Here is a 107,975-nt window from a genome sequence, read left to right on the forward strand (position 1 = left end):
GTTCGATAAATTAATCCACCAATGGAGGCAAACTTGTTTTAAAATATGGGGCTGCTGCAAGGTTTCATTGGTGATCAGTTGGTGGTGGCGGTGAATTAAGGGGGCAACCTAAGCCCTTCTTTGTAGCCCCTGTAATCTGTTTATTTTATTACCTCAGGCCCATAGGCGCCGACTCCATGGGGCTTGAGGGGGCCCGAGCCCCCTCAAAAATTCGTTTGGGGGGCTCCGCCCCCCCAATAATCTCCGGCGCCCCTCCAGCAGAGCGCCATCGCCGCCCCTCCCCCAGCCCAAAATGCACAGGGAGGGGCAGGCTGCATGCCTCCTGCCCTCCCTCCCGAGCAAAAGCTCCACCCAATTTCCTTTGGAGCTGATTAATAGGCGCAGCACGCTCTCCCCTATTCGCTCACGAGGAGGCGGCGCCACTTTATTTGCATATTCATGAGCTTATTTATTATTCATGAGCTTTCCCGGGGCCCCCCAATATTTTTTATAAGTCCGCGTCCCTGCTCAGGCCTTGCCATTAAGCAGCTGCCTCCGGGTTGGCCTAATGTACTTTGCTGCCAGAGGCAAAAGTCAAGATGGCAGCTGGCTCTCCATTGCGTGCCCAAAATTCAACTGGACTGCCAGCTGAATCTTAAGAGGGAAGGATAGTGGCTTCAAGCACTAGACCAACTCTTACGTTATGAAGATGTCTGCAAACGTGACATGAAGGCTGGCAACATTAGCTCTGCCAGATGAAAACCCTTTGCAGTCGGTTGCAGGGCCTGGAGACAGACGGACAGTCGGGTTGTGCTTCCATAACAGTGACCAGAGGAGGAATGCCTTCTGGGAGAGAGCCCAAAGAGTAGGAACGGCAAGGTGCATCTGCAGCAGCACAACCGGATTCCTTCCTCTTCCCTGGCTGCAATGAAACATGTCTCTCCCGCATCGGTCTCCACAGCCACAGCAGGCGCTGTGATTCTCCAATGGCTTCACTTCATCCCCGAAGAGGCACTCCTCCAATGTCTCCCGAAACAGACGGATGCCAGCAGCAGCAACAGCACATGAGAACATGTGCCACTACACCTGAGGCTGCAGACCAGATTGAGGGCCCAGGAGAGACCACACAGCAATGGAAGGGAATACAGTGGTACCTCGGGTTAAGTACTTAATTCGTTCCAGAGGTCTGTTCTTAACCTGAAATTGTTCTTAACCTGAAGCACCACTTTAGCTAATGGGGCCTCCTGCTGCCGCCGCGCCACCAGAGAACAATTTCTGTTCTCATTCTGAAGCAAAGTTCTTAACCTGAAGCACTATTCCTGGATTAGCGGAGTCTGTAACCTGAAGCATCTGTAACCTGAGGTACCACTGTAGTTGAGGGCTGAGGATGAACAGGGAGAGGTGCGTGCTGCTGCTGACGCCTGTCACCCGAGGCAGTCATTTCACTTTGCCTAATGTCAGGAGCATGTCAGGACGAGATGGTGGGACAGTGTTCTCGAAGCTACCAGCATGAGTTTGACCAAACTGCGGGAGGCAGTGGAAGATAGAAGTGCCTGGCGTGCTCTGGTCCAGGGAGTCACAAAGAGTCGGACATGACTAAACTGAGGAGATTTCACCCCTCCCATACCCAAGAATCTCCTGATGATCTCCTGATGGTCTCTGCTGACTCTCCAGAGAGGAGGAGGCGTGTTCTGCTGTCTACTTATTCTGCCTCAGCACCACATCAATGTGTGTGAGAGTCAGAGAGTCAGTCAGTCAGTGTATCGGTGAGAGAGAGAGAGTGTTAGAGATCGTGTCTAGAGATAAGGTTGCTGCTAAGAGCAGCTGCAGACTCTCAGCGTAGCATTGATTTATGCTTAGAATATTCAGCTCTGTATATAGTTTTGTATCATAGTTACAGAATAAAAGGAAGATATTCTACAGAGCTGCTCTCCGAGTGGTTTATACTCTGCAAGACTCTGCAAAACTCTGCTGCGCAACGACTGTATTATTGAGACAGTGAATCCGGTGCTCTCAGCTCTAAGCTGTGAGTCCACAGCACTGTGACCTGTTCCTGAGCGAAAGGTGGTCTCTGGCAGTGCTACCCAGTGCTACCCAGCTCGCCTAGCCCAGTTGAGGTGCATGAGTCCAGTTGGTGCACTGGCTCGTGGGCGATGCTGACATAAACAACAATGTCAGGAGCAGCTCTGTGGATGCATGGGCTTAGCTGGGGAAAGGGGGAGTAGTCCCTCCCCCCGAAGATCCACGAATATGGAAAAGCATTGAAAGCACAGTGGACGCTCAGGTTGTGATTCGCACGCACGGGTTGCAATTCGGAGCTTCTGCGCATGTGTGACCGCCAAAATCCGGAAGTAACCCCTTGTGGTACTTCCAGGTTTCGGCGGTCTGTAACCCAAAAAAACACAACCTGAAGAATCTGTAACAGGAGGTATGACTGTACACAATTATCTGCCCGCCCCCCCAGCAGAAACCTGCCCCCTGCAATGTCCTATTCACAAGGTATTTTTACCTGTGATTTCCCAAGAAATCAACAACTTTGGCTGCCTCCCCAAACAAAAATCTTGGCTATGCCCATGCTCCAGTGGCTGATTTTCAGATGACATGGCCAACTCTGCCAAGAGAGCTCAGACCGTGTGCACAAAGATTGCCCAGCCCTCCTTCCCAGAAATTGATCTCCTTGGCGGAGGAGGAAATGAGAAAGGGCAGACAGATGGCAAAATGAAAATGATCAAGACAGGTGAGGAGAATGTGGGGATTGTCTGCCACCTGCCGGACTCTAAAACATCTGCAGCCAAGTGTTTATACACAGCAGGCGTGTCCAACAGGTCAAGTCTCCCCTAAAAGAAGCTCAGCAACTCCTGGCAATGACAATGGGTAGATCACAGCCGGTCTTTCCATACTGTGAGTAGATTGCTGTCCCTTGGGAGTTGGATGTGCCTGATAAAGGGCAAACTTTGGGAAACTGGGAGGGTTTAGTCCTGCAATTCTTCCAGAGAATTGTCCAGAGGAGGGCAACCAAAATGGTCAAAGGCCTGGAAACGATGCCTATGAGGAACGGCTAAGGGAGCTGGGCATGTTTAGCCTGGAGAAGAAGAGGTTAAGGGGTGATATGATAGCCATGTTCAAATATATAAAAGGATGTCACATAGAGGAGGGAGAAAGGTTGTTTTCTGCTGCTCCAGAGAAGCGGACACGGAGCAATGGATCCAAACTACAAGAAAGAAGATTCCACCTAAACATTAGGAAGAACATCCTGACAGTAAGAGCTGTTCGACAGTGGAATTTGCTGCCAAGGAGTGTGGTGGAGTCTCCTTCTTTGGAGGTCTTTAAGCAGAGGCTTGACAACCATATGTCAGGAGTGCTCTGATGGTGTTTCCTGCTTGGCAGGGGGTTGGACTCGATGGCCCTTGTGGTCTCTTCCAACTCTATGATTCTATGATTCTATTCTATGATTCCCTGAGGATCTGAGAAGGTAAAAAGCAGGCACAGGTTGCCAGGTGCCCAGGAGGTTGTGGAAGAGCCAAAAGCCCTAAAAGGAAGAGAAGGAGAATAGGTGCAGGGTGTCAAGACCTGCCATTGATGCCCCAAAGACCAACGTGCCTTCACATCTCTCTTCTCTGCCTTCCTGTCACCATCAAACTTTTGATTAGCCTTCCCCAACTTGGTGCCTGCCAGATGTTCTGACAATTCCCACCAGCAATGCCATATGTGAACTGTAGTCCACCTCTGGCGGGGGCAAGCTTAGGGAAGGGTATTTTCGTTTGTAAGCTCCCAGGGGCAATGAATATTGCTTTCATTTTTATTTTTTAGCTTATGCTCTAAAAAGCATAATGTGAATTGGTGGTGCTGCAGAAGCAAGATCTACACAATTTAGCCAGTTGCCAAAAAAAATAAACCCCTGATCATCTCTTTCCACCCCCTCTCTTTTTCTGGTCTTCACAGCATCTTAGTCCCTTCTTCCAGGCAGTGTGGTTCAGGGCACAGAATGCTTGGTTATGCTAGGAAGACCAATGTTGAAGATGATGATGATGATAATAATAAAATAATTTTATTTATATCCCCCCCCTCCCCAGCCAAAGCCGGGCTCAGAGCGGCTAACAAAAATAAAAGTAACACAGCATTCTAAAATCAATTCAAAATCAAATTAATGGGAACGATTGGGCTAAAGTTCTGTGAGGATTAGCAAAGGAGGGGGTCAGGCTGTGCCTTGGCCAAAGGCCTGGTGGAACAGCTCCGTCTTGCAGGCCCTGCGGAAAGATGTCAAGTCCCGCAGGGCCCTAGTCTCTTGTGACGGCGCGTTTCACCAGATCGGGGCCACAGCCGAAAAAGCCCTGGCTCTGGTTGAGGCCAGCCTAACCTCCCTGTGGCCTGGGATCTCCAAGATGTTTTTGTTTGAAGACCGTAAGGTACTCTGTGGGACATGCCAGGAGAGGCGGTCCCGTAGGTACGAGGGTCCTAGGCCGTATAGGTCTTTAAAGGTTAAAACCAGCACCTTAAACCTGATCCTGTATTCCACCAGGAGCCAGTGCAGCTGGTATAGCACAGGGTGAATGTGATCCTGCGGCAAGGACCCTGTAAGGAGTCTCACTGCGGCTTTCTGCACCCACTGGGGTTTCTTGGTCAGTCTCAAGGGCAGCCTCACATAGAGTGAGTTCACCCTCCATCCGCAATCATTTAGCCTTAATGTACCTCACTGGGCTTACATCAGCCTCTAGCTCTTTGGAATTAGGGATAGTTTCTTGCTTTTGTAGAATTGTAGAGTTAGAAGGGGTCGCAAGTGTTATCTTGTCCAACCTCCTGCAACGATGGAAGCTTTTACCCAACGTGAGACTCGAATCCATGACTCCGAGATTAAGGGTCTCATACAGATGCAATAGGGGAGTTTTGGTTTATCAAATGGATAATTTTTATCGTGCTGTTTTAGTATCTTTTTTTAAAGCGCACCTTCATGGGCTGCTTGCTAAATGTGCAATCAATTAAGTGATTAGTCACCTGTCCTTAAACAAACCGATCAGCGAAAAAATATTTAATCAGCGATGAAGAACCATAATAACAGGCTTCAGCCCCTAAATGCAAGTTTTCTTGACAGATTGAATTGCCTGACATTTTCCTGTGACCGTCATTTGCTTTAACCATTTTTAACGCAGACTCTTTTAAGTTGTTGCAACCAGCCCTGGGACGACATAAACAACTTAAATCACGATAAATACATAGAGTACAGTTGGGAAGCTGAGATATCGAAGAGGCAACTGGCCCAAGACAGGGGAATTACTAGTTGCACTACCCTAGTCCATCCTGGATAGCTCAGTTGGTTAAAGGGTGGTGTGAATGATGCCAAGGTTGCAGGTTCGATTCCTGTATGCGACAGATGCTGTATGTTGAACACTAGGGGGCAGCACTTGCGTTACAGAACACTCACCAGGCAAGGAGTGAAGAAGCCATCAGAAGAACGTGTTCAGTGTTCACAGTAAGAGCTCAACCTCCTAAGAGACATCTTCTTGCTAAGCAGAAATTGCTGCACACACAGAACGCTGCGTAGGAAACTTAAAATAGAACACCTGCAATTCAAGGGAAGCAGGCCACACCCTCAGATGATTGGCTCCTCTTCTCCTTGAACCCGTTTCCATCCCAGCGTAAGAGCTCTGTCACTTTAAGAACTGGTGGCTGAGTTTGCTTCTTTTCCTCCTCCCTCCCCATCCCTTTTTCCTTTCGTGTTGTGCCTTTTAGATTGAAGACAGGGTCCGCCTTTGTTTTTGTATAAATCTGTACGAATCTCTTTGGCTTTAGAGGGAAGTAAAAAATGCTTCGAATAAGTAACTTTTAAATTCTTTTTAAAAGGGAGCCAGCCCCAACTTAGCCTTGTAGGAACAATCTACAGCAAACCCCCAGGACCCCAAAACAGCTTTCCCAGTTATGGTTGTCAAAACACAGGTCCTTTTCAAAAGAACCATACACTTCAGGATATTCTATGTACATTTAAAAAATAAGCACTTCAGGGCTAGTAGCAGCAGAATCAGAGCTTTGGGAACAGGTTATTCAGCTAGGTTTTACTCAAGCAGACCTACTGGAATTAATGGGTCTTAGTCGTGCTCATTAATGTCTCTGGGCCTACTCTTGAGTAAAGCTTAGTTGTGTGTTGGGAGAAACAGCTGAGCCTCACAGCAACATGCCTGGGATGCTATCTGCCTTCCTAGTGGAGATAAGCTTAGTGCAAGAGGTGCTCTGTATGCGAAATATCCCTTCCTGGGCAAGATCTTGCCCTGAATGTTTAAGGCTAGAGGGCATCGCTTAAATCACTCCTCTTTGACAGTGAAAACTGTTGCATATCCAGCCTCCGCTCCTGAAACAGTTCTCTGCTAGGGCATCACAGGCTGGTTTAGCCCTCAAATGTAGGATTCGAACCCACACCTGCTACCTTTTGGGTAGAAGAAAACAAACAGGCTTTGGTTCAGGCACATTTCAGTCCTTACACATCTGGGATCATCAAACAGGCTGCAAATTATCTGTCACTTGTTCAACAGACTTTGTATAGCACTAAATTGTAAGTAAGGGACGCGGGTGGCGCTGTGGGTTAAACCACAGAGCCTAGGGCTTGCCGATCAGAAGGTCAGCAGTTTGAATCCCTGTGGTGGGCCGAGCTCCCGTTGCTCAGTCCCTGCTCCTGCCAACCTAGCAGTTCAAAAGCACGTCAAGTGCAAGTAGATAAATAGGTACCACTCCAGCAGGAAGGTAAACGGTGTTTCCGTGCACTGCTCTAGTTTGCCAGACGCGGCTTGTTCATGCTGGCCACATGACCCGGAAGCTGTATGCCGGTTCCCTCGGCCAATAAAGCGAGATGAGTGCTGCAACCCCAGAGTCATACGCGACTAGATCTAATGGTCAGGGGTCCCTTTACCTTTTAAATTTTAAGTAAAACCTCGAAGCAGTTTAACAAAGGCGCTTGGTCTGTAGCATTTACTCTTAGGTCTGACATTTGCTCTTAAAACCCAAAGTTGAGACTCTAGACCAGACTTTCTCAACCTTGAGTCCCCAGGTGTTGCTGGACTACAACTCCCATCACCCCTGCTAGCTAGGGATGATGGGAGTTGTAGTCCAACAACACTTGGGGGCCCAAGATTGAGAAAGGCTGGTCTAGACAGCGAGCACCATCTTCTTTCCAGCTCAGCAGACAGCAGCCTCAAACAATCAGAAACTGTGTTTGGAACCTACAGCTTGACTCAGTAATTTTCTGTGTGGGTATTTGGTGCTAACTTGTCAATCCTGGTTGACTTCCCACAACATACAGGAACTTGTTAATAGACGGTGCTTATATTAGCCAAGAAAAGGGATGCGGGTGGCGCTGTGGGTTAAACCACAGAGCCTAGGACTTGCCAATCAGGAGGTCGGCGGTTTGAATCCCCGCGACGGGGTGAGCTCCCGTTGCTCGGTCCCAGCTCCTGCCAACCTAGCAGTTCGAAAGCACGTCAAAGTGCAAGTAGATAAATAGGTACCACTCCAGCGGGAAGGTAAACAGTGTTTCCGTGCGCTGCTCTGGTTCGCCAGAAGCGGCTTAGTCATGCTGGCCACATGACCCAGAAGCTGTACGCCGGCTCCCTCAGCCAATAAAGCGAGATGAGCGCCCCAACCCCAGAGTCGGCCATGACTGGACCTAACGTTCAGGGGTCCCTTTACCTTTATATTAGCCAAGAGATCAGAGTGGGTGGGAGTTCAATTCCTTCCCCCATCTCCACAGTTCCAGAAAAGTAATCGTAGCTAAGCAATTTAAGCTCTGCATGAATCTCCTTTGGGGCAGAATTCCAAACAGCACCTTTCTTTAGTATACAACCATGAGGGCTAGAGACCCACGTCTTAATAGTTTGACGAACGGAAGCTGCCGTCCTCTGCAGGATGAATCAGAGTGCAAATTTCAGCACTCTTCTGGGAAAGATACGAGAGCAGAGGCTTACTTCTGGCCCTCAAAACAACACACTGCCACATGTCAGACATGCACCTAGCAGACCCACGTTTAAACCAGGACCACCCAGTTCAGCAGAAGGGGTTGGTGGGACCAAACAAAGGAAGGTGGCTGAAACCTGTTCCTTCGCCAGGAGTTGCTATTTCCTCCTTTGGACGCCTTAAACCATTTGCGGTATTCAATGCTGTCAGCCCCTCTCTGCAAACGCGGAGGTTCCCCTACTGTGCCGAAAAGACAGCTTGCAGCTAGCAAGATTTTCTCCGCAAGAGACAAAGAGGCAGGAGCAAAACAAAGGACGCGTGCGTGTGATGTTGTGTGCCTGCATGTGTATATGGGTGCCTGCCGAGAGACAGGGAGGGAGTATTTTCCTTTTTTTTTTTTACAAGATTGGTTTATTAACTATGATACATATCACATAAGGCCTTTAAGTTTTTACACCATTCCCATTGAGACACATACAATACTCTGTAGCAAATACATGATTTTTTTTTCTTTAAACTCAGCAGAAAAAGGGCCTTCTTTTTTTTACTTTTTCTTTTTTTGCCCAGAGCTTTCAACATTATCATGCACTAATTGGATTGGCCTGGGGAAAAAGAACCACAAATTGTTAAGAATGTCTTTTAAAAGAAGCATAAAAAGGAAATATTCTATCACCAATAACTAAAGGATGTTGTTAGGCTCCTAAAAATACAGAGAAATAAGCATTAGACTTGTCTTTACATACAGATCTTTCAATATTTCTTGTTTGTTTCTGTGAAGAGTGTCTTGGGCACATACTTAGCTGGAACTACTACACATTTTATTACCATTAATATTTTTTTTTTCCTTCCTCTTCCGATTCCAAAAAATTGTTAATTCAACATATATAGAGGTAATTTTACATGTGAAAATACAAGTACCGGGAGGGGAAATTATATAAGCTGAGTGCAGAAACTAAACTCAACTTTTCAGGACAAGTTTAATTCCCATACAATTTGAGAAACAGATCGGGCTTTTTTTTTTTAAATGTACACAGGGAGAAAAAAAGTTTTTTATTTATTTAAACAATAACTTATGCCCTGCCTTAAACTACATTTAAAAATACAATATTTCTATCGTATTTTGATTTTACAGAACAAGGGGTGGGGAGAGTTAAACCTAACAGTTAAACTAGGACCTATGATAGAGGCAGTGAAGGGGGAGGCAGTGCTCCTCTCCTCCCCTGGACCTCCACAAAAGACTATTCAGAGTTTTAGACAGAGACAGATGTTGTGGGTTGCTGGGGGTCACTGTTTTGTCTGCAGACCAAAGCATATCCCACCGGCCAGGCATCAGAAACCGAGGAGCAGAAACCAAGACCAGGTGTACAAAAACGCAAAGTCAGGCTTAGAACGTTGGCTGCCGAGTCACAAAAGTCAAGGAGGAAAGATCCGGACAAGCGATTAAGAACAAAAAAGAATTCCCCGGTGGGGTTCCTTTAGCGAATGTAAAAATTAAAAATGCACACGTTAAGTTAGCCGATAGCAGAGCCTTGAAATGTTTGTCATTTCAACCACAGCAGCAGCTGGATTTAGTGTTTGTGTGCGTTTTGAAATGAAGGGCGGGTGGTGCAAAATTTTTGCCGCTTGTCTCCCGCTTAAATAATCACAGAACAGCAAAGCCCAGCAATCCTTTCCAAGGGGGAGGGAGGGGTACAGCGGGGTAACCTTTGGCACCAAAAGTGTGGCCTTCCAAAGCAGATCCTGGCGAGTTTCCACAAAAACCCTCCCATTAGGGCAGGTGAACATTTCACAACAACCTTCCCTGGCCCAGCACCCTCTAGGGGTTTTGAGCAGCAGCTCCCATCAGCCCCCCTGCCAGCCTAGCCAATTGGTACAGAGGTTGCAATCCAGAGAGCGACAGGCTTGGGAAGAAGGAAGAGGGCTTCAGGAGGCATGGGACCATATTTTGGAGCCTTGGGCAGAATGCTGTCACGAGAAAGCTGGATCTACCAAGACTGTGACTGAAAACGCCCCTACGGACTCCTAATCCTTTCGCGACTGCTCCTCTCTGCCTGTATGACAGCCCAAGCACGCACGTAGTCTCAACTGCAGAAAAAGCTGGGAATATTTGCGTACCCGTGGCATGATGCTGGACACCAAAGTGGGGCACGAGTGCGTGCAAAGGAATGGCACAGCTTAGGCAAATTAGGGGTGTCGGGGGTAGGATCTCAAGTCTTTTAGCAAGTTACCAGTCAAAAAAACAAACCCCAAACCCGTCACTTGTAACCAAAGAGACTTACACAGGTAGTTTGAGTAGGAACTAGATAGCACTTATCTCAAAAGGAGGAATGGCAACAGGTGAAGCACTTTGCTGGGTAGATCTGCAGGGGCCGCCTGGTCTGACGATTTAAAAAATGGCCCCTTGGTTCTGCAGTCTACATGCCTTCCAGTGGGCTGCAGCACCAACTTCGCTTCTCCAGCAGACTTTTCAGATGACCTCGTGGATTGTGGAATGGTAAATCCTATGGAAGCCACCACCGCCCGAAAAGAACGACGGGCATTTTCTCCCTTCTACACGACGCATTCTGAGGAAGGGGCAGGATCGGGGAAAAGCGCAACTCCTCTTCCTGTCCACCTTTCCCCTTTTGAGAGCAGCAACTGAGGGTGGAATCACGAGGCCAGATCAACAACGGTAGAGCGCCAACCAGCACACTGAAACCCATTGTGCCAGCCCCGTCCACTTCAATTCTGTGTGTGCTGCAAGCGATAATGAGGCTGTATCGGAAGTTTCAAGGTGCAGCAAACTGATGGGGTTTGAGGTGGGTTAAGCCACCCTTCATTGATCGAGATAGCAAGGAAGAGCACCCTGAATCTAAACAGCTGTTCATTAGAGGTCCTTCAGACAGAGGCGTTTGGCATTAGACCCTAAGAGAAGGCACAGGAAAACAGGCTGCATACGCAGCAGGAATCACCCACCTGTCCCAGGTAGAAAGCCTACATTATTGGTTGCTCGCCCAGCCCGAGACCACAGCAAAACACGGCGGAAGCAAGGTGAAAGGTTGGAGGGGATCTTCCCCAGCCCTTTAGGGTTATGCATGCATAAAGGATGGCAAAACAGTCTGCTTTCCTTTTAACAGTCTAAACAAACCAAAAAGAGTTTGTTATTTACACAAAAGCTTCATTAACGCATGAGAATATTTTTTTTTTAAAAAAACTTGTAAGGAATGCTCGCAAGGGATGCTTTCAAGCACACAATCCTGACATAGATACAAATTTTAAATGTGGTTCTAAAATAAGGAGTACATAATTCAGCTTATTTATAGGGGGGAGAGAGTTTGCTGAAGATTGGGCTCTGGATGCCGGAAAGAGGGGGGGGGGGATAAAGGTGGAGGGGTTGTGGTTTTTAAAAAAATTTTTGGGGGAGAACTGGGGTTTCTCTCCCCATCCTACTGAAATTAACACAAACATCATTGAAATGCTAAAACTAGCAATAAACCACAGGTTCTGCTTTAAAGTGCGAAGAGACAGAAAGGGTGGCATAGGGGATTGCTCCCTTGTGACCTCCCAGGGGTACCGTGGAAACTCCAGTTAAAACTGCCCTGTTACTAAGTAGATTCCTCCATCTCCCCCACCCCACAAATGCACACACGCACACACACACACAAACACACTCACTCTACAGGACAGTTTACCAGGCACTGCTGAAGTACAGCCACCATTCTTCTCAATGGTGCCTGCACAGGAAATATTGATTGGTTATCCCTAGTGGTTTCAATTCTTGCCTCTTCCCTGCACAACGCGCTCCCCCCCCCCCCAGCAACGATGCAAGGAAAGAAGCCGAGGTCACACAGTAGCAAAGCCGGGGGGCACTGCATGCCCAACATGCACCCCGGCTAGGAAAAGACCACAGGTTTGATGGCTGATATGAGCATACCGTGGCTCCAGGTGTGGGGAAAGGACAAGGGGCCGTGCATGGAGACAGGATGCACCAAACAGCAGAGCCAGGGCAGAGACACACACACACACACCGCATGGAGAGAGGCAGGGAGGGGAAGGGGCAGAAGCAGCTCAGTGACAGGTCTACAACCAAGGTCCAGGCTCCAGGCATGGCGATAGGGACTCGTGGCCATTTTCAGGGATGCTGGAAAGGCAGTTAATTCTAGTGGTTTAAGGTTGCGCCTGAAGGTCTCAAGAACCTGCCGTCAGATTTATCCTACCATCCCATGGCATGGCCACTCCTCAAGCCACCTTTATAATGGCAGCAAACCGCAGAAATTAGTGAACCGAATCTGGACCAGCCACTCCAGGAGACCGCAGTGTGGGGCTTTCTTCTGTTAGCCTGCCTCCTCTGACTCTGGGTTTGGAGGGGGGGGGGGTGAAATTCACTTTCATTTCCTTCCACTTCATTCCTGCACCAGCTTTTATCCTTTAAAATGTTTCCACCAGCAACCTTTGTTTTTTTTAAAAAGCCATTGTTCTATAGCCGCACCACTTGCTCCCAACCCCATACGGCCCACATACACTCGCGCACGAAGATTAACAACAGTGTTTCTGTCAACATAGTGTTCTAGAGGAATTAAATCCCAAGTCAGACAGCAAATCATCGTTTGTGTTTGCAAAAGACACACACACACATGCCCCTGCCTCACACTCTCCCTTCAATTAAGTGCAAACACCAATATTTTGCGTGAGGCGGAAAGTGTGGGTGTGTTTGTAGTGTGAGAGATATGTTAATGATTTGTCAAATAAAGATAGCAGAACCAGCCAGACCAAACCTGGACTGCCCTCACCCCACCCTGCCAGGGAGCCTCTGCCACACACAAATTCTCTGCTCAAGTAAAAAGGAGCCATTGTCCCAAACTACTACTTTGCCAGATTAAAAACAACCCAACCAGCGGATGGTGGTGGTGTTTTCTTCTAATGTTCCTCGCCATTTGTTTGTTTTCAAGGTTAGTTCCTTCCCCCTTTGCGATTGGCCGACACTTAAAAGTCAGGAGAAATTTACATTCCACCTTTGCCAAAACATAAAAAGCCTCTCTTTGCAGATGCGTTGGTCCAGACCTTCTGAGCAGCTATGCTGGGACGGTGAGAGTTGGTCTAAGGTGAAACGGTGGTCTCCCCAAAATAGATGAGGAGGTGCCCAGCGGTGCAGAACAGGCCCTTGGTTGCAGATCGTGGAATGTGTTTGGGGGGTAGGGGCTCCACATCTTGCCAGGCTGTAGCAGGTCTTCGCTGTCTGTGTACGGGAGAAATCCCCAAACACTCGTCCAAAGCCACCCACCCCCCAGCTGATCGCAGCAGTGTTCGCGTGAGTTCTACAGGTTTGCTCCGGTCGGAACTGATCAGATCCAGCATTCAGAGAGAGGTCCAGACCCCTCCTGCTCAAAGGAATGTCCGACGTCATGCTTGACGCAGCAGACCCTTCCGTGCCAGGCACTGAGGCAGAACCAAGGCGTCACATGTGTCCAATACTCCAGCTCGCCCCTGAAGTTTGCCCAGCTGAAGTTTGCAACCAAGTGGCAGGGGAGGGGGACGGGGGGGAGGGCGACAGATGACGGGGTTGAGTTTCCAGTCTCTGTTCCGCGTGGAAGAACAGGAGGAGACCTCGATGTCCTCTTGTGCCCAGGGTTCACAGTGTGTGCTGCTCAGCCTGAAGCTGTGGGGCGAGAAGGGGCTGGAGGGGAGACTGCGGCGAGGGGGGAGGAGGAGTCTGTGGAGGGGACGGCTGGGCCATCACAGGTGTGGAGGACAGGAAAGGCGTGCTGGCAGGAATGGCGGAGGGAGAGCTGGGCATGGCCCCGGGAGGCTCAATGATGGGCCGATTGTAGAAAAAGAAAGGGCATTGATGGATGAAGAGTTCTATGATTGTCTGATAAATACGAGTAGCAGTGAGAGCATCCATGGTGCTGAAGTCGGGCCTCATCAAGGTGGGCCAGAAGCAGATGGAGAGGTTTTCGCTCGTCATCAGGTTGGTTTTGTTGTTGTGGCTTACTCTGCAAAGACACGGGAGACACCAACGCACAAGGTTAGCAAGGCCTGCTCAAAACCACAGGGGAGCTGTGGGCTACTGGGCAAAGCGGAAGGTACACTCTACGCTTCCTGAAGCAGGGACAGAAGGGTCTAGGCGGCAGCTGCACACATCAGGGACTAAGTTGTGGGGCAGGCTAACTCTCAACCCAGCCTGCTGCAACAGGACAACTGCCTGCCCGGCTGCATGTGTGTCTCCTGGTATCTCAGTTATGCTCTTATATTACCACACATGGGTAGGAAGGTAAGGAAACATAGCAGCAAGGAGTGTGGTGCTGGTAGTGACCAGAAACAGGAGGGAGAGTTATTGGAGCAATGCAGGGGGAAAGATGAGATAGCGTTGGTTGAAGGTGACAGTTAGATTTGCTGCAGCTGGCAAACTAAGAGGGTCCTAAACATTAAATCGCTTTTTACTCATGCCAGTCAGAACAGTTTAAAAAAATGGCAACGAGATTATTTTGCCTCCTTTCTTTTAAGAGTAGAACAGGGCTGGCTACAAAATCACTCCAGAACTGAAACACACTCAGATTAAAACAGGACTCCAAAGATACACTCAAAGCTATACAAGAAGAGCGGGAAACCTCAAAATCCTTTAGTCATCTTGTTTCCCCCCGAACTAGCGAGCTGTCAAGAGCGCTGCCAAGAACGCACCTTCAAGTGTTATAGGGCCTCGACGATCTGTATCAGTGGCTGTGAGAACCGAACCAAAGGGCTGGTGGTGATTTGGGCTCATTAACTGGGACTCTTAAGAGCACAGCCTTGTGAATATGACCTCTGAAAAGCAGCAAATGCCCCCTGGCCATGGCTAATGAAACTGGGGAGACAGCAGGCCTAATACAAGCTCTGCCAGAGCACGGCTGCCAATTTCTGGAGGAGCAGGATTTACCAAACTTAATGAGACCCCTGATAAATGGAGGCTTGCTTAATTGGGAGAAACGTCAGGGAACAGATTCACTTCAGGCAAGCTCCACTGCCCCATTGTGGCTGTGAAATGACCCAACGTTAGCTTTACACAGCTCCAGTGCTTGTTAAGAAACCAACAGCTAAAACTAAGGTGAGATCCGTACCCCCCTTCCCCTTGCATCTCAGAGGAACAGAAAAAACATGCGTTGAACATACTTGCTCAAGTGAGAGATAACGTATTTGAAGACCTCATAGTTCTCCTTGGGAAATTTCTTCAGCACCTCTTTAAGTGCATGCAACTTCTGCTCTCTGTCATTGATCTCTGTTTAAAGGGGAAACAGACCGGAATTCACCATTTTACAAGGTGCAAACAGGCATTCATGATCTCCAACTACCCAAGTGCAAACTCAAAGAGCCTGCAAGTGATGTTTAAGGAGTAAATGGAGGAACACAAATCCCACAAGCCCAACCACCACCACCGCCACCAACGGCACTCAACAGTCCTCTGTATCCATCAAACCCAAAGAGCACAGAGGGTTTCATGGTAATAATAATAATAATAATAATTTTTTTTTTTATTTATACCCCGCCCTCCCCAGCCAAGGCCAGGCTCAGAGCGGCTTACAAGCAATAATAAAAACAAGATGAATGATTACAACTTAAAAACAAAAATAAAATACAACATTAAAATAATGGAACATTAAAATATTAAAATGTAGCCTCATCGCAGGAGAAGGAAAAGAAAGGGGGGGGGGGAGAGAGGGGGGGGAGGGAATCAAATTGGCTCCAAGCCAAAGGCCAGGCGGAACAACTCTGTCTTACAGGCCCTGCGGAAAGAAATCAGATCCTGCAGGGCCCTGGTCTCATGAGACAGAGCGTTCCACCAGGCCGGAGCCAGAGTTGAAAAGGCCCTGGCTCTGGTTGAAGCTAATCTAACTTCTTTAGGGCCTGGGACCACTAGGGTGTTGTTATTTATGGACCTCGAGGCTCTCCGTGGGGCATACCAGGTAGAGGATCACAGCTGATTTGCAGGTCATTAAAATAATTTCTTTTTATTTTACCGTGACAGGTACCAGACCAGACCACATTCAGTTATGCCAAGTTGCATTTCTTCTGCAACAGTCTCCATTTGCAATTGTTATCTTCATATTAAGTTTGAACCAAGTTACTCATATTTGGGGCTTATAACTGCTGGGGAGTTAAAATACAATGAAGCTGAGGTTACTTACATTTTTAAAGAAAGAAATGAAAGATGAGATAATCAGGGTATTAACCAAGGCCCACAGGGCTATTACTCATTCCTTATTCTAAAGAGAGACTCTTTTTAACATTAAACAGTTTGACAGGTCAATCTTTTTTGATGTGTTTTCCTTCAAAATCCAAATACTGGTAAGAAAATCTCTGCTTCCTGTTTGGTTTCCAGGTTTCCAATGTGGAATCATAACTATGTCAATTTCCTACACAGGTAGCAAACTTTCCTACAAAGGCCTCGGTTTTTCTTATGGTATGCAAGCATCACAGGGGTAAATCTAACAGCTGGGCAATTTGCTTGAAAAGAGAAGATTATTACTTTTATACATGTCACAATGCCACAATAAGAAAGGGGCAAACACCATCTCTCAGAAATCCTCTGGAAATTACTTCTACAGCAAAGGGCCCCAAACCTCGTACGACTTCGACAGACTAAAACAAGCTCAGTACAAAGTCTTTCCCAAACTCTGAACGCATCTGAAATGGACAGAAGAAACATTTCAGACCCAAGGCAGTGTCTTAGATTTGCACCAAACTGAGTCCTGCAGAAACACAAAGTTGCTTTTCAAAGTATTTCTGGGACTGAACTGTGACTCTTTGGTCTTGTGGGGTTTTTCTGCCCCATCTTTAAAAAAAAAAAAAAATCAGAAGAGCAGCTCTATGTAAAACCTGATTTCACAAGAGAAATCTCTGGAGTGGGAAGCCATGAGGAATTGCCCAGCCTTTGCTTGTGTTAAATTCAAATGAGGGAAACATCTCTAGAATGCACATACGTATTATTGGTTTATTAATCTGGTGCTTTGATCAATTGCTGAATTTTGCACACTTTTTGCTCATTTTGTATCATGTGGGTTTTAACTGTATTTGTTAAACTGCTTGTTTATTCCTGCGTTTTTTAATTACTGTATTTGATGGTTCTACTGTGAAAACCACTCTGGGTTGGACACTTAATAGCTGAGCCAATTTGCTTCAAAGTGTGTTGTTAATTAACCGAGCGTGTTCTGAAACAGAACCAAATAGGGTAGAAATATCTGTTTTTGTCACGTACAATCATCCAGTCAGAAGGCATCCATGTCATGGAAACCTATTCATATTTTTATAGCAAAATACAGCCATAGGCCACTATTTATACCAATGAACATATCCAGTAGAGACTTGTGAGACACCTCCAAGCTCAATCCATACAATGGCTCTGGTCAGACCTCACCTGGAGTACTGTGTCCAGTTCTGGGCACTACAGTTCAAGAAGGACACTGTCAAACTGGAACGTGTCCAGAGGAGGGCAACCAAAATGGTCAAAGGCCTGGAAACGATGCCTTATGAGGAACGGCTAAGGGAGCTGGGCATGTTTAGCCTGGAGAAGAGGAGGTTAAGGGGTGATATGATAGCCATGTTCAAATATATAAAAGGATGAGGGAGAAAGGTTGTTTTCTGCTGCTCCAGAGAAGCGGACACGGAGCAATGGATCCAAACTACAAGAAAGAAGATTCCACCTAAACATTAGGAAGAACTTCCTGACAGTAAGAGCTGTTCGACACTGGAATTTGCTGCCAAGGAGTGTGGTGGAGTCTCCTTCTCTGGAGGTCTTTAAGCAGAGGCTTGACAACCATATGTCAGGAGTGCTCTGATGGTGTTTCCTGCTTGGCAGGGGGTTAGACTCGAAGGCCCTTGTGGTCTCTTCCAATTCTATGATTCTATGAATGGTGTTATTGGGGAGATGTTTCGCATTTTTAACTAGGTGTAAAAGGCTCTGTTTTAAGTGAACAAGTATCTCAATTTCTCCTCCACAAGTGCTACCACATGGGACTCTGTGCAACCAATTAATAGTTAAAAGTAAAGGGACCCCTGACCATTAGGTCCAGTTGTGACCGACTCTGGGGTTGCGGCGCTCATCTCGCTTTATTGGCCGAGGGAGCCAGCGTACAGCTTCCGGGTCATGTGGCCAGCATGACTAAGCCGCTTCTGGCGAACCAGAGCAGTGCACGGAAACGCCATTTACCTTCCCTCCGGAGCGGTACCCATTTATCTACTTGTACTTCGTGCTTTCAAACTGCTAGGTTGTCAGGAGCAGGGACCGAGCAACGGGCGCTCACCCCGTCGAGGGGATTCGAACCACCGACCTTCTGTTCGGCAAGTCCTAGGCTCTGTGGTTTAACCCACAGCACCACTCGCGTCCCTAATTAATAGTTACTGCCCTCTAAATTAATTGCATCCAAAGGCCTGAAGTAAAATGTCACCCAGCAGGCATTCAGACCCACTCCTCTTTTTTTACAGCTGCACTCTCTCCTTTGGGGCAGCCCCATGCAGTATCAGAAGCCATCTTGCTTTAACCTTCCCCCCAACCCAACTCACTTTCCAAAAATATTCTGACCATGGCATCTCCTCTGCTGTAGACTGTGTTAACAGGACTGTGCCAGGGCAGTTCAGAATTGCTGACCTTAACAATATTAGCAAAGGCTTATATATGTGCTAAAAGGTTTAAATAATGTACATCCTGCTATTCTCAAGCATGTTCAAAGCAGGCTACCAAATGCCCCAGCAAGCTCATTTTACCATGTTATCAAAATCTGTCAAATGGTCTTGCAAAGGCATTTGTCAGGCAGGCTATTTTTGGGGTGGGGTCAATTTTTGAAATATCCCATTCATCTCAAAGGAGAATTTATTAAGTGGATTAGCTCCTCATTTCAGAGTTGTTGCCTTTATGCTCTGAAGCCCTTCATGCAGCGTCTAAGATACAGCAACCACACTTTAGGTTTTAAATCAGTGCAAACCAGGGATGTGAAACCTGTGTCCCTCCAGATGTTGTTGAACTACAACTCCCATTGTCCCTGACCACTGGCCATGCTGGCTGCAGGGTCTGATGGGAGTCGGCGTCCCAACACATCTGGAGGGCCACCCCTTGTGTAAACGGATACATGACAAAAGCCAAGAAATTTCTTCTTAAGACAGGTTAAAAAAAAGGGAAAGAAATCCAGAAGGTGCCGCTTCAGGCATTCACAAACACAATGGAACTCTTTCCCATGCTATTTTATTTTCTCGCTCTAGATGTCGCCATGGCAAGGCTCACATCCATTCACTAAATCCCCTTAGGGAGAAAGCATTATTTTAAAAGGAAATGTTTTAAATAGCCCTGTCAGAAATAGTGAACTACAGTTCTTGGGGAGAAAAAAAATATTTGGTCAAGTTTAAAGCTTGCATGCAACTCAGAAAGAACCACAGCATTACACCTGATTTTGAAATAGGAACATGAAGGAGAAATTAGTTTTTAAATAGCACACTCACTGATGGCATCAGAGTGCAGCAGTCAAGAGTGGACCTCCAAGGATTTTGTACTCACTGCACTGGGAGGTACAGGACTCAAAAGGAAATTCTGCAACTCCATCATTCCATTTTTTTAAAAATGTAGACCCTGAGTCCCCCCCATCATCTGTGATCCCCCCCCATTAAGGTGGCAGCCTACTAAGTATTCCCAATATTTTATCAACAAGAGCATCCCATAATACATCACAGTCTAAAGAATGGAAGACTGGTGAGCAAAAAGGATGGATTAATAGGACAGCAAGAGTCTTCAGAACCATTTCCTAACATACTTGCCATAAGCACCCATGATGTTGGCAACATCACAGAAGTGAAATAAGATGGAGAAATATGGAATTAAAACCTGCGCACATGAGTCAGCAGTTATGAACATGGGTTCCCAAACAGAAGGAATGCCAAATCTGATGCTAAGTGAGAAATGTGGGGGAAGATTAAAAGGCTCTCTAATAAGGGAAAAACAATGCTTTTCATCACCAACTGTTGCATACTCACTGTGGGCCTCCACCAGTTCATTCTGCATGTTGTAAGGTACCAAAGGGTCAGGCAGTTCTGAGAAAAAGCTCTTCATGGCTCCAGCTACGGCATTCACAGTGAAGTCCTTCTCTGCAAGGTCCAGATTGTGATCTACAAGGAGCACATTTAATGGTTACACCTTGCAAAGTGCTGCCAGGGAGGCGCACACATTTCTGAAATTTGTTACAAGTATCAGATCAATTAATTAATTAGTGAAAGAGGATGGTCCTAGGTATTTACCAAGGGAATTATGTCAACTACTGTAGTACAGCAGACGGACATTTATCTGTGTTCGTAAGGTGCTGGTTGGGACTTGGGACTAGTGAGACATCTAAAACTTCTAGCAACTGCATATTGAGTGCACACAAACTCAGATACCATTGTGATAGTCAATGAGGGCACACCACTTAACATTTTAGATTTGTAACCAGCACTTATATGACTAGGAGAATCAACACAGAGACTTGCATTTCTTCCACTGTTGTGCAGAGATCCAGAAATACAAATGTGCATAGTTCTAAGATGCTTTGCTCCATCCCACATAAGAGAAAATGGACGAGACTTACCTTGATCAAACTGCCGCTGTAAACTTTCCATCTCAGACTTGTTTCCACTCACCCGATAGATACCTTCAGTACCCAACCCTGGTGAAAGAGAAAGAAATTGCGCTGGATCAAAAGTGCAGATCTAAAGGCAACATTCAACAGAGAAGAAATGTGTTGAGGAATAGAAATGTTTTGCCTCAAGAAAATAAAATTGTGCAAATGCTCCCCAGGCACATGAGGCCTCCCTCTTGCTGAAGAGTCCTGGATATGTCTAGTGCCACATGTACACCACCTTGGGTTCCATAATGGAAAAGGAGGGGGGATATAAACATAAGGAACAAGTCAGATGAGGCACACAACACAGCTGACTTTTATTTTCTCTCAGTACAATAATTTGTTAAAAGGAAGGTACAGCTAGAATACCAGAAGTAATAGAACTCTACGCACAATGCAAGCTAGGAGAAAAAAGAGCTAGAATTGTGGTCTGCAAGTATCTCCCTTTCTACTCCTCCCTCCACACACCCCAAGCAGCTCTAACATCTTATAAAGTGATGTTATGACAACCACTTTCAAGAAAAACAAGACAAATACAATGAACAGAACTCTGTGCAAGAAAATCTAAAATTCTCCCATCTATTAGGGCCTCCTGATCTCAAAGGAATTGGGAAAAGACCCTGTGGCCCTCAGCCCAATTTTAAAAGCCTCTGCAAATGAAAAGTTCAGACCTCTGGCAAGAACCATCTGCTCCTTCTGGGTAGGAAGAGGGGTGAAGGGTGACCTCACCAATTTCCTCCCCCTTGTACCGTTGGCATGCAGTGTCTGACAATTACCCCCAGAGGGAAAAAGAAGTTGCCCACTTGTTCTAAGGTACAGTGAATTCAAGTGATAAAGAATCCAAGCTTGCCTTTGGGGAAACCTCTCTCTCTCTCTCTCTCTCTCTTTCTCCCTCTCTCTCCCTCTCTCTCCCTCTCTCTCTCAAGTCCAGATGTGTCCATCTCACAGGGCTGTTGAGGATCACATCAATATAAAAATCATTAAGAATTTTAAACCCTTTAACTATATAAATGCCAAGTCTTGCTATTACAATGCAGGCTGCAGGTTGTTGGGTCATTTTTAAGACATAGGTTATACACCTGAACAGATATTCTTTTAAGTAAGTTGTTTGCTATTTTAAATGCTGCTCGCAGCATCTCTGAACTGCAAAATAAAGCAAACTAGAATTGCATCTACAAAGTAAATATAAAAAGGCCAAGGACACAAGAGAAGAAAGGTGGCCCGTCTCGCTAGAAGGATGGCCTTCTTCAGTGAAAACTGTAAGATGCGAGGGGGGAGCAGAATGTCTCAATTTAGTAATTGTTTTAATTGTCACATTCTGAGAAGCTCGTATTTGGTGAGATAAAAGCAAAAGGCCAGGCTGAGACCCAGTCCAGGGATAGATTGATGGTAGGTGAATCTGGAGTGAAGAGGATTTATTCAGAGCACAGGTCATCAATCGCATGGCTTAAAAGCTCTTAATTGCTACAGAGGCTGTCTGTATAGGGACCTCATTTCATAGAAAGCAATTCACCTCATCAGGGAGGGAAACTGGGTTAATGGGCCAGCCCAGAGGGCCGTATAATTCCAAGCCTGGAACAAAAGAGCCACTGTGCCCATGGATGGGGAGAGGGAAAGGAGCAGCTGCCACTGCTGCCATTTGTCTTCCCACTGCCTGGAATCCAAACAAACTTGTCAATGGACAATGCAGGATAGATTAAAGACGCAAAGTACCTGTTCTGCCTGCTCAGAAGCAGCCCTGACAGGCAAGGTGAGGTGGGTGCCTCAGCAGTGACATCTGAGTAGAATCATAGAATTCTGGAGTTGGAAGGGACCCCGGGGGTCATCCAGACCAACCCACTGAAATGCAGGAATTCTGCACCCACAGCTGTCCTCAGTGGGCTTGAACCACCAACACCCAGATGCACTGACCCACTGCACCACAGGAGGGTGCTATTAAGGACGGCCGAGTGGGAGATTCTGCAAAGGCCTGCACAAGGGAACTTCTAGTGGGTTGTGCCATTCAGAAATTTCCTGCCTCGGGAATGACTATCTGTTGAGCCAGCTTCACTACACCAAAATGCAACCGTGTTTCTCAAATAATTTCCCCCCTTCCCACTTAAGCTCCTGGACTTGAGCGTGGCCACACTGCACAGCAAAGGCGCCATCAACAGGTTCGGTTGTGCGTCCCAAGATACATCACATATCGCCGCATTGCTTGCAGCTGCTTTGTGGTTCCTTGTCATTGGGACATCTCAGAGCGCACCATTAACGCCTCTCTGCGACAAAAGGGAGCTAGTTAAGCGACAGCCCACGCTGGTTGCTGGTTCCATTTTCCTACGTGGCGCCCGCCCCGCAGAAAATCAAAAGGCAAGTGTGTAAACTAGGAGGAGAAGAAAAGAGCCAGAAAGAGACATGAAGGGCTGCTGGAACACCCTAACGCAGTCATTAAGCCTCTGCAAGCTCTGCGCTCTAGTTAGCAAGCTTGACCCCAAATGCTCCCTGATGCGCCACACCGAACAAAGCTAGCCTCGTTTCTTTGGAGGGGACAGGGGTGCTGCGGAATTACGCAGTACATGCCTGACTGATGCGCTACACAAAGCCATCAAAATGAGACACGAGAGCAATTTTTGTCCGTAAGAGTCAGGCTATGCGAAGGTGTACATAGCAAACAAAACACACCTTGGGGCAGAAAGGTCTGCGAGATGGCTTTACGATAAACACCCAATTAATGCTGCCTCCGTCTGCCCCCCCCCTTCCTGGAATGTTAAGAGAGATTCTCACGGAGACGCAGTCGCTCTATTTCTTCTCTCCAGTTACACACAGGCAGCAACAGCAAGACATCAATCACCCCTGAGTTGAGAGGAGAGGCATAAGCCAGAGACGGCTTACAAACAATACAGCAAACCGAGATCAACGCAAGACGATTGTAGAAGCCGCTCAACACACAGAAAGGAGCAGTGTTTAATAACAGGCTCAATATTTCCTGCAATCCACTTCCATGTTTACGTTACAAAATCCTGTTTTACACCCACCCTGGTCACACGCAAAAAGTATGCAGGATTCATACACTAACATGTGAGCTAATATAATAGGCTTGTGTATGTGCCAAAACAAAGAAAGGAAGAATGAGCAGTGACTTTGCAGAACACAAGAAACAAAGAATGCTTGGCTGCCAGGTGTATTTGAGAACATCAAACCACACCAAGCCCAACTCAAAAGTAGGTCTAGGCACATGCAAGCAGCTGAAATGGCAACTGCAGCCCTTGTTCCACTCTCTAAGGACCAAAATGACACATTTTGCAGGCAATCTGTGACCCAGTTTCTCAATCTTTTCACTTTTACTTAGAAGCAGGGAAATCTGAAGGGGACCCAGTGGGGCAACAGCACCTGGGGAAAGGGTGAAATTTTGATAAGGGAAATGGCGTGGGGTTGTTGATCTTCTCCTTCCCGTAACATCACTGCTCTTTTCCACTTTGGAGCCCCACCATGCAGCTGCTTTTAAGAATGTGCCCTTTGGCTCTCACACATCTTTCTGCTAGTACCACTGAATTATTTTGAAAACAGTGCAAGTAAGCTAGGCTGCATGAAATGGAAGATGCTCAGAACTGCTATTTACCAAACAAGAAGAGTAAGGATATTAAGTTAACTGCTAAATGCAGGAAAAAAATAGATGCTAATATTACGTTGGATCCAGATTTAGTCCCCTTGATGTCAATGGGCCTGATTCTAAGCATGACTAAGACCAGCCTTCATTTTTCACCAACTGCCAACCCCGTCTGGGTGGAGTCCAATTATATATATTGCACAGATATACAAGTACAAATTTGTCTGAATAGGATTAACATGTCTGCCTTATCCACTGATTCAGAGGTAAACTTTCTACACTAATGGCTTCTGACCTCTGATCATTCATTGTCAGTAGCCTACTGAACCAACGTTCCTAGCGATTTGAGATTCAATATTCCAGTTGCAGCCACAAGCACTTACCTTCCCACCAGGATTTTCAGAAACTCAACTGAAAATAAACATCTCCCCCGCAGGATAGCAAAACAGTTTTGCAATTTTTGTTCAGCTATGAATAAATCTAAATGTGGGGAAGATCAAATTTGTAATATGCAGAACAGGAAGAGGAAAAGAAGACTTGGGATGGTTGGAAAACTCTTATTCTTATGTTAAAATGACACTAGGTTCATAGCTGAGAGGAAATGCACCAGGCTGGATAAGGAGTAGATGACTAGATCTTCACTTTTGTATTTTCAGTACTTTAGAACTCAACTGGCAGCAGAAACCAAAGTCTCCAGGCCCACAAAAATCCCAGGAACACATTGCTACCTGTCACAGTTGCACTTCCAGATATAACAAATATAAATACTGAAGGCACTTCAGACTAACCAGAAGGTGTAAGGGCTGAGCACTTGCCCAAAGTCCCTCAAGGGAGACAGAATTTCAGAGGCTGAGAAAAGTATCTGTGCTTTGGGGATTTCTCTACTAGCTTGGGAAAACCTAGACACACACTGTCACCATGGATCTCTTTTTTCAAGGAGATGAGTCTCCTTAAACTATTTAACCACAACAGCAACAGATTTCTCCAAATACGAACTCCATGCTGTGTCTGTGGACTCTACAGTCATTTCCTTGCAACTATAGAAACACCTGGCATAATAAATTATAGCTAATGCTCTTGTAGATTCCCCAATGTTTCCTATGCAAACCCACACAACCTTGGAGATCAGGGATCTCCAAGATAAAGGTGAAATGGAATAGTCAACAGTCTTCTGTTGTGGAAGGGGCACATAAAGTTTGTTTCTTGGAACTGTGGGCACTTTCTTTCCAATATTCTTGATTGAATGGAGAATGATACCTCAAAATCCATAATACCCAGTCTTGCTCAAGTTCTATTCCAACAAATCCAACTGCCAAGACATATAGCATGTGAGATCATGTTAGAGTAGGGGTGGGGGATGTCCGGCCAGGCCTTTCTATCTGGCCCTCAGGACTCTCCCCAGACCACACCTTCACCAGTTGCGTTCTATGCCCTCCCTGAGTGCTTCTTTCTGTCCGGAGCTTGTCCTTCAACTGCAATGATTCTTTGTAGAATGAACAAAGTATAAAAAAAAGAAGAAGCCTTGCCTGTTTACAAACGTCACCAAATAAAATCATATTTTGAAGGGATTCATCACCCATGTGACTGCATTGTCATATATTTAAGAAATAACCCTCAGGCAGAGATGAAATCAGAAGGATCAGTGCATTCTTATACCCCAGGTGTAATTTTATAGTTGTACGCATCACACTTACTCCTGATTTTTTCTTTTTCTTTTGACTTTGTCATCAAAAGCTCCTTATGCTGAATTCATATTACTTTATTTGTCTTTCTATTTGGGCCTATGTTTGTTGTTTAATAAAATTTCATTAAAACAAACAAATAAATGAAGGCTGCTCTACATTAACCTTCCCTAACCTGGTACCCTCTGGATATTTTGGACTATGTCTCTCCTCATCCCTAATTTTTGCCCATGCTGGTTGGGGTTCATGGGAACTGTAGTCTCAAACATCTGGAGGTCACTAAGCTGCTCTAGGTCTCCTATCCCTCCTCCAATTCAAGCAGATTATACCCCACTCCCACCATAAAGTGTGCTTTATAAAGCTGGAGGGACCATGCAGAGCACATCCCCTACAGCACAAGCTGCTGAAATTAGAATGGAAGCACTCAAGTGCCCCAGGGCAGGCGCATAAGCTCTTGGACCCATCTATGGGGATCTTTAAGACTTCATTACATTTTAAAAAATAAATTTCATAACAGCAAAGAGCAACCAAGATTACGGCGCTTTGGATATACTGAATGCAGACTCTTGAAGATTAAGATGGAAGATGGCAGGATCCCCGTGGATGTGCTCTATGAGGAGCTGGCTTCAGGCACCAGGCCTGTTGGCAGACCAACTCTATGTTGCGAAGTCTGCAAACATAACATGAAGGCTGGCAACACTAACTCTGCCAGATGGGAACCCATGCAGTCGATCACAGTGCCTGGAGACAGTCAGGTTGCGTATCCACAACAGTGACCAGAGGATGAATGACCGCTGGGAGGAGCACAAAGAGAAGAAATGCCATGGTGTAACTGTATCATCAAAACCAGACACCGTCATCTGCCCCACCTGCAATAAAACATGTATCTCCTATATCAGTCTCTACAGCTGCAGCAGGCGCTGTATCTCTCCAACGATTTGACCTATCTGCCAAAGGTGCACTCTTTCATTGCCTCCTGAGTTAGGTGGATGGCAACAATCTGTTTAAATCGAAGATCCGAGGTTCTGTGGTATAACCAACAGTTGCAACTTTATCTCAAATGACAACCACAGAATAAGCTCTCCCAACCCTCCGTGTTTCTGATGCTCTGAACTTCAAACCATTTAGCTTCTGCCACAGCATAGCCAAGGGTTGTCTATGCTTCACACATTCTCAGATTAGATTCAATACTGAGAAAAGGTGTCAGACGAAGAGACAATTGCCCTACACCTTGCAGCCTTCACTGGGTAACTGGCAATAGAAATCTCTGTAACAAGGAAGTGTGTCTTGCTGGCCGTAAGCCACTGGCTTTCACCACCAGCAGACACACGTTATCTATGTGGTCTGTTGTGACAGTCTTGATAGGCGCAGGCCCAAGAACCAGATGCTGCCGCTCTTCTAATTTATGGAGTCATTATGGACACAGCCATAATGGGAAGCATGTGGAAATTGTGATTTAAGTTTGGAAATGGCATGTTAATATGCAGGAGGACAAAGAGGACTGGCACACTGGCCACTAACTGGTCATATATGGATCCCATAAAGTCAATCATGCCATTGTTTAGGTGGCAGCTCAACTATTTCATTACAACATGGTGTCCAAGGGCACAAGTGAAGGAAGCTTGCCCCTCAGCCCTGAAGCAGCTGAGGGAAAGTCAATGAGCACGGAAAGCTTCTTCTATTGGCCACTTGATGTAACTATAAGCTGTAACTATAAGCAGGGACCCCTGACCATTAGGTCCATTAGGAAAGACTCCTGCTGGAAATCCTGGCGAGTCCCTGCCAAACAGTGTAAATACTGAGCTAGCTGGAGCAATAATACTGAGCTTGCCAAAGCTTGCCGTTTACCTTCCCGCCAGGGCGGTACCTATTTATCTACTTGCACTTTGAGGTGCTTTCGAACTGCTAGGTTGGCAGGAGCAGGGACCGAGCACCGGGAGCTCACCCAGTTGCGGGGATTCTAACCGCCGAACTTCTGATCAGCAAGTCCTAGGCTCTGTGGTTCAACCCACAGCGCCACCCTGCTGTAACTATAGGCTTCTCCAAAAGGGGAAACAGTTTTCTGCTTTATATTTTGTTTATTAGTTTTGTATACCACCCTTGATCAATAAGCTCCAGAGTAGTTTACATCAATAAAAATATAAAACAAATATAATAGAATACAAACCAGTTATAATAAGAATGATTCAATAACTCCAACAAAGAAAAACAGCAGCATTAAACTGTTCACCTGTATGCTGACTTTGGTGTTTCAGGATAAATGACAAAGATAAGGGTTGTTCAGTGAAGCATCCACCTCTATAGAAACCTTACCTAGCATTGTTCAAAAGTTGAATTTTATTGTTCCATTGTAACGGTTATTTTTTTAAAATAATAATAATAAAGCATCAATGAGTAAATCACCTGTTGATGATTAAGATATCTTTTTTCTTGTTCTAATAAAGTTAATTAGTTTCTAAGAATAACAAAGTAGGAAGGGCTCCCAGAATAAGCCTGTGTACCCAGCAGCCAATATAAACAATAATCACTCATCCCCACACATCTTCTTAAGCAATCCTGACAAGTGTTTATTGGAGTCACAGCCAATAAATGACAGAGGGCACCTGCTGAGCATTTTATGTAACACACAGGCCATTTTTTGGCCCCCAGGGCCCTCAAAGCAGCCTACAGTAAAGGAATAGAAACCAAGTCAAAGCCCAATCACCTCCCAACTCCCCCCTCCATTATATGGAAATAGGGAGCTCTCCTGGTATATGCCATTTGTGATAGCATGTGGGGGGGGGACACTCTTGGAAAACACTTTCCTTGGCTCTCAGCAACTCACCAAATCTCTTGTCTTCACGCTTCATCTCTTTCCCAATGGACCAACTGCCTGTCTGCAATATCCCACACTTGTTATCCTTCCTTACTCCAAACAGAGCTCCAAACGAAGTGATACATTTTGCACCAAAACCAACCAAAACAGTGATCCTGTTGTCTTATTTGTATAATTTCAGTCACAGATTTGGGGATTCCCATAACGATGGTTGTGGGGGTTCGGTTCAAAAACCCAAGATTTTGGTTTTTCATCAAGGCTTTTAAATATATATATACTGTATGTAAAAGCATACATATCCCTTAATAAAAAGATCCATGTCACGGCATCTGTTTCTGCAAAAATGCATTCCAAGTAAATTACAACAGCATGCAGATATTTTGATGGGGCTTCATGAAGCTGCCAGCTCCTTTTCAACTTTCTGGTGACAAAGACTCCTCCTGATAGTTCTGCTGATGTGTAATGAATCAGCCATCAGAACTATGGTTTCTCTTGTCTCAACGTATCAAAGTACTTGGATAAAGCAAGACAAATGTCACTGGCTGGCAAAAAGCATAATTGCAAACACATAAAAAAGTAACTTCAGGAACATTAAGAGCCACTGGGGGATGTTGTCAACTTAGTAATTCCCTATCCCCAGCCAGCTAACAAGCAGGAAAGGCTTTCCAAGCCAAACCCCATTTTGAATTTACATTTTGATGATGCTCTGATGATTTCACAAATGCTTTCCCCCTGAAATACTCGGCATCTAGATGAGTAACTATTATGTACTGCACAAGCCCCTCACCATCACCATCCAGGATTCAAAGCAATTAACTAGGAGCCAATGAGACTAGCAATTACATTGTCTTATATGTATATTCCGCTTTTTGAGTCAAGATCGACTCCCAAAGGAACTCATTATGTTTATATCCCACAATTCTTTGATGGGGCACAAGTCAATGTATATGGCTCTTCCCCGTAATCGCTCAAATTTCTTCTCACAGCCACTTCGTTAGGCTGAGAGATATTCTGGCTCAAGGGCACCCAGTGAGTTTAGTGGGCAAGCAGGGATATGGAAGTAGGTTTCTGCAGCCCAGCATTCCACAAGCCCTGCCACACTAACTCTCAAGAGCTTTACAATGAAAATCCACACAAAGCTTTTATCTACCGTTCACATTCTCTCTCACACACTTCATATATATAGGTTTTGACCTATAAAGCCTTAAATGGCTCAGGACTGCAATACCTCAAGGACTGCCTCTTTCCATATGAACCTACCCGAGCCCTGAGATCATCTTCTGAGGCCCTCCTTCGTGTGCCTCCTCCGTGAGAGGTCCAGAGGGTGGCAACACAAGAACGGGGCCTTCTCTGCAGTGGCTCCCTGTCTGTGGAATGCTCTCCCCAGAGAAGTTTGCCTGGCGCCTTCATTATACACCTTTAGGTGCCTGACAAAAAACATTCCTTTTTAATCAGGTCTTTGGGTGATCTGATTACATCGTATGCCCTTTTAAAATGTGGTTTTTTTGAGGGGGGCTATTGGGGTGTTGTTTTTATTTTTATTAGGTATTTTGTGGTTTTATATTTTGATTTTATTCTGTGAACCACACTGAGACCCCCGGATATAGGGCAGTATTTAAATTCAATGAAGAAGAGGAAGAGGAAAAGGAAAAGGAAAAGGATGTCTGTCTCTTGGGGCTGTGTATGGCAGTCTCTTCTAGCCCCTGGCATTTCCAGGATCATCTTCCAGAGGAGATGCAGGTGGACTCAGTGGCTGGTGGAAAGCAAAGATGGCAACTCACAGAAATAGCCCAACAGTTTATTGCTATCTTGTTTATAAACAGCTACTCCTACTGTTTAAATTCATGCTAGTGTTAGAGCAAATAGGTAGTTAAACTCTCTCTCTACTTCAACCACTGAGCTCTCCTGTAAGAGCTAATTGATCCTTTACCTGGAAATATTCCTGCTAATTTTCTTCTCAAGAAATGGGATACAAATAAATATGAACTGTCCTAAAGGACCCTTTCCCCTCTCTGTCTCAGGCTAACATCAAAACCCAAGGGAAGAGATGCAGAAGGAAAAACACACACAAGATTATGCATTATTTTCTGCTCAATGAACTGCAGGGCAGGTCAACTAACAAATTTATGTTTCAGATATCCTAGCCAATAGGTGTAAATTTAAAATGTGTTCTAATCAGATCAAGTATTACTTGTACACTAAAGAAAAAGCAGGTTGTAGATATTAGAAATGTGAAAGCTGAAAATTGTATAAATCACGTTTGAGTGGACCAGCTGCAAGACTGATATTGCACCAAGTTTGAGACATACTTGCTACTCAGTCTTACTCAGATGTAGACAGTGCAGAAATCTACAAGCTACACATAAATTTGGAGTTATTCAATTTCAACACTGTTTTAAATTAAAATCAACTACAAATGAGGCCACCAGTGACATGGAAGAACGCCATTTTGGTGCCATTATTCACAACATATTCATCATACTCTTATTAAACATGGTTAAGTAGAACATTTAATTGCTGGATGGTGATCACCCCTCAGTCGTGGTCAGAATCAGGAATGATGAAGCCAAGTTAATTATTACTGTGGCTTGCACACCTCGGAAATTTGGAACATTATGCTCACATTTTACATTGCCAGTTTTTAATGAAATAACTATGGGGTACTGGTGTTTAACTTAACCATGTTTTCATCCAACACTGTTAGGTAACATCCACCATTGTTGAAGTAAATCCTTTGAAATGCAATGTCCAAAAATTAAAGAAAGAGCAACCCTGAGGGATCACTCCAAGGATCTCTCTAGTTCAGCATCCTGCTTCACACAGAGGCCAAGCAAATGTCTGCTTAATTGCTAAAGGCAACCAACACAGTATTTGGCTACATAACGTATTTGGCTAAAATAAATTCTGGATTTTTACTGTTTAGTTTTTTGGTAAACTGCTTTCAGCTTTGTTTTTGTTTGTTTTTAACAACCAAGCAGTGTAAAAATTTTATGAATCAAACAAATGAACATGCAGACTTGGCATATTTCGGCTTCCTATATTTCCTAAATCATCAAGCTATCAGTTGTCAAATTGCTTTAGACAGTGATCCAAGTCCACGACAATCCCAAGTACCCATGAAGGTCCAAGGCATCTCTATGGAAATAGCATTCCTGTTTCCCCAAACGTTCCAGATAATCAATGGATGCTCAAAGCATACATTTGAAGCTCACACCGTATGTCATTTCTATGTGAAATGGCAGTCAGCCCTTTTGACTGAGGCCTCTCCCCAGAGCTTGCATATGCAGAAGGCAGTTTGTGTAGGCAGTCTTTCCCATCACCTCTTCCCTGTGGTGGTGGTGGTGGTGGTGGTGGTGATGATGATGATAATAATAATAATAATAATAATAATAATAATAATAATAATAATAATAATTTATTTATACCCCATCCTCCCCAGCCAAGACCGGGCTCCGGGCAGCTAACAACCAATAATAAAAACAAGTTGATTAAAATACAATTTAAAAGATTAAGGTACGACATTAAAACATTAGGGTGCAATCTCTTCATAGGAGGAGAAAGGAAAAAAGAAAGAGGGGGAGGGAATCAAACTGATTCCAAGCCAAAGGGCCAGGTGGAACAACTCTGTCTTACAGGCCCTGCGGAAAGAAATCAGATCCCGCAGGGCCCCGGTCTCATGAGGCAGAGCGTTCCACCAGGCCGGAAGCCAGTGTTGAGAAGGCCCTGGCTCTGGTTGAGGCTCATCTAACTTCCTTAGGGCCCGGGGCCTCTAGGGTGTTGCTATATATGGACCTTAAGGTCCTCCGTGGGGCATACCAGCAGAGGCGGTCCTGTAGGTACGAGGGTCCTAGGCCGTGAAGGGCTTTAAAGGCCAAAACCAGCACCTTAAATCTGACCCTTTACTCCACTGGGAGCCAATGCAGCTGGAAAAGCACTGGGTGAATATGCTCCCATGGCAGAGACCCTGTGAGGAGCCTCACTGCAGCATTCTGCACCCTCTGGAGTTTCTGGGACAGCTTCAAGGGCAGCCCCGCGTAGAGCGAATTACAGTAGTCAAGCCTGTAATGCCTGCCTGATGCAGTTTTGTGCAGGGCTCTTCTGCCCGATTTCAGGCAATTTCCCCACTGCACTGCCGTTCCATGGAGCATAGCCTATGCTGTTCAGGAACCCCCACCCCTTGGGGGGGACATTTGGGGGGGGGCTTGGGGGGGGCAAAAACCTGGTTGTGCAAACTTCCTTCTGCCTATACAATGATTGGGTATAAACCATTATCTTCAACAGACTCATGTGTGATTAGCTTTGAAATTTGTAATTTCACATTGAAAAATAGGAGATACACATATAGATGTACACACACATATGGGGGGGGGGTTGGGCTGAGACTGAAAAAACAGGTTCAGACACTAGTTCTTAGTTACAACATTTAGCAGGTGATGGAGCAGAATCTAAGCCTTCTTGAGCTAAGCCAGGCTTCCTCAACCTCAGCCCTCCAGATGTTTTTGGCCTACAACTCCCATGATTCCTAGCTAGAAGGACCAGTGGTCGGGGTTGATGGGAATTGTAGTCTCAAGACATCTGGAGGGCCGAGGTTGAGGAAGCCTGATCTAAGCCTTTGTTGTCTCAGTGACGGCAGTTATTGACTGGAAGGAGGAGGCTTTCTCACATAAAATTACTCACATAATCAGCAAACAACCAGAATCACGGTTGTTTGGACCACCTTGTCAGTTTCAATATGAAAAGGACCCACTTTCAAGTTCTACATGTTATAAATTAAAACTTAACACAAAAAAAAAGAGCTAGGAGGCTTTATCCAAGAAAGGTCTAGACCAAAATAATTTAGGAAAGGAAGAGTGCTGGCCCAGAACAAACAAAATAGGGTCATCTTCAAATCATAGTTCACAAAGGTATCACCAGGAACTCCCCCCTCCCATGGTTTGCTTTAACCATGGTTTAGCATTACACCATCTTAGGATAATCATGGCTACAGATAACAAAGACTGCTCTAAGAACCATAGTTTACAAGCCCAATTCAAACCATTGTTTTGAGGACAATCCTGGTTAGCTTCAATTGTGTTTCTGCCAAAACCAACATAACAATAATCGAATGACAGAAGGGAGACTGTAATTTGCCTGTGAGGGGGAGAAGGGAGAGGGAGCATGAGCTTACAGAATTGCAAGCCACATTTTTAGTAGTCCCAAGCCATTCATTTTCTTATCCCTAGGCTTGGCACTACAAATAAGACCTATTTTTAGCTGTTTTTAATAGTTTCCCACTCTACAGGTAGAGATTGCCTTGAAATACACCTTACTGTTTTCTTTGTTTAACCCAGCCAAAATTGACCATGTTGGGTAATGGCTATTACATTAAGTAGCACTAAATGGAGCCAACAGCAAGCTTAATTCATTTCCAACACACACCAAGGAAACACTAACAGTCTGCAATATTACTTACCATTTCATCCATTTACAAGATGGGGTGGATGAAGATTAATCCTGGCTTAAGAACTAAAACAGATTCTGGCTACATTAAACTAGAGTGAGACTAGAGATGCTAAATTGGCACGGGGAAATCATTTGTCAACAGTACTGGTGGAACATCTGGACTGTACATCAGGGAAGAGGCCATAGATCAATAGTGAAGTACACACTCTGCTTACAGAAGATCCCCACATCTCCAATTAAAATGTCTCATACAGGGAAAACCAAGGAGGGCGCTGCCAGATAACATGCACAATAAGTGCCCAAGTTTCCTATTTTCTGCTTTTAAATCCACTTAATGCAAGCAATCAACTCGACAAAAACAGAACTTCTACCTATTACAAGGATCAGGTACAACATCTGTAGGGTTTCATCAAGACTGATTTTGAGGTGTCATGAAACTTATTACTTAACCTTTGAGCAGAGACAGGTAGCGTCTTCCACCCACCCATCTCCTTCCCCAAAGTGAAGCACTTTGGGTTGGATCAAAGACAAGGGAATCTTTCACCCAAAGTCCATTTTCACTAACAGTTTTCCAAGTCCCTAAGAATGGAGATGCCATTCACTGATTTGTGTACAAGAGTACATCTTGGAAAAACTACCTCTAGTAGGGGACTCTTCCATCCTCAAGGATCTCATGCAGTGAGTGGGCTTTATCTCCCGCCACCACCATGGGTGTGGGGGTGTGCAGGCAGCCTTTTAATATAATCTTATTGCTATCATTGGAGAAAGGCAACCAGAAAGACTGGGTAGAGTGCAAACAACAACCCACTGCTTTTCAGCCTCCTGCTCCAAGGTCTTCAATTCTAAGTTGCTATTTGCCCCTGTCCCCTTGCTCTGAGCTATTATGGGTCTAACAATGTGGGCGGTCAGAGAAGAATCTGGGAGTTTCTAGTACTTACCGTATTTTTCGCTCTATAGGATGCACCGGACCATAGGAAGGGGAGAACGGGGGGGGAGAATTCTCCCCCTCTCTGCTCAGTGCCCCTTCAGAGAAGCGGCAGGGGAAACGGAGCCCCTTCCATTTCTCCTCCTGCTTCGCTGAAGGGGCGCTGTGCAGAGAGGGAAAACTATGCAGCGCCTCTCCAGCGAAGTGAAGCCTGGAGAGCAAGAGGGATCGGTGTGCACCAACCCCTCTCGCTCTCCAGGCTTCAGGCGGCTATCCGCAAGCCTTCGGAGTGTGGCGGGAACTCCTGCTGCGCTCTGAAGGCTTGTGGATAGCTGCCTGAAGCCCCCGGAGCGCAGCAAGAGTTCCCCGCACTCCAGAGGCTTCGTGTTGCTATCGCTGAAGCCAAGGAGCCTGCATTCGCTCCATAGGACGCACACACATTTCCCCTTCATTTTTGGAGGGGAAAAAGTGTGTCCTATAGAGCGAAAAATACGGTACCTCTCCTTTGAAATGAGCATTACACCAAGCCCCTTTTTGGGCCTGATTCTGAAGGACTTCACCAGTTATCTCTAAAAGCAAGAGATCTATCAGCTACTGACTTCCTTCCTTTCCTAAAGTTCCTGCAGAAATCTCTTAAATAATCCAGGCTACACATGAGCTTGCAAAGTTATCATGATGTTATAATTCAGCCTCTTCCTTGCCCATCCATTAGGCTGGTGTGATTGCTGGCCAAAGCAAATGTTACACAGCAGCCTGGGCACCTCTGGGCAACCTCTAGGAATATCCCAGTTTAAAAACAATCTTTCTTGGACAGCTGGAGTTAGTTATTTGAACACGGCCAAAGAAATAGCTCAATTACAAGTTACTGCTTGAACAGACTCTTGGAATCAGAGCAATTCGCAATAAATTCTGGTCAAATAGGCCCCAGACAGAAATCTCAAAACACACACTCAAATACAGAACTAATTTTCCAGCTGAAAGCCTTACACAGGTATTTAGCCTAACAAGTGGGACATTCAACAAAATGTTTCAGTGTAGAACACTCCTGTTAAGGATTTAAGCCAGTCAGCCACACCATTTTCCAGTAGAGTTGGTGGCATTCCCTTCTCAGCACCCCCAGATCTTCCACCCCCCCCAACTGTTAGCATTTCATACCCATTTAGCACCCCCAATCCCTTGGGTGTTTTTATGCAAACCTCAGGTTCTGTCCTGTCGAGACCCCTCCCCATCACGTTGGTTATTGCTACAAGGATTCACTTGAGTTCAGTAAGAATATATAGGATTGCTATGACCATGAAACAATCTAATTCAAAATGGGCCTTGATAACCCTTGGACAGTGAGCCAATTATTTGTCTTCACTTGAAAGTCTTCATCTATAGCCTAAATTATGCTGTCCAGTTACTTATATGCCTACTCGTGCACATTCTTTCAGCTGGTGGCTGTGGAAATGGAAACCATCTGCTCAGTTCCCTCCTTCCATTTCCTATCAACTGTCCAAAACCATGTTTGCAGAAGTCTGATAGTGCTCTTTTTGTGACTGGGCGTTTCTGTTTGTCTTTTGAGACCTGCACTTTTCATTATGGAAGTCACAGGGCCAATACTTTGCTGGTCTACAGCCAGGTTGCCAAACTTTGTGCCAGTGGAAGCGTTTGGAATTTCGAGAAAGTTCTGTGACTGCTAGGCACAAAATGGCTTTGGGGGGGGGCATGACCAAATGGTTACCACAAATAAAAGCAGAAAAAGAGGCAGAACAAAAGAAGGCTGCGGACATATCCCACCCCCTAAAACAAGCCATCAGTGTGGGAAAAGGCACCGACATCAGCCACTACCACCCTTACTCACAGCAATAAAGTTATTTACATCTCTCCTCTGTTCAGAATGGACGGAAGGGTAGGGATTCAATCCTGCCATCCAATGCAATGTGAGCATGTTTAATGGGGCATGTTGAATGTAGGAGAGGCTGAGCCAGTTCAAGTAAGAACTGAGCGGGGGGGGGACGACGACACCTGTTTCTGGTGCATTGTATATTTTGGAGGGGGTATTTATTGAGACCTTTTGCAAGTGTCATGGCAGGTACCGGAAGCCACGTAGCATTGGCAGCTACTGCTCTAAGGGTATCCCAGGTCACAAAGAAGACCTAAATGGAATGGAAAGTTGCTTAGCCTCAAATCCATGCTACTGTGGTAATAAATTTTAATATTCCCAGGCATTTTAGTTTTCCAAATATAAATTTTTAAAATGGTTCTTTTTTTGGCCGTTTCTCTCCCTTACTATCATTCTTTAATAGGGTTTTATTATTTTATATATTGATAATCACCTTGAGGTTTCTTATGCTTTTTAAAAGGTGGGATAGAAATATTTAAAACTAAAAATAAATGCCAAGTTTTAGACATATCATATAGTGCAACACACTTGAAAGGGGTTTATATTGTTAAGGAGTGGTGCAGGTTTTCTTTTAGGGAAGAGAGTTCAGGGGCAGAATAGCCCAGCTTAGCAAAATACTCATTCCCCAGTGAAAAAACCATTCTTTGCTCAGGATTTTTTTGACATGTGATTGTCAATACATTTACATTGATTTGTGACATATCTGAAGACATGCCTGTTCGTCCAAGGAGAGTCTACTATTATTATTATTATTAATAATAGTTACTGTGTTTGGTGGTTTTTTTTTACTGATTTTACTGCATTTATTGTGCTTTATTATTATTGTGAACTGCTTTGGTATTTCTCTCTGTAAATGAAAAGCAGCAGAGAAATGTTCTAATAAATAAAAGGCAACCGCTCAAAAGAGAGAGAAGCTGTTATTTGCAGAATGCTTTCTGCAGCAGACACAAGAAGTCAAATATGCATTCAACATTAAGTCAAATGTGCTCAGTGAAGCTTTGCAGAACCTATCAGGCGCACAAATTTCATCAGCGGGGGAAAAAAAAGCCCACCAAATGCTACACTGTGCCCACCACTATAGTGTCAGCAGTTGGCGTGAGTAGTAGGGAAAGGGCTTGCCACTGTCCTGGAAGTTGAAGGCAATGTCAAAACACTGTTGTCTGAAGGAGGTGTAGCAGCCAGGAGAGTAAGGATTGGGGTGCTGATCAGGTGGGAAAGACCTCTGTGACTGGTCACATGGTCAGAAGAATACCAAGGAGCTCCCACCACCACCATACAAAGGAGACCAAGTATGGGGACATGGGGGGGTGACATTAAGAACAGAAGGAGGACCTTTGTTGTTGAATCAACTCCTGCTAGAAATTGGACAGATTTGTTGCATTTTTTGACATCAATTGAGATTTGACTTTCCAGATATTTGTATGCTTTGTCAAACTGACTTTCATTCTTATATTTTGTGTAAATTTGTTTTCTGTTTTGCTGTTAGCTACTCTGTGTTTCCCTCGAGGACGAAATGTGGGATATGGGCAATAAATCTGACCCTCAAAGCGGAACCTGCCTACACATTTTCACCACCACTACCTCATCACAAAACACTTAAAAGGGGTGCCTGGGGTTTGTAGAATGAAGTTGAGATTCCTATAATTCTTTTTAAAAGCTCTTGAGAACAGCATAAAGACATTCTTAAGCTATTAGGTAATAAAGTACCTGTCCCAGCACCTTCCACAGAGCTTTCCACGTACGCACAGCTGTTCAAGTATCAAACTCTGCAGCTGTGGATCTACAGGGTCCAACCAGAGCTTCACAAGCATTATATTACACTCATTCATGATGTACTGAAACAAGAACACAGTCCCAAAATCTTAGCTACTTATGTCAAGACCAGCCCCCTACTTATTCAAACTCGCCTGATGCAAGCTAAGGAAAAGCAACAGCATATAGTTGGAACCCAAGAGCTTCTTTCTTTCTTTCTTTCTTTCTTTCTTTCTTTCTTTCTTTCTTTCTTTCTTTCTTTCTTTCTTTCTTCTGAGAAGCAGACAGCTTCTCCCAGCCATAGCAAACTGCATTAGAAATTTTGCTTCAAAATCAATAAGGTGCTTTGCCATGTGGCACAGACGACTGATGTTCAGAGACTGAAGTCAAAAGTCCTCTAGGCACATGAAACTGATTGCACAGCTGTTTGGATATGGGCTCATGTGTGTTGAAGAAGAGTTTGGATTTGATATCCCGCCTTTCACTCCCTTTAAGGAGTCTCAAAGCGGCTAACATCCTCCTTTCCCTTCCTCCCCCACAACAAACACTCTGTGAGGTGAGTGGGGCTGAGAGACTTCAGAGAAGTGTGACTGGCCCAAGGTCACCCAGCGGCTGCATGTAGAGGAGCGGAGACGCGAACCCGGTTCACCAGATTACGAGACTACCGCTCTTAACCACTACACCACACTGGCTCTCGATGGGATGTTGATGGGAAGCACCCTAAAAGATACTGAAGTTTGTGATTAGGAGTAATACAATGGTACCTTCGGTTGTACACAGGAACCGTTCCGGAGCTCGTCGGATCCCAACGAACCAGGGTGCCTGTTCTGCGCATACACGCTGTGCAGTAGAACGTTTCTGTACATGTGCGGTGAAACCTGGAAAAATACTTCCAGGTTTGCCATGTTCGTATCCTGAAGGATACGCAACCAGGGGTGTGCGTATCCAGAGGTACCACTGTACTCTCAAATTACTGCACTGTTTTTAGAATACAGTACATGCTGATAATGTTAGCATCGTAACTGAGTATTGCAGATTAACAGAGAAAGGGATGCTGGTTGAGGGAAAAGCAGGAACTGCCAAGCAGCATAAAATTATTCTTCAATGCAGTCTTCTGGCATTCAAAACTTAAGGCAGCACCAAGTCTGTGTGTATGAACCAGATGGCCCACACGAATTCAGTCCAAATCTTTTGATGCAGCATTCTGAATGTGTGCTAATATATTAAAAGTAAATTTCTAAATTGTTTTCTGTATTTCAAGCAAAGTTATTACCTGCTTAGCATTTATCACCAAGAGATGTTTTGCAAGGTTCTCTGTCTTAAGATGGGCGGGGTACCCTTTAAAGAAGAGTCTCATTCCCTTCCAGCAACCACATTCTCAGAGAGGGGGCACTAAGGCAAAACTAGTGGAGAAGTGAGTGTAACATTTATCATGGTACAGCAGGCTACTTTCTATACCCACACCTCTATTCTCCATCCAGAAAAGCAAGAGGCATTAATGGTTCGCATTTGCATAAAACATTATAGCTAGGTAAAAACGCTGAAGGAGAGTTTAAAGCAAGGCTGGTGATGGATGTGGCCGGGGGAAAGTCCCAAGGACTAGACAGAGGCCTGGAGGTCCACATGTGACCCATACACACATCCTGGCCTGAGGTAGAACTGAAAAAGCATCCAAATGAACTATAAGCTGCCTCATCCATAGTTTAGATGCATTCTGAACAGGAGCGCATGCACAACCATCAAGTTTATAAACGTCACTTCTGACTACCTAAACCCAAGTAACAAATGAAAGTTAGTATTAAGGGTATAAAGCAAGAGGGAACATTGGACTAAGTGAGGATAGGAGACATACTTCGCTTCTGTAGGAATCCAGGTTTAGATGAATGGGCAGGAAGGAAGAGAGCTTTCAGCATAACTTTCCCCTCATACAGCAGGCATTCATAAATTCCTTGGAGGTGGGAGGAGAATTACAAAAACCTGTTCCACTTCAGTTCATTTTGGAGTTTGAGGGGGGGGGTGTGCTTCCAGACCAGAATCTGCTCAAATATACCATGCTATTTACAAAAAATAAAAATTAAAAGAGCACATGCTATTTACAAAAAATAAAAAAATAGATGAGGGTAATTCTGGTTCATATGGAAGCATCTTAAATACACAAGGTTTGTAGAATTGCATTTGCAGGGATGTGCAGCCTGCGGCCCTCTGGATGTTTCTGGACTACAACTCCCATCATCCCTGATTACTGGCTATGCTGGCTGGGCTGATGGGAGTTGTAGTGGAGAAACATCTGGAGGGGTGCAAGTTGTGCACCCCGGATTATCCAAACATAAATTCCAGTCTACAGAAAATGTTGGTTACAAATATACAGAAAGGAGGAAAATCTTGCAGTGACTCAGGCTAAATTTGCGACCTGTCATTCAGCTATTAAATTTCAAGGAAAACCTGTTAGTGAGAAAACAGGAAGTTAGGACGGTGATCCAATTTCAAAACCGTTGCTTCCTTGGGACCTTAGATTTTATGCCCAGCAATACTTTACCACTGGGGACCAGTAGCCATTCTTGATTACTCTCTCCATTCAGAACTTTTCCTTAGCACTGCCACAAGGCAGCTAACCACATCTGAGAATAAATCAAGCTTCCCCGAGAATAAATTGGGTTCAGAGGCTCTGCTGCCAATCTGCTTTCTAAAGGTCTATCGATCTGCAGGAAGAAATGTTTTTCAAAAGAGAAACTTCCACAGGTATAGAAAATTAAAAGTGATAAATTCATGCGCTCACTCAAAAGCCTTCAGCTGTTTTACCAAACCATTTTGGCCAAGAAAAAGGCATCTCAACTACCAATATATAAAATTTTAAAAGCCCAACTTTTCAGCCACAACAGAAAATAACAGAGGATAAAATGAGAACTAGAAACGACACACACAATCTGATATAAAGCAGCCATTTATCTGCAACTTCAGGTTTTAACTTCCACTGTGAAATGCCTGTTTCTGGTGGGAAGAGATGCTCTGTATCTTTTGCCAGTGACATCTTGATGGACTGAAGCCTGCACATTAAAATAAATGATTCTATGTGCTGTAATGCTGCCCTAAGAAGAATGCCTGCTGATGCTTCACCCCCACAAAAACTTCTAGGTTATTAGTCATGATCAAGACTATCAGCAACTTTGCTTGTAGCTTGGTGGGTTAACAAAGCAGAACTCCAACCGCCGAGGAATGAACTGTTTCAACAAGTGACCACATGAAGCCACAAGCGAATGCCACTCATACCACAATGTGAAACCAAAGCCAAGACCCCTCCTTATAAGGAGGAAGTGGGGGACCCAGGCTGGAAGGCTAAGGGAGCAGTTTAGTCCACACAGTAGCTAACAAGACTCTTCTCATTTTTTGCTGTGACGGAGAGAGCACATCTTTCACTTAAGAAGTATACTTTGCAGTTTTAGCCCCAAGGTTCACAGAGCATTCATCCTGGGGGGGGGGGGGGGACACATGTGCAAGGATTTCTTTTAAGCCTCCACGATCAACCTGGAAAATAATTAAATATTAAAACAGTCCACAGATGTTATCCAATTTCACCTACCATTGCTTCCAGGTATAAAAATAATCCATATTCTGTTTGAACTTCCACAGTCAGGCACATTACGTCAATTATTGATGCGGCAAAGAGGTGAGATGATGAGGAGTGACGTTTGGGAGACTATCACTTAGATGAGGTAGGTTTTTAAACTAGTGAATTAGGTTTAAGCCATCACTGAAAACTAGGATTCCACTGGACTCATGATACCGGTTCAATAAGCTTACGTATTATTGATATCATGATTTATGCTCCTCCAAGGAACTAAGGGCAACGTATTCATTTCTCTCTACCCACCTACCAATCTCTTTACTATAACCATTTGAAGTAGGTTAAGCAGAGAGTTCGTAACTAGCCCAAGGTCTCCCAGTGAGTTTCATGGCTGAAAAGGAAACTGAAGCTAGGCTCCCCGATGCAAACCCAACATTTTAACCGCTGTGCCATTTAGTTTAGTGGTTTTCAGTCTGTGTTCTGGATAACTCTAAGGCTTCATACTGTCTTATTAGGGTTTTCTCAGGTGGAAAATCAGCAATGGTAGACAGGATTCCCTGAAAAGCAGCTTGTGCATCACTGCTGATCTTCTCTCTACAACATGTAGCTGTAGGAGAATATGAGGTGTGTTCTGGATCACATTCATGCACAATGATGGCAAAACCCCACTGGAACAAAAAGCAAGCCCAGATAATGGCCTAGAATCCCCTGCAAAAGCAAACAAATTGATCTGAAGGATTCCCTTAGTACAGTGGTTTTCAACCAGTGTGCCATGGCATCCTGGGATGCCTTGAATGATGACCAGGGGTCCCACGGGCAACACTGGCCTCTGTCCCTTCCCTCCCTCCTCCTTTGCCCTCTCACATCTCTGTCTCCTGAAGGTTTGCACAGCTGTTTGTTGTAGCAGCCCTGGCTATAAGCTCCCCAGGCAAATGCTGCCTCTGGGGCTGGTTGCCAGGAGTAAGTGTTCTCGGAGTAAGCAAGGAAGAGGGCTTGCCCTTGCTGTTGAGAATAGACAGATAAGTCCCAGGCCCCTGTGGGACAGGGTGAGGAGGCACCTCTCCTTGGGGCATGGCGGGGGTTTAGCTCAGAGACCAGGGGCAGGAGCAGCAGCTGTCCAGAGGACTCCCAATGAGAAGGGAGGGGAGAGGAGAGGAGGCTGAGCGAACAAAGGCTGAGGGTGTTCAAAAAAAGGGTGAGAAATTGCCAGCTCTGCAGGCAAGGGGTGACATAACTGGGCTTCTGAGCCCTACAGGAAGAATGTAGTTGGTCAAGGGAGCCATGGACTCAAAAAGGTTGAAAACCTCTGCCCTGGTATGAAAAAAACACTGTCCTAGCAACAAAAATGAAAGTGTCTGAAGATGTACGATTAAAAGCATGCAATAGCTAATTATGTGACCAAGCAGCAAGGTTAGGATATAGGTGTGTCATCTTTCCTGCCACAAAACCCCAGGTATGTACACAACACTACCTTGGCAAGCCACATGAAAGCTTTCGTGGTGGAGGCCAATCTAGATGGCTTTGGAGTCAGCCAGAAGACAACGATTATCTTGATTGGACCATTGCATAAACTTACCCACCCACCTGCAAGTGGGTGCCCTGTTGCAGCATCAACCTAAAGCGTTTAATTTTAGAACTTCCTTTTCTTCACAGATCCTGTCTTGGTGTAGGAGGCTGGGTTGTTTGTGGCCAGAGGGTGGGGGCCTTGAAGCCAAAGTTCTATGATGCTTTCCTCAGGCAAGCCACTGTTCTTTGTCTCACACATACACCCATCTGAAAGATTATCCTGGCCTACCTCTCGGGGTTAGAATGAGATAATAAAGTGAAGCACTATGAAATGCAATATTAAATGCTTAGTATTATTACTAGTACAGATCCATGGACCTGGACTAAGAGCCTTGTTTCCTCCCTGCTCCTGGGCTTGTCAGGAAAATCCCAGACACACAGAAGCCTGTGCTTCTTCAAATTTTATGTTGACAACAAGGAATCTGAAATATTTGTTCAGCCAAGCACAAGGGTGGTGCCAAGCAATCTGAAACGCACTTCCTCAAATAAGAAGAATTCGGGTCATTTTCTCCATACCCCACTCTAATCCAGTTGTCTTTCAGCCTTGGATGAGGTTCTGATAATGCAAACTTTCAAAGGTGGGTCTCTATTTCTACACAGCCAGGATTAAAGGAGAATATTGCAGCACTTGGAAGTGCATTGGGAGAGAGAAAACGGTGGTGCTATCCACAGGGTATTTCACCCCGCTGGGACTACAAGATATGGTAACACTAAAAAAAAATCATGTTCTCATAGCTATTTATACAGTACTGTCTGAATACATTACCACTAAATATGTTAAAGGCAGCTGAAGGGAACAGCTTTACATGCAATGCAGAATCATCTTTCTGATCTCACAAGACACCCTCCCTTCCCCAAAATGCAGGAAGCAGTGAAGAGGTGGACTGCTGCAGTGTCTGAGGGCTAGTGTCTGATGTTGGGCCGGTATGGTCTTGGGGTGGCCAGCATTTCATGGCCATTGCAAGACCAAATGAGAATGCCTGTTACCAGCCTTGTGAGACTGGGACTTAGGAGATGCTATAAAAGGCCTTGTCCCACATCATACAATGTTTGTTTGGAGGCTGGGTAGGAACACTTTAATGCTGTCCAAGCTACCTGTGAATGGACATGCTTTTCACCTTCCCTGGGTGAAAATCATGTTATGTACGGTGTAGTTCATACTTCTTCAGATTCAAAGGACCAGTGTGACAGCTGGCACATGGGACAAAAAAGAAGGGCCCAGAAATCCCTGCCTTTTTAAATAAAGAACATAAGAGCTCCTCCAGGGAGGGAGAGATGTCTGTACAGTGGTACCTCGGGTTAAGTACTTAATTCGTTCCGGAGGTCCATTCTTAACTTGAAACTGTTCTTAACCTGAAGCACCACTTTAGCTAATGGGGCCTCCTGCTGCTGTTGCGCCGCCAGAGCACAATTTCTGTTCTCAACCTGAAGCAAAGTTCTTAACCTGAAGCACTATTTCTCAGTTAGCGGAGTCTATAACCTGAAGCGTATGTAACCTGAGGTACCACTGTACTTGGCTAATGGGCAAAGCAAGAGAGCAGGGCTGGTTCGTTGATCTGTGCAACTTGTGGACGGTACCAGCTTGCAGCTTAACTCCACTCTCTGTACTCCTGCATGAGAACTTTACTGGCTTTTAAAGTCTCAAGCACAGCACCCAAGCAGCATATAAGCTAGCCTTTCTCAACCTGTGAGTCCCCAGATGTTGTTGAACTACAATTCCCATCACCCCTAGCTACCAAGGTCAGAGCTCAGGGATGATGGGAGTTGTAATCCAACAACATATGGGGACCCACAGGTTGAGAACTGCTGATATAAGCAATGAAACAGCCAGCCCAGTTGCATATGTGCAGAGAGTACGAGTTCCCCAGCCCCTTCCTCTCCCCTAACTTCTACAAATATTCACAGCTGAACTTTTATATATTTAGTAATTATTGATAGGACTGAAGCTGCCTGGTACAGAGTCAGACAATTGGTCCATCCAGTTTAGTACTGTCTACACTGTGTGGCAGTGGCTCTCCAAGGTTTCATATGAGGGACTTTCTCATCCCGCTGGAGACTGAATGCAAGGCAGATGAACCATGGCTCTTTAAATCCATTATCAATCTCTTCATTTTCACCACAAAGCAGTCAGTTACACCAGCGGCACAGAAACCCACAAACATGGCAACTGTAAAGCATTTTTAGTCAATGATGAATTTAGTAGTAATATGGATAAATCTTTCTGGGTTTTTAAAGAAATGATATTTTAGCTTAGGACTTGTTTCCTAGTTTTCTTTGTGACTGCTGAAGACCAGTAAGAGCACATCCTCTTAACACCGCCTAAGAACCAAGATCAACAATATGAAAGCTTGGTAGCCTGTCCAAATTCATAGGGAAACTCACTTCAGATGCAGATTTGTTTGCTACAGCCCTTCCTCAGCTGATTTTTGAAAAACGAAATGCTAGGACCTCTCTGGTTGGGTGTTGAGGTTAGGATATGGTATAATAAAGCTTACTTGTTTCACTCTAATGATGCACTGTTATCTATTCTGAGAATCCAAGACAAGGAATTATAAACCCCCTTATTTTGTTCTGTTCTCTTTGGCTATTAAAGGATTCAGTCAGGCACAAGCAAAGCAGAGATGCCTCTGGCCAATTAGGAACTCCTGACTTAGTTTTCAGTATGCAAACATATTCATTATCACAATTATGCAGAAGGGAACAAAGTCTACAATTCCAAACAACCACACAATTACCCCGGTGACTCTGAAAGCCTGAGAAATGGAGGAAGCAAAAAAACTAGAGATATACCCTATGTTAACAAGGGTGCTAATTCAGGACAGAAATCCCAAAGTATGTCTGGTATCTCTGATTGTGCAAACAAGCTCCAGGGCCCAAAATAAAACATTTGGAGAATCATGTTCCACGATTCATGCCCTTTTCCCAGGATACTCCATTCTATTCCCCACCTTTCCTCCCCACACCACCCCAATTTTATGTTTTTTCTCCAAGTCAGCCCCAACATCTTTTGTATTTCTGCAAACCTTGGGGCTCCCCCAAAATTTCTTGAGTCCTTCCTCACAATGATCCATACACTCTGAGAACCAAGTTCACTAGGAGTATATGAGATTTCCATTAATAAGTATATCAGGTCTTTGGTTTAACTCATATTAGTATGAACAGTACCACAAATCAGCACTTTACTAATTTCATCTGAATCGACTTCTGGGAAGTTGGCATTGTTAAAAAACACTAAAGATGTTTATACACAGGACAGGGTTTCCACTCAGATGAATCATCTGCAGCTCAACCCTAAGGCACGAGAACTTTCAATAAAGCTGCAGTGTTCATTTCAGGTAGAGAAATCACATGGCAGACTCTTTGTGTAGTAAAATCTTGAGTAAGAATGAATGTGTCTTGTAGTCAAGGCTTTCCGATCATAGCTCTGAAGTTGCACCTAACAGGACAGGTGCATCTTGGACTCTGCCCAAGCGCTGCTCCTATCTGCAGTAACATGAGCTGTTTGCAAAGGCAAAAGGAAAGTCTATTCTCTCATTAGGATAATAAAGAATAGAATGCACCCATTTCACTCTGCAATGACTTATTTCCAAGTATCCTAGAACCAAATCATAATGCTTTTCTATGTACACACTAAGTAAAGGTAAAGGGACCCTTGACCATTAGGTCCAGTCGTGACCAACTCTGGGGTTGCGGCACTCATCTCGCTTTATTGGCCGAGGGAGCCGGTGTACAGCTTCCGGATATTTCAAAAACCAAGCACTCTCTCAAATTATGGTTTCTCTGGTTTCTCTTCAGATCGTATAAATCTTTTGCCTTTTATTAAAAAATCAAATGATGGGAGTGAAAATAAATATTGACAGTGAAATACTGCATTCACAGTATTAGTGCGGGAAGCAAAATGGAGCTAACCAAAACTGCACCATCAACTTCCATGATATAGGAATTTTACAGACACAGCAAGAAACTGAAGGCCCTTAAAGCTTTCTCCACTTGCTGAACTGCAAAAGGCAGCTGCTCTCTGCTTTAGCTAAAATGTTCTGATAGTACAACAGAGTAACAGCAGCCCTTCATTGTGGGAAAGGATTCATCTTGTCAGAGTCATGCAGAAGCATCAAATAGGAATACTTTACACCTGATAAATACCATTACAGGCAGTTTCAAGTTACTTCTAACATTTGACATTTTATTATGTTTTTATATTCTGCTGGAAGCCACCCAGATTGGCTGCGGAAACCCAGCCAGATGGGCGGAGTATAAGAAATAAAATAAAATAAAATAATTATTACTACTACTGCTAAACTTTCTGGTACCTACGCAGGAGGGAGGAGGATGTTCTGATCTGGCAGCAATGAAGGCATGAGAATTTAAATATAGACGGTATAACAGGAAATAAAATAAAACAGCATGCAATTCATCTATAGACTGCTCAAGCATAAACGACATTAAGTTAAAAGCCTCCAAAGCACAGCAGGCATATCCTTCAAATACTGTTGAAACAATAAACTGTTTCACTTCTCTGCAGATGCTAATCTGTTCGTAGAATATTCCCTTTTAATTCTTTGAAACCAATACAGATAAGATAAAATGATGTTTAGAAAGTGCTTAGTATAAATAATGTTTGGAGTTTATTTTGGTTCTTAAAAGCAATCATTTGCTGCCGCTGCCACATTTTTCTATGAAATCCATTGCGGGCTCATTTAACCCAGAATTCAATGCACAACCGAAGTGACATTTTACCAAGGATCTTCAATAAAGTTTGACCAAAGGTACACAAACTACACTGCTAAATTAAGGTACATGCAAGAGCTTTCATAGCTACTAAACTATAGGTTTCCCACCTTTGCCCACCCACCCACAAAATGCAAATGGAACCATATACTGTATTTTTCGTCCCATAGGACGCTCCGTCCCATAGGACGCACCTACTTTTGGGGGGGGGAAATAAAGGGGGGGAATTCCTTTATTTCCCCCCCAAAACCAGGTTGGGGAACAGTGGGATGGCGGTGCTGCGCCTCCCCGCTGTCCCCCGAGCTTGTGGGGCTGGCCGATGTCTGCCTGGCACGAGGGGCGCTCTGCTTCAGGGCGCCCAGCGCGTTTGGCGGCAGGCTACTGTCCGCAGCATGGGGAGCCCTGCGGGAACTCCCCCGGGTGCGCAAGGCTTGCGGACACCTGCACGGAGCACGGGGCGTCCTCCGGAGGGAACCCCATGCTCCGTGCTGCAGGCTGCCGCCTGCAAGCCTTGTGCGCCTGGGGGAACTCCCCCCCGGGCGTGCAAGGCTTGCGGATAGCTTCCTGGAGCCTGGAGAGCGAGAGGAGTCGGTGCGCACCGACGCCCCTCGCTCTCCAGGCTTCAGCGAAAGCCTGCATTCGCCCCATAGGACGCACACACATTTCCCCTTCATTTTTGGAGGGGAAAAAGTGCGTCCTATAGGGCGAAAAATACGGTACTGTTTCTGAACCAACCAAGGGGCCTTCGCAGATGAGATGTGGCATTAAAATAAACTAACAACAACATCTCTTGCTACAAAGATCTTACCTGTTGCTTCAATGTATTCAATGCATCTCTCAATAAAAATGGGGATGGGCTTCTCTGGTGTCACTACAGTGGACAAAGGCACCCCAAAATAGTTGCTCTCCCATGTAGCCTTTGTGATAGATGGCCGAGGCTTAGGCTTTGGTTTCTGTAGAGAAGAATTTACCAGAGTTAATATTGTTGGAAACATACAACATTATAAATAATGAAGCAATGGATTTAATGAGGCTTTACCTAAGTAGCCAAAAGGTCAATAATATAAGAAACTGGGACGATAAAAGACACAGTTTAACTTGTTAGTCAAAAACAAGCTGTACTTCTGATTATACATATGCGCTCAATTTGCTATAAAGCGATGGTTGCTATTGCTACGTAAGTAGAATGTGAGTTCATACAACTATATATAATGCTTTAAAAATAAAAAGGAAACATTTAAAAATAAAGCTTAGAAGGAAACATTTTTAAACTGCTTGGAATGATACCACCTGCCACAGCAAATGCTACACAGTAATAAAAATAATTTGAACACCAGATACCTTTTACACCTGACTGGCAGGGAGTGAAATAGCAAATACAGGCCTCGCTGGAAGAGGAGGAAGCAACTGAGGAACGGCTGTCCTCCAAAGAACTGAGGGACATTTGCCAGAAGTGGAAGGATGTGCAGGCTTTTGCACAGCGGCACCACCCTGACAAGGACCTGGCACATGACCTTGGGAACACTTATGATACGAGGGTCATGTCACCCTTCAGGGAGGTGCTGAAAAGGCGGATGAAGCAGCAGACCATGGACAGGTTCTTCAGCAAGAAGCAAAGAGTGGAAGAGGAACCTTCTTCGAGTGGTCCCCCAGAGTCTTAGAAAATGTACGGTACACTTTGTTGATTTTTAAATTTTCTGTCATGTTTAGAAACTTAATTTGTTTGTCCTTCAATTTTTGAACTGCTCTTTACAGTATGTGTGACTTTAAAGAGCAGTTAATAAACTCTTGTTGTACCAAATTTGGCTTTGTTTGGACTTTTTTTGACCATAGGAACGCATTAACTGAATTTCAATGCATTCCTATGGGATTTCGTGCTTCGCAAGACGAAAAATTCGCTAGACGAAAAAACTCGCAGAACGAATTAATTTCGTCTTGCGAGGCACCACTGTACAAACTCCAGCAAGGAATCTTTCTGCACCTCCTCTTCCAAAATGCTATGGTGCAAGCTACATTTTGTTCACTTACAAAAAAAATGCTGTGAAGCCAACAGGTATTTTCTTCCCACAGTGGATAAAGAACAGCAAACAAATAAGGATTGTTTCCGTCTGAACCACTCTTATTCTCAAGCAACAATGTGCCAAGAACAGCTAAGAGCAACAGGCAAGGAAGGCACAAAGCGTCAGGTCAAGTGACAGTGATTCACAAACTCTATCCGGGTGAGCCTTTGAGTAAAAGTGTGTGATGGCGGGGGGGGGGGGGGGCGGGGAGGAGAGAGTGTGGCTCCATGGAAGTTTACTTGGAGTACCTAGGAAAAGCTTCTACTTCAACTACATGGAACTGGCGGAAATGACTGGCAGAATCCGAGACCAGGGAGAAGAGTCGGTAGAAGAAGATTGGAAGAAATTTAAAGACTATTTACAGAAACACTGTAAAATTAAGGAATGTTAGAGGGATGCTGGAATGAAGTTATGTGGTTTTAGCAACAATGTTATAAAGGGGTATGTAAAAATGGATTGTTAACAGGTGAAAATGTAAAGTTACAGTATATTAAGATAAAATATCAAGATAAAAGCAAAAAGGGCAAGGACTTGCTGAAACAACTACTGAACTAGAATACAAAAAAGGGAGGTGTGAGGAGGTCAGGGAAACAAGCAAATGAAAGACAAGACATGGAAAGACTGATTTGTTTTTAATTTTTCTGTATTTTGTTTTTTTTTTCTTTTTTTTCTTTTCTTCTCTTTTCTTCTTTCTATTTTTGTAACTTCTTTGAAACTTTAATAAATATTATTTTTTTAAAAAGAGAAAAGCTTCTACTTCAAAAGCAGGAAAAACAAACCACAAGCAGCAAGCAGAAAAACAGAATGGCCTGCTTAGGGAGAGATGGAAGGGCAAATGTATCTTCTCAATAGGATGAACTTCCCCTAGGGAAGGAGTAGCCAGCGTGGTGCCTTCTGGACTCTCATCAGGTCCAGCTAGCATGGCCAATGAATAGGGACGATGGGAGTTGTAATCTACCAACATTTAATTGGCTATTCCCTGCTAGCTAGAACCTCAGACACTAGAACAAGAGTCACCCCGCAGGTCTATGGTCCTTTCCAGGCTGCAAAATTATTGTGTTTCATTTTTCATGAGACTATTTATCCCTCCATCAAATTCATTTTATCAAATAAAATTCAATTAACAGCAGAAAGGCAAACGTTACTTCAAAAACTCTAGCAGTCAAAGTATTTGATTTTTAGATACTAGTACTGTAGGGCTTGCAAAAGTGTTAAATGTCACAATATTATTATTAATAATAATAATAATAATAATAATAATAATAATAATAATAATAATTTATTATTTATACCCTGCCCATCTGGCTGGGTTTCCCCAGCCACTCTGGGCGGCTTCCAACAAAACACTAAAATACAATAACCTATTAAACATTAAAAGCTTCCCTAAACAGGGCTGCCTTCAGAACGTTTTAGAATCTTTGGTTAGTGGAGTACCTGGATTTCTCCCCGCCACAGTTTGCTCTTACACTCTCACTTGTGCATTCTCATTCTACCAAAAGTCTGGAAAAATTCATAATTCCATTAAGGTATCAGAGGTGGGTGGGAGGCAAGTTTCCCTATATCTTCAATTCCCATTTTTCTGAATTACACTTAAGGTACATGGTACCTAAAGTCTCAGCTGGATTCCTCATTTGTTTTCCTAGGTGGATTTCCATGGCTAATTTTCCTTTAAGACCTGTGCTCCAGAAACTGAAGCAGCTCTCTTTTCCTGTAGCTATGACCTCTGGTGACACAACAGATAGTACTATTACACCACTCTGAAGCAGAGATGGAAAGTAGGAAAGCGGAGTCATTCTACTGGCTTTGCTAGATCAGCAACTTTTGGCTCTTTCTGTGAACCGCGCCCCACTCAGCCAAGATGCCTTGCCAGCTGCAAAGCATCCCTGAATGGCAAGGAGTGTTGAGATGTGCCCTACACTTCAGTGTGTATGTGTGTGTTTTGAATCAAGCGCCTCTGTGCCAGCACAGGGTGTGGGAAGTTCCCAAAGATCAAAACCAGCACTTTGAACTGAGCCCAAAATCTAATCCGTAGTCAACACAGTTGGGTTAAACTCCCCGTGCTGAAGCCTCAATCCAAACCCCCCACTTCTAGTAAAGGAAAAAACATACAACAATGCTGGATGATCCTGCTATGGCTGCCATGTGTAGTTTGGTCGTCAGTATTTGCATTAAAAAAACTAAACTAAGAGGAGGAGTTAGCAGCCAGAGTACTCCCTCATGAATTAGCTCTGGAATGTGCCTAATTATGCTATTGCTATTTGGGGTTCTGGGACATCACATGAAAGCCATGCAATGTTGTTTGGGTAGCCCTGATATCAATATTTTAAAATATATTGCATTATCTATCAATGTCAGGTTATCAGATGTTTTTTAAAAAAAGAGGTTTCTTTAAAATTCACTTTATCTTAAAAATAGTAGTTCATAATATTCTCTCCAGATGAGGAAGTTGGCAGGAAACCCGGGGAAGATGGACGCGCTGCACTAATTGAAAAGTCACAATATGTAGTGTATGACTCAACTGCAAGGAGGTTTCCAGCTTGATAAAAAGGGCTATACAAGGGCAGGTGTTCTATTATTTTGAGCTCAAGAGAGGAGATTAACTCACTCCTAGCCAACAGCTTCCCTTGAAGACATCTGTTGAACCATGTGGCCCCAGGAAACTTCCCGCCCACCCAACTCCCCTCCTCCATTGTCTATACCCCATTCCAAGCTACAAAAATGATCACTTCCTGTTTAGTCTGTTTCCATATAACTTCCTCCCTCCAGAGCTCTGGTGACAGAAGGATACGCAGAACAATACAACAACAGGGGGAGGGGTGGCAATTTATTTTCAGACACCAATGACAGAAAAGAGCTTTTCTGCCAAAAAACATTAGAGAGCATATTAAGAAAATAAACCAGGTAATTGAAACTTAACAGTAAGAGCCTATGCCCTATCCTTTCCTAATGGATCACCATTCATGCTGGACAGATCACCAATTAATATGCTCCATGAAGGCTATCAAGATTATACCTCAACACAGGCTTCAAGGAAGGAAACCATGGCACAAAATGAACACTCAACCCTTCACGATTAAGTGGGATTGCTTCCAAATGACTCTTAAGAACCATCTGCTTTCTGACTTCCCTGATACCATTGAGGAACACTGGACCAAGTTAAAAACATCCAGTATTGCAGCCTGTGAACAAACCATTGGATACCAAACCAAGAAACACCAGGAATGGTTTTATGAGAATGACACTGAGAGCAAACACATTATTGACAAGAAAAGGAAGGCCTTTCAGATCTGGCAAAGATATAGGAACTGCGCCACTAAGAAAGAAACCTATGCCAATCCTAAGGCTGAGGGTCAAAGAAGAACCAGAGAACTAAAGAACGCCTGGTAGATTTTTAAAAAAGCTCAAGAGATCTAGCACTTAGCAGACACTCATGATGCAAAGAGTTTCTTTAAAGCCACAATAAATGGGCCAACTAGCTATCCCTAAAAACTGACGTACTTTCACTCTCGCAAGACTGAACGTTTTGTCATCTGCTGTACTTTAGGGCCGATACCAGAAGATCTCGCATGAGAAACGCCTATGCCTATCACCCCACTCATACTGACCATCCTAGGGTGCACAACCACTGTCACAGTAGGAAACTCCCCACCGGCGTAGAAATCATATGGCCAGCATGACTAAACCACTTCTGGCGAACCAGAGCAGCACATAGAAATGCCGTTTACCTTTCCGCCGGAGCAATACCTATTTATCTACTTGCACTTTGATGTGCTTTTGAACTGCTAGGTTGGCAGGAGCAAGGATCAAGCAATGGGAGCTCACCCCGTCGTGGGGATTCGAACCGACGACCTGATCGGCCGGTCCTAGGCTATGTGATTTAACCCACAGCACCACCCACGTCCCTCGGAAAACAATCCTACTCAGTTACAAATGATTGCCAAGGAAGAAGAAGACCACCTTTTAATCTGTCATTTAATATAAACTGCCTTTTATCTCTTTTTGCATTGGGTGAGAAATAAATTAGTAACACCTTAAACATTAGGGAATATTTACTAATATTTTTGACTTCACAGGATAAGCCACACATTTAAGTACCCAAAAACGTAAGAGCAGCCGTGCTGGATCCAACCACAGACACATCAACTCTGATTTCGTGTCAAGCATCTCCACAAGTGGATATAAAGTATAAAGCATGTGATGCATGAATTTGTAAGGCTCCAAGATTGGGATATTTATAAATCATACATGCTAGAGTAAAATATCAGTTGAAACATTAAGATCCATACAAACATCAGCCAAAAATGGCAATACAGCAGAAGCGAGTTGTTATTTAGTCTAGTAAGGGTTAAAAGGTCAGAACCCTCTTCAAGGGTACCCTACAAACAGTACATTACAATAGTCCAATCTGGAGATTACCAGGCCATGGATCACTGTTGCAAACTTCTCTTCATCCAGGAAATGCTGTAGCTTGAAATAGGCACTCCCAAGCAATGGTGGATCAAGGTGCACCTCCAAGCTATGCACCTGCTCTTTCCAGGGGAGTGCAACCCAGTCCAAGACAGGTAGTATTCCTGCTTCCTGGTCTCAGGAACTTTGAAGACACAGCACCTCCATCCTGTTTGGATTCAGTTTCAATTTGTTGGCCCACCTCCAGTTTGCCACACATTTTTTTGCTCATTCTTTCACACTGGACATATAAAAAACTTTGTTGAGCCAGAAGTTAAGTCCCCCATGGCAGATAATGTATCAAGATTAAACGAACTCAGCACATGCTCTTTAGGAAGCTGCCCACATTAATGCAAAGATGTACTGCCTAAAGCTACAGAAGTTCCCCCACCAGCGCAAACAAATCCAGCAGGCAATGCAAACAGGACTATATATTTGATCATGGCCTGAAGAAACAACAAAAGGAAGAAACAGCAAAAGGAAACATACCTTTTAAAAGCACCGATGATTTGCAATCAACACCTCAGCAGAAGAAAAGAAAAAAGATCTAGCGCTGAGATGAGATAGGAGAGTATAATTGTGATGACTCAAATCAGTGAAAAGCTTTCACACTGCACATCATTTTAATGATGTACAGCACAGCAGGAGGAAAGCCTAATACAAATCTCAAAGCTATGAATTCCCCCCTGCTTCTTAAAGTAGTAAATGGGATGCAATATTAAGTGACAAAAGCATGGGGGTTCAATCAACTGGCAACATTTCTCTCTGTTCGCCAACAGCATTAGTGGAAAAGTGATGGAATACCTAGCGCTCTGCAGGTATTATTTCATGGCTGACTATAAAGTGAAACGGGCTTGGGATTCCAGCCTCATTTCCCTGGCCAAGCTGCCCAAGGGAGCAAGACACAGCTATCTAACTTGGAATGAAAACCTAGACCAAATCACAGAACTAGTGCAAGGGCTCAATGTAGCTATGACCTTTTCTAGCCACACACTTGACCAAAATGGAGGCATGGGCAAAAATGGCATGCAGCCACCAGAATATATGCCAAGCCCCCACTGCTCCTGGACATTTAAGACCTGCCCACAGATTTCTGCTTTGAGGCCCCAGACAAACAGGTTAAAATGTTAATAAAAATGCACACTACATCACAATAAAGGAAGGGGTGAAAGCTCAGTGGCAGAGCACATGCCTGGCAGAGAAAGTGTCCCACATTCAATCCCCAGCATCTTCAGTTGAAAGAACATATGAGAACATCTGAGAGGAAGGCATGTAACATCTTTGCTCCCCCAGCAGCTCCTCCATCAGCCCCCAGGGCTGTGAAAGACAGCAGCAGTAGCAGCAGCAGCAAGGACATCCTGGCCTGTGTGGGACTAACATGTAGCTTCTTCAACAGTCAGTTCCAGGCCAGGAGACTCAGTTGCAGAATGCAATTTGTTTGAACATCAGAGAACATAGGTGGGGGCTTACATACAGTACATACACCTTTGCCCTGCTGCAGTGACTACTGTGTCAATATCTATTTTATTGTGTTTCAAATATCTAGTAAGGCGCCTCAAGAGCTTCAGTTAGTAGGGAGGGCAAAAATACTGGTTTTGTCAGCCAGAAGGATCAGAAAGGAGACCCTGGACAATATAGCAGTGAACTGTAATAGAGAGGCAGAGATCTAAATAGAGACTAAAAATTGTGCTTTTGCCTGTATTTAATTTTTATTCCGATTTGTCATGGCCAATGGCTAGTACAATAAAGTTATTTAGATTGTATTGGCATAAATAAATGGGACAGGCAGCAGGTGATGGGAAAGACCCCTGCTTGAGAACCCTGGAGAACTGTTGCTAGTCAAGAGTAGACAACACTGAGCCTAGATCAGGAATAGCTAATCTGTGCCCCCCCCCCAAAAAAATGTTGAGTACAGCTCCCATGCTGACTGGGGCTGCTGGGAGGTGGAATCCACTAGAATTTGGAGGGCCTCAGGTTTGTCACCTCTGACCTACAGAAACCAAGAATTTGACCTTGTATGAGGCAACTTCCTAAACTCTCATAATGACAACCAGGGACCTAACAAATGTTTCAGTCATCAAAAGGGTTAAAAGCAAGAAGTCCCTGCTGGAAATACCATCGCATCAGTGCTTGCCAGATGTCTGAGCCCGCTACCCTCAGCCAGGCATGTGTCTGTCATTAGGGAGCCATTAAAATGTTACACAGCAGCAGCAAGCAGTCCAGCGAAGAGAAAGCAACACCATTCCAGAGTTTACCTTCATTTAGCCTAGTGAATTCTTAGCTATGAAAAAAACATTAAGGAGTCCTCTGCGCTACACATTTACACACGTTGGCTCGTGGGGGGGGTCCACATATGCCAGATCACAGATTTCACCACCAGCACTACTGAAGCACTAAGCAGAACTATTTGAAGATCTATGACCATCCAACACAATGGAACTATTCTTCATACTCACTGCATTGTCTTTAAATGGCAGACAGGCCTCCCAGTTCCTCTTGCATGCTTATAACTTCTATAATGCAGCAGGTGCCTGAACCTCAACCCAGCATTAAAAGGATTGCGGCAGAAGGACTGCAGAGAATGCTGTTTATTATTTATCAATATGTTAGAGACTCATTTGGAACCTGCCTTGGGACTCCTGCTTCCTGGCTCATAGCCAAGAAGAAAAAGGGTGTGGAAAACAGTGCATAAAGAATACACAACATAGTCATCGTACAATCAAGTATCTACCAAATGTTTAATTGGGTAGACCAGTGGTTCCCAATTGGTGTTAACCCACCCAGGGGGTCTGTGGCACCATTCACATAATAAAAATTACCACAGATATATCAAACTTTTCAAAAGTAGGGGGTCCGTGGCTTGGGTTTTGAAAAAGCAAGGGATCTGCAGTACTTAGCTAATTAGGAACCACTGAGGTTGACTATTTCACATACCCTTCTTTGTCTTAATTCTTCAAGGAGGAGCTTGGGAAAGAAGTATGGATTTGACTGCACAGTAGTGGTTCACAGTAAACTATGGTTAAGGCAGAAGGTCTGACTTATTATGTATTAACATGGGCAGTGAGAACACTAGATCACTTTGTAACAATTTCAAGAAGTACTCTGAAGAGCAATTCACACAGTGAAGCTCATAACCAATACATAGATGTGACTTGCATCTCAAAGACAACTGGGAGCTGTAAACCCAGTTTAACTACCATTCTACACTGTGCAATCAGCATATTACGATGATATAATTCTAAAAAATGCAGAATGATTCCAGGAGACATTCTATTCAAAAGGACTATATTCTTAGTTTTACACATTCTAGTAGGAGGAACTATCTTCAGCAGGGTTAGAGTACAGAAAAGGAAATAAACGCCTGTTCTATGTTATAAATGTTCTTAGCTAAAATATTTTTTGGATGAAACTGAACGTTGAAGTTCTGGGTTTTCACTATCTTGACATAGATTAAGTGAGCTAGGCATCCAAATAACACTTTCATGGTCAACTTAATGAGACTGCCAACATGACGATCAATTAGTGCCAATGGGAAGGTGTGTGCTACAAACCTGCTTCAATAATGATCTGGGCCATAGCCAATTACTTAATTTTGGAACGGTGAAATTTGGTAACATTCTTGCTGTGATCAACAGCGGAGTCCGAATGACCTACTAGACTAAGCAGTTTATAGTTCACTGTAAAAATGCAGTATCATTTTGTTGCCATTAACAGAGAAATCTAGATAAAATTAAGTTACTGTCTCTGTACACAACTGGCTTAAGACCATATGCTGAGTCAGCTACTAAACTTGCAGCCTAAGAATGCAGATAGAAAGGGGAAGAGATTTATTACTAAAAAAAAACTTTAAAAAAATCAATGTGATTGAAAAAAGAAGAAATCTGTGATACAGGGACCTGATGGAGGCATTTAAGAATCTACCCATGTAGCAGGGGCAGTGTTATGGTAAGACTGCCTAGTGCAAATATAGACAATGTTTTTTGGGGAGGGAAATGCACATACATAAAAGAGGAAAGGGTAAAGATATCAACAGAACACAGCTGAGCTGTTAAGGATGCAATGCATCACTGATAAATGTACAAAGGAATAAATTAAGCCAGAGAACAGACCAAGCTTACAATTTGAAACTTTGCCATCATCTCTACCAACATATCCCTTCCAAGAGTTTGTGAACATGTACTTACTTCAGTGATGAGGAACCTCCAGCCCACAAATGACTCATGATCATAAGGGGTCCAAGTTGGCCTACAAGGCAATTTTCCTTAAACAATCCCCACTTGTTCATCAGCCCATGTCACTGGGTGCCATTATCTGATGGGCAGGAGGGTAGTATTCAATCCTTGCTGGGAACATATTGGGCAAACCAGATCCTTGCTGCCATTAAGATTGAACCCTCTGCTCAGCAACTAGTGAGCAAAGAGTTCAATCCTGCTGTTTGGCGGCATGTGTTTGTTCCCCTGCTGGAAACAGGGAAACGTAGCAAAAAGTTGTTCAGAAACAGTTTTGCAAACAGACCTGCACTGCTCTTTAAACCTTTGGTTTGCAAACCGGGACTGTTTGCAAAAGAGCTCTCAAGCAGTCCTGAGCTGCACTTTGAAGTCCCAACACTTGGGACTTCCAAGTGCAACATCACCCAACATCACTATAATAACATCAGGTGATTGACAGGTAAGCAGCCCTGCTCATCTGTAAAATTTTCCCCTTTAAGGGTAGGGAGCTAAGGATCCGGCCCATTAGCCAGAAAAGGTTCTGCACTCCTGACAGACATTTTGCCCCATTAGGACATTCTAAGATTCCAGGAAATAAAGCTGCTGTTCCAACACACTTTAAGAAGTACAAGTAATATAATCTGCCCTGGAGCAAGCTGTACTATCTGATGAGATGTTAAGAAAATAATCTGCAGAATTTGGAGCCTAAGCTCTGCAGATTGCTCTTCGAAGACAAAAATGTACTCAGAAGATGTCTGCTAAATTTAAGTCACTTTCTAGACTGACAGTGAAAATACATGCGACACTGAGGCAGAAGATGGAGAGTCAAACTACATATGAGATGGGAGCTCTGTGAATAGATCTTTCAACATCTTTTTCTGTTATAAAAAGCAACTGTTGCTGTGTATGCTTTGGACCAGGGTCCCAGCAAAGCAAGATGGGGGAGAATTTTAAGTTAAGTACCAACTGAAGTAGAGAATTTGGAGGGAGGGAAATGCAGAACACCAGTGCTCAAAACTCCCATTGTTCTAAGTGCATTTTGTGACAGGGAATTTCATTAATTTGAGCAGTATCTGGGCTCTGGGCGCAGTACTGTGCCTAAGATTTCAGATTAAAACTGCAGAGTGGAAGGAAAGGAGGGCTTTTTTCTCCCTCCCCACTTCCAGCTACTCTCTGAAGACTGGAGAAGAGACCCTCTTAAGAATATTGGGGCGGTGGGCAGGGGAAGGACTAGACCATGCGAAAAATGAACATAATATTTTAGCTGCAGTTCATTCATTTTCAGCACTGCTTGTTATAAAAAAGTGCATCTAGACATTCTGTTGCTGCGCCCAAAACCTAGGTGCCATTTAGTTCCTAGCTTCCGTATCTCAGTTTCTAACACTGCTTGACATGCTGGCTTTTATTATTATTATTATTATTATTATTATTATTATTATTATTATTATTATTATTATTTAACGCCATTCATCCACACATCTCAGGGCGATTCACAACACATTGAGAAGGAATAGCTATTCATTTCTTTAAAAAATATTTTTTAAAAGTACTGTATGTCTGTACCAACCTTATTTGGTTATCAAACTTAGCATTAAACTTCTTGTGATTACCACTTGCAGATCGGCATAGTTGTTAGTGTCGCTGAAGCTACAAACCACTCCGGGTGATGAGAAAGCATGTCTGTGCTGACTTCCAGGCTTTCCTAGCAGACCGGTGAGTAAGTGCTGCTGCTTAAACAAGGCTGCTTTTCAGAGCATGCAAACGCTGAACAGCCTCATGTTTTAAGACTCATAGAGAAAGTTGCCTGTTGATACCTTCCTTAGGAGCACAAATATTAACACTCCTAACTTGAATGAATATGCTATTTAAAAAGTGAGGTGCCACCAAGAGCCCACTCCACTCCATTATTTATTCCCTAAAAGTACAGCTCTCCTCCCGTTTGTCCTTTTTTCTATTAAGCAAGTATTTGAGATGCTCCCTCTGTACTGCCAACAAGGCTTGAAATTCACAAAAGCTTTCAATTTACTGTTCTTGCATCAGCTTTTAAGCTTTGGAAGTTATGTCTGGCAGTTAACTTGTGCTCCCTCTGCTGGCTATGCAGTAGGTTAGCACCTCCCAAGCCTTTCCCCTCGGCCTTTGAATGCATTCCAGTCACAGTTTGGGTTGTTTTCTGAGGGGTAAGCTAACACTTCTAGATATTGCTTCTACACTTCATGAAAATGCTTAGAGGGCTGACCTCCACTCTCCTTTGCACGTCCAAGTCTACTCCCTCTTTACTGGGAGTTCAAATAGGTGCTGTGGTATGCACACACAGTCTACACCAGAACAGAAGAATTAACGGCATTCACATTCTTTCTTATTAACACTTGCTTTCCTACTGGGAGATGCAGAAGCCATCGTGGGATTCAGGAAGAGGAAATTAGGCTTTTAACTTTTAATACTTCCAGCTCCCACTGTATTATGCCATTACAGAATTAGGAAGCAAAATATATATATTAAAAAACCTGCAAGAAAAAGAAAGCTCCAAGCTATTACTGAAGCTTCCTCAAAAGGGGTTTTACCAGTTCAGTCTGCCTTTGTGTTTTTTCTCTCTTCCAGGAACAGGGCTCTAATGCCAATGAAGAGAAGTATACCCTGCTGGCAAGAGGGCAGCTGCTGCAAGTATGAAATCACCACTGTTTTGCAAAGCAGTCACGACATTGTTTAAAGAGACAAAAGTCTTTGCATAAAAGAAATGAACCTACTTCTGTTCAGTAGCTGTTTGTGTTGTAATGGAAAAAACCCAAATTAAGAAAATAACTCAGTGAAAGAAAAGTTTGAAACGAAGAGATAAATCTTACATGAAAACTAGCTTTCCACATATCCTATTTACAAGATTAAAAGCTGGCTTCTCTGCACATTCTGGATGGGATATTTCAAGTCATTCCATTTTAGAACAACAATGAAGCTCCCAAATAGTAAGTTTAAACGCAAGCTTCACACTGCATGCCAGACAAATGTTCTTCAAAATTCTCTACTCCATAAGAAGGAATCAGCTGCTACTTGTTCCCAATTTGCTTTTAGAAGCTGGACTTGAAAATGAAAAATGGAATGTAAAGGGGGAAACAATTTATAACCTTTCATTACAACACATTTTCCACCCTTATAAAGCAGACGCATCTAATCTATCATCTTGATCAGGAAAGGTCATCAGAAAATATTTTTTAAAAAAAACCCAAAGGAAAAGGAAAATGCACATTTGTTTTCAGTTTCCAAACAAACTCTGGAAAGAATTTGATGGCATCCTTTACAATTTTCTCTCATATACAGACTGCCGGATAGGTAAGAGAGCTGTTCACATTTCATACAATTTGAATGTTTGCACTCGTATTGTAACTCTGATTATCTTAGTAAAAAAACCTTGAAAATTAAAATTAAAAACACGTTGAAAGTATTAAGTTACCTTTGTTGTCCTCCTCAAGCTACGCAAGATGTTTCTTTTCCTTGGATCTTCATCAGTCGTCTCATATGGAATGACAGCGTTATCTCCCTTATATCCTTGGGAAGTGTGGTCTTCTTCTTTCTTCCTAATTGGCCCCAATTCATCATCACTCCCTACACTGAAACTGGTCCTGTAACTGGCAAATCTCCCCAGCCTCGTGCACCTTGTCCGATACAACACTGGCTTACTAATGATGGACACCTTCCGGCCTCGTTCTAAGGAGCTTGTGTCCATTTCACTGTCCGACCCGTTGCCGCTGCCATTGGACTGGGTTTTGTTAATGTTACGAATGGTGATGATTTTGCCTTGGGTGCTGTCGTGAGGCACAGAGTAGATATTTTCCTCCTCGTTCCTTGGTTTGACCACTGCGTCCATGGGCTCCGCATAATCGGAAGGGTCAAAGCCATCTGTAGGTGGCCATGTGGTTGAAGACATGGGCTTCCTCTGGGCATCCCTATGCCCTTGATCCAAATAGGAGAGGTCCCCCTTAATATCAAAGTGGACAGGGGGCTTTGGTTTCACTGGCGGAGGTACTTTGTTGTTCAATTTGCTTTCAAAAGTGCTCATAGCAGAAAAGACAGAAAGACCATCATTCCCCTCCAACTCCATGGAAAGTTTAGAAAGATCTTTGGACAAAGTGGGCATGGATGTGTCATCTCTGAAAGGGCTGTAGGTTGGAGGCTCAATATCTTCTTCTGAATCGTGAAGGTTTGAATTACAGAGAGGCGAGCCAGCCCGGGGTGAATTGAACACTTCTTCTGTGGTGCTGCACGCTTCGGCGGCATTATCGTACATGTGGGTAGCTTCAATGATGTTTTTTCTCTCCACCACATCTTTGAAAAACAGATGAAAAATCTCTAGTTTATGTTGAGGTTGACTACAAGGTATGGTTGTAAACTTTCCATCTATATCCTGGGCAATTTCTTCTCCCTCGGTTAACTGTTCTCTGCTTAAATCATTGTCTAGAACATCTATTGAGCCATCAGTGAGTGCCACTATCTGGACAGGGATAATGTCCTGCACTTCACAAAGAAAGGCACGTAACATAGCCAAAGATGCTTTACGTTTAGCTGAATAAAACAAAATGTAGCCATGGACCAACCAGCTTTTCCTAATGCTAAAAGAGGAATGGTATGAAAGCAAGGAGAGTTCTATACGCCTCTTGTGTGGTCCTATGGGATATTCAAGTAAGACAGAATTGCTGCTTCCACACTGGGAAGGCCTACAGGTTTGGGACTGAAGAATAGGTAGAATAATATCATCTGCATTAAAAGGATCTCCGCACAACAAGCACATGACAATCCGAAGGTCGATATCGGCCAGATCTTTAATGCTTGCTGTTGAGCTCATGAGATTTAAGTTTCGCTTTGAGTCCAGCAAGCCTTTCAGAACTTGACTGATCTGCTTTTCATTAATATTACGCCCATATCCAATGCCAGTAGAAGCAGGGTCGAGGAAGACGCATTGTAGCTTACTGGCAATCTGCTGTCCTTGCTGTATTAAACTGTGTAGTGTTTCTCCACTGGTATCTCCTCTCTTGTTGACCAGAATCAGAGTCAGAGGAAGATGAACTAAGTGGTTGTCCCTTCGGCCAAGGGTTGACTCTCTGCTCTTTTCAATACTTTCAACAACGTAAGACAGAGATTCCTTAGAGTTATAAAGGCAGAGGCAACCATGCGGCTGAAATGTTGGTGTCTGGAAAGAATTAACAGGAAGTCTGACATTACCCTCTATAGGTCTCAAGGAGAGCTCATACATTTTCCCATCTATCACATACTTGTCATCATTTGTGCAAAGAGCTCGAATCTCATTTGCTAGCTCACGTGCAAGTCCATCTTTACCAAGAATGACTAGATTGATTCTATCTATATTGGAATCTGAAAGCAAGTTTTTCTGATTGCGATCAGATGGCCTGATGAACCTAGAACTTATCAAGTGCTCGATTTTAGCATCTATGCAAGCTGGACAGCTGGGACAGGTTTCCTTTGTTGGGTGGTAAACAAAATGAATGTGTTTCAAGATCAGGGCATCTCGTTCAGCTTGCAGCTTTTGTAGTGCTTTAAATCTCTGCTCTTCACCCAAGACATCCTGGATGACACCCATTTTCTCCTTGCTTGGTTTGGCATCAAGCTCCAGTTCATAGAACAGTTCCGAGTACTCTAAAAGCAGCTCCTGAAATTCTTCCTTGGCCCTCTCTATAATTTGCTTTTGATGTCTACTGTAAATATCCATGTAGACAGACTCCTCAAGCCACATATAAAAATCCTCGTTCATGATGAAACTGCGAGCTTCTTCCCAAGGTTTTCCTGGTGTTATGAAAGGGGAAGTCTCCAAATTCTCTTTGAAAGACCTTCTCATTTCTGCCCTTTTCCTCTCGTTCCTCAACTTCTCTAAGTGGGCCTCATAGAGCTGCTGAGCAGGCAGGGTCTCCATCAGGTCAAATGGAATGCGCTCATTCTCCATGTTATCTATATGGCTGGTGGCATCCCAGGGGGTCTCTTCAAGAACAACAAACCACTTTAAGAAGTCTGGTTTTGTCTCCAGCAGCTTCTCCATTTTTATGCTGCTCAGGTGGTTTATTTCATCCAGGTCTGGAACAAGGGCATCAAAAGCAAGGGGCAACGAGGCAAGGTACATCTTCCTCCTGCGCTCTATATGTTCTTGTTTGAGGCGATGAATGTGCTGCAGGAAGAGCTTCTTGGCTTTCTGCGTCCCTTCCAGATACACATAATCCTGATACTCAGGGGAGGACTGCATCTTCCGTGAGACATTCAACCAAGTCTCATTGTGGTTTTTGACTATGCGGCTCACCAGCCACTCGTACTTATCTTTAGCAGCAGCAATCTGCTGGCTCTGCTGCTTCAAAGCCTCAAAGTAAGGGATAATTTTAGTTTTGCCCCTGCTTTTGTCGATCAGCTGCACTAAAGTGCTGAAAGCCAAGTCAACGTTCACATTGGATCTGGCAGACGTCTCCACCACCTGGAGGTTCTTTTTGCTTAAGGCAAAAGTGTGCGCATCTCTAATGTACCGCTCCACTCCTTCGTCACACTTTGTCAGAACCACCACAGTGGGCTTTTTAGTTTTCGTGAGTTGATTGTACAGGTTTGAAACAAACTTGAGCTGATCGTCAAAGTTCCTGTTCATACCCCTGCTGACGTCGATGCAGAGGAGAAAGCCGTCCACCAGCAGCTTCCCATCTGGCATCTGCTTCTGTTCAAAGTCTTGCTCCAGCCCAAGCTGATCAGTGCAAAAGTACATGAGCTTTTCAGCTGATGCGAGTTTTGTCGCAGCCGCCCTTTTGATGTAGGGCTGCAGGGCTGTGCTGCGGTGGGGCTGAAAAGTCTGGTCATCAATAAACTCAGTCTGCTCCACAATATGCATTTTACATTCCACACAGTCCTCCAAAGAACGCACAACTTCCCCCCAGTACAGGAAGTGGTCATTGTTAACCACCCTTCCTCCAAAGTCACTGGTGCTGAGAACCGAAGTGTGGTCCAAATGGAAGTCATCTGCCCTGGGCCGTACAAACCGATTGCACAGGCAAGACTTCCCAATGCCACACTGCCCTTTCTCTTTCTCTGTCCCAGACAACCCCACCACACTGATGTTGTAGGTGGGAATGCGAACATCTTGCTTCCTTGCCATCATCATCATCCAAACATCCTGCCACACTCGGCTTCTTCCTAGAGTATTAGAGTCTGCCGCACTCCCATGCAATGTCAAAAATGACTGGGTGGCTGTTGGCGATCCAGGTGAATCATCTCCAGGACAGCGAAGGTGGCTATTTCCCTGCTGCATGCGCCATCAGCAGCTCAGTTGTCACTGATCCTCAGCACTGGATAGACAGCATTCCCCCCTAGAGAAAAGAAAACAAACACAGTCTTAGGATGGTTAAAGGGATAGCACTAGCATGGTTTTAAGGAAGATCTTTAGCACGAACATGAGATAAAATGATAAAAAGACACTTTAAATGTATTACGAAGACAAATATTAAAGCAGAAACTGACTTTGAGGCTGGGTTCTTAAAATTGCTCCTGGAATTCTCTCTCACACACACTACCAGGAAACAAGTAAAGAACACCCCTTGTACAACCCTCTTTACAGCCCTAATATCCTTTCTCATTTTTAAAGCAGCATAAAAGGGGGGGGGGAGGGCAGTCGGTTCCACAGGCATTTTCTCCTCTTCCCTTTTCTTTCCTGAAAAGGAAATGGGTCCACTGTTATGGGGTGCAAATCTGAGTGCTCGTACAGTAATGCCAATAAGTATTCTATATTACAAATAGCTTCCAAGGCACTGTCTCTATAGGCAGGAATGCTGCCCTTCTTGCTTCGCACCAGGAAGAAAGAGGAAGCACTTGGAAGACCCAACAATACAATACCCCAAAAGCTGCTTGTGCAGTTCTCTCGATTTTAGGAAGGATGGAAGGGGGAAAGACTTGCATACAGCTTTTAGGAAGTAGCTCTATTGACCCTTCCAATAATTTTTTTTCTTGGTACGAAGCAAAAAGAAAACCCCACCCACAGCCTCTACAATGCAGCCCTGTTTTAACTCTGGGGAAGCATCATGGAGGGCTGCATTTGAGATAAGCCTTGTACTATGAGTCCATTGCTTGTCTCCCATTGCTTCCGCCCAGTTCTGTAGGGGGAGGGGAATGAATTGGGGGCCACAAAGAAGTGACAGCAGAATGAGGGGCAGAAGGGGGGACCATGGAGACACAAGATAGGAGCTGTGTGGACAATTATCCCATATAATATTGAAGTCACCTTCTCTTGGCAAAAGTCCTGTGTTTTTAAATTTTTTTTGACAGGCAGAAATTGACAATTGAAGCTTTCTTTGGAATCAAAAGGGCAAATGTGGACCTGTTGAACATTCACCTGCTGGAAGGCACAGAATCCTTGGCAGGGAAAGAACATACCCTTAAGTATTCTGATTTCCATTTGCACAATGTCTGTCTACTCATATTGCTCAAGGTCAGTAAGCCCTTGCAAGAGGACTATCACTTTGTTGTTTGAATTTGTTCATGTTATTAGGAGAAGCTTAAAAATTTGAACTATGCACCAAAGCTCAACTGGTGCAGTCAGAACACTTGTTCTAGGCAGTATCCAAAGCACCATGGCAATTGACAAAACAGAAATCGATGTAGCTGTGAACAAAGTGAGCATTCTAATGAACAATATATTCTGTCACTGTCACATTTCAGGGGCTCCCCCGCCCCCCAGCAAATATACATATATAGGCTTTGTATGCTGCCTTAAGACACGTGGAATAAAAAAAAATAGTATTTTCAGTGTGTAAGTTGCCTTAATAGTTTTTCTTGCTCATCTTCAAAATAACTAAAGTAAATGGCCACTGCATCCATGAGGAACTTATTGGCCAAGGCCACTAAAACCCAAGAGGAATTTGTACTGAAGCATCCCAAACCCAACATTCTTTGCAATGGACCACAACTGCTCATTACCTGCGTTAGAATATTGGGGTTTGGTTACTTTAAAAAATGTTGGAAGTCCCCAGTCATGAACAGTAATGTGATTAGTTTTACAGTTTAATATTTTCCACTGTGACAATTTGGGGGTTTTAGCAACACTTGAATTTTGGCAATTCCTACCTACTGCAAAATCCAGCTGGCGATATTCCCAAAATGTTCCAAATGTTTCCTTGAGGGAGAAAAATTCTTGCATTACTCAGCCCAGATTTATCAGTGCATCTAGGTATCTCTTGTTTGGGGTGATTTCAAATACTCTAGACCAGGCATCTCCAAACTCAGCCCTCCAGCTGTTCTGCGACTACAATTCCCATCATCCCTGACCACTGGCCCTGTTAGCTAGGGTTGGTGGGAGTTGTAGTCCCAAAACAGCTGGGGGCCCAAGTTTAGGGGTGCCTGCTCTAGACACAGGACACGTATGGGAACATGCGGCAAGACCACTTCCAGATTTCCTGAAACAACAAATTTGAAAGAAAAGCTGAGCAGATAAGCTAGTTTACAAAAGGAGAGCAATTCTTACCCATCAGGCAAAAGGCTATGCCAATAAAGGTTCAGATGGACAACTGTGTTTCTACTTTCTGCAGTTTATCTGGCAGCGGTTACTAACCAAGCACTAATCACAATGAATGAGAAATCATCCTAACTACCTATTAACTGCCACACCATGTGGTCTGTGGGTACTAGCAGCATGTCCGCAAACTATAAACTCTCTTTGCCACCTCGCTACAAAACTCCGTTGAAATAGTCCATCACCAACAATGAGAGTGAGAAAGTTCTGTCCTGGAGAACAGCAAGAAAAGCTGTTTACTTAAAACACAGCCTTAGAGAGACAGAAATAATGAGACTACTACTACAAGCATACACTCCTTACTCTCCCTCTACTCAAACATATTTAATGTTTTATTTGCACAATGTTGTCAACACCAAACGCACCAAGCCAAAGACCTCTTTGGTGTTTTTTTTAATGTAAAGAATGGTACCAGATTAACAGCTGATGATTCCATTCATCAGGAGGATGAACTGAACTCCCTGAACTGACAGGCTCAGTCTAATAGGATAACAACCAGTTAAAAGTGTGAAAAGACCCAAGTAAATTCTTAAGTAATATTACTGTGGTATCATAACTACTTGCTTTTAAGTGGCTCTTTTCTTCCCAGAACTGTTTTAATATATGGTTAGTGATTTTAAAATATTTAAAATACTGTTACATAATCCACCTTGGGAGGCTTAATCCCTTCAAGGCACCCTAAAAATACTCTTATAAAAAAATGAAACAAAATTTAAATTATTAAATTAAATTACGAAACAATCAGCAGTCTCAATCATACTGCTTTAGTGACATGTTAAAACTGACTCTGTCATTTAAAATTTGGGGGGAGGCATTCAAATGGCATTGCTTGCTTTCATAGTTACAACATGCCTGTTTTTAGAGAATGTGGACTTTGAATCCGCAACCAGTATAAATTATCCTTTGCTTTGATGGCTGAATAATGTAGTTTAACTAGTTCTTCAGTTGGAATGAATTACACAAGACAAAAGGCTGCTGTACGTTTGAAAATGCTATTGTACGCTTGAGTTAGAAAAGGAAACCTAGAACATTTGATCTTAAGTGCATTCAACTTTTCTAAGAGGTAGTTAAAAAAAAAAAGCTGAGTCACCAGATTAAGTATTTGGACTACTACAAAAAAAGTGGGATAGAGGAAGTTGACACGTACTATAAACTGAGGGCTGCTCTGAATCTACAGCCAACTGGATATTTTATCTTCATTTTACAGTTATAAATCAAAGATTTTCTACTAAGTCCAAGTCCATTCAGTGCAGCTGGTGCAGTTGGAATGTTTTGGGCTGGGCTTTTCTCACATATAAAGTAATGGGCAACAAGATTCTCAACCCTGAAAGAACATAATTCTACTAGAATTTTCATAGTAAATTAGTTTTAGCAGTTAAAGGCATCTTTACAGCCAATGTTGCTCAGACCAAGAATAGTTTTTTGCATGCAACTTTCAGGACTTGGCACCTCAAATTTGAACTTAAAAGATTCACAGTCAACATTCTTGATTATACACATTACCTCACACAGGACAACATCTATCACAGTGTCAGCATAAGGGGTTTGGGGCCTTAGAATCAGATCCTACTGGTGTACAATGTAGCACCCTGACTATAAGACTGATTATCTATTTCCCTTTCATGCTGCAGTCCAAGAAAGATAACGGCACAGGATTGATCAGCAGCTTTCTCCTCTGTGTAAATATACACATATAAATATTCTTTAACCAACAAGCCTTTTACGTGGACATTTTTATTCCAGTTTGTATTGTACTTCAAATTCTATTTATAAATGTTTTATTGTTGATACTTATTGTCAAGTTGCTCTAGGATATTTTATGGGAAGAGATTCTTGAATGAAACAAACAGATAAATCCTGGCACTTCTGTGTAAAATGGCACCTCCTTGCTGCTGCTCAGTTCTGTGTGCCACACATTAAGAAGAACATTGACACATTAAGAAGAACATTGAACCGAAGTGTGTCCAAGGATGATGATCAGAATGGTAAGGGATCTAGAAACTGGGCGTTTTTAGACTGGAGAAGAGAATGGTGCACAGTTAGGGGTGCTGTAGTTGCATTCTCCTTGTGGAGGGCACAAGGAGAAGGGGACGACAGAGGACGAGATGGTTGGACAGTGTTCTCGAAGCTACAAACATGAGTCTGACCAAACTGCGGGAGGCAGTGGAAGACAGGAGTGCCTGGCGTGCTCTGGTCCATGGGGTCACGAAGAGTCGGACATGACTAAACAACAACAAGTTGCATTCTGTATGCAGATCCTGCACCGATTAGGGGTTGCACTGGATGACCTCTAAGGTGCCTCCGAACTCTATGAAACCAAGCCCAGCATCTTGCAACCCTACTCTTATTCTCAAATCCTGCTTCTGATGCTTCTCTTTCTCATAATTACTACCACCTGTTTGCTTGCTACGTAGAAAGCCAATGAGCAAGCAGACAATGGCTTTTAGGGCTAATCATTCTCACCACCACTGGTGCCTGGGTCAGAGTGAAAAGCAGGCAAGCAAGCTAAAGAGCAAGTTCAGTGGGCTGCCTGCAGAGATGCACAACTATGCCACTTATGGAAGCTGGTCCTCATAGCCAACACAGATGGATTGTTACAGATAGGTAGCCGTGTTGGTCTGCCATAGTCAAAACAAAAAAAATTCCTTCCAGTAGCACCTTAAAGACCAACTAAGTTAGTTCTTGGTATGAGCTTTCGTGTGCATGCACACTTCTTCAGATACACAGATGGATTGGAATGTAGTAGAAATGTAGTAGAAATGTAGTAGAAATAATGTGTCCTGCAAAACACTACAGGTAGGGAAAAATGCTCACATAAAAGCAGAAACCGATATGTCATCAGGCAAAATATGGAGAAGACACATGGCAGCAAATCCAGCTAATATTGCATGGCAAAGTCGAAAGATAAACTAAAAACAGTCTTCTCCATACTAGGCATCATATACTAGTAAGTTCCAACTCCTGTGATGCGTTGAAAGCAAGAAAACCATAATGGAAAGCATTAAGAGCCAGAGTAGGAAAAGATTGAGACTGCTGGTGTTGGAAAGAGAGCAGGAGGGTACCAAAACAAACCAGCAAAGTGGCATGCCCAAGTGCCTGAGGAGAAAGGCAGCAGGGGGCTGTCTCAGCACTAGAAAACCTGTGGGAGGCTTTTCATTCAACAGAACAGCAAAATGACACGAGCAACAAATTGATGATACAAATGAACAAGCAGTATCTCCAATTTGGAAACTGGCCAGGTAAACAATCCTTGTTAAGTACAACTTTTAAAACAAAAAACATTGTTACACACTGAACTTCACCACCACTGAAACTTTAGTCACCCACAGAGCCTAGGACTTGCCGATCAGAAGGTCGGCGGTTCGAATCCCCGCAACGGGGTGAGCTCCCGTGGCTCGGTCTCTGCTCCTGCCAACTTAGCAGTTTGAAAACACGTCAAAGTGCAAGTAGATAAATAGGTACCGCTCCGGCGGGAAGGTAAACGGCGTTTCCGTGCGCTGCTCTGGTTCGCCAGAAGCGGCTTAGTCATGCTGGCCACATGACCAGGAAGCTGTACGCCGGCTTCCTCACCCAATAAAGCGAGATGAGCGCCGCAACCCCAGAGTCGGCCACGACTGGACCTAATGGTCAGGGGTCCCTTTACCTTTACCTATCGGTGATGAGCATTTGCTAAAATATGTTGTACAGTGGTACCTCGGGTTACATATGCTTCAGGTTACAGACGCTTCAGGTTACAGATTCCACTAACTCAGAAATAGTACCTCGGGTTAAGAACTTTGCTTCCGGATGAGAATAGAAATTGAGCTTTGGCAATGCAGCAGCAGCGGGGGGCCCCATTAGCTAAAGTGGTGCTTCCGGTTAAGAACAGCTTCAGGTTAAGAATGGACCTCCGGAACTAATTAAGTACTTAACGCGAGGTACCACTGTACTTAATGAAGCCCTGTGGATAGGGGTATCGCAATACTGGCTGTTCTTTCAACTGGACTTGAACTGCTATGTTTCGAAGAGTGAAACTATAAACATATAAGACTGTGCCTGCAAATTTCCTACCAAGTAAAGTTTTAAAACTAGGAACAAAAGACATTACAAGTGATAAAGATAGGCGTCGCAACATATAACAGCCAAACAACCAGCTCCATATTCACTCCTCCTGCTCCACAATCTCATTGCCATTCTGTGTTGCCATTCTTGCTGTTCTCTCGATCAGCAAAACAGAAACACTTTTCAATTTTCTATTAATTATCTAGTAAATAATTTCCCTACCAGACAAGCAAGCAGCTCCAGATAAAGTTATAAGAAAAATATTAAATTTAAAAATGCCAATTCAGTAGTGTGTGAAATCCATGCATATACTTAGAACCAAGAATATACAGTTCCATCGCCAGCTATCAGCCCTTCTCTTCATTTTAGTGGAGAAAAGGCATTCCTTCATGAGAAAAAGGAGAATATGTCTTTTCTGGGATGGTACCCTGCAGTTTTTAGAAGCATCAATATAAAATTGGTTGCCTGATCAGTAAGGGCACATTTTAGACCATGGGTAGTCAAACTAAGGCCCGGGGGCCAGATCCGGCCCAATTGCCTTCTAAATCCGGCCCACAGACGGTCTGGGAATCAGCGTGTTTTTGCATGAGTAGAATGTGTCCTTTTATTTAAAATGCATCTCTGGGTTATTTGTGGGGCCTGCCTGGTGTTTTTACATGAGTAGAATATGTGCTTTATTTTAAAATGCATCTCTGGGTTATTTGTGGGGCATAGGAATTCCTTCTTCTTTTCCCCCAAAATATAGTCCGCCGCCCCCCCAAAGGTCTGAGGGACAGTGGACCGGCCCCCTGCTGAAAAAGTTTGCTGACCCCTGTTTTAGACAGACAAATGTATTTTCATGATCTACATCTCTACTATTCAACCTTCAACACTTCCAAGAACTGGCACACAAACCTCACTGACTGTTGCCCTCATCCACCCAAATCTTGATGATTTTGTCTGCCCATCACAGTTGTATAAAATGCAATGTAATAAACAAAAAGGGGGAAGAAAAGCAAAAGGGGAAAAGCAGGACTCCTCAGCACAGAAAGCTAGTTAACAAAGAAGCCACACAATACTAGAGTGAACCCTGGTTAACCCTGCATTAGGTACAAGAAATACAGCCCCACATTAGGATGTTTTATTGGTATAGTAATGCTTCCCTGCCGCAAGTAGCTCAACTAAATTATCTTCCCTGTTTGCTGGATACCGTTTCTTATGCAAAATTAAGCACAGCCCAACTCAGCACTCTCTTTAAAACATACCCTCAAATTAAGGGGTGTTTGTTGCTGCAAACACGTGCATTATTTATATTTAATGCTAACTTCCAGCTTGGTGTGGTTTTAGTGTTCAGAATTACACACTGTTGAAAATCACTTTTAATAAAGCAAACGCTGAATGACCCTGAAGCACAGCAGCGCAAGGGGTGCCGCTTCAGTCCACTGCCCGTACTGTATGTGTAACAATGGGGAAAGGATTTCCTCACAGAGTCGTAAATTTTCTCACTGCACCACAGTGGCTCAAGTGTAGAAAATCTCTGAAATGGGTCATTTGTATCTTTGGAAAGGCTGATTTAAGCTTTTAACCATCTGGATCTGAAACATTTAATCTCAGGCAACAGATGGGCTATTCTTAGATGAAGGGTGTACATGAGCTTACAGGCCATGCACACCAACCCCAGCATCACCCTCTGGGTCCCTTCGGAAATTTACTGATACAAGGAGAGGAACCAAGTATGTGCGCAAATCACACAGGCACTGTTACTAGCTGGGATGAATACACTCGAGTCCTGCTTAGCAGCATGCATTCTCCTCAACACATAAAACCCACTATCGGTTGCATGGGTAAAGGCCCACTATGAGAGGTGGTTTTCCAAAACACCATTCCTTCAACACGACGCATCTAAGATTAGCACAATCCCCTGGAAGCAAAGCAGATAAGTAGGCATATTGTAAAACTTCAATTATGACACATTAGTAGCATACCTCACCGCCATCCTTAAGGGAGGACATTAACATGGACAATCCTCCTTCCACTTCAGTAAAAGATTGTGCATAATTCTCTTGCAGTTCTTTCAATAAAATGAGACTGAGATAGAAAGATTTCTGTGAACAGTTGTCTCTATCAAGTACTGAAATCCTAGAGCTGCATCAAAGTTCCCTTGATTTTGGGGGTGGCTTTTCAAGTTAAAGATGGGGAACTGCAGAAGTAAAGGGATGACCTTCAGAAATCCTGGTGTATGCAGCAAAACCTGTCACTCAACAATTCAGATCTCACCTAAGTCTGCTACTTATGTGAAAGAAATTAAAAGAAAGGCTTCATTTGCTTTTTGTTTTGTTTTTACTATTACTGTATTGTTAAAAGAACTCATTTTTCTTCCTAGCTGGACAGGCAAAGCTTCTCTCTTTTCTGTTTACTTCAATAGACTTGCATACCAAAACCTTCTGCTAACAGAGAATGTACTCAAAGAATCCAGTGTTCAAGCAGCAACTTTTATTAGCTATCACAAAATCTATGTTAGGCGAAAGATTAATATGCACACGCAGATTATAAATACATCATGTACAGCCTGCTGTACAAATGCACCCTCATTTTAGCTTGCCTAGTGCTTACACACACACACACACACACACACACACACACACACACACACACATATATATATATATGCAGGTTTTGGTGTCCTCGGGTGTCTTCCCGTGTAAAAGTTGGGGTGTCTAGGCGACGTTTCGACGAGGTCTCACTCGTCATCTTCAGGCTGGTGCTTTCGGCTTCTTGTTACTGGAACAAGAAGCCTGTTCCAGTAACAAGAAGCCGAAAGCACCAGCCTGAAGATGACGAGTGAGACCTCGTCGAAACGTCGCCTAGACACCCCAACTTTTACACGGGAAGACACCCGAGGACACCCTGTTCCAGTAACAAGAAGCCGAAAGCACCAGCCTGAAGATGACGAGTGAGACCTCGTCGAAACGTCGCCTAGACACCCCAACTTTTACACGGGAAGACACCCGAGGACACCAAAACCTGCATTCCTGTACCCGTGAAAATCTACGAAAGCATATATATATATATATATATATATATATATATATATATATATATATAAAATTAAACATATATAAGATGCTGCATTCTTATCTCCACTTGAAACATTGCAGAAAACACCACCTGTATAAGAGCAAGAAAAGCTTAATTTTGCTTCTTGGCCAGGAAAAACATTCTGGGCCCTACATGGCAGGAGGCATCTCTGTTGATATGCCTAACTAGGGGTATGAAAATCGAGAAAGACAGCAGTCAATGGTGCCTTAAAAAAACCCTTAAGCCTGAACTGGTACAGGGGCACTGCACAGGTAAAGAAAAAGGGTTTCTTTGCCTCTTGAGATTTACAAAAAATGTTGCACAGCATCTAAGCAAATCTGTAACCAGAAAGTCACATATATATTTTTAATGAAGCATGGGGAGAGTTTCTCTCGACAAACAGTACTAGTTATATGTCTTACCATCTCTCTTACTTTCAGCTTTTAAGAACAATGGGCTTCTCTATTTTAGTTATAAAGAGGAAGTCTGTTGTTAAAATCATTTAGAAAGCAGACATGAAATTAAAGGGGGAAACGCAAAACACAACTCAGAATTTCCAAAAATCTCCAGTATTTGATACATAGGAATCCTATCTCCCCATAAGTTTAATCTTAAAATGGGATTTGTCTAATAAGTCCATCTGCTGGACACCTTCACCACCTTGTTCTGAGACTGGAAAGCCAATACACACCTCAGCATAAAAACTGAGGTTTAAAAGGGAAAATAGCTTGTTCAGCATCCCAGCAATTAGTTAGTAATAGCCCCATTGGTTATTAAATCAGAATGAGTGAGTACAATAACTAGATTTTAAATCAAGTGTCAGGGACTGGCAGGACACTGATGAGTGTGCACTAGGACAAGGGGGCCTGGAGTTTGACTCGGGGGGGCAGTGATTTGTGGGGAACTATGCTTGTCAGGAGGCAAGAGTCAGGGCAAGGCGAAGCTTCACAGTTGGAGGGTGGAGCACAGAATGGGTCAGAAAAAGAGGAAGGTCAGGCAAGCAAAAGGCCAGGTGTTCCCCCCGCCTCCTCCTGCACCACTGTCTCCCAGAACCAGTAGGGAATTGAAGAGGGACGAGCAAAGGAAGCTGACATGCAGGCACAGTCTCTGGCTGCATGCGCACAGCCTGTAGGGGGGAGGTACATAACTGGTGGAAGTGGAGTGGCCCCCTGTACAACTGCTCCATAATAATAATAACTTTATTATTGATAACCTGCCCATCTAGCTGGGTTTTGCCAGGCACTCTGGGTGGCTTACAACATATCTTAAAACATAATAAAAACATCGAGTGTTAAAAACCTCCTGATACAGGGCACAAAGTGCAGACCTGGGAATAGCTGCCTAGACATTAGACTGGTGTGCACGGGTATTTGGAGCCATACAAACGACTCTTCAGTGTCAGCTTTGACAATAAAGAGTTTACTATCTGCTATGTGCATTTTTTGGTTGGGGAGACCCTTTCTAGGCCTCTCTACTGGCCTTCAGATCTCTCTCCAAGCCACAAACGTCTCCCCAGGCCACATCCTCGCTGGCCCTGCTTCATAGCCCAAGTAGTTTTGCCTGGCTAGAATGTGGCCTTGAACTCTGACCGTGCCTCTTGCTTGCGTGGATGGCAGGAACAAACCTACTGTACAAATGTAAAATTCACATTTGTTCCTCCATGCACTTATGCCTCTGGTCTCAGAAGGTTGCTCAGAAGGGAGTGAGGGCTTTGGGCTGAAGGTTGCCCACCCCTGTCTTAAACCAATAGCAAAGCTGGCTATTAGCATTTGCAATTTATAGGGCCAAAGATCCAAAAACTAGCTAGGCTACTAACTGCAAGAGCTAGTAAAGTTCTTGAAATTTTGCATTGAAACAAAAGGCCTTCATATTCCTGTATCGAAGGCTGTGCTGGAAACTCCCTTCAGGTTCAAAGGTGATTTCCCATGCAGCATAGAGAGCAAACAATGTCTGCTCACCACAAAAAGGGAGGGGGGGAGTATGGGTAAATAAACTTTGCCACATTTAAAGTAGTCCAGTTCTCGCAATAACCTCTCTCTAGGCCTGCTCAGAATCTCTCATAAAAGACAGCATCACTACTCCACCACTTTTTGTGCTACCACATAAAAAGAGCTGTGCTTCCCTTTCCCATCCAGCCAGAGAACTGTGCTCTCTTGGATTGGTTCTTAAAAGGGAATGAGGGGTGATTTCTCTCACCTTTCTGCTTTAGTTTCCTAGAGCAGCAGATGGGATGCAGTCTGACTGCTTTGTTCCTCAAGCAACAAAGCTCCCCGTCTTTGCCAGCTGTTAATTAAAAGTAATAAATGAGGCAAAAAGGGAAATATCTATGCTAGCAGCATTTCTACTCTCCCCCCCTTTACTGGGGGTTTCCACACATGGGAGGGTCAACCTCTGTGAACTCCATGTACCCTCTTTTAAGAAGAACCAGACAGCCTTCACAGTTCTTAGGTCTGTTGAAAAGAGGTGCAACTGAAACTGCCTAGATCAGGGGTCAGCAACCTTTTTCAGCCGGGGGCCGGTCCACCGTCCCTCAGACCTTGTGGTGGGCCAGACTATATTTGGGGGGGGGAATGAACAAATCTATGCCCCACAAATAACCCAGAGATGCACTTTAAATAAAAGGACACATTCTACTCATGTAAAAACACGCTGATTCCCGGACAGTCTGCAGGCTGGATTTAGAAGGCGATTGGGCCGCATCTGGCCCCCGGGCCTTAGGTTGCCTACCCCTGGCCTATATCATCAACCCTTGATGGATTATGAGGTGTCAAGAAGTCCAAGCATTCCTATAACATAGTTAAAATGCATCACACTGTCTGCTGTTTCAGTAGCTTCTCTTATTTTCCACACCCCAATGCACACACCCCTTTTTTAGTTTAGCAGCCAATTGTATGAAATTTAAAAGCTACTAACTGGTATGATGTCACTGCCCATGTTTAGATTACTACTGCTTATCCCTTTCTGCCCTGAGATAAAGCGTTGGATATTTTATGGGATGTTACAAGTATGAAACCTGGGAACAGTATGAAGTTCAGGGAAAGAGACAGAGTATAAAGTTTAATATTTTCTACCTGTTTTCTTATTCATTGTAACAGTGGGATGAATTGGTTTGCAATCTATAAAAAGCTATTTTTACTAAGATGGTTTTCCCACATCTGTTTGTAACACCGAATAAGCGCGTTAAGAATTTGTACCGTACAGGTTGGGCATATCAAGATGCCAATTAAGATGCAACTGCACAGACCCCAAGCTCTAAGGCTCGTTCGTTATCACTCTGTACTCCTCAACCCTTTTCACTGTGCTTAACACCTTAAGAGTGCAAGACTGTATAACATCTATTCATTTGAACCAGGCTTATTTCAAATAATGCCCTATATAGAACTCTAAAGCTATGCTCTTTCTCTCTGTGATTTATAAGCAATGCACACAGATTTTTCCCATCATCTACAGATTTACCTTGCCCCATTGCAGTTCAATGGACTATAAGAACAAGGTCTTTCTTCTGCTTTCTGTATTAAGAAAAATTAAGCAAGCAGAGGTTATTAACTCAAACACATCCATCACTAGCAAAGGGAAATCCTAGTTTCCCCATCAATATTCAAGCTGCAAGAGAAAATGTAAAGACCTTATTCTGGCATCATTATTCAAATAGATTATTATTAACGTCAAATAATTTTTTAAGGGAGCAGACTTCAAACATATAAGAATTAGACAAATAATGTGAGACACTCTATAGCTTGTTTGCGCACTGCCAAAGCCCTATCACTGTGGTATCAGAACACTCTGAAGCATCTAACAGCTCACATAGTTGAAGACTTGGACAGTAGCCAAACCACCTCCCTAGCTGGGTCATTAAATCCAACTAAAGGGGGGGGGGAGGAATTCAGGCTCTATCGCAGGTCATCACAGCCTGCCTTCCCTACTCCCAGGGATGTGTTCAGTGGACAAAGATATTCTCAAAAGAGAAAGGTAAAGCTATTGTTAAAAATAATGGTTTAAGGCTTCTGCAATTATAACTAGGCAGCTAAAAGCCAGAATTTAGCCTCCAAAACTACAGCTAAAGAAAAAGGGGCCATCAACTGAGGAACATTACCATCACAAACCCCAGTAAAATTAATAGGTGCTTCATGAGTATAGCTCTCACTTCTGTTCCATTTCAGAGGAATTCAAAATCAAACCATTTACAGGAGACAGTGAACCAAAGTTTAAAACTACTAACAGAGTTAGTAGGAAAAGTCTGATGTTTTCCAGCAGTCAAGATTTCTGTGGTGCAAGTGGGCAAGCACCACTGAATGTCACTCCCTGTATTTAATTTAACATTTATCAGTTGATGTGAAAAAATATAGCAAAATTATTATTTTTAAAAAATGTTATTCAGTGATCCCAATTTCAAAGTTCATATAGGTTACTCTTATCAAGTTACTTGAAGCAGTCAAAATACTGGCTGGACATATTTTCCTATACTGGTGTGTTTAATTAATTAATTAATTAATTAGCATATCTCCGTTCAGCGGAAGATCAGAGCAGTTCACAACATAAAAATGCAAAATGAGAACACAAAATACATAATAAAGCAAAAACAAACCAACAACCTCCTTCCACAAATACGTTTAAAATATAAGATTTTTTTAAATCTGAAACCTTACTATTCCAGTAGCCTATTGGTTAACCTCTCTACATGCACATTGTAATGCATTCCCTATCATGCAACCATGCTGAATTTGAATAAGCTGACAATGTCATGGTCTAAGGAGTATATCAAATGCTTCTGAAATGTAAAAAGGAGGGGGGGGATACAAAGCTGTGTTATCAGCACATGTAAAAGTATTAGAAGCTTTGTAGGGTTCAATGTTAGAGATGAATATACCCTACAGTGGACCTGATCTGTGATCCTCTCTGAATTTAATATAAACCTCCTTTTATGCAAATACTCAAGCAAAACCATAGTGGGTAATGGGTTTCACACCAGCTCACCCCACATTCCCTTGCTGCCCATTGATGCTTATGAAGGACCAAATCACAAGATATGTACACCACTAAACCAGAGTATAACATACAGTGGCTGGGACCTAAATCCTTTGGGGCTAGTAAGGCCCTATTTCGAACCTTACACCCGATATGTGATCCAATAAGACGACTTATGGGGGGCAAGCTAGCCTGATTCTGATCCTCCAACATATGTTCACTCTAGCATCTGTATATGTAACCTCTGCCTATGTGGGTCCTAATGGGCTTAAGCAGAGTAAAACTTAAGAGGCAATAGACCCTCCAAGTCCAAAGAAATATCAAGGTGCTGGACACTTCAGAGCTGCTTCTTTGCAAAAAGCTTTAGTCCCAAACGGGTGGGACAACCACAGCAAATGGCAAATGTATAATTTGCAGCTTACACAACATAAGAGTCCAAAAATATTATTCAGAACAAACTTCCATTCCCTCCTTCTAGCTCTCCACTGTGAAACTCCTCACTACTGGGCTGAACCAACCTATTTGTAAGGATTACACATACAGCTAGTGTGAACTAGCAACTGATCAGCTAAGAACAGCACGAGTAAATGCCATTCTAAACCAAAACCTCTTGGGATAATAAAGGCAAAATCTTCTAAAACTTATTAGTCCCTTTTAGGAGATGGAAGAGTATGAGTACAGTGGTACCTCGGGTTACATACGCTTCAGGTTACACCCTCCAGTAAGCCAGAAATAGTGCTTCAGGTTAAGAACTTTGCTTCAGGATAAGAACAGAAATCGGGTTCCGGCAGCACAGCGGCAGCAGGAGGCCCCATTAGCTAAAGTGGTGCTTCAGGTTAAGAACAGTTTCAGGTTAAGTACGGACCTCCGGAACGAATTAAGTACTTAACCCGAGGTACCACTGTAATGAAGACTTTTCTTTTGTGAGAATTTAACCAATTTAAAGGGCTGCCCACTGAACAACTATGATTTTAAAGATAAATGCTGCACTCAAATAAGTCAACAGAAAATACAAAGTGGCAGAATTGTTTGTTACAGTATACAAAAAAAAGAGAGAGAGACTCAGAAAGACAGATTGAAATGTAACAACGTTAAGATCATCCATGGATACTTTATTTTCCTCAAGATTTGTCAAGTCCCACATATCCTTTCCCCCTTATTTACCTAAAAGCACATTACAACAACCAGAGGTAGGAAATAGGAAGACTGCAACTTGGCAAGCTGCCTTATACAGAATCAGATTCATCTAGTATTGTCTGCACTGACTGGCAGTGCCCTCTCCAAGGATGTGTGCTTTGCACACCTTCTGCGTGCAAAGCAGATGCTCTATCGATGAGAAACAGCCCTCTCCCAAAAAGGAAACATGCAAATAAGTAGTTGTACAAGTTCATTCCAAACCACTGGCCTTAATGAGACCAGGATACAAGAGCACCTACATGAGATTACCTGGCATTTCTCTCTATCTACCCACAGTGCAAGACAGCCAAATCATTGGACGGGCATAAATTAGGTTGGCTCTGGTACAGCAAGAAAGATACCCATTACTGCACAGGAGACAAGCATGACGGCCAGTCCCTGTCTCCTGCTGACAACCTCTGAGCCCACACACACTACATTACTGAGTGTATTTCAAACAGTCGAACACAGACCCTGGGATAGAGGGGGAAAAGCAAGAATACACCAAAGCACTAACCAGTATCCCATGCTATCAAATGCATAATGTTCATAGCCCTGCTCGGGGAAGCTCTGCCCAGTCTGCACCCAAAACAGGTAGTACCCATCACACAGCATAAATACCGGAGAAAATTGGGAAAGAATCCACTTTCTTTCAATATTGTACAAAGCCCCGAAAAACTGTTTCTAACAGAGGTATATAATATCTAAGAATGAAGTTATTGAACTGCTTACCCCAACTTTAGCAAAAAGTCTTTTATGGGAATCTGTGTCCCTAAACTTGGAAACGATGAAACAATTCCTAAAGCAGACACGCTGATTCTCAGTGAGCTGGAATGTGCCCGAGGTTCGTGGCAGCCTTGTATCATAAGAACATGATGATATCCAATTCAGGGAACAGGATTCCATCCACGTCCTATACTAGGGGAGGAGAACCCTTTTCAGCCCCAGGGCTACAATGCCTCATGGGCAAACTTCCAGGGGCTGCATGCCAGGGTGGGCTGAGCCAGAGGCAACAGAGGCTGGAGCAATGAACATGACTCTTACCTTTGTACAGTAGGCTACATGTGCAAGCCAGAAGTTTCTACACACCCCTATCTCTCCATCTAGACAAGCAAGAGACATTATCATAGTTCAAGGGCACATTCCAGTGAGGCGAAAGTACTCCAGAAGGGTGCACAGCAGAGCTAGCAAGGACTGCAGCCAAGGTAGAGAGAGCATGTAAAGAGGCTTGGAGAGCAATATTTGGACCCTGGGCCTGACGTTCACTGCTCTGTCCTAAACAAACGCCCAAAAAAATCCCCTTTGCTTTCATTTAAGAAAATGGCAAGGAATGAAAGCTCAGTTCTGTAAGTGTGCCTGCTACATTCTGCACTGCATAGGGGAAAAATAAAACATCACAGCTATGATGGACAAAAGTAAGTTTTCTTTGTCAGATACGATATGCAAAACTAGAATATTATAGGCAGGGAATGTAAATGTTACTTCACCTGTTAAAGTTTACCCTTTTTTTTTTTTTTAGAATGTCACATTATCAAAACCTTTATTCACTGCCACGCCCATTTCAAATATGAATAAAAGAAAATGTGTAATGATTTGGTGGGAAGAAGAGGATTAGTAGGGGGAGAAATCCAAGCTGTTCTACAATAACATTAGTAGTATTGTTTACGTAGTGTCCCCAATATAAAATAATAAATAAACTTGTATGCCACCCTATACCCATAGATCTTAAGGTGGTTCACAACATAAAAACACAATACTGTATAAAAAAACACAAAATGCATAATAAAAATAAAAACAAGCTACTAATCCCACTTCCCACATCACATTTTAAAAGAGCATTAGATTAAGGTTACCAGATGCCCCCGTTTCCCGGGGACAGTCCCCGGATTTACAAATCAGTCCCCATAGAAAATCCTATCATTCTTATTGAAGTTGAAAAGTGTCCCCGGATTCATTGATAAAAATCTGGTAACCTTACATTAGATATCAACCAGCCAAAGGCCTTGTTAAAGGTGTATAATGAAGGCACCAGCCAAACCTCCCTGGGGACAGCATTCCACAAAGAGAGAGCCACTGCAGAAAAGGTCCATTCTTGTGTTGCCCTCCTCCTGTGCAAGATCTCAAACTATGGAATGAATGAAACAATCGCCAGGAGCTTTCAGGTGCATTCCTTGCACACCGGCATCTCTCATCCTAAACCTTTTTGCTCACATAGACATAGGCATAAGACTGCTGTCATGTCAGGGTAATGTTTTCTGTGCCTGGCACAGGTGTTGCTACATACCGCTCTAATCTCATGGTGCTGGCACAGTGTAATCTTTAAGACCTTACCTGGACATGAGCTGGAGTAGAGGAGGGATCTATCCACAGCTAATAACTATGGGATCAACACAGAACCTTTATGTTCAGAAACAGTATCACATGATGGGGACAAGCAACAAAACAACTCAGCTGTTGAATTTCTAGAGGAATCTAGCTAGCTGCTCTTGGAAACAAAATGCTGGACTAGATGAACCTTTTGATCTGATCCAGCAAAGAAGCTATTCTTACTAAACAGGTGGTCTTTGAAAAACACATGCAGACAGAACAATGGGGCATACTCATTTTTCCATGTTTTTGGTGATAACACAAATGCCTTCTATATTAAATTTATCCAATTGTTTATTTATGTTGTTTTGTTTGCATTGCCTGTTGGTCAGAGGATTCAAAAAAATAATCAATAGGTTTCAACCCATTAAAACTATCACAACAGCAGCATCACATTGCCAATAAATGACTGTTGATGAGAAGCATATGCTTGCATCATGCCTTATCAGTTTATAGTGACAATTATCACCAAGGCATTTAGAGAACTCGTACCTGGCTACTATAACCGTCATTATCTAGAAATATATACACTTGGGCAGTATGTTCAGCATTGTGGGGGGAGGTATTTTAGCTGCTTCCAACTGAAAATATATACAATTTCCTTTGATCTAAAACTATACTGTTGCCCAGGCTCAGGCCATGAAGAAATCATGCTATACAGCTAATATCTTAATGGCTCCCGTCTAACTGCTTCAATTCACATCCTTCAGCATTTTCACCACCACATTTCCAGATTGCTCGCTACACACCAATGAGGGCTAGAAACCACAGTGATGAAAATGCCCCTTAAAGGTAAAGGTAAAGGTACCCCTGCCCATACGGGCCAGTCTTGACAGACTCTGGGGTTGTGCGCCCATCTCACTTAAGAGGCCAGGGGCCAGCGCTGTCCGGAGACACTTCCGGGTCATGTGGCCAGCGTGACATCGCTGCTCTGGCGAGCCAGAGCTGCACACGGAAACGCCGTTTACCTTCCCACTGGTAAGTGGTCCCTATTTATCTACTTGCACCCGGAGGTGCTTTCGAACTGCTAGGTTGGCAGGCGCTGGGACCGAATGACGGGAGCGCACCCCGCCGCAGGGATTCGAACCGCCGACCTTTCGATCGGCAAGTCCTAGGCGCTGAGGCTTTAACCCACAGCGCCACCTGCGTCCCCCAAAATGCCCCTTAACCTGGTTGAAAATTATATGTGAATGTAATAAAAATTTATTAAATTATATATTCATAGGCTCTAATCCTGCTGAAGTTAGTCATTGCTAATGTGCGTCTAATAACCTTCAAAAGAACTTTACTTCAGTGTGACTGTGGACAACGCTCAACTATTACCCTTTATCAAACTAATAAGTGCATTCAAGTGCTATGCTATGGCTTAGGATGACAAAACATGAACAAATAAGAGCATGCTTCAGGCCCACGTGCTCCCTTACATGCCTCCACTGCCAAAGCTAGTAAGAGAACAGAAGCTTCTGTCTCACTGTGTTTTGTCATGTTGTCCGGACCAACAAACTGTGGCTAATACCAACTATGGTTTCAAACCAACCAACTTCAAATCCTAATTGACTCGTTTAAATTAACCATAGCTAAGATTAACAGGGTCACAACAAGAGCTGTGGTTAATCAAAAGCAGAACCAAAAAGCTTCTGAATTCATCTTTCTAAGTGAAGAGGACAAAAGGGGAATGCACAAGCAAAAATCTCATATGGACTTCTTCCTGTACTGTTGGCCTCTGTCCGTCTCAAGAGACAATGGAGTGCACCTGTGGGGGTGAAGTCAAACTGCTGCGATAGCATACCGAAGCAACCTCCCCAGGGCTCAAGCCTAGGCAATGTGAATGGAGCTCCTGGGATGCCCAGATGACAAGACCCACCCCCCTCGGCCTTGCTGACATAGTCCAAAAGAAAGCAGAACAATACGTCTAGCACCAGCTTAGCTGCAGGAGCTGCTAGAAGGAGGCGTACAAGGCACCATCTGATCATCTTAGGGACTCCACTCTGGATTTGTGTAGGGCTTATTCCTTAGCCTATTCTCTTAAAGATGTCCTGCAAAGAAGTGGATGTTTAGGACCAGAGTTTTCCTTCTCCTAGATGGGCTACCTTTCCAGGTTGATTTCTCCCATCTACCCTTCAGTTCCCCCTATGCATGTGGAGAAGCTAAAGAATTGGTGGCCCCTGGTTTAAATGATACAGCAACCATTTGGTATACAGTGGTACCTCGGGTTACATACGCTTCAGGTTACAGACTCCACTAACCCAGAAATAGTACCTCGGGTTAAGAACTTTGCTTCAGGATGAGAACAGAAATCGTGCTCCAACGGCGTGGCAGCAGCAGGAGGCCCCATTAGCTAAAGTGGTGCTTCAGGTTAAGAACAGTTTCAGGTTAAGTACGGACCTCCGGAACGAATTATGTACTTAACCTGAGGTATCACTGGACACATTTGCTCAGGAAATAAATGACTTGGAAAGCTAGAAGCTTGATTTAAATCAACTATTTAAATCACCTTGATCTACCTATTTCTATTTTTTTTTTTTTTATAAATATTTTATTAGGTTTTTAATAAACAAAATTCCACTTTCAAATACATACTTCCATGAATCCAATGGACTTCCCCCATCTCCCGAGCACTGCATTCCCTGTGTAACCAAAACCTCAGCAATTTGTTGACTTGTTTTGTACATAACAATATATCTTCCATTTTATCGTGTTATCTGATGTAAACATTTCGATACAATTGCATTAATTTTTAATTTCCACACAATAAAAATATTTCGTTACCTCACTTCTGTCTTATAGTGTCTTATTTATCAATTCAGAAATTTGCCGATACTGAAGCTATACCTTCCTAGAAAGGAGCATTTTTTAACATTCATACAACTTATAATGCTTTTTCAAATAGTCCTTAAAATTTTTCCAAACTTCCTCCGTTTCTTCTTCTCCCGAGTCTCGAATTCTGCCAGTCATTTCAGCCAACTCCATATAGTCCATCAGCTGCGTCTGCCATTCTTCCAATGTGGGTAGATTTTGTGTCTTCCAGTGCTTTGCCAACAGAATCCTCGCTGCTGTAGTGGCGTACATAAAGAAAGTTCTATCTTTCTTGATCATCCTCTGGTCTACCATGCCCAGAAGGAAGGCCTCCGGTTTCTTAGGTAAGGTGAATCTCAGCACCTTTTTTAGTTCATTATGTATCATTTCCCAGAAGGCCTTCACTTTCGGGCAGGTCCACCAGAGGTGTAAAAATGTCCCTTCCTCTTCCTTACATTTCCAGCATTTATTATCAGACAGGTGATATATCTTTGCAAGCTTGACTGGGGTCATGTACCACCGGTATATCATTTTCATAATGTTTTCCTTCAAGGCAGTACATGCCGTGAATTTCATTCCGGTGTTCCATAACCTTTCCCAGTCTTCAAACATAATGTTATGCCCCAAATCCTGTGCCCACTTTATCATAGAGGATTTGACAATCTCATCCTGTGTGTTCCATTTAAGCAGCAAGTTATACATTCTCGAAATTAGCTTGGATTTTGGCTCAAGCAACTCTGTTTCTAGTTTCGATTTTTCCTCCTGAAAACCCACTTTTTTGTCTGCTTTAAAAACTTCCTGGATTTGAGCATAATGCAACCAATCTCGCACCTTGTTTTTTAACTTTTCCATACTCTGTAACCTCCATTTATCTCCAATTTTTTCAATTATTTCCCAATATTTAGGCCAGTGGGCCTCCATATTGAGTCTTTTACGTGCTTTGGCCTCCATCGGTGAGAGCCACCTCGGAGTTTTACTCTCCAATAAGTCTTTATATTTTGACCAGACCATGAAAATTGCCCTTCTGACAATATGGTTTTTGAACAATTTATGAACTTTAACCTTGTCATACCACAAATATGCATGCCACCCAAAAGCATTATCAAATCCCTCCAGGTCAAGGACATCGGTGTTCTCCAATAGGATCCAATCCTTCAACCAGCAGAGGGCTGCAGCTTCGTAATATAACCTCAAGTCCGGCAGGGCAAACCCCCCTCTTTCTTTCGCGTCTGTTAGTATTTTAAACTTTATTCGGGGCTTTTTGCCCTGCCAGACAAATTTAGATAAATCCCTCTGCGATCTACCTATTTCTAGATGTCAATGACTGTACTCATAGAAGCATGAAATGCCCTACATGACATGTCTTACTCTATTCTACAATAACTGAAGTTAGTCCAAAATTGCTATCACTTCCATAATTATTTTCTCTCTCATATGTGTCCCTCTAAAATGAAACGAATGACACACCTCTCCAAAAAGAATAAAAAACTTTCTTAAGGTGTGAGGAAATTCTGGCCCTCACTTGTTGCTGGGTTCCAACTAGCGTCAGCCCCAGTTTGTCTTATTTTTATATTGCTTAAAACCAATCTTCTGTTTCATCTGATACAGATACAGAGTAGATGTTCAAAAGTCAAAATACATAAATTATAAAAAATTTAATCCTCACCTTGGCAAGTGGTCTTTCTAAGCAATCAATAAAGCTTTGCTTTCAGACCCTTTCAAAAATTTCAAAATGACTCATCAGCACATCACACTAAACTGGGACAGGAACCTCTGGCCCATGGGCCCAATTTGGTCCGTGTGGTCATTTCCCCCAAACCTCGCATGGGTGGACTTTAAAGGGGGGGGGGTCTGCTTGTTTTCCGTAAGCAGGCAATGAAAACAAGTGGGCCCAGGTTTTTTTACTCATCATTCACGATGGAGCCGTCCTTGCCAGAGCCAAGGTCTGCTTTTGACACCAGCACTAACAAGACTACTCCATTGCACGGCAATGAAGAAATGGGTGCTTGTTTCCCCACACAGTCCTTCCTCTCCATAGCTAAGACACAGAGCAGGGACTCACTTAAAGTAGGTGCCCTTTGCAGCATTTTCTCCCACACTTTCAAAGATTGCACCAGACCAGTGTGGGAGAAACTGCTGCAAAGAACTCTCAGATTCCCCCCCCCCCCAATCCTTGGACAGGAATATAGGGAATGCAAGGGATTTTGACAGATGGGTGGGGCAACCTGCCTGCCAATCATGTGTTGTCACAATTACGGTTTGTGATTGCCAGGTGGATTGCCCTGCACATCTGTCAAAATTGGCTCACAGAAGGGCTGAAAAATTCAGCACCCCTGCACCAAACCACAGTGTGCACAAGCCAGAATGAGCTGCAGCATGTCTCATGCACTCACTATTCCCTGGCTGTGTGGCTAGGAAGAACTTGTAAGCTTTTGTTTAACCATGATTTGCTGTGTCATCTACAGCAGCAAATTGTGGTTAACATTATCTATGGTTAATTTTAAAGCAAGAAGCGAACTAAGCCACAGTTACTCAAGCAGGATTATTTAAACTAGCCACACGCAAGATTAACCTCAGTTCCAGGTCTGGACAACATGGCAAATTGTGATTAATAACAAGCAGAAACAAGACCTTCCAAACTCTTGCTTTCAGGGTGAAAGGGAAGCTGAGTGCATGACCCTGAGATTTCTTGCAGCTCAGTCTGGCTTTTCTGGCTTGTGCTAAGCTATGGTTTTGTGTGATGTGTTAAAGAAGTGTTTACATATAAGGTTTAGTCAGCAAACCTCTTAAGAAGACTGCAACAGTTCAGATCTAACACCAAACCAGGGTCTGGTACTATGTAAAGTAGGCCTGTGGCGTGCTGTGCTCCATGAGGTCACGAAGAGTCGGACACGACTAAACAACCACAAAACTAGGCCTGCACTCTGGTGCTCCCCTCATGCAATCTGATTTTCTTTCTCATTGACATTTTAGCACATGTCATAGTTTGCCTGGCTTAGAGGTAACAGTAAACTATGGCTTCCACTAAATCGGAAGGGAGAAAAATCAGAATGCATGAGAGAAGAATGTGTGTGAGCACAGAGCTTGCTCACACAGTGCCAAACAAAAAAACCCTACAAGGGTATAGGCAGCACTATTCACCATGATTCAAAATATTTAGAAAAAGCAATGCTAAACCTTTTGGTCAGACTACTGACCAGCCAATTAGTGACCATGGCAAGGTGCCTTTTATGAAATAAATAATCAACCACTTGATTGTAAAAAGCCTCAAAAAGATAAAACAAGTAAATCAAGAAAAAATTACAACCCTACTTTAAAACATACAAATGTTAAAATACTAAAACAGATGAAAATTACCTCAACTTCCTAAGCATCTGGGTAGGCTTGTCTAAATAAGAATGTCTTTAGCAGGCAACAAAAAGAGTACAGGGAAGGCATCTGCTTTATCTCAATAGGCAGGGAGATGCAAACTGTAGGTGCTGCCACACTAAACTATTGAGCGCTTACAAATGCGGAATGGGTATTATGTGGCACCTGTATTAGTGCCAATTCCATTTATGTTATGTGTACTTAAAATGCATGCCCCAATCCCTAATACTTCCTAAATGTGTCCCCACATACTGAGCAATTTGTCTATCTCTAATCTAATTCCACAGTATAAAAATATACACATGGCTTTAAGTGGCAGCAATTTTTAATCACTCAAAGGAACTATACTAATGCAAGCAGTTCAATTTGTTTTTTAAGCACAAAGACAAGAGGAAAAGTTTGAGAGTTATCTGTCTGCACACAGTGACTATGCTATGTCAGAATTAGAAAGGGAGCTGCAATCGAGAGGTTTTTTTGATAAGCGTATAGGAAAGGAATTCAATCAGAACAAAAGGAAAGGTGGGAAGTCTGGGAAAAGCAGGATATTTCAGGCAATCACATTAAAATGACTCAAGAGGATACTTAATACTGAAAATACCTCGTCATCCTTCAAAATAAGAACCTAATAGTGGAATTACAGAGATTTCGAAAATATATCTGCTGTTATAAACTGGCAAGTAGCTGGTTCTTTAGCTAAAAATACTAAATCAACAGGGCTAGAAACAGACCAATGTGCTACTTTGTTCCTGAGACACAGAAATTCAACTATTCATTCAGCTGTTATTTGAGGACAAGGTCAAAAATTACTATAAGAAACACTGAGCACTGAATGCATTTTTAAAACATTCTTAAGCTATATAGTCCTAAAACATGCTTACTGGTAACATAAGCAAAACTGCACTTGCTTCCAAGTAAACATTTAAAGGTTTAGGTGCCAGGATGGATCAATTTTCTCTCCTTTAAACATACATTCTTCTATCTGAACTAGATTCAAGGAGATGCAGTTGCATTGCTTGAGAATATCAGAATTGTCTTGTACAATACTCCTGGGCTTTCAAGCGCAGAATCCTAAGCTATTCTTATACAAAGAATAGTTGAAATATTGCTATTTATTCCCTTGGCTCAACACATCCTAGCACCCCAGTTTTACCTACTCAGGTGGTAAGGGTAAGAAAAAATGCTCAACCTTTGCAGAACACGTACCTTCCTTGAGACAAAAGAACCTCAGCAACAGGCATACACTCAGAACTATCACAGAAAATGTTACCTCCAAGGATTCTTGAAGCCATAAATATAAGAACAAAAGCAGATGCAAATATATCACTGGCTTTGAATTTCCTCCTTCATTGTCAGCTCTCAGCATGGAACAAGAGCATCTCCAACAGCTCCTAGCAAAGCAGTTACATCGCTCGGGAGCATAGGGGAAATCAGCTCTCAGTGAAGCTGTCTACTCATTCTATTATATAAAATGCTCTCACAGAGGAACACACACTAACATTTCTCTCTAAGAATGTGCATAGTGGTAAGAAGCCAGGAACAAGGCTTCAGTCCACACTGGGGGGGGGGGGGAGACGACTAGCTATTTACTGCCACATCCTGAAAATCTGCTACTGGCAATATTTTCAGACCTCACTAAAAGAACAAACTTGAATTCTTGAGACCAGAACTCTCTGCAACTGAACACTCAAAAGCCCTTTCAGGATCAAATTAATTTCCTACTGAATATAATTAACCAGCCTTACAAAAAAACAAAAAACCCTCCTCAGCTAATGGTATGCATAATCTGAGTCCTTGCTAAGATTTCTCCAGTACCATGTACAATTAAAACCTCATGGCTGTTCCACTGATCAAAATTATTTTGACTTGCATCACAAGGGAACATTTCTGCTTGTATCACCGACTGATTCATATGATTACTTATATGTGGATACTCATTTAAACAAGGACTGAGTAGTAATTTTGAACTGAATGATCATTTGGAGAACTGCCTTTGCAAAATTATTCTAATGGTCAGAATATATTGGTGTCAGTACTGAGGGTGTAGACCCAGATTCTCTTTCTGTGAACAACACCAAACAGAAAGCTATAATTTGACACAGGGCCGGAATCAGAACTACAGCTACAAAAATATACTTCAAACTTCTCAAAACATCCAAGAGAACTTTTATTCAATTAGCTTTAGACCAACAACACTGTAAGCCCCAGTTTCCTGTCCTGTTATTAGAATTAATGGTTTAAGATATTTGATATAGCAGGCAGTCTTTACTAACTTCTAATTATCTGAACATGATCCAGTTCTCAAAAACAGAGTCATCCATAAGGACAAAATGCTGACCTAGCTCTGAGTCTAGGGCTGAGTCCCTGCAATTTAATCAGTCACTAAAAGTAAAGAGATAAAGTCTAGTAAACTGGGCACCCATCACTTGCCTTTCAGCTGTGCACATTCTAACTTATTTCAGAACTGCCTGCATAAGAATATTACTTGGTGATGCCTGCAAAACAGGGACAAGACGTAAGATGGAAAATATTGTACTGAAATAATCTGAGATATTCATGGTTTGCAAGTCTTCTGCTGTCTGATTATTAGCCAAGGTCAAAACCAGGGTAAGGTAAAGGAGTTCCACCATGACCATTCCCTATCCTGAAACGGGAGAAAGATGGTGTCCTAACATGTTATGTAGCTCATCACAAAGCCACAGAATAAATTTCTCCCAATAAAATAATTTAAAAAGAATTCTCAAGAAAAAAAATCATTGCTCTCAACTAGCCAACCTCATCCTTCCTTCAAGAAAGCACAAAGGCAAGGGGGTATCTGTGACTTTACCAAGAGGTTCAAGACTTCCAGACTATTAACGGTATTCTTACCAAGAATTTTGATGTTTTGTGTAAACCCCTTAGAGGTTGTCTTGCAGTCAAGTGGTACCTACTTTTGCTTAAAAATTTTTTTTAAAAAAAATAAGGCCTTGAGGTGTCTCAATGGCATGGAAGGAAGAGAGTCTGAAAAAATAAAGGAACGTTACGGAAGAGTTTCCCAGGAGTTTGCAATCTCTATAAGAAAATGTTCTCTCCTTTTTCTTTCCATCTTGAATGTCTTTTAAGAAAAAAGTATTTTGATGGAGCTATATGCCCTCAACCAATGTTAGGAATAGTGAAAGGAAAAGGGTCCTTGTTTCTCAAGATACACCTTGTTCTACCTTCTTCTCCAGTATCACCAACCATCTTCAAGAGCTGAATTTAATTATCATCATCTTGATAAAGTCTTGCTAAAAAAAAACAACACACAGTTTGAACACACATTAACAATTCCATTACCCTTCATAGGATTAAGTAATTAGGATGACTACACATGTCAGAAATATGCCATTCCTCAGAAACCTGGGAGATGTCCCAGGAGAGAAACATGGACAAGAAAGAGAAACACTAAGACATATCCCACAATCCTACCTATCAAAAATAACTAGAGAAGCTGGAGGCTGCTTTGAATGTTGCACTTTTTCTACACAAAAAGCACAGAGAAAGGGAAAAGAGAAGGGTGTGTGTGGAAGCCAAGAATAGATGCCTATTTTTCCCCTACAAGACAAAAGACGGACTTTTGAAGTCCGGGGAGGAGATAATGCACACAATGAGAAGTCAAAAGTATGCCCCATTTTTACCTACAGAGTTTGGGGGCATGCGCAACAGGACAGCAGGCAGTACTTCTCAGCCTCAGTAGTGCATTAAGGGAAAAGTCACTTTCCCCTTATGCCATCTTCTCAACTTATCCAAATGCCTTTAAAACCAGGAGAATCTCCACATCCCAAAGAACTGAGCTGAGGAAAGCTGGTGACACTTATTTATTCAGAAGTTTTCTTATCTGCCTAGGACAGGTTACAACAATATTACGATAAGACAATATTACAACAAAACAGGTCAATAACAAAAAGCAAAAGGTATGGTCCTGCAAACATCACAAAAATCAAAACTGTCAGAGGCCAACATAAAGAGGAATGTCTTCAGCATACAGAAGCTGTATGTTGAGGATGCTAGAAGCTTGGAATAGGGTTTTTCAGACTATAGGGGGTGCCACAGAGTGTTCTCTACCACCCCCAATACTTCAGAGGGCAGCAGAACTGCCAAGAGAGCACCCTCTGCCAATCTTAATATCTGAGGATCATTAGGAAAGGCAGCAGTCTTTCAGTTATTTGGGGCCTAAGACATTTTAAGGCTTTCAAAGACCAACGTGAGCATCTTGAACTGGACCCAGAAAATATCTGGCAACCAGCGCAGTGGTTTCAAATCAGGGGTGATTTGAGTTCTAAATGGAACACCGGCAAGTATCCTGGCTGCTGTGCTTTGGACCAACTGAAGTTTCCAGGCTGTCTTCAAGGGCAGCCCCACAGTGTGCATCGGAATAATTCAATCTGGAGTTTATCAGAGGGTACAGTGCAGAAACAGCCATTTGCCACCCCAGCCATCCACCTCAGATCACGCTTCGAGGAGGCAGAACCACCCAACCGAAATCAGCAGGAAGACTACCACTGGTCCCTGTACAACATTAACTCAGGGATGAAGATGCTGGCAAGAATTTCTCTTTGCGTCTCTCTTCCCTGAGCCTCGTAGTTTTCCCCACCCCACCCCACAAGGCAACACTAGGGCTTCCCTCTAGGCAAAACAGCAGAAATGTCTATCAGCCACTGGGGGTGGTCAAAGACAGAATAATACTTGTTTGCTGGTGTGCTTGACTCCACCTCAGGTTTTATTCTAGGGGCACCCCAGGTGCCCTTCCCCAAACTCAAGCCCCTTCCCCTTGCCACAATACCCCCGTTTTCAGCTCAGCCTGCGCCCCCCATCACCAAGGCCTGCTTCTAACCCCCATCCCCGCCCCTCCGAACACTGGAGCAGTTTGTGGAAGGGACCCCCATCATCATCATCCCCCCCCCCCAGACAGGGATGCAGGGGAGCATCTTTCCCCTTGCAAATATGCAGGTAGGGGCAGAATCTCTTTATCCATGTCAAGTTTGCCAACCCCAAACTAAATGGCTGAGAAAGAGGGGGTGGGGAATGGGGGGGGGGAGATAGATGATGACTCTTGTATTATTCCTCCGCCACATACCTAAGGAAAAAAATATTTATTTTTTTTTGCCTTTTGGCTTCCCACTCACCCCCCCCGACCCTCCCCGAAATCCCGCTACCTCAAGGGGGGTGGGAGACATGTATTGGTGGGGGACGGAGCAGGAGGAGGAAGGGGCGTCTCTCATTCTCTCTCCCCCCCCCACCCCACCTCCTCGCAGGCAAGGGTCTTTTCTTCGCACCGCACCCCTCCCCGCGCAATGTGTGCTTGTGCAGTGGGGAGGGAGGGGATTCCTCCATTTCCGAAAGAAAAGGGGGAGAGAGAGAGAGAGAGAAAGGAAGGAGGGGAGGCTCTTTCTCCCCTCCCCCTTCCCCCCCCCCATTCCACGCCTGAGGTAAACTGCGGCGGTGGGGGGCGTGGGGGGGGTTTCGCCCCTGCCCCCTCGGGATGAGGCAGGATCGGGGGAGGGGCGCCTCCGCCGCCTCATTGTTCGTTCCCCTCAGTGGGGACCGGGGCGGGGTGCGGAGGGCGAGGCAGGCGAGCGGGGTCTGGGCGGGGAGGCTCCCGGCGGAGGCACCTACCAGCTCGGCGGCGGCGGCAGCAGCGGGTCCTGGCCGGGCTCTCGGGGCGGGGCGGAGAAGGACCCGAGGCGGCAGCGGGAGGAGAAGGAGGCGGCGCCATGTTCCCCTCCTTCCTTCCTCTCTCCCTCTCCTTTCCTTCCTTCCTCCCTTCCTTTCCTTCCCCCGGCGCGGTGAGAGGAGGAGGAGGAGGGTATCGGTGGGTGGGGTGAAGCCAGGGAAGAAAAGCGGCCTTGTAATGGCGGCGGCTGAGGCGGCTTCTTTTCCCCCTCACAAGGAGCAGTAGCGGCGGCGGCGGCAGTGGCACCATCGACCGAAAGAGAGAGAGAGAGACAGGGCGCGAGACCGCCTGTGTGTGTGTGTGTGTGTTGCGCGTGCGCGCGACGAGCCCAGCGAGCAAGCGGGGCGGGAGGGAGGGAGGGGGGAAGACAGGAGGAGGAGAAGCTGCTGTTGCGGCTGGCGGCGTGCGCGCGCCGGCGGAGGGGAGAGAAGTGGGCGGGGCGGGCTGCGGCGCGAGGGGGGAGAAGTGGGCGGGGCTCCGGATCCTCTATCTATTCAGAGAGAGAGGGAGAGTGCGCGCGCGCCTATGCAGGCATGCGAGGCAGGTTTGCATGCACAGAAGCGATACAGAGGATTTTGCAGAGGCGCGCGGGCGCGCACGCGGGTCACCTCCTCCTCCTCCTCCTCCCCGCTTTTGCGCGCGCAGGGGCGTTCCACCGGCTAAGGCTTTTTCCTCTTTTTTTTTTGCATGCATGCAAGGGAGGAGGAGAGGCTAACGGGGAGAAGCGCTTGCTGCAAGAGGCTGGCACGCGAGCCCGAGCTTGTAGCCAAGATCGTGGGGGGGGGGAGGGGGGGAAGGCGGGGTTGCAAAGGAACCCACCCCACCCGCGCACGCCCCTGGCGGAAAATGCAGCGCAGCCCTCTGGCACGGGGCGAAGGGAAGCAGCGCGACGCTTGCAGCGTGTGCCCGGCACTGCCAGGCGCGGCGATGCCTCTTGGGGAGGCGTCCCTAAGATCGCGGTGTCTCTGCCTTTGCGCGCCTTTGAACCCCGCCGGCGCGCGCGCGCACCCGCCCTGCCCAAACGTTGTCGCCCAAGCAGATGCGGGCGATCCCTCGCAGCAGCGCGCATCCTGGCGCAGGGTGCGCCTCGGATAGCCAAGGGCCACCGAAAGTGCTGCAGCTGCTGCGGACGGTTTGCAAACCAAATGCAAGGATCCGGAAGTCGGGGGTTCGTGCCTCTCCCCCCCCCCTTCCTTAAGGATGTGATACATGAGCAACAACAACCACCAGCAATAAAACAGAAGCATCCACTGTATTCTAGATTAGGGGGTCAGCAGCTGGAGGACAAGCTTTGGTGGGGGGGGGCAGATGACGTAGCGAGGGGAGGCAGATAGCCGGTCCTGCTCTAGGCCAAAGCAACTTCCCCTGGTCAGTTCTGGCTTGGGCTGATGGGAGTTGGAGTCCAAAAGAGCTGGAGGGCACAAGTCTGGGCAAAATGATTGTGGCAGAAGTTATCTGTGACACAGAAGCATCCCAGAAAACTTCTTTTGGAGGGGTGGGGAGCAAACTTTTTGTTGCATTTATTACATTTACATTGAAGGGACGTCCAACTCCCAATAGACTGCGATCTACAGTACTCACAGTATATATATATAAAAAACTTAATAAATTCCTTCCAGTAGCACCTTAGAGACCAACTAAGTTAGTTATTGGAATGAGCTTTTGTGTGCATGCACACTTCTTACATGTAACAAGAACTATGGACGGCTACTACCTGTGTATAAAAAAATTGGCAGTGATCTACCCATTATCGTAAAAAAGACTGGGAGTGATCTACCCAAAGTTGTGGAGGTTTTTTGTAGGAAGCCAAAGTTGGCTTTTTGGGGGTTTTTGTAAGGAGATCGCTGAGGGGCCAGAGATCTACCAGGATCTACCTGTTGGACAAGCCTGGCTTATTACATTGATTACATGCTCATACGTGATTTATGCAGGGTTGGAATAGAATCCCAGGTATCTTTTAGCCTAACTTCCTAAAATATACGCATGAAGAGCCTGACTGCTGGATCTAACCAGCAGCCCGTCTGGTCCAGCATCCTGTTCTCGCAGAGGCCAACTGGAAGCCTGTAGGGGAAGCCTCTGAGCTTCCTATCAAGCCATCATACCCAATGTTGTGATGGGCAAAAGTTCTCCAGGGTCCCAGGCAATTCCCACCCTCCCACTGATGGCACTGTCAGCATGCAAGGCATATGTTCTGCATCTCAGGAGGAAAAAGTGGGGTATAAATGTAATAATCAGTTGGGGAGCGAATTGCCATTATTACTTCCTTTGCCAGTTTTGAAGAACAGTTCCCCCCTCCCCAACTGGAGTCTTATGATGCAATCCCATGCCTGTTTAAAAGGTAAAGGGACCAGTTGTGGACAACTCTGGGGTTGCAGCGCTCATCTCGCTTTACTGGCCGAGGGAGCCGGCGTACAGCTTCCGGGTCATGTGGCCAGCATGACTAAGCCACTTCTGGCGAACCACAGCAGCACACGGAAGCGCCGTTTACCTTCCCGCCGGAGTGGTACCTATTTATCTACTTGCACTTTGATGTGCTTTCAGGTTGGCAGGAGCAGGGACCGACCAACAGGAGCTCACCCCGTCGCGGGGATTCAAACCGCCAACCTTCTGATCGGCAAGCCCTAGGCTCTGTGGTTTAGACCACAGCACCACCCGCGTCTTCTGTTTACTCAGAAGCAAATCCCACTGTGTTCACTGGGGCTTCACACACCCAACGCAGTAAGTGCATTTAGACTTAGGCTGCAATCCCTATGCCCACCTACTAAGAAGTAAGGCCAACAGAGTTCGTTTGGATTTACGTCTAAGAAGACACACATAAGCACTGTTAGCACAGTCCTATGCACATTTATTTGAGAGTAACCTTCACTGAACTGTGCGACTGACAAACCAACGTGCATGTGATCAGGGTGTTAAATACAGTGGTACCTCGGGTTAAGTATTTACCGTATTTTTTGCTCTATAAGACTCACTTTTTCCCTCCTAAAAAGTAAGGGGAAATGTGTGTGCCTCTTATGGAGCGAATGCAGGCTGCGCAGCTATCCCAGAAGCCAGAACAGCAAGAGGGATTGCTGCTTTCACTGCGCAGCGATCCTTCTTGTGGCCCTGTCTTCTGAGATTCAGAATATTTTTTTTCTTGTTTCCCTCCTCCAAAAACTAGGTGTGTCTTATGGTCTGGTGCGTCTTATAGAGCGAAAAATATGGTAATTCGTTCTGGAGGTCCGTACATAACCTGAAACTGTTCTTAACCTGAGGTACCACTTTAGCTAATGGGGCCTCCTGCTGCCACCGCGCCGCCGGAGCACGGTTTTGTTCTCCTCCTGAAGCAAAGTTCTTAACCTGAAGCACTATTTCTGGGTTAACAGAGTCTGTAACCTGAAGTGTCTGTAACCTGAGGTACCACTGTATTTATTTTCACAGAATTGTAGACTTGGAAGGGTCATCTCGTCCAGCCCCCTTGGCATGCAGGAATCTGCGGGAATCTTTTGCCCAGCGTGGAGCTCAAAGTCACAACCCTGAGATTAAAAGCCTCATGCCCCAAAACTGAATTACCTGGAGGTTTAAATTATGTGCTTCTAGAAACTGATCCGCCCCTTTAATCATTCACAATTTTTGTGACTTGATGAAAAGATCAAGGTATCAAAATTTCCGAAAGAACTCTTATTTAAAAACAAACCCTCAGCTGTGCAGTGTACCAAAATCCCTTTGTCTGCACTTAAAAACTGGCATTGGTTAGAAATCTGGCAGAACCTCACCCATCCATGACACAGCTTCCACAGCTTTTAGCGTTCTGGCAAGACAGCTGGGGCTAAAATCCTTTCTGCCACAACGAGCGCAGTAAATGTATCATAACTATTGATGGGGCTTCTTAATATAGATAACCCGCATGCTAATTGCATAATGCAGAGTCGCTTTGCCCTGTACAGAGTCTGCCCCTGGAAAATGATCACATCACACAGTCCAGAAGCTAATGTCAGCATACTTAAAGACCTTCTGGAGCTTAATGGGCAGGAAAGGTTTTCCAATGGCCGCCTTAAAAATAAGGGCATTCCAGATCAGAGTATAACGTGACCTTCTGGTGACCACTGGCGTAAATGGCTTTACAACAAATTAACGCGGAGGTCTATTAATGGCTGTTTGTCATGATGGATAGATCAAGCCTCCAAGTTCAGAGGCAGTCTACCCTACTTGCTGGTGGCATCTGTCTGGCTACTGTGAGAAGACAGCTGCTGAACTGGATGGACCCCTGGTTTCCGGGTCAGCGCCATCGGCGAATGGCGGAGTTCCTCCGACCGGAGGAACGGGTTCCGTGGAAACTGGGTCCTCCCGTCGCAGCGAAGACGGGGACCCGCTAGAAATCCCAGGTGGAGAAGCCTGGGAACGTGGGGTTCGGCTGAGCACCAAGAGCGCCTCCCCTACTCACGAGGAAACCCCCTTTTTGGGGCTCTGAAGTGAAGTGGGGTGAGCAACGCGGTGCTGCGAACCGATTGCTACTTTCACGGAGGGAAGCCGCACAGCCATCGCCGGAGAGCGCTGACTTTTTCCTGATGACAATTGGACTCTAAAACAAGTACCCGTGAGTAAAAAACGGAAAATTGGATCAAAAAACCTGCTAAATTTGTGAATTAGGCAACGAGCGGGAAGGTTTAAACAGGAAGTCCGCCTTCCGCTTTTTGTAAACAGACTGAAGCAAAGACCTTACAACCTAATAGCCTGGAAATCGTTTAAAAGTTGGAAATTTCTTGCATCCATAACTAACAAACCCCCCTGGGAAGCAGGAGAAATTAAATAAGTGGAGAAATTAATGGAGGAGCAGAGGCTATGTGGAGCCCTCCCACGGTAGCAGAGTGCATATCCTGCGTGGTCCCAGGTTCAAACCCTGGAGAGACAGTGTGGTGCAATGGTTAGAGTGCTAGACCAGGACCTGGGAGAATCCCTGCTCCGCCATGAAGCTCACTGACCTTGGGCCAGTCACCATCTCTTAGCCTAGCCTACCTCACCGGGTTGTCGCGATGACAAAATGGGGAGGAGGAGAAAATAGATCTTCTTTGGCGATCCCTCGTAGCCAAGTAAGATTGTCTTCCATAAACACGGTTTTAACAATGAGTGACAATTCTGGATCCACACATCCTTCCACAGTGGAGACATTGGTTCCCGGGCAGGAGTTGATCACGGTGTGGATTTGCCAAGCGTGCCTTCCTCTCAGCACATTTCTCCCTTGCGTTCTGAGTTCGAGTGTCTTCAAAGTCCATGACACCTGTGGTAAAGGCTGTTCTCCAACTGGAGCGCTCGCAGGCCAGTGTTTCCCAGTTGTCGGTGTTTATACTACATTTTTAAAGATTTGCCTTGAGACAGTCTTTAAACCTCTTTTTTTGACCACCATCATTACGCTTTCCATTTTAAAATCCGGAATAGAGTAGTTGCTTTGGAAGACGATAATCGGGCATCCACACAACATGACCAGTCCAACAAAGTTGATGTTGAAGACTTGTTGATCGCAAAATATATAATCAACATAAAAGCAACAACCCAATACCAACCCCCTTCCGCAATCCCCACACACATTTTAAAAGGGTAAGGCTTTTTAACCAATGCATTGGTTAAAAAGGAACGTTTTTGCTCCCCACCCCTCCCACCCCCTTCTGGGATGCTTCTGTGTCACAGATAACTTCTGCCACAATCAATGAAGGCACCAGGTGAACTTCCCCGGAGAGAACATTAAACAAACAGGGAGCCACTGCAGAGAAGGCCCCGTTCTTGTGTTGCCACCAATAAGGGCCTCAAAAGATGATCTCAGGGTCTGGGTGGGTTCATATGGAAAGAGGCGGCCCTTGAGGTACTGCGGTCCTGAGCAATGTAACAAATAAAATTAATATAAAATAAAATCAGTATGTCCAAGTAGGAGCAGTCAATATTCCTGGAGAGCTGCTGCCAATCATGGACCAATGCTTTGACTTGAAAGAAGGTCAATTCCTATTTTCAGATCCTTGGGACAGGTAACCAGGCCGGGGGGGGGGCGGTGTTGCTTGTGTCACACCTTGATCTCCATCCTTCCTGCAGACATCCATCGCTGGCCGCTGTGGTGAGAGCAATGTAATAAACTAGATGGGACCTTTGGCAGGCCTCCTTATTCTGTCATACAAAGATCAACGGCCTCGTTTTGTACAGTGCCAAGCACCAGTGCTCTATAAACAGATGGCAACAGCATGGAATGTAACCGTAATAATAATTAACAAGAAGGGCAAACAAGCCTTGTGCTTAGAATTCCTCAGCTGTTGTTTATGCTGCCTCAAGTCCCTCCCATACACCGAAGCCCCTCCTGCATGAGGAAAGGCCTTGAGAAGGGGGCACCAGATGGCAGCAGCATCTCACAGGAGTTTTTGGCCCTGGGTGGCTAAATATTTGCCCATGTTCTTACCTGGTGGGAGGCAGGAAGGAGGCAAATTTTCTTCCTTCATCCCTTGGAGAAAAGGAGCTGGGTGCCTAAATTCAGATCCACACTGCATTTAAAACACATTAGGTAAAGGTACCCCTGCCCGTCCGGGCCAGTCGTGTCCGACTCTAGGGTTATGCGCCCATCTCACTTAAGAGGCCGGGGGCCAGGGCTGTCTGAAGACACTTCCGGGTCATGTGGCCAGCGTGACAAGCTGCATCTGGCGAGCCAGCGCAGCACACGGAAACGCCGTTTACCTTCCCGCCAGTAAGCAGTCCCTATTTATCTACTTGCACCCGGGGGTGCTTTCGAACTGCTAGGTTGGCAGGCGCTGGGACCGAGCACCCCGCTGCGGGGATTCGAACCGCCGACCTTTCATAGAATCATAGAGTTGGAAGAGACCACAAGGGCCATCGAGTCCAACCCCCTGCCAAGCAGGAAACACCATCAGAGCACTCCTGACATATGGTTGTCAAGCCTCTGCTTAAAGACCTCCAAAGACCTCCGCGTTCCTCTTAAAACACATTACTTCACCCAAAAGGGATGCGAGTGGCACTGTAGGTTAAACCACAGAGCCTGGGACTTGCCGATCAGAAGGTTGGCAGTTCAAATCCCCGCGACGGGGTGAGCTCCCGTTGCTCGGCCCCTGCTCCTGCCAACCTAGCAGTTTGAAAGCACCTCAAAGTGCAAGTAGATAAATGGGTACCACTCCGGCAGGAAGGTAAACGGTGTTTCCGTGCGCTGCTCTGGTTTGCCAGAAGCAGCTTAGTCATGTTGGCCACATGACCCAGAAGCTGTACGCCGGCTCCCTCGGCCAATGGAGCGAGATGAGCGCCGCAACCCCAGAGTCGGCCACGACTGGACTTAATGGTCAGGGGTCCTTTTACCTTTACTTCACCCAAAGAGTCCTGAGAACTGCAGTTTCCCTTGCACAGAGCTACAAGTCCCAGCACCCTTGAACTGCAGTTCGCAGAAATCTCGGGCAGGGAGCCAGGTGCTTCAAATGTGTGTCAAATGACCTTTAAATGCCCTATAACTCCACATCTGGCATTAGATTAGGAAGAAAGGTAGGTCCAGCTTTATGAGCATCTAAGAGCAGATCTTTGCAAAGGTGGAGGGGAGGAGCCGGTGAGAGTCACAGGGGAAGCAAACGGCCTTTATAATATTTGTTACTTTTCAACTAAAGCCGTTTATTTTGCGGTGACCTTTACTGCTGCAAAGGCTTGTGTCAATATTTCTCAGCCAGGCTCATCGTGGACACTGAGATTTGAACTCTGCTCCTTCCTATACCAGAACTTTGTCCAGACATGTTTCAGAAGGAAATAAGCAAGCAGCCAATGAGGAAAGAAGAGGGGAGGTTCCTTTTTTTCCCCTGTAGTCCAGAAACATCTGGAGGCTTGAAGGTTCCCATCCAGACAAGCACCCATCCCATCAGCTTCTTATATGGGGACAGGGGGGTCCAGGCAATGGCTGCAGACTCTCCCCAAGGATTTTGCCTGATGGAGCCCTGCCGTCTTACCAAAATGAGAAGAGGCTGCCACTGGGAAAGGGGAGGGGGCACAAATCCTGCTTCCCCATTGATCTAGGGAAGTCTGCACAGGCTCAGAACAGCAAGAGAGAGGCATAGCACAAGGGCTGGAGGTCTGGGTTAGTTCTAGGGGGTGCCCCCCAAACGCTCCATGCAAACTCCATACAACATCAAGTTAAGGCGCATCTAGGACTCTGTTATGTACTGAAGTTCTCACCCTGGGCCAGCAGGGGGATACTGTAGATAGTTTTCACTCAGGTCCACATATGCAAATAAGGAATTGAAAGTGACGTTCAGTGATGGGATAGTTACAGAAAGTTGTTACTGTTGCGTTGTAGTGGAGCTCTATATAAGCAGGCTGGCTGAACTCTTCAGTTCAGCTCTGTTCTGGCCTGTGAATAAACAAGAGCTGTCTGAAGAATCGCTGTGTCGTCTGATATGTTCACCCACAACTTAACAGACTCCTTCCCAACTTTTTCTGCTGCCCTTGGAGGCTTTGCTCCAATGGAGGTCCTTGGGAGTAGAGCGAGGAGTCCTTCGCTTCTCCAGGACCACCAAAGTAATGGGTCACTTTTCCAACATGAGATGGGATTGTAAAGCATTTGGGTATACTGAGCAATGAAAGCACAGGACTTACACTAAAGAATCCTGGGAACTGTACTTTACTCTTCACATAAGCTACAGTCCCCAGGACCCCAACAAACTACAATTCCCAGGATTCTCTGGGGAAAGCCCGGTGTTTTAAATTTGTGTTAGATCTGCTTTAAACATAGGTCAAAGGCTCCTCCTCCCATCTAACCCAGGAAGGCTGATTGGCAGTTTCAAACTACTGTATACAGTGGTACCTGAGGTTAAGAACTTAATTCGTTCCAGAGGTCCGTTCTGAACCTGAAACGGTTCTTAAGGTGAGGCGCGCTTTCGCTAATGGGCCCTTCTGCTGCCGCTGGCGCGCGATTTCCGTTCTTATCCTGGGGCAAAGTTCTTAACCTGGAGCAACCACTTCCTGGTTAGCGGAGTTTGTAACCCGAAGCATCTGTAACCCAAGTGTGTGTAACCCAAGGAACCACTGTACAGTACTCAGATCTTTTACATCATCTGTTGCCTGAGATTCTTTCAACTGGAGATGCCAGAGGCTGCGGTTGGGACATTGTGCATGCAAAGGATGTGTTTGCCCAGAGAGTGACAGCCTCTCCGAAACACGTAGCTGACGAGAACTAGAGGTGGGAAAGTCCCAGGACCTGTTGTTTTGAAATGGTGCAATATTTTGATGCTGCTCCCCACCACCATGAAAGAAAAGGACAAAATCATGTCTGTATTATAGCACTCTGAAAAGCCATACATTTTTTTTTTCTTGCAAAGCGAGGCAGACCTACAAATCGCTTCTGGCTTTCTGCTCCTCTGGAAATCCTCCGCCAGAGCAAGGGTGGGAGGCAACTGTCAGCCCACGCTGGGGAGCAGACGTTTATCCTAGACACCTCTGCTCTGAATGCCAGCCCCATGCCAGGATAAATAAATAGAGCTAGCAATTAGCAGCGTTTGACTCATTGCAGGAGCCAACACCCAGACTTCCTAGCTTCAGGGTGACAGGCTAGGAATCAAAGTCACTGCCTTCGCATCACACAGTCCCCGGGACTTCCTTCTACTCTCTTGCTCGTTTCAAACTTTGTGGTAGGGGAGCACAGGAATCAGGCTTAAGAGATCTACCTTGGGGTGTTCCCCCCCCTTTTAATATAACTTCTGAGATGCACCAACCGATGCCCAAACATACTTAAAAGTATGTGGGCAACAGGGTGCCTCTGTCTGTGCACCTGTTAAGGTGAGGAATTTGTCTTGCAGGATCACAATTACACTCACGGTCCTGTGACACAAAAAAATCCACTCCTGGTTTTCCACCTAAGCATTCCATCAGGCTGCAAAGATGGATCTGAAGGCCCCTCCATCTTTCCTGCTCAAAGGCCAGCTTTAGCAGTCTTCTCTCTCATTTATCAGGGACACGGGTGGCGCTGTGGGTTAAACCACAGAGCCTAGGACTTGCTGATCAGAAGGTCAGTGGTTCGAATCCCCGCAACGGGGAGCACCCGTTGCTCGGTCCCTGCTCCTGCCAACCTAGCAGTTCGAAAGCACCTCAAAGTGCAAGTAGATAAATAGGTACCGCTCTGGCGGGAAGGTAAATGGCGTTTCCATGCGCTGCTCTGGTTCGCCAGAAGCATCTTAGTCATGCTGGCCACATGACCCAGAAGCTGTACAAGCAACCCCAGAGTCGGCCATGACTGGACCTAATGGTCAGGGGTCCCTTTACCTTTACCTTAAACAAGGAAAACCAAATCTTTACACATCTTAATTTTCCTTCCTCTCGACTTTCCTTCCCTCTTTTCTGCGATTATTTATTTCATATCTTTTTATTCCTGCGTATCCAATTCATATATATTCACAGATTTCTCCTTATCTTCCCCTTAGTTGTCTTCTGCTGCACGTGTTTATATCAGTCCCCCTGATATTTTTATAGTCTTCAAATAGTCTTTCCCCATTCTGTTTTTAAAAAGAGAAATCTTTCCATTCCAACTGGTTGTTTTGAAAACTATGTAACTGAGGAATAATAGTTCCTGGACGATCTTTCCCCTCCGTCCTCCCAATTCCTTTGCAAGCCTGACATCTGGGATCCTTTGTAGCTGAAGACCTGGATAAAAATGCTTGAAATAAATAAAATAAATTAATAAAATTCCTTTGTTTCTGTGGCCTAACTCAGAAGGAATGGAGAGAAGACCCGGTTGTTGTCTCCATTGTTCAACATTTAGGAATCGGAAACCCCTACAAACAACCAAGAGCTCTAACCGGGATTCTGGTCTACCTTCTGCCAGCCCCTGCTTCACAGTGAGGTGGAGGAGAGAAGGTACATTTCACATGCAAATTGGGGCGTTTTATTTATTTTATCTGCTTATTTAACTTATATGCAGAATTCATCATGCAAAAGGCTGGGCTGGATGAATCCCAAGCTGGAATTAAGATTGCCGGAAGAAATATCTACAACCTCAGATATGCAGATGACACAACCTTGATGGCAGAAAGTCAGGAGGAATTAAAGGACCTTTTAAAGAGGGTGAAAGAGGAGAGCGCAAAATATGGTCTGAAGCTCAACTTCAAAAAAACGAAGATCATGGCCACTGGTCCCATCACCTCCTGGCAAATAGAAGGGGAAGAAATGGAGGCAGTGAGAGGTTTTACTTTCTTGGGCTCCATGATTACCTCAGATGGTGACAGCAGCCACGAAATTAAAAGACGCCTGCTTCTTGGGAGGAAAGCAATGACAAACCTAGACAGCATCTTAAAAAGCAGAAACATCACCTTGCCAACAAAGGTCCGTATAGTCAAAGCTATGCTCTTCCCAGTAGTGATGTATGGAAGTGAGAGCTGGACCATAAAGAAGGCTGATCGCCGAAGAATGGATGCTTTTGAATTCTGGTGCTGGAGGAGACTCTTGAGAGTCCCATGGACTGCAAGAAGATCAGACCGATCCATTCTGAAGGAAATCAGCCCTGAGTGCTCACTGGAAGGACAGATCCTGAAGCTGAGGCTCCAATACTTTGGCCACCTCATGAGAAGAGAAGACTCCCTGGAAAAGACCCTGATGTTGGGAAAGATGGAGGGCAGAAGGAGAAGGGGACGACAGAGGACGAGATGGTGGGACAGTGTTCTCGAAGCTACAAACATGAGTCTGACCAAACTGCGGGAGGCAGTGGAAGACAGGAGTGCCTGGCGTGCTCTGGTCCATGGGGTCACAGAGAGTAGGACATGACTAAACAACTAAACAACAATTTATTTTATGCTCCTCTTGAAGGGCACCCATTTCCAACAACCTCCATTTCC

General features: G+C 44.4%; 1 protein-coding gene across 1 annotated transcript; it reads right to left on the reverse strand.

Annotated features, from left to right (window-relative positions):
• Positions 1-12,344: 12,344 nt before the first annotated feature.
• On the reverse strand, positions 12,345-96,463 carry ARHGAP35 (Rho GTPase activating protein 35). Its single transcript, XM_081921896.1, has 7 exons — positions 96,096-96,463; positions 62,604-66,498; positions 49,256-49,400; positions 20,472-20,549; positions 19,885-20,016; positions 15,040-15,145; positions 12,345-13,886 (listed from the first exon to the last, which is right to left on the reverse strand). The coding sequence occupies exons 2-7, from the start codon at positions 66,438-66,440 to the stop codon at positions 13,523-13,525; spliced, it is 4,662 nt and encodes a 1,553-aa protein (XP_081778022.1). The 5' UTR covers positions 66,441-66,498; positions 96,096-96,463; the 3' UTR covers positions 12,345-13,522.
• Between the last annotated feature and the right edge of the window lie 11,512 nt (positions 96,464-107,975).

The sequence above is a fragment of the Podarcis melisellensis genome, assembly GCF_964234715.1.
Source record: "Podarcis melisellensis genome assembly, chromosome: 8".
NCBI lineage: Eukaryota > Metazoa > Chordata > Lepidosauria > Squamata > Lacertidae > Podarcis > Podarcis melisellensis.

Coding starts and splice junctions, on each gene's coding strand:
- ARHGAP35 (XM_081921896.1), bottom strand. CDS start 66,440: ATGCAGCAGGGAAATAGCCACCTTCGCTGTCCTGGAGATGATTCACCT. Junction 49,401..62,603: donor GCTTGAGGAGGACAACAAAG/GTAACTTAATAC, acceptor TCTTCTCTACAG/AAACCAAAGCCTAAGCCTCG. Junction 20,550..49,255: donor TGAATACATTGAAGCAACAG/GTAAGATCTTTG, acceptor CTCTTTCACCAG/GGTTGGGTACTGAAGGTATC.